Here is a 144,179-nt window from a genome sequence, read left to right on the forward strand (position 1 = left end):
AGTTTTCCTGAGTTGAGGTAAGTGGCCAGGTCTTTATAAATTTGTATTTATTACTAATAGAGGCACATGTATTTTCCCTTTCCCTGGAGAGGGGCATGACCTTGAGCAAGGCAGCTCTCTTCAACTGAGGAAATCCCTACTGGAGACTGACTGTTGAGGGCCATATTTCACTGTGATTGCCAGCAAGTATGGAAATAAATGTATTCTTGTGGGCAGATTGTGCAGCTCATTAAAGACCACAACAGATGTGCCACTGATTGCTGGTTATCCCTCCAATGTGCCTGCATTTATTTTTGTTGAATATTTCAAAAGCCCCTCAAGAACTCTGCAAACAGGAGGAGCTTAATAGAAGTCTAGATGTCAAGGAATCCTATGACCAATTTTGAACTTCTTGGAAAAAAAGGGTTCAACAAATGCAACAAATGAGACAGCTATTTTTTCCCTACTTTTTCTTCTTTATTATGACTTCTCTCTATCTTTTTGTCTTTAATTAATGATATATTTTATTGGACTTCTTCCCCTAAGCTTTCAAGGCAGAGAGAATGTTTCTAAAAAATCAAAGCACTGAATAATAAATAAAAGCCTGAGCAGTAAATAGATCCTCAGATGAAGAAATAGAAATCAAAATTCAAAGCAGAAAATGAGCCAGCTCATTTTGGTTGCCAACTGAGAGGGAGGGCCTCATGCACAGATGAATCTATCTCAATTCTTCATGTCAGAAGCCCTTAGTAATAGTCCTACTTGTCCACATTTTGGCCTTAAATCCAGGGCACCTTAAGAAGCTGCCTACTTGGCTACAGTACAATGATCCAAGCACTTTTATGGTTTGAACAAAGTTCTGTTTTCCACCCACCTAGGTCCATAAAGTGACCTTTTAGCAATTCAGCTTCTGAGAGCCAGAGGAGGTTGGGGGTAGGCAAAGGACTTAGTTGAGTGGCTCAGCAAATTTGATCAAATTCAGCAAACACTTCCTGAGCACCTACTCTGTGTCAGGCCCTATGGTGGGCCCTGGAAAGACATAAATCTGAGACATTAACTGCCTGCTAGCAATTTCTAATCTAGTGGGGAAGACTCAGAAAATTAGATAATTATAACTAGTTGTTGGGAGAGGGGATCTCGATCAAGAGTGGTAATATAGAATCAGGAGTCAGGAGACAGAATTTTGAGGGCTTGAGATCAGTTAGATAGATATTGTCATGGACCAGGTGAGGATCAATAAAGGCTTAAGTAATGATGGAAATACAGTCCATCTCTGTCCAATTAGATATGATTGCCAATATATGTCTCCCTCTATCTGAGGTGGGGCATCTTTAATTTGCATAAAGGTGTTAAATCATGCCTCTAAAAATATCTTTGGCATTGTGTATATTTTCCAGCTGCTCTGGACATTTAATGAGGTGAGAAGGGGAAAGAAGATGGGGAGGAAATGATGGGAATTGAGGCTAGGAAAGTAGTTAAGCAAAGGTTGGATTTTTTTTATTATTATTATACTTTAAGTTTTAGGTTACATGTAAACAACGTGCAGGTTTGTTACATATGTATACATGTGCCATGTTGGTGTGCTGCACCCATTAACTCATCATTTAGCATTAGGCATATCTCCTAATGCTATCCCTCCCCCCACCCACCCCTCAACAGTCCCCGGTAAAAGACTTTGTAATGTTCACAACTATTAATATTCACAATTATTAGACAGCCATAAAAGAGGTCTTTTTTCTTTTTTAGTAGGGCATCATCCCATTATAAGGGCTACACCCTCGTGACCTAACTGCCACTCTAAGGCTCCACTTCTAATTACCAACACATTGAGGGTTAAAATTTCAACATATGAATTTGGCACGGGTAAGTGCATAAACATCCAGTCTATAGCAAAGACTTTTGTCAAATACGTGGTTTACAAATATTTTCTCCAAGTATGTAGCTTGGCTTTTCATACCCTTAACAGGAATCTTGAGCACATCAACATTTTTTGTTTGTTGGTTTAATTTTGATGAAGTCTAACATTTCAATTCTTTGTGAAGTATGATTTGATATCATGTCTAATACTTCAAAAATTTCTAGGTCCCAGAGATTTTTTCCTGTTATCTTCTAAAAGTTTTATAGTTTTATGTTTTACATTTAAGTCTGTGATCCATTTCGAATTGCTTTTGTATAGAGTGTGAGGTTTTAGTCAAAGTTATTCTTTTATGCCTATTGATGTCCAATTTTTTCCCACACTATGTGTTGAAAATACTATCCTTTCCTTATTGAATTGCCTTTGCACCTCTGTCAAAAATCTGGGTTCTCTGTTCTATTCCATTGATCTATGTGTCTATCCCTCTGCCAATACCACATAGTCTTGATTATTGTAGCTTTATACATTCTGAAGATAGGCAAACTGATTTCCTCTCATTGTATTCTCTTTTTTCAAAATCATTTAAGCAATTCTAGTTCCTTTGGCTTTCCATACAAATTTCAAAATTATTTTGTATACATCTACAAAAAACTTGCTGAAATTTTGATAACGACCCTGATAAACCTACAGATGAATTTGGTGACAATTCATATCTTCACAATGGTGGATCTTCCAATACATGAACATGGCATGTCTCTGCATTTATTTAAATCATCTTTGATTTCTGTCCTCCAAATTTTGTAGTTTTTAATACAAAGTCTTACATATACACACACACATATATACATATATATACACACATATGTAGACATATATAGATATATATACACATATATAGACATATATATAGACTTGTATATATATATACTTATATATATATATATACACTACTTATATCTAAGTATTTCCATTTTTGAGTGACTGTATTATGCTTTTAATTTGAAAGTCCACATGCTCATCTGCTAGTATATAGAAATGTAATGGCTATTTTTATGTTGATCTTGTATCTTGAGACCATGATGAACTTACTTATTAGCTTTAAGAGTTTTTGCTGGGCATGATAGTTCACCCCTGTAATCCCAGCACTTTGGGAGGCTGAGGCAGGTGAATCACGAGGTCAGGAGTTTGAGACCAGCCTGGCCAACATGATGAAACCCCACCTCTACTAAAAATGCAAAAAAACAGCTGGGCGTAGTGGCAGGCACCTGTAATCCCAGCTACTCAGGAGGCTGAGGCAGGAGAACCACCCGAACCCAGGAGGCAGAGGTTGCAGTGAGCCGAGATCACACCACTGCACTCCAGCCCCACTGCACTCCAGCCTGGGCGACAGAGGCTCCATCTCAAAAAAAAAAAAAAAAAAAAAAAAGAGTTATTATGTTCTACAAATTTTGATCTTGTGTATTTTAATTTTCATTCAGTGAAATGTTTTATTTAATTTATCTTGAGGGTTCCTTTCTAACTTATGTATTATTCACTAGTGTGTGGCTTTGTATGCAAATATTTGGAGATTTTCCTCTTATCTTACTGTTATTGATTTGTACTTTGATTTCATTTGGTTAAGGAACATATTCTATATAGTTCAAATTATTTTAATATTAGTTTAGGTTTGCTTTGGGCCCAGAATATGGTCTATCTTGGTATACATTCCCTGGGCACTTATAAAATATGTGTATTCTATTGTTGGGTAGAGTTTCATGTAAATGTTTATTTATTAGATCTACCTGTTGGCTGACGTTGTTGTTGAATTCTCTATCTTTGTTGATTTTCTGTCTACTTGTACTGTCAATTGATGAGAGACGGGTAAAGTCCCCAACTATAATTCTGATTTGTCTATTTCTCCTTTCAGTTCTGTTAATTTTTGCATCACATATTTTTACAGCTCGGTTGATGTGATATACCTATTTAAGATTATCATCTTTGTGGATTGACTTTTTATCATCATATAATTTTATGTGTCTTTAAATTTTCTTTGCTCTTGTCTATTTTATCTGATATTAATATGGTTACTCTTGCTTCCTTTTTATAAATATGCTCTTAATATATCTTTTATGTTATTTTGTTTTCATGATGCTTTTAATGTTATATTTCATATGAGTTTCTTACAGGTAGAATAGTTCGGTCATGCTTGTTTATTCCACCCTCTCATCCTCTGTCTTTTAAATTTATGTGGTATATTTTGACCATTTACATTTAAAGAAATTATTAATAGATTAGGGTTTAAATTTGCTGCTTCACTTTTGGTTTTCCCTTTGTTCTTTCTGTTTTTGTTTCTCTGTTTCTTCTTTCCTGCCTTTTTGGATTACATGAACATATTTTAGAATGCTATATTGAATTATACATAGGGTGTTTGAGTGTATCTCTTTGTATAGCTTTTTTTTGGTGGTATTCTAGGTTATTCTATCTTATATATATAAAATATATATAAATATATATAAATAATGTATAAACTATTATATATGTATGTGTGTGTATATATATATATATAAAATCGTTTACTGGTTTTATCATGTTACTAGGGTTGTTGCCCCATTTATAATTTATTTGTCTTAGGTATTTTTTGTACACACATTGAGAACCACATCAGAACTCCCAGGAGTTCCCACATCAGAACCATATCAAACAGTGTAATAATTTTTGTTTAAATCATCAAACATAATTTTAAAATCTGAAGAGAATTGTCTATTTTATTTACTTATATTTTTAGTGCTGTTTTTTCTTCTTTCTGATAGTCAAGCCTCCTTCTTTAGTAATTTATTTTCTTTTTAGATAACTTCTTTTAACCACTCTTTTAAAGTTGAACTGGTGAAAAATTCTCTTTGTTACCCTTTATCTTAGAATGTCTTGATTTTTCCTCTATTACTGAAGTATACTTTCACTGAGTACAGAATTCTGGGTTACATGAATTTTTTCTTTCGTACTTGAAAAACGTTGTGCCACTTTTTTTCTGACATTCATAATTTCTAATAAGAAACCTGTGATTTAAATTGTTTTTTACCTATAGTTAAATTATAATTTCTCTTTCACTGTTTCAAGATTTTTTTCTTTGTCTTTAATAGCTGTGGCCATGAGTCTTAGTGTTTATTTCTTTGAGTTTATTCTATTTGGGGTTTTATCAATTTTTAAAATCTATAGATGTATTTTTTTTTCCAAATTCAGAAAGTTTTAGCCATTATTTTTTCAATATCTTTTGCTCTACCTTATTTTGTCTCTCCTTTGGAACTCTGATGACATGAATGTTAGACCCCTTCTTACAATCCCACAGACCTCAGAAGCTCTGTTTCCTTTTTTCAGTAAATTTCTCATTGTTGTTCAGTCGTAGTAATTTCTATCATTCTAGCTTCCAGTTAATTTAGTCTTTCCTCTTTTCCTTCCATTCTGCTATTGAATCCACTCATTGCATTTCTTATTTTGGTTGTTGCATTATTTATTGCTAGAATTTCTATATTTCTATCTGGTTCTTCTTTATAGCTTTTGTTCTGTGTTGAAATTTTCTATCTGTTACTGCTTTGAGTTCTGACCACCGACTAGGTGGAAATTCTGACCCCCCACTAGATGTCCTCTAATAGCTCCTGGGTTGCAAGAGGTAGGAATGTCTTGTTACTGCTCCTCAGATGGCCTCCACTGGTACTGCAGGGGAGCTGGCCTCAATACTGCTGGACAGTGGTGAGTGTCCTGACTCTATAGGAAGCCTTCTCTGATAACATATTTGGGAGAGGGAGGGGCACTCTGTTATTGCCAGATGAGTATGGAAGTTGAGGATCCCTGCATGGTTTTCATTCACACCTAAAGAGGAGTGCTAAATACTGCCAACTGGTGATGAAAGTTTTGGTTTCTCTGATACCTCCTTGGCAGAGAGTGTTGAGTGCCTTGTTATAACTTGTAAAGGGTAAAATTCTAGGTTTCTCACTCAGCCTCTGCTAGTATAGTGACTGTAGATTTTTTCTGTGATATCTAGCTGTAGGAGAATGGTCATTGTCTAAAAGTTTTGAATCTTTCTAGGCTGCCCCTTTCTTGGTCCTTTACCTAGAAAGGGCAGGCTTTTGTTTGGAATTCATTTTGGCTGCAGCTATTGGTATTTCTGGGTTACAGCTTTCTTTAGTATCAAGTGTGGGATATATGAAGCAAAAAGGAAACCAAGGAAACATGCCAGATGCTGTTCCTCAAGGCTTGCAGTTCCTACCCACTCTTCCTACTTCTTTCCAGTTTTGCAAGTCTTCTTATGTTTGTTGTACATATAATGTCATGGGTTTATAATTTTGCATAGTAAAAGAAAAGACAAGTATATCTACTCCATATTTCTCAAGTTAGAAGTTCAAGCCTGTCTTAAAAGATAACGAGGCAGCATGATGAATGGGATAGGATTAGGAAGACTCTGGATGGGGTCCTGGACCACTCAGGGGAGGGCAGTCATTTTTATTTCAGTAGATTTGACCTGGTGTTTTTATTGTCCATTTCCTTGTACAAATGCCTCTTGGAGAGAAGTGAAGGATGTGAAAAGTTAGAAGGAAGTTGCTGCTCAGACCTCACAGAACTGCTGTTAAGTATTCAAATATACTCACACTAACATACTGTACTGGGTCAGGTAAAGAAGAGGGGGGAAATTGGGTATCTAACTTGAAACTTCTCAGGTTTCTCTTTTTTGACATTTATACCAGTGTAGTTGGGATATAATTTGGAGTTTCTCTAATCAACTGTTCAAGAACTCAATACTTGGAACAACCAAATATACAAAAATCTCATCTTTAACTTGAACTAATGCCTATGCAGGGAGGTGGGTGGCACAAATTTAGTTAGTTAAGGAAGCTTGGTTTCATGGTTTCTGGGCAGTGCAAGGCAGTATGTGCTTATAAACTGAACAGCTATAATGTTAATTGTCTGATGTTAAAAAAAGAACAGTACGCACAATAAAACAATAAGCAGTGCACAAGACATATTTCTGATGATAAAGAGTAAAGCCTGTAGATAAAAATGGAAATTTGCAGGGGAAAGTGAAGCATAATGGATTTCATATTATGTCTGAATTTACCTTTATACTCCATTATAATCTATTCTGTTATGTTTGTGATTGATATATATATATACACACACATACACACATATATATATGTTTGTGTATGCGTGTGTGTGCATAAGTATTTATATATACTATATATTGTGTGGTTTTGAGGTTGGATGATTTTGAAAGGAGTACTGAGAGGATCCATAGTCAGGACGGCTCAAGGAGATATTGTAAGTCTGTTACTTCCCAGATAGCTCAGAGAAAAAATAGGCTAGGAACTGAATAACCAGAGACATCAACACAAGATGTTTGATTCTGGACTTATTCCCTGGGCCAAATTTTTGTTTTGGAACAAAGTAAAAAATTCATTCAGCAATCACAGTAGATGTTTGTACTCAGAATTCTCAAGCCTGTAAAAGCACTGGTCTAGGGTCTAGGAGACCAAAGCCCTAGTCTAGTCTATTGCATTGCCTGTTCAGATAATCATGGGACAGTTACTCCCCTATCTGGATCTCAGTTTCCCGATCTGAATAAGAAGGGATTAGACTAAACTAATCCCAGATGTGTGACATTCTCTGACTTTATTTTTTAGGCAACCAAGAGGCTTTGAAATGTCTAAGGATGGTACTGTCCTGTCAAAATGATAACAATCCCTATCTCTTAAGGCAGTGGTTCTCAACATGATCTGAGTAATGGTTGGTACCCAAGACTCTATTTTTAAAAAGTGATCTGATGATTCTGATGCAGTTTATCCACTGATCACATTTTAGAAAGTATGACTTCAAGGTCTAGATAATGAAGGTTTTGAGTGCACATGCTGGAAGAGAATCATGTGGGCTTAAACAGTAGTCATTTCAACACACACACGTGTATGTGCATACAAACACACACAAATTCCTTGTGTCTTTCATGTATAGTGATCCTTGCTTTTGTTTGCCATTCAGGCTTAAAATGTTTGAAAGGAAAATCATTATCACTTATCTCCAATTCACATGCATCAAGCCTGCTCCACTATATTCCCATTCTTGGTTAATAACATCACCATATATGAAGACAGCCTAGCTAGAAATACTTAAGTTATCCTTGGCTATTTTATTTCTCTGAAGCATAGTAAATTCTGTCCTCTCATTATAGTGTTATTTACTCACATTGTCTGCCTGCCAACTCCCAGTCTTTCTTTAATCCTTCAAAATTTAGTCTATATCTCACCTCCTCTGAAAAGCTTTTTCTTACATAATGCTTCTTTCTCCCACCATAGATGTATTTACTCTTTCTCCAAAGTTATTTATGAATCTTAAACGTGCCCCTATCTTTATGGTTGTCAGTTTATGTTATATTTTATTAAAATAATGTTTGTTTTTTCTATTAGACTGGGAGCTCCTTAGAGCAGTGGATCGGTCATCTCTGCCTCCCCAGGGACATGGACAGTAAGCATTCGTTAAAATGAATGTTCATGTACTTTTATAGAAGAAGAGAGTGCTTCCAAGACCTGAAGACCAGTATGCTCTGCCCCAAGGCCTGGGAGGGAGAAACCTACTCAAGCTCTCTAAATACTTTGTTGAGTTAAAAATATTATGGCTGCTTTAAAATATCTGAAGAGCTTCTATGTAGAGGATGAATAAAATTCAGTTCTTCTCTGTGGTTACAAAAGTGAAAACAATCTGTAGAATCTACAGGGAGATAGATTTAAGCGAAAGAGCAATCTTCTTATCCAGCCATCCTTAGGTTCTCCAAAATCTGGTCATGACCTATCCACCCAGCTGAATCTCTCCCTACCTCTGCATGGTAACACTGCTCTTGTCAAACGTCAATACTGACTTCTCCCAGGACAAGCCTTATGCTTCAGTTTTGGCCCCCTCTCCTGTCTCTGATTGTCTAAATCTTACTCTATCCTTCAAAGACCAGATAAAATGGCACCCTCCATGAGGTTTATCATACTTCCTTCCCCTCTCCATCACTTTCTTTAGGATTTTTCCACCTCTAAAGTGCTCCTCTAAATAGTATTTAGGATTAGTGATTGCAAGGTGTGTCATTTTATAATCTCTTTATTTCAACACATATGTGTTTATATTTCAAGGTTTCTTGTAGAAGCTTTCCTTTTTAAACCCAATCTGACAATCTTTGTCTAGCCATTGTAATTGATTTGTACTTTTCTTACAATTCTTATGACTTTATTGTTGTATATTAACAATAAAAATAGCTAACATTTATTGAGTGCTCACTATCTGTCAGCTACTATTCTAAGTGTTTTACATACATTATTTTATTTATATCCTTACAACTAGTTTATCAGGTAGATGCTATTATTATCCTCATCCTACAGATAAAGAACTTAAGGATTGAATATATCAAGTATTTTCTCAATTATATGCAGAACAGTTAAATAATTTTCCTAATAAATGATACATGTGGAAGAAAAGGAGCTGCTAGACCTAAGGCTTTTCACTTTTGCTTATACCCTGACCTCTGTCTGGACCACACTGCCTTGGTTTGGACCAATCTGTACTTTATTTCAACTCTACCTCAGCAATTTTTATGCCTTTAAGGGAGGAGACCACCTCTCATTTGTCTTCTGCCTAATTTCTGCCTCAAAGGAAAGAGAAAGTAGGAGTTAAAGAAAAGGCAGAAGTGAAATTCAATAGTCAGACAGCCTGGTGCCACACCCCAGGCCTGGTAGTTAAAGATCGACCCCTGACCTAATTGCTTATGTTATCTGTAGATTGCAGACATTGTATGAGGAAGCATTGTGTAACTCCCTGTTCGGTTCCGTTCTGTTCTGATCACCAGTGCATGCAGCCCCAGTCACATAGCCCCCACTTGCACAATGTATCAAGACTCTTTCACTTGGACCCCTTAGAGTTGTAGGCCCTTAAAAGGGACAGGAATCTTGACTTCGGGGAGCTTGGATCTTGAGACTCGAGTCTACCGATGCTCCCAGCTGATTAAAGCCTAAACCTTCCTAAAACCTGTGTCCGGGAGGTCTTGTCTAAGACCAGTCCTGCTACACCTTCAGTCAACTCTAGGAGACCAGCGCTGGTGGGGTGGGGAGATTTGAGTCTGCCTTCCTTGTGGGTGATGGATGGAAAGAAAATGGCAGTACACGAACAGGTCATGATTTGGGGAAGGAAGCAGTATAGGGGTTTGAGAGGCAGACAGAACAGGGCTCAAGTCCTGGCTCCTTTACTTCCTGCTGTGTGACCATGGACATCTGCTAAGCCTTCGTAATAAGCTGCAATATTAAAGTGGAAATCTGAACAAGTCCAAAGATCTTTGAAGAAAAACCTGTCATGTGTCTATAACTGTATCAGAATTTACATCACTTTTGTCCCCATGTTTGACCTGCTGTGTAGCTTTGAGCAACCCCTTCCTCTTTCTGGACATCATTGTCCATATCAGTAACATGAAAAACTTCAACTGGATTTTCTCTAAAGGTCCCTTCCACTCTGATACTCTGTGAAAAAGCATTAAATAAATCAGGCAGATTAGTCTCCATAAAGGAGCCAGTTTGGGTGACTTACAACACGGCTGTTTCCTACTTTGGCCTAGAAAAGAGTAAATAGTGGTATTAGTCATCATTTTTATCATCATAGTCCCAAAGAAACATTTATTGTGGGCTTCAGTGTGTGTCTGTTATAATCGGGAAGATTTATACGTGGGTAATGGTATACTTATAATTGGTTGCATTTATACAACTCAGGAAAAATTATAAAATACTTATGTCCATTAATGACATTTCATTCTCATAACAATTTATTGAGGATGGTACTTGTCACCCCCATTTTACAGATAAGCAAACTAAGTTTGAAGTGATTACATAGTATGCCCAAAGTCACACACTTAATAAGTGAAGTAGCAAACACAAACACCCAGATCCATCTGCATCATAGTCTCTTTACTATATGATAGCTGCCTTTTAAAATAACTGACATAAAATAATTTTCATATTTGGCAGTTTGTAAAGAGCTTTTCCATCTATTAGCTGAATTAATTGAGTAGGATACTATCTCTACACTGAAAAAAAAACATATAGTCTGGTTGGGGAAGTCAGACATAAACGTACAGATGAAATTAGTGATATGAGCAATGAGAGTAGAGGAGAAAGAAAGAGCCCTGGAGGGACACAGGACTCTCATTGGAACTTGAAGAAAATTTGGATGGGATGAGAGAAGGTGGGTAGATCTTCCAAACTAGAATAACAATGTGAGGTATAGAGGAAGAGAATGCCCCAGGCATGTTTAAAGAATGAGTAAACAGGTTTTGTTGGGGCCAGATAATTCGACAGATAAACATTCACTTGTTTGGGAGAGTCTAATTGGTAGCAGGCTGGAAATACCAGGCTGTTTATCTCCCATGGTAGTGTAGCATTCAAATGCCCTGTAAGGAAGGCCTATGTGGACCACAGAAAGTCATGTGAATTTCTAAATGTCAAATGGACCCATGGAAGAGGCAAGGTTTGATGTTGGCATCCTATCTTCTCAGTCGGTGCTATTCCCAACACAATTCAAATTCCATAGTCTTGCCTAGTTCAGGGACAGTAATATGTAATGATTCATACTAAATATCAGGATGGGTGGGGAGACTTTTTTTCACTACCAAGGCTCTTCAAAGTACCTCATCAGTAATCTTAACATTTCCTTCTTTGAAGGAATTGGAAGGGTGTGGGTCAGCACCACTTCCCCAGTTCTTTCTCAGAAAAATATACAATCAAGACACTAGTTTTCTTATTGCCTATCTTCAACACTCCCCAGATTTAGCAAAGAGTAGGGAATTCCTCAAGAAATGAGACATAGACTTGGAGAAATGGGCAGAATTCATGTCAACTCTAATAAGACAACAAATTGGAACATTTTCTCCTTTTTATTCGAAGGCTACATTTTACCTTGATGGCTTTTAAAATAAATGTCAATTTGAAACATGAAGAAAGCTTCCTTGTCTGTGGCTGAATCACTCTTGAAGTTCTGGGAATCACCTTTGCTCATTGTCTCCCTTGCTTTCTGTTTCAGGTACCTGGGTCTGCTCTCTCTCTTCTCATTCCTTTTCCTGTTATTCTCTCAATCCCCAGAAACTCATTTATGGATGCTGCCATTGTTATGAATCACAATCACTAATAAATCATTAAAATTTGGGGTGCAACATTATCAGAAAGTTTATCTTAACTATAGAAGGGGTGTGTGTGTGTGTATGTGTGTGTGTGTGTCTACCCATTGACTGAAGAATATTTCTTCTAAACCACTGATTAAAGTTTTAGAATGAGAAAATTAAAATGGCCTCAACGAACCTGTCCTTAACTTGGAGAGAAATCAAAGAACCAAGCTGTTCTTCTGACACGGATGAAAGGGCCCATCTCAAAAATATCTGAACCCACTCAAAATTTCCAAATAACATGAGTTCAAGGCCCAAGCCCTGGGGGATGTCTTCTGTAGAGGCAGCTGGAGAGCTACAGGGAAAATACAAAATTCTTGCCCATTTTTATCTAATCCCACGCAGATCTAATCTCATCCTTCATGAAACACATCTTTTAATCAAATTCTGTGTAGAGAGGGAGAAAAAGTACCTCAGGCATAATTTATGTTTTATTTTTAGCTCAATTAACCACCAGAGCCATTAACTGGCCTGTAGCTTCAGGGCTTATCTGGAGGAAACCTCAAAGGCTTTTGGGCCTCCTCAGTCTGACAGGCCTATCTTTAGTCAGTGCTAAAGTAGTTTAGAACTTGAACTTTAAGAGTCACACCCCAGGGTCCTCATTTCCATTTTATTAAAACACAGGCATTAGCAAAGCTTAATTTCACTGTGATAAGACCTGATTTATTTGAAGCTCAGAGCCACAGAAGACCTACTTAATTAAACTAGCTATTGTAAGTCAAGTCCAACTTTTTAACGCTGCATGGTAGTTTTTAAAAATAAATACTTTTTAGAAGTTACAATGATGTCTTTACTTCTCCTTTGGAATATTCCTTTGGTTATATTTTAGTAAACTTGAGGAAGTTATATTCCTTTTTTAGGTCTTATTCTTCCTTTATATAAAGAAGGAGAAAGGTATATTAAATCAACAGTTCTCAAATTTTGTGGTACATTAAAATCGCGGAAGGTGTTAGTTAAAAATACACGTCTAGTCATCAGCCATGTTGATGCTGATATAGCCCAGCTGGGTTATAGCTCTGAAAGCTGATTTTTAAATAAACTTCCCAGACAATTCTGTTGGACAACCACCAAACTCAATGCTCTCTAAACAGCAGTCCACACTTAAAAAATATTAAAAAAGAAAGATGTCTCTTGAAGAAATGTTGACATGTTATTGGGCCATTCAGTTTCCTAAGAGCCTCTGAGTCATTATTTAATGCATTGAAACTCACCAGAGTGCTAAAAATCCTGGTTGATAATAAGAATAGTGTCTAAAATAGAAAGAAGATCCACAAAAAAACAGTAACAAAATGCAGAGCTGGATTTCCTGAGAAAAATCGGGATAGGTACTTTCCTCGGAAAAAGGGCTTTTCTCCCATAGGACCTTCTATTTTGAATAATATTCACAATCTCACTGACTTAGAAATAGGAGAATGTTTATTTTTAATCTATGTAAAAAAAAAAAAAACTTGGCTGGAGGTTACCTGGTAGGACAGGTTTAGGTTCAAGTATTTCAACAAATACCACATATTCTCACTTCTAAATGGGACCTAAATATTGGATACTCATGGATGTAAAGATGGCAACAATAGACACTGAGGACTACAAGAGGGTCTAGGGAGGAAGGAGAAAGTGTTGAAAACTTACCTATTGGGTACTATACTCACTACCTGGGTGACAAGGTCATTTGTACCCTAAACCTCAGCATCACACAATATACCCATGTAACAAACCTGCATTTGTACCCCCTGACTCTGAAATAAAAGTTGAAACTATAAAAATAAAGTATTTTGGGTGGTTCAGTTAGAGATTCTAAGTAATAAAAGATCTTCATGAGACTCCTTAGTCCCTCTCAGTACCACACAATCAGGGGTTTTCTGATAGTACTCCACTACTCAAAAACCCCTTGAGAATTTTTTATTTTTTATTTTTTATTTTTTTATTTTTTTATTATTATTATACTTTAAGTTTTAGGGTAAATCAAGTCTGGCACATAGATTTTGTCTGTGCAAGAATAATAGACCCCAACTTTCTCCTGTAATGGTGTTCTTGTCCAGAGTGTTCTAGCCAGCACAGTTCCTCTTAATGGTAACCCTTGCTTTGTATCAGCCTAAGGATTAGGATGACTTAATTGCACACACCTGATAAGGGGAGGCGGGATTTACTCTATGGATAAAGTTCTTATGCCAAAAAGCTTCTCCCTGAGGTGGAAAAACATCAAACCACACATCCAACATCTCAACTTTTACATTGCTGCCTAAGGGACTGACTTCTCTCTTGCCTTTATTGGAGTGCTGATGGGAACAAACATATACTAGATACCTGGGGGATACAGAGAACAAAAACAGTGGTTTGAACTAGTACATGAGTAGTTGTCACGGATTATCCCACTGGTTCATCACAGAATGAGTGAGTGAAAAACCCAGCTTGCAGCTTCTCCCTGGGGAGAGAAAGAATTGGACCATGTGTCAAAAGTTTCAACTTTTCCAGAAGTTGCATTAGGAGTTGGCTTCTTACTCAACTGTCTCTGTGTGCTGACAGGGTATGGCATACTTTAGAAGCCTGAGGAAACTACTAATATAGCAATTTGAACTATCATAAAGGTTTAAGAGGCCCACAAAATCTCTGGCCAGATTGATTGGTGAAAGTCTTCTCCTATACAAGGCCAATCCATGAAGACTGAAAAATGTGGTTGTTTTACTAACATATAGACATTAATACATTCAAGGAAAATGAAGAAATAGGGAAACACAACCCTCAAAAAAGAACAAGATAAAACTCCAAAAACTGGCTCTAATAAAACAGAGATAGACGAATTACCTGACAGATAATTCAAAGTAACAATCATAAAATATGTTCAAAGATCTCAAGAGAATGATGCATGAACAAAGTCAGAACTTCAACAAAGAAATGCGAAAAATTTTAATGAACTGAATAGACACCTTGGAGCTAAAAATTATAATAAATGAATTAGAAGATTCAGCAGAAGTGTTCATCAAAAAACTAGATTAAGCACAATGAAAAAATCACCAGGCTGGGTGCGGTGGCTCATGCCTGTAATCCCAGCACTTTGGGAGGCCAAGACAGGCAGATAACAAGGTCAGGAGCTCAAGAGCAGCCTGACCAACTTAGTGAAACCCTGTCTCTACTAAAAATACAAACATTAGCTGGGTGCGGTGGTGGGAGCCTGTAGTCCCACCTACTCAGGAGGCTGAGGCAGGAGAATCACTTGAACCCGGGAGGTGGAGGTTGCAGTGAGCCGAGATTATGCCACTGCACTCCAGCCTGAGTGACAGAGTGAGACTCCCTATCAAAAATAAACAAATAAATAAGTAAATAAATAAATAATCGGCACACCTGAAGAAAGGTCATTTAAAAGTATCCAGTCAGAGTAGCTCAGAGGAACAAAAATAAAAGAAAAAAAAGGAAAACTATGAAGAAAACATAAAAAACTTATAGGACACTATCAAGTGAAAGAATGTAGGTATTATGGATTTCCCAGAAGTATGAGAGAGAGAGAATCAGAAAGCTTATTTAAAAATAATGGCTGAAAATTTCCCAAATTTGGAGGGAAAAAAATGGACATTGAGATCCAGGAAGCTCAAGGTCTAAAATAAGATGAACCCAAAGAAATTCTTATGAAGACATATAATTAAATTGTCAAAAGTAAAAAACAGTTTTTGAAAGCAGAAAGATAAAATAACTTGTCACATGCAAGGGAGCTGTACAAGACCATCAGTGGACTTTTCAGCAAAACATCACAGGCCAGAATTGAGTAGAATCATATATTCATACTGCTAAAAGAAATTTGTAAAAGCCCTGTCAACCAAGATACTATACCAAATAATGCTGTTTTTCAGAAATGAAGACAGCATGAAGAATTTCTCAAACAAATGGAAAATGAAGAGGTTTATTATCATGAGCCCTAACTTACAATAAGTGTGAAAGGGAGTTCTTCAACTTGAAATAAAAATACTCTACCAGCAACATGATAGCATAAGAAAGCATAAAGCCCACTGGTAATGATAAACATAGACAAATACAGAAACTACATTTCAATAATGATGGTGGGTAAACCAGTTTTAATTCTGATAAAAATGTTTCAAGTAACAAATATTGAAAGTAATAATAACTAAAATATGTTAATGGATAAACAAAACAGATACAAATTGTGACATCAATAATATATAGTGAAAGATGTAAAAGTGTAGAGTTTTTATATATGATTGAAGTTAACTTGTTATCAGTTCAAAATATAATTTTATGGTGACAACAAAGAAATACTTAAAGACGTTATACAAAGGTAAAAATGAGGGGAATCAAAGCATATCAATACAAAAATCAACAAATAGCACAACGACTGCAAGAGAGGAAAAGAGGAACAAAAGAGATAAGAGACAAGCAGAAAATAATGATCAAAATGGCAAAAGTAAATTATTTCCTCTAAAAATTACTTCAAATGTAAATGTATTAAATTTTCTGTGCAAAAGACAGAGTGGATGAAAAGATTTAAAAAGCACCATCCAACTGTATGCTGTCTACAATAGTTCATTATATTTAAGGACACACAAAGGCTGGAAGTGAAAATATTGAAAAAGATATTCTATGCAAATGATAGCAAAAAGAGAAAAGGGGTGGCTATATTTACATAAGAAAATATAGACTTACAGTCAAAAGCTATCACAAATGACAAAAAAGAACATTATATAATGATAAAGGGTCAATTCATAAGGATGATATAATAATTACAAACATATGTTCAACCAATATAAAAACATGTAAATATATGAAGCAAACATTGACAGAACTGAAGGGAAAAATAGATAACAATAATATAATAGTAAGAGACTTTGATATATTCCCCTCCTATAAAGGATTTAACAACTAGAATACAATGAACAAAGAAAAAGTTGACTTCAACAGCATTATAGGGTAATTGCTCTGACAGGCATATATAGAACATTCCACCCAAAAGCAGCAGAATACATATTCTTCTCAAGCACATGTGAAAAATTCTCCGTGACAGATTACATGATATGTTACAAAACCAGCCTTAGAAAATTGAAGAAATTTGAAATCATACCAGATATCCTTTCTGACACGAATATTATAAAACTAGAAAACAAGTTGGATTACTAGGTATTTTATTCTCTTTGAAGCAATCGCAAATGGGAGTTCACTCATGATTTGGCTCTCTGTTTCCCTGTTAATGCTTGTGATTTTTGCACATCGATTTTGTATCCTGAGACTTTGATGAAGTTGCTTATCAGCTTAATGAGATTTTGGGCTGAGACAACGGGGTTTTCTAGATATACAATCATGTCATATGCAAACAGGGACAATTTGACTTCCTCTATTCCTAATTGAATACCACTTATTTCTTTCTCCTGCCTGATTGCCCTGGCCAGAACTTCCAACACTATGTTGAACAGGAGTGGTGAGAGAGGGCATTCCTGTCTTGTGCCAGTTTTTAAAGGGAACGCTTCCAGTTTTTGCCCATTCACAATGATATTGGCTGTGGGTTTGTCATAAATAGTTCTTACTGTTTTGAGATATCTCCCATCAATACCTAATTTATTGAGAGTTTTTACCATGAAGGGCTGTTGAATTTTGTCACAGGCCTTTTCTGCATCTATTGAGATAATCATGTGGTTTTTGTCGTTGGTTCTGTTTATATGCTGGATTATGTTTATTGATTTGTGTATGTTGAACCAGCCTTGCATCCCAGGGATGAAGCCCACTTGATCATGGTGGATAAGCTTTTTGATGTGCTGCTGGATTCAGTTTGCCAGTATTTTATTGAGGATTTTTCCATCAATGTTCATCAGGGATATTGGTGTAAAATTCTCTTTTTTTGTTGTGTCTCTGCCAGGCTTTGGTATCAGGATGATGCTGGCCTCATAAAATGAGTTAGGGAGCATTCCCTCTTTTTCTATTGATTGGAATAGTTCCAGAAGGAATAGTACCAGCTCCTCCTTGTACCTCTGGTAGAATTCGGCTGTGAATCCATCTGGTCCTGGACTTTTTTTGGTTGGTAAGCTATTAATTATTGCCTCAATTTCAGAGCCTGTTATGGGTCTATTCAGAGATTCAACTTCTTCCTGATTTAGTCTTTGGAGGGTGTATGTGTTGAGGAATGTATCCATTTCTTCTAGATTTTCTAGTTTATTTGCGTAGAGGTGTTTATAGTATTCTCTGATGGTCGTTTGTATTTCTGTGGGATCAGTGGTGATATCCCCTTTAACATTTTTTATTGTGTCTATTTGATTCTTCTCTCTTTTCTTCTTTATTAGTCTTGCTAGCAGTCTATCAATTTTGTTGATCTTTTAAAAAAACTAGCTCCTCGATTAATTGATTTTTTGAGGGGTTTTTTTGTGTGTCTCTATCTCCATCAGTTCTGCTCTGATTTTAGTTATTTCTTGCCTTCTGCTAGCTTTTGAATGTGTTTCCTCATGCTTCTCTAGTTCTTTTAATTGTGATGTTACGGTGTCAATTTTAAATCTTTCCTGCTTTCTCTTGTGGGCATTTAGTGCTATAAATTTCCCTCTGCATACTGTTTAAATGTGTCCCAGAGATTCTGGTATGTTGTGTCTTTGTTCTCAATGGTTTCAAAGAACATCTCTATTTCTGAATTCATTTCATTATGTACCCAGTAGTCATTCAGGAGCAGGTTGTTCAGTTTCCATGTAGTTGAGCGGTTTTGAGTGAGTTTCTTAATCCTGAGTTCTAATTTGATTGCACTATGGTCTGAGAGACAGTTTGTTACAATTTCTGTTGTTTTACATTTGCTGAGGAGTGCTTTACTTCCAACTATGTGGTCAATTTTGGAATAAGTGTGGTGTGGTGCTGAGAAGGGTGTATATTCTGTTGATTTGGGGTGGAGAGTTCTGTAGATGTCTATTAGGTCCACTTGGAGCAGAGCTGAGATCAATTCCTGGATATCCTTGTTAACTTTCTTTCTCGTTGATCTGTCTAATGTTGACAGTGGGGTGTTAAAGTCTCCCAATATTATTGTGTGGGAGTCTAAGTCCCTTTGTAGGTCTCTAAGGACTTGCATTATGAATCTGGGTGCTCCTGTATTGGGTGCTTATATATTTAGGATAGTTAGCTCTTCTTGTTGAATTGATCCCTTTAACATTATGTAATGGCCTTCTTTGTCCCTTTTGATCTTTGTTGGTTTAAAGTCCGTTTCATCAGAGACTAGGATTGCAACCCCTCCCTTTTTTTGTTTTCCATTTGCTTGGTAGATCTTCCTCCAGGAATCCAACTTACAATGGATGAGAAGAAACTCTTCAAGGAGAGCTACAAACCACTGCTCAACAAAATAAAAGAGGATACAAACAAATGGCAGAACATTCCATGATCATGGATTGGAAGAATCAATATTATAAAAATGGCCATACTGCCCAAGGTAATTTATAGATTCAATGACATCCCCATCAAGCTACCAATGACTTTCTTCACAGAATTGGAAAGAAACTACTTTTAAAGTTCATATGGAACCAAAAAAAAGCCCGCATTGCCAAGTCAATCCTAAGCCAAAAGAACAAAGCTGCAGGCATCACGCTACCTGACTTTAAACTATACTACAAGGCTACAGTAACCAAAACAGCACAATACTGGTACCAAAACAGAGATATATGCCAATGGAACAGAACAGTACCCTCAGAAATAATACCACACATCTACAACTATCTGGTCTTTGAGAAACCTGACAAAAACAAGCAATGGGGAAAGGATTCCCTATTCGACAAATGGTGCTGGGAAAACTGGCTAGCCATATGTAGAAAGCTGAAACTGGACCCCTTCCTTACACCTTATACAAAAATTAATTCAAGATGGATTAAAGACTTAAATGTTAGACCTAAAACCATAAAAACCCTAGAAGAAAACCTAGGCAATACCATTCAGGACATAGGCATGGGCAAGGACTTCATGTCTAAAACACCAAAAGCAATGGCAGGAAAAGCCAAAATTGACAAATGGGATCTAATTCAACTCAAGAGCTTCTGCACAGCAAAAGAAACTACCATTAGAGTGAACAGGCAACCTACAGGATGGGAGAAAATGTTTGCAATCTGCTCATCTGACAAAGGGCTAATATCCAGAATCTACAATGAACTGCAACAAATTTACAAGAAAAAAGCAAACAACATCATTAACAAGTGGGCAAAGGACATGAACAGACACTTCTCAAAAGAAGATATTTATGCAGCCAAAAGACACATAAAAAAATGCTCATCATCACTGGCCATCAGAGAAATGCAAATCAAACCACAGTGAGATACCATCTCACACCAGTTAGAATGGCAGTCATTAAAAAGCCAGGAAACAACAGGTGCTGGAGAGGATGTGAAGAAATAGGAACACTTTGACACTGTTGGTGCGACAGTAAACTAGTTCAACCATTGTGGAAGTCAGTGTGGTGATTCCTCAGGGATCTAGAACTAGAAATACCATTTGACCCAGCCATCCCATTACTGGGTATATACCCAAATGATTGTAAATCATGTTCTTATAAAGACACATGCACATGTACGTTTATTGTGGCACTATTCACAATAGCAAAGACTTGGAACCAACCCAAATGTCCAACAATGATAGACTGGATTAAGAAAATGTGGCACATATACACCATGGAATACTATGCAGCCAGAAAAAATGATGAGTTCATGTCCTTTGTAGGGACATGGATGAAGCTGGAAATCATCATTCTCAGCAAACTATCACAAGGACAAAAAACCAAACACCACATGTTCTCACTCATAGGTAGGAACTGAACAATGAGAACACTTGGACACAGGAAGTGGAACATCACAGACTGGAGCATGTTGTGGAGTGGGGGGAGGGGGGAGGGATATCATTAGGAGATATACCTAATGTAAATGACGAGTTAATGGGTGCAGCACACCAACATGGCACATGTGTACATATGTAACAAACCTGCAGGTCGTGCACATGTACCCCAAAACTTAAAGTAAAAAAAAAAAAAAAGAAAACAAAAGCGGATAAAGTTGTATTCCTAGGTATTTTATTCTCTTTGCAGCAATTGTGAATGGGAGTTTACTCATGATTTTGCTCTCTGTTTTTCTATTATCTGTGTATAAAAATGCTTGTGATTTTTGCACATTTATTTTGTATCCTGAGACTTTGCTGAAGTTGCTTATCAATGTGAGGAGATTTTGGGCTGACAAAATAGGGTTTTCTAAATAAATAATCGTGTCGTCTGCAAATAGAGAAAATTTGACTTTCTCTCTTGCTATTTGAATACCGTTTATTGCTTTCTCTTGCCTAAATGCCCTGGCCATACCTTCCAATACTGCGTTAAATAGGAGAGGTGAGAGAAGGCATCCTTGTCTTGTGTAAGTTTTCATAGGGGATGCTTCCAGGTTTTTCTCATTCAGTATGATATTGGCTGTGGGTTTGTCATAAATAACTCTTATTATTTTTGAGGCATGTTCCATCAATACCTAGTTTATTGAGAGTTTTTAGCATGAAGGAGTGTTAAATATAATGTAAAGACTTTTCTGCATCTACAGAGATAATCAAGTGGTTTTTGTCATTGGTTCTGTTTATGTGATGGAATAACTCTGTTGATTTGCATATGTTGAACCAGCCTCGCATCCCAGAGAAGAAACTGACTTGCTCATGGTGGATAAGCTTTTTGATATGCTGCTGGATTCGGTTTGACAGCATTTTATTGAGGATTTTCACATTGACGTTCATCAGGCATATTGGTTGGCCTGAAATTTTTTCCTTTTTTTTTTTTTTTTTGTTGCATCTCTGCCGGGTTTTGGTATCGGAATGATGCTGGCCTCATAAAATGAGTTAGAGAGAAATCCCTCTTTTTCTATTTTTTGGAATAGTTTCAGAAGGAATGGTACCAGCGCCTCTTTGTACCTCTGGTAGAATTTGGCTGTGAATCTGTCTGATCCTGGGCTTTTTTTTTTAGATGGTAGGCTATTAATTACTACCTCAATTTTAGAACTTGTTATTGGTCTATTCAGGGATTCGACTTCTATCTGGTTTAGTTTTGGGAGGGTGTATGTGTCCAGGAATTTATCCATTTCTTCTAGATTTTATAGTTTATTTGCATAAAGGTGTTTATAGTATTCTCTGATGGTAGTTTCTATTTCTGTGGGATCAGTGGTGATATTCCCTTCATCATTTTTATTATTTCTATTTGATTCTTCTCTCTTTTCTTCTTTATTAGTGTGCCTAGCGTTCTATCTATTTTATTAACATTTTCCAAATACCTTCTTTTGGATTCATTGATTTTTAAAGGGTTTTTGTGTGTCTATCTCCTTCAATTCTGCTCTGATCTTAGTTATTTCTTGTCTTCTGCTAGCTTTTGAATTTTTTTACTCTTGCTTCTTTATTTCTTTTAATTGTGATGTTAGGGTGTCAATTTTAGATCTTTCCTGCCTTCTCCAGTGAGCATCAACTTACAAGGAATGGGAAGGACCTCTTCTAGGAGAACTACAAACCACTGCTAAAATAAATAAAAGAGGACACAAACAAATGGAAACACATTTCATGTTCATGGATAGGAAGACTCAATATCATGGAAAAGGCCATAATGCCCAAAGTAACTTATATATTTAATGCTATCCCCATCAAGCTACCATTGACTTTCTTCACGGAGTTAGGAAAAACTACTTTAAATTTTATAAGGGACCAAAAATGTGTTTGTACAGCCAATACAAGCCTGAGTAAAAAGGACAAAGCTGGAGACATCACACTACCTGACTTCAAACTATACTACAAGGCTACAATAACCGAAAGAGCGTGGTACTGGTACCAAAACAGATGTATAGACTAATGGAACAGAACAGAGGCCTGAGAAATAATGCCACACATCTACAATCATCTGATCTTTGACAAACCTGACAAAAACAAGCAATGGGGAAAGGCTTCCCTATTTAATAATTGTGTTGGGAAAACTGGTTAGGCATATGCAGAAAACTGAAACTGGACCCCTTCCTCACACCTTACACAAAAATTAACTCAAGATGGATTAAAGACTTAAATGTAAGACCTAAAACTTTAGAAACCCTAGAAGAAAACCTAGGCAATAGCATTCAGAACATTGGCATGGGCAAAGACTTCATGACTAAAACACCAAAATCAATGGCAACAAAAGCCAAAATTGAAAAAGGTTATAAAATTAAACTGAAGATCTTCTACACAGCAAAATAAGCTATCGTTGGAGTAAACAGGCTACCTACAGAATGGGAGAAAATTTTCGCAATCTATCCATCTGACTAAGGGCTAATATCCAGAATTTACAAGGAACTTAAACAAATTTACAAGAAAAAAGCAAACAACCCCATCAACAAGTGGAAGAATATGAACAGACACTTCTCAAAAGAAGATATTGATATGATCAACAAATATACAAAAAAAAAAGCGCATCATTTCTGGTCATTAGAGAAACACAAATCAAAACCAGGATGAGATACCATCTCATGCACGTTTGAATGGTGATCATTACAAAGTCAGGAAACAATAGATGCTGGAGAGTATGTGGAGAAATAGGAATGCTTTTACACTATTGGTGAGACTGTCAATTAGTTCAACCATTGTCGAAGACCATGTAGTGATTTCTCAAGGATCTAGAACTAGAAATACCATTTGACCCAGCAATCCCATTACTGGGTATATACCCAAAGGATTATAAATCATTCTACTATAAGCTTCTGCACAGCAAAAGAAACTACCATCAGAGTGAACAGGCAACCTACAACATGGGAGAAAATTTTCACAACCTACTCATCTGACAAAGGGCTAATATCCAGAATCTACAATGAACTCAAACAAATTTACAAGAAAAAAACAAACAACCCCATCAAAAAGTGGGTGAAGGATATGAACAGACACTTCTCAAAAGAAGACATTTATGCAGCCAAAAAACACATGAAAAAATGCTCATCATCACTGGCCATCAGACAAATGCAAATCAAAACCACAATGAGATACCATCTCACACCAGTTAGAATGGCGATCATTAAAAAGTCAGGAAACAACAGGTGCTGGAGAGGATGTGGAGAAATAGGAACACTTTTACACTGTTGGTGGGACTGTAAACTAGTTCAACCATTGTGGAAGTCAGTGTGGTGATTCCGCAGGGATCTAGAACTAGAAATACCATTTGACCCAGCCATCCCATTACTGGGTATATACCCAAAGGACTATAAATCATGCTGCTATAAAGACACATGCACATGTATGTTTATTGTGGCATTATTCACAATAGCAAAGACTTGGAACCAACCCAAATGTCCAACAACGGTAGACTGGATTAAGAAAATGTGGCACATATACACCATGGAATACTATGCAGCCATAAAAAATGATGAGTTCATGTCCTTTGTGGGGACATGGATGAAACTGGAAATCATCATTCTCAGTAAACTATCGCAAGGACAAAAAACCAAACACCGCATGTTCTCACTCATAGGTGGGAATTGAACAATGAGAACACATGGACACAGGAAGGGGAACATCACACTCTGGGGACTGTTTTGGGGTGGGGGGAGTGGGGAGGGATAGCATTAGGAGATATACCTAATGCTAAATGACGAGTTAATGGCTGCAGTACACCAACATGACACATGTATACATATGTAACAAACCTGCACATTGTGCACATGTATCCTAAAACTTAAAGTATAATAATAATAAAATAAAATAAAATAAAAAGACACATGTGCACGTATGTTTATTGCAGCACTGTTCACAATAGCAAAGACTTGGAACCAATGCAAATGCCCATCAATTATATACTGGATAAAGAAAATGTGACATATATACACCATGAAATACTATGCAGCCATAAAGATAGGATGAGTTCATGTCCGTTGCAGGGACGTGGATGAAGCTGAAAACCATCATACTCAGCAAACTAACACAGGAACAGAAAACCAAATGCGACATGATCTGATTCATAAGTGGGAGTTAAACAATAAGAACACATGGACACAGGGAGGGGAACATCACACACCAGGGCCTGTCGGGGGGTGGGGGCTAGGGGAAGGATAGCATTAGGAGAAATACCTAATATAGATGACTGGTTGATGGGTGCAGCCAACCACCATGGCACGTGTATAGCTCTGTAACAATCCTGCAGGTTCTGCACATACATCCCAGGACTTAAAGTAATAAAAATAAATTTTAAAAAGAGAATTCAAAAGCAGAAAGAAACAGAAAAAAATGGACAAAAATGTGGAAATTAAACAGCACACTACTGATTAACCACTGTATCTAAGAATAAATGAAAGGAAACATTTAAAGTATCTTCAGAAAAACAAAATACAACAAAAGAAAACTTAGAAGATAAAGTAAAAGCAGCACTAAGAGGGAAGTTTAGAGTGATAAAAGCCTAATCAAACTTTTTAATCAAAAAAATTAAAAAGATGTCAAATAAACATCTTAACTTTTGCCTCAAGGAACTCTAAAAATAAACTTATTCTAAATATATAAATAGAAAATTAAAAATAAAAATTAAAACAGTGATAAAAGAGACTAGAAAAAATAGAAAAAAATCAACAAAATCAGGCCTGTGTTTTTGAAAAGACACACAGAATTAACAAACCCTTAGACTATGAGAAAAAGAGAAAATGCTCATATAATATCAGAAACTAAAAATATGACATTATGAGGAAAGCCTAAGAAATAAAAAGGACTATAAGACACTATTATAAACAATTATTTATTAACAAATTGAACAATCTATGATAAATTTATATTTCACTAGAAACATGTAATGTACCAAAATAGAATTGAAAAGAAGATGAAAGGCTGACCAATAAGAAATAATGAGATTTAATCATTAATCAGAAACCTTCCAACAAAGAAAAGCACTGGACCAATATATTTATGGGCAAATTCTACCAAACATTCAAAGAAAATTAATACTAATTATTCTGAAAATTTTTCAGAAAAATAGAAGAGAGAGCATTTACAAGCTTTTTTAAAAATTAGGGCAGTGTCACCCATAGAAGGCCAGAAAGACACCACACAAAAAGAAAACTTCATGTCAATATTCCTGATAAACACAAAGGCAAAAATCATTAATAAATTACCTAAAAAGTGAATTCAACCACACATTAAAAACATCACATGACATGAACAAGTGGCATATATCCCTGTGTTGCAAGAATGTTTAACACACGCAAATCAATCAATGTGATACACCACATTCATAGAATAAAAGATTAAAACCACATAGTTGTGTCAATAGATGCAGAAAAACCACTTCAAAAAAAATCAAAATTCATTTATGATAAAATCACTCTCAAAAAAATATGTATAGAAGAAACTTACCTCAACAAAGTAAAACCCATGTATGAAAAGTCTACAAGTAACATCATAATCAATAGGAAAAAACTGAAAACTTTTCCTCTAAGATCAAGTACAAGGCAAGGATGCTGACTCTCGCCACTTGTATTCAACATGGTACTGGAATTTCTTGCCAGGGAAATTAACAACAAAAACAAAAATGAAATAAATAAAAGTCATCCAAATATGACAGGAAAAAGTAAAATTATCTGTTTGGAGATGATATGTTCATGTATTTACAAACCTTAAAATCTCAACAAAACAACTGTTAGAACTAACGAGTGTATTAGGTAAAGTTGCAGAACATAAAATCAACTTAGAAAATTAGTGGAGTTTTTATACATTAACAGCAAAATATACCAAAATGAAATTAAGAAAGATATCCCATTTATAAACAAGAGTAAAATACTTAGAAAAAAATTTCTCCAAATAAGTAAAAACAAAAAACAAAAACTATAGACTGTACATTTTAGAAGTTCTATGAGAGAAATTAAAGAAGACAGAGAAAAATGGAAAGTCATACTTTGTTCGTGGATTGGAAGAAATAATATAATTAAAATGTACATTAAACCTAAAGTGATCTACAGATTTAATAAAATCTCTATGGAAAACTCCAATGCCGTTTTTCACATAAGTAGAAAAACAATTTCAAAATTCTTATAGAACCACAAAGACCTCGAACAGCCAAAACAATCTTGAGAATGTAGCACAAATCTAGAGGCATCACACTTCCTGATATCAAACTATATTAAAGAGCTGCAACAATCAAAACAGTACGATTGTGGCATAAAAACAATTATACCAATGGAACAGAATTGAAATCCCAGAAATAAACCCACACAAATACAGTCAATTAATTGTTGACAAGGGTGCCGAGAATAAACAATAAGGAAAAGATATTCCCTTCAATAAATTGTGTAGAGAAAACTGGATATTCACATGGAAAGAATGAAATTGGAGTTTCATCTTACACTGTATACCAAAATTAACTCAACATAGATTAAGGACTTAAATATAAGACTTGAAATCATAAAACTCCTAAAAGACAACAGGGAAAAAACTTTCTGACATTTGTCTTGGCAATTATTTTCTGGATGTGACATCAAAAGCACAGGCAACAAAAGCAAAAACAAATAAGTCGTACTACATCAAACTAAAATGCTTCTACACAACAAAAGAAATAACACAGTATAGAGACAATCTAAAAATGGGAGAAAATATTTGCAAACTATATATCTGATATGGGGTTAATATTCAAATTATTTAAAGAACACATACAAATCCATAACAAATATTCCTTAATAAACCAATTAAAAATTGGCACAGGTTTTGATAGAAATTTCTCCAGAGAAGATATTTAAGTAAATAGTCAACAGTTATATGGAAAGGTGTTCAACATCACTAATAATCAGAGACATGCAAATCAAAATCACAGTGAGATATCACCTCACACCTATTACAATGGTTTTTAAAAAGAAATGAAATAACAAGAGTTGGTGTGAGTGTGGAGGAAAAAAACACTCGTACAATGTTGGTGGGAATGTAAATATGTACAACCTACTGTAGAAAACCATATAGTAGTTTTTCAAAAAATTAAAAATAAAAATACCATATGATCCAGCAATTCTAATTTTGGGTATATATCCAAAGGAACTGAAATCAGGATCTTGAAAAGGTATCTGCACTCTCATGTTCATTGCTGCATTATTCACAGTAGCCAAGATATGAAATCAACCTACTTGTCCATCAGTGGCTAAGTGCATAAAGAAAATGTGGTATAAAAACACAATGGAATACTCTTCAGCCATCAAAAATAAGAAAATCCTGTCATCTGCAACAATATGGATGAACCTGGTGGATATTAAGTTATGTGAAATAAGCCAACTACAGGTAGACGAATGCCACATGATCTCACTTATATGTGAAATCTAAAAAAAGTTGAATTTATAAAAACAAAGAGAAGAATGGTGGTTACCAAGAGCTGGGGTGGGGGGTTTGGGGATATGTTGGTCAAAAGATCCAAACATGACTTACACAAGAGAGGTAAGTTCAAGAGATCTATTGCACAGCGTTGTGTGTACAGTTAATAATAATGTATTGTATACTTGGAGATTGCTTACAGAGTAGATTTTGAGTGTTCTCAACACAAAAAATAATTATATGAGAGAATATATACAATAATTAGCTCACTTTAGCCCTTTCATAAATATGGCAAAAGAGCATGCTGTATCATAAATATATATGATTTTACTTGTCAATTAAAAATAAAAAAATAGAAATAACATATTATCCAGCAATCTTGCTTCAGGATATTTATCCAGAAGAACTAAATCAGGATCTTAAAGAGATATTAACACTCCTATGTTTGTTGAATCACGATTGCCAATAACCAAGATATGGAAACAATCTAAAGAACTATCAAGAGACGAATGGATAAAGAAAATATGGTGTATATATACAATGGAATATTATTAAGCCTTAAAAAGGAATAAAATCTGACACATGTTATCACAAGGATGAACCTTGAGAGATGATTCAAGGTAAAATAAGCCAGTCACATAAAGACAAACACTGCATGATTCCGCTTACATGAGATATCTAAAATATCTAAAATATTCAAACTTACAGAAGCAGAGAGTTTAATGGGAGTTGTCAAGAACTGGGGAGGGGAAAATGGAGAGTTGTTATTTAATGGATATAAAGTTAAAGTTATGTAAGGTGGGTAAGTTCTAGATATCTGCTGTGAAACATTGTGCCTCTGGTTAACAATACTGTACTCTACACTAAATATCTGTTCAGAGAGTAGATCTCATCTTAAGTTTGGTTACCACAATAAAAAAATATTTTAAAATTTTGTTCCACAACCATAGAATTTGGTAGATGTAATAAATTCCTCTTTCATTTTTCTAAAATATTTTTTATTACACTTTAAGTTCTAGGGTACATGTGCACAACGTGCAGGTTTTTTACATATGTATACATGTGCCATGTTGGTGTGCTGCATCCATTAACTCATCATTTACATTAGGTATACCTCCTAATGCTATCCCTCCCCCCTCCCACCACCCCATGACAGGCTGCTGTGTGTGATGTTCCCCTTCCCGTGTCCAAGTGTTCTCATTGTTCAATTCCCACCTATGAGTGAGAACGTGTGGTGTTTGGTTTTTTGTCCTTGTGATAGTTTGCTGAGAATGATGGTTTCCAGATTCATCCATGTCCCTACAAAGGACATGAACTCATTCTTTTTTATGGCTGCCTAGTATTCCATGGTGTATATGTGCCACATTTTCTTAATCCAGTCTATCATTGATGGACATTTGGGTTGGTTCCAAGTTTTTGCTATTGTGAGTAGCAAAAATGATACCACAGTCACGACTATGCCAGATGACTTCAGGTGGCTGTAAAACCAATTTCTGTTAATTCATCATTTATTTGGCAGCAATGTAAAAATTAGGTACACCAAATCTGGAGTCATTTTGTCTAGATTCAAACTCCAGATCTACCATTGAGACAAGTTACTTAATCTGTAAGTGGCACAGTTTTCTCATCTGTAAATGGGATAATAATAAACCATAGGATTTGTGTGTTGATAACATGAATGCCTGGCACATAGCAAGCAGGCCATAAATGTTAGCTACTATTATTAGTGATTATGCTCCTGAATGTATTTGAAAGGCAATGCTCTTATCCATTCCGGTAAAATCCACAATCTTTCTCTGGCACCCACTTGGAATAATGCCTTTCCTGCTTACTTACAGCCAGTTATAACTCCACTCTAGACCCCATCAAAAGACCTGTTTCCTTAAACGTTCCTCTGGATAGTGTCAATTGGAGCAAATATAAATATAACACAGGCTTCAAATCTGGGTGGCACGTGTGTAGGAATAGCCTCTGGCATATCAAGTAAAATCTACTAACAGGTAAATTTAAATGAATTTATGCCTGTTAGAGTGTGTATTCTGAGCTCCCAATTACAACCAAAAAAAGGGATTTTAAAATCACTACAGAACACTCCTTGAGAGATTGGCTCAATGAGGGACTCTGAACACAAAATTTTTTAAAAAATTATTTTTTCCACATACAAGGCTATATGCCTTTGTGTCAAAATTAAACATGAAACTAGCTTCTGTGTTTCAAAAACAAACAAACAAACAAGCAGTTGAAGACAATGCCCATAAAGGCAATTAAAATGATCACAGTGATGGAAAGAATTTTGAAAATGATATAAAAAAATAGCTGGAAGAGGCTATTAGAAAAATTTCTTACGTTCTAAGAGCAGTGAATAAGGTAAACATCCGAATAAATTTTAACATTTACTGAGCCCTTTTATATCAGGTATTTTGTCTGCATTACCTCCTTTTTATTTTCCTCATGGCAATCTTATGAGGTATGAGTCATTTTTATCCTCATTGTACCAATGAGGAAACTGAGGCTTAAAGTGGCAAAAGAACCTTGAAAAAAAAAAAAACAGGAATCACATGGTTTCAAACTTAACAGTTTGGCTTCAGAGCCTACAATTATAACCATTGTGTTACACTTCCTCCCATATTATTTGGGAAAAGGACAGAGTCGTTTATTAACTTTAGAGTCTGCTACGTTAAACAAGAGTATTTACAATTTAGATATGATCACTTAAAAAGACAGCAATAAAGTACACAACTTACAAACCAGTAGAGGCGAGATAATAATTGGAATAAAATATGCTACAAATCCAAAAGAAAGCAGGAAATGAGAAAAAAAGTAATATTTAAAAAAGGAGAATAGAGGAACCACAAAACTAGATGGTAGAAATAAATCCAAAAAGTGTCAGTAAACATGAAAAGCAAATGGATTAAACTCATAAGTTTGAAAGATTATCTAAGTGGGATTTTAAATGATATTCATAAGACTCATACCTTACCTATAAGACACAGAAAGCTGGGCCATAAAAAAAGTTGAAAATAGATATGCCAGACAAATCTCAAGCAAATATAATGAGAGATAAACCTAATGGGAGAGGGTAACACATCTTCCTTAAAAACTGGCAGTTTAAGTGTTAGAATATTAGTAAGATTACAGGAGTGATGAAAATCACAAAGAATAAATTTGATATGAGACATATTTAGAACATATGGTGGCTTTCTTATCAATTACACATGGAACATTTACAGAATTGACTACATGTTAGGTGCTAAAGCAAGGATCAAAAAATTTCAAAGAATATGCATCACATATGATACAGTCTCTGAGTGCAATGCAATTTACAAATAAATAGTAAGCAAACAAAAATATTAAAGGTGTGTTTAGAAATTCAAGTGCACATTTCATATTTCACTGTTCAAAGCAGAAATTATAATGGGAATAGGAAGATAATTCAAATTCAATTTTAGTAAACATAGATACCAAAACTTGTGAAATACACAGAAAAAAAATGTTCAGGGAAGTGTACAGCCTTAAATTTTTGTATTGCAAAAGAAGAAAGCTTAAATACTGAGTCAATTATCTAACTTAAAGAAAAATTAGAAGAACAGAAAAATAATCCTAAGCAAAGTGGAACGGAAGAAATTATACATACAAAAGTAAAAATGTTGAGTAGAAAAAATCAAATAGATCAACAGAAATAAACAGTAATCCTTTGAATTGACAAATATTTGGTAGGTTTATCACGAAAAGAAAAAACAAAAATAAAAAATACTAAGAAAGAAAAAGAGTGCTTAACTAAATATGATGTAAAGATTTTTAAAATAAGGGAATACCATAAAAACTTCACACCAACAAATTCAAAAACTTAGTCAAAATTGCCAATTTACTAGAAAATTATAACTTCCAAAAATAACTCAGGAAGAAATGAAGCCTGATTGAACCTATAATCATTAAAATCATTGAACCAATTGTTAAAAAAAATTCTACAATTAAATAAACAACAAAGAATGGTAATTAAAAAAAACAGGAGCTAATTGTTTAAGCATCTTTCTATCAAATATTCAAGGGATGGATAATTCCAATTTTATGCAAGTTTCTCCAGAAAATAGGAAGAAAGAAACACTATCCAGCTCATTTTATGAAACTAACATAACCTTAATACTTAATACATAAGAGAAAGAGGTACTCACAATACAAGCAAGCAAGAAAAAAATCAGCTAAAACTGTAACAAATTATTAAAGGCCAAATGTGGGTTAGCATATCAGTCTGGACATATCGGTCTGGAATAGCTGTAGGCCCAAGATACAAGAGAAATTTTGAGAATGTTTTACATGTACCTCCACCAGGTGATCAGGAAAAAGATTGAGGGAAGGCCAGGAGATCAAAGAAAGCCCCCTTCAATGATATCGGCATGCAAAAGGTGTGTTCCTCAGAGAACAAGGACAAAACTTCACTTTCTTACTTAGATTCTTCAGTCCTGCAAGCCAAAAGCCTTAAACCACTAGGGGAGACTTAGTTAATGCTGGTGTTCTTAGGAGAGAGGGAAAGATTTATTGTCACTTCAGGGGGACTAGAAGCAATGCCCTTTATGCCTGTTGGGGTGAGTGGGAAACACTTTTTTCTCAAAAGACAAAGGAAATGATTCATTTCTGTTGGGAGGAGTTAGAAGAAGTTTTATACTCCTAGAAGAGAAGAAGAAAACTGCTTTGAGCCCAGAATCCTACACTAATACAAAGCAAATGGATACTACTATTGAGAGAGAAGCAAGAAACTCCCACCTAAGAACAACTAGAGATACAAAGCATAGTTTGACTATCACAAAGTCAAAGGCAGAAATTAAAACAACCCAGTCCATCCTCCCATGTATACTGGGCCTGACCTAGACTAAGACTACACCAGGATGAAAGAGTGTTTTTCTGTCTTCACCGCAAGCCTAGTAGCTAGTAATAAGCAATGGCATTCTACCACTAGGCAAGGGGTAAGAGCATAGAGAGAGACCCCTCTGTGGCTCAGACATACAGAAATGACTAAAAGATGTGGGGTGAGCCAGAACTGAGAAAAACCTTTTGGCACTCAGTTCCCTCTTTAAGAACAAGAAAATAAGATTCCAATTCTGCAAGAATTTGAAGCCTATATTGCCCATAAATTCTTGGCATCAACAACAAAACTCAAACTTGGCTTAAGTCATGAGTTAACTGATCCAAAACTTAATATTAACAAGGTAACAAAGGAAGAGACATGCCCATTTTCAGACATTTAATATATTAAAAGATCTAGTGGAGAAGACAGACTACATGTGCAAACAGATAAGGAATTTCAGCAGAGAGCTGGGCACCATAATGGTCAAATGAGACTGTGGTCCAGGAAATGTGGTCTGTCTCACTGAATACCAGTATAAATCCAGAAGATAATGCATAGAGCAGCTATCTGAGGACATGAAAATATAAATAGTAGCAAACATATTTGAGAAAAACACTGTAGCACTGAATTAATTGTAAACTTACTTTTTTTTTAAATCTGGCACTTGCCAGACCTAGATTCAATGACAGTAAAAAAAATCTAGAATTGTGCATCAGGTACAGACAGAAACACCTCCAAGAAAAATTATCCCTTACTATTCTGAGAAGGATGAAGAAAGAAACTGCTAAGGACTAGAGACAGTAAGGGAATGCCCAGGTCGTTTTTCCTTTTTTTAAAAATCACTTTTTCTTCACCCTAGTCCCCCTTGAATGAAGCCACACAACAAGCAGTGGGGTCAATGTCTGGGAAGGTGCCTAGAACACTAAGGAAGGAAAATTATTCTTTCTGAACAGGAAAGCTATGGTCCTAAGACCACTGGGAAAGACCTCATAGTGTTCTCTCTCTCTCTCTGTTCCTTTATCTCTCTCTCCCTCCATCCTCCTCCTTCTCCTCTTCCTCCTCCTCCTCCTCCCACTTCTGCCCAGCTATGAATGCAAAAGCAGTCCCAGGAAGAATGTGAGGGGGAGTTAGGGCAAAGAGCTGGAAAGATCATAACAACTTATAGACACCTAAGCTACAGGGTAGATCATCACCTAGATCCAATGTCAGATGGTTTAAAACAAAATTTCAGAAAATTTGAAAACTGAACTGACTTTGGAACCACAACACACAGAATGCAGCAAGAATTTGTGGCCTGGACTTAACATAGTGAACTGCCTGGTAGAAAAATCACATAAAAACACACTAACATTCTCCTTAGAATTTAAAAAAGGTCATAGTCTTATGACATAGGATTCACAATGTCCAGGATATAATCTAAAATTACTTGACATACATACACACACACAAACAGGAAAATCTAAACTCATAAGGAAAAAGATAAACAACAAATTCCATCTCAGATGACACAGATGTTGAAATTATAAGACAAATACCTTTAAATCAACTAATACAACAATGCTCCAAGAAGTAAGTGTAAACTCACCCAATAGAAACATATAAAGGTATAACGTTTCAGTAAATAAACAAAAAATATAAAGAAGAACACAATGGAAAATTTATAGCTAAACAATATAATGATCAAATTGAAAAAAATACTGGATGGGATCAATTGCAGAATGGAGATGAGAGAGGAAAATCTGTAAACTTGAAGACAGAGAAACCAATATAACCAAAAGCTAGTTATTGGAAAAGATTAATAAAATTGACAATGTGTTACTCATGAAATAATAGACACATATAAAATAGAAAAGAATACAGTTCAGAAATAAACCATGATAAATAAGGCCAATTGAGTTTTAAAGTTATTTTTATTGTGGTAAAATATACGTCTGCCTGCCTGTTCCTCCAATATTTGATTCAGTAGATGTAAAGTGGGGTCTGGACATTTTTATTGTGAAAAGTCTTCTGATGAGACCCCACCAATGCCCCACATTGAGAACCACTGACAGAAGATATCAAAGATGACTAAGGACGGACAACATTTAATAATAGTATGTTTGAGAAACACAGACTGGAAAGAATGTGACACTTGGAAAAAATAGAGATGTATTTATAGTGTTACAGTATGAGGTACACAATGGGACGGCATTTGGGTGAGAATGAGGCTGATGGAAAATTAACTAGAAATGTGATTTGGTATAATATTTTGAACAATCTTGCATGCCATGGCATGGGATTTTGTGTTTATTCTGTAAGCACCCAGGAACCAGTGGTTATTTTGCAGCACAAATATAACAAATTGCATTTATTTTTAATTAATTCAATAAATATTTACTCGGTCCCTATTCTGGGTATTGCAGTGAGTGCTAGGCACAGGGCTACAATACAATACTAAGCAAGATAAACAGCATAAAAATAGATAGGAGAGGGGTGGTTCCAAGATGGATGAAAATGAACAGCTCCAGTCTACAGCTCCCAGGGCCAGCAACGCAGAAGATGGGTGATTTCAGCATTTCCAACAGAGGTACTGGGTTTATCTCACTGGGGCATATCAGGCAGTGGGTTCAGGACAGTGGGTGAAGTCCACTGAGTGTGAGCTGAAGCAGGGTGAGGCATCACCTCACCCAGGAAACACAAGGAGTCAGGGAATTCCCTTTCCTAGCCAGGGGAAGCTGTGACAGATGGCACCTGGAAAATCGGGTCACTCCCACCCTAATATTGCACTTCTCTAACAGTCTTAGCAAATGGCACACCAGGAGATTATATCTCATGCCTGGCTCAGAGGGTCCCACACCCATGGAGCCTCGCTCATTGCTAGCACAGCAGTCTGAGATCAAACTGCAAGGTGGCAGCAAGGCTGGGGGAGGGGTGCCTGCCATTGCTGAGGCTTGAGTAGGTAAGTAAAGGGACCGGGAAGCTCAAACTGGGTGGAGACCACCACAGTTCAAGGAGGCCTGTCTGCATCAGTAGACTCCACCTCTGGGGGCAGGGCATAGCTGAACAAAAGGCAGCAGAAATCTCTGCAGACTTAAATGTCCCTGTCTGACAGATTTGAAGAGAGTAGTGGTTCTCCCAGCACAGAGTATGAGATCTGAGAATGGACAGACCACCTCCTCAAGTGGGTCCCTGACCCCCAAGAAGCCTAACTGGGAGGCATCCCCCAGTATGGGGCAGACTGACACCTCACATGGCCGGGTACCCCGCTGAGACGAAGTTTCCAGAGGAAGTATCAGGCAGTAACATTTGCTGTCCAGCAATATTCACTGTTCTGCAGCCTCCACTGCTGACACCCAGGAAAACAGGGTCTGGAGAGGACCTTCAGCAAACTCCAACAGGCCTGCAGCTGAGGGTCCTGACTGTTAGAAGGAAAACTAACAAAAAGAAAGGACATCCACACCAAAACCCCAACTGTACGTCACCATCATCAAAGACCAAAGGTAGATAAAACCACAAAGATGGGGAAAAAACAGAGCAGAAATGCTGAAAATTCTAAAAATCAGAGTACCTCTCCACCTTCAAAGGAATGCAGCTCCTCACCAGCAATGGAACAAAACTGGACAGAGAATGACTTAGATGAGTTGAGAGGAGAAGGCTTTAGACAATTAAACTTTGCTGAGCTGAAGGAGGAAGTTTGAATGCATCACAAAGAAGCTAAAAACTTTGAAAAAAGATTAGACAAAAGGCCAACTAAAATAACCAGTGCAGAGAATTCCTTAAATGACATCATGGAGCTGAAAACCATGGCACAAGAACTACGTAATGAATGCACAAGCTTCAGTAGCCGATTTGATCAACTGGAAGAAAGGGTATCAGTTATTGAAGATCAGACAAATGAAAAGAAGCAAGAAGAGAAGTTTAGAGAAAAAAGAGTGAAAAGAAATAAACAAAGCCTCCAAGAAATATGGGACTATGTGAAAAGACTAAATCTACCTCTGATTGGTGTACCTGAAAGTGATGGGGAGAATGGAACCAAGTTGGAAAACACTCTTCAGGGTATTATCCAGAAGAATTTCCCAAAACTAGTAAGGCAGGTCAACATTCAAATTCAGGAAATACAGAGAAGGCCACAAAGATATTCCTCGAGAAGAGCAACTCCAAGACAAATAATTGTCAGATTCACCAAAGTTGAAATGAAGGAAAAAATGTTCAGGGCAGCCAGAGAGAAAGGTCGGGTTACCCTCAAAAGGAAGCCCATCAGACTAAGAGCTGAACTCTCAGCAGAAACTCTACAAGCCAGAAGAGAGTGGGGGCCAATATTCAACATTCTTAAAGAATTTTCAACCCAGAATTTCATATCCAGCCAAACTAAGCTTCATAAGTGAAGGAGAAATAAAATCCTTTACATACAAGCAAATGCTGAGACATTTTGTTACCACCAGGCCTGCCCTACGAGAGCTCCTGAAGGAAGCACTAAACATGCAAAGGAAAAACCGGTACCAGCCACTGCAAAAACATGCCAAATTTTAAAGACCATCAGTGCTAGGAGGAAACTGCATCAACTAATGAGCAAAATAACCAGCTGATATAATGACAGGATAGAATTCATACATAATAATATTAACCTTAAATGTAAATGGGCTAAATGCTTCAATTAAAAGACACAGACTGGCAAATTGGATAAAAAGTCACGACCCATCAGTGTGCTGTATTCGGGAGACCCATCTCATGTGCAGAGACACACATAGGCTCAAAATAAAGGGATGGAGGAAGATCTACCAAGCAAATGGAAAACGAAAAAGGGCAGGCAGGGGTTGCAATCCTAGTCTCTGATAAAACAGACTTTAAACCAACAAAGATCAAAAGAGACAAAGAAGGCCATTACATAATGGTAAAGGGATCAATTCAACAAGAAGAGCTAACTACCTTAAATATATATGCACCCAATACAGGAACACCCAGATTCGTAAAGCAAGTGCTTAGAGACCTACAAAGAGACTTAGACTCCCACACAATAATAATAGGAGACTTTAGTACCACACTGTCAACATCAGACAGATCAATGAGACAGAAAGTTAAAAAGGATATCCAGGAATTGAATTCAGCTCTGCAACAAGTGGACCTAATAGACATCTACAGAACTCCCCACCCCAAATCAATGGAATATACATTCTTCTCAGCACCACACCACACCTATTCCAAAACTGACCACCTAGTTGGAAGTAAAGCACTCCTCAGGAAATGTAAAAGAACAGAAATTATAACAAACTGTCTCTCAGACCACAGTGCAATCAAACTAGAACTCAGGATTAAGAAACTCACTCAAAACCACTCATCTACATGGAAACTGAACAACTTGCTCCTGAATGACTACTGGGTGCATAAAGAAATGAAGGCAGAAAGAAAGATGTTCTTTGAAACCATTGAGAACAAAGACACAACATACGAGAATCTCTGGGACACATTTAAAGCAGTGTGTAGAGGGAAATTTATGGCACTAAATGCCCACAAGAGGAAGCAGGAATTTTCTAAAATTTAAACCCTAACATCACAATTAAAAGAACTAGAGAAGCAAGAGCAAACACATTCATAAGCTGGCAGGAGGGAAGAAATAACTATGATGAGAATGAATTTAAAGACATAGAGTCACAAAAATCCCTTCAAAAAAATCAGTGAATCCAGGAGCTGGTTTTTTGAAAAGATCAACAAAATTGATAGACCACCAGCAAGACTAATAAAGAAGAAAAGAGAGAAGAATCAAACAGATGCAATAAAAAATGATGATAAAAGGGATATCACCACTGATCCCACAGAAATACAAACTACCATCAGAGGATACTATGAACACCTCTAAACAAATGAACTAGAAAATCTAGAAGAAATGGATAAATTTCTTGACACATACACCCTCCCAAGACTAAACCAGGAAGAAGTTGAATCACTGAATAGACCAATAACAGGCTCTGAAATTGAGGCAATAATTAATAGCTTACCAACCAAAAAAAGGCCAGGATCAGACAGATTCACAGCCGAATTCTACCAGAGGTACAAGGAGGAGCTGACACCATTCCTTCTGAAACTATTCCAATCAATAGAAAAAGAGAGAATCCTCCCTAACTCATTTTATGAGGCCAGGATCATCCTGATACAAAAGCCTGGCAGAGACACAACAAAAAAGAGAACTTTAGACCAATACCCCTGATGAACATTGATGGAAAAATCCTCAATAAAACACTGGCAAACCAAATCCAGCAGCACATCAAAAAGCTTATCCACAATGATCAAGTGGGCTTCATCCCTGGGATGCAAGGCTGGTTCAACATATGCAAACCAATAAACGTAATCCAGCATATAAACAGAACCAACGACAAAAACCGCATGATTATCTCAACAGATGCAGAAAAGGCCTTTGACAAAATTCAACAGCCTTTCATGCTAAAAGCTCTCAATAAATTAGGTATTGATGGGACGTATTTCAAAATAATAAGAGCTATTTATGAGAAACCCACAGTAAATATAATACTGAATTGGCAAAAACTGGAAGCATTCCCTTTGAAAACTGGCACAAGACAGGGATGCCCTCTCTCACCACTCCTATTCACCATAGTGTTGGAAGTTCTGGCCAGGGCAATTAGGCAGGAGAAGGAAATAAAGGGTATTCAATTAGGAAAAGAGGAAGTCAAATTGTCCCTGTTTGCAGATGACATGATTGTATATCTGGAAAACACCATTTTCTCAGCTCAAAATCTTCTTAAGCAGATAGGCAACTTCAGCAAAGTCTCAGGATACAAAATCAATGTGCAAAAATCACAAGCATTCTTATACACCAATAACAGACAAACAGAGAGCCAAATCATGAGTGAACTCCCATTCACAATTGCTTCAAAGAGAATAAAATACCTAGGAATCCAACTTACAAGGGATGTGAAGGACCTCTTCAAGGAGAATTACAAACCACTGCTCAATGAAATAAAAGAGGATACAAACAAATGGAAGAACATTCCATGCTTACGGATAGCAAGAATCAATATTGTGAAAATGGTCATACTGCCCAAAGTAATTTATAGTTTAATGCCATCCCCATCAATCTCCCAATGACTTTCTAAACAGAATTGGAAAAAACTACTTTAAAGTTCATATGGAACCAAAAAGAGCCCGCATTGACAAGACAACCCTAAGCCAAAAGAACAAAGCTGGAGGCATAACACTACCTGACTTCAAACTATACTACAAGGCTACAGTAACCAAAACAGCATGGTACTGGTACCAAAACAGAGATATAGACCAATGTAACAGAATAGAGCCCTCAGAAATAACACCACACATCTGCAACCATCTGATCTTTGACAAACCTGACAAAAGCAAGAAATGGGGAAAGGATTCCCTATTTAATAAATGGTGCTGGCCAGGCACAGTGGCTCATGCCTGCAATCCCAGCACTTTGGAAGGCTGAGACGGGCGGATCACGAGGTCAGGAGTTTGAGACCATCTTGCCTAACACCGTGAAACTCTGTCTCTACTAAAAATACAAAAAAGTAGCTGGGCATGTTGGTGGGTGGCTGCAGTCCCAGCTACTCGGGAGGCTGAGGCAGGAGAATGGCGTGAACCTGGGAGGTGGAGCTTGCAGTGAGCCAAGATCACGCCACTGCACTCCAGCCTTGGGGACAGAGCGAGACTCCATCTCAAAAAATAAAAATAAAAAATATAAAAATTGTTGCTGGGAAAACTGACTAGCCATATGTAGAAAGCTGAAACTGAATCCCTTCCTTACACCTTATACAAAAATTAATTCAAGATGGATTAAAGACTTAAATGTTAGACCTAAAACCATGGAAACCCTAGAAGAAAACCTAGGCAATACCATTCAGGACATAGGCATGGGCAAGGACTTCATGTCTAAAACACCAAAAGCAATGGCAACAGAAGTAGAAATAGACAAATGGGATCTGATTAAACTAAAGTGCTTCTGCACAGCAAAAGAAACTACCATCAGAGTGAACAGGCAACCTACAGAATGGGAGAAAATTTTTGCAATCTGCTCATCTGAAAAAGGGCTAATATCCAGAATCTACAAAGAGCTCAAATAAATTTAGAAGAAAAAAAAACCCATAGAAAAGTGGGTGAAGTATATGAACAGACGCTTCTCAAAAGAAGACATTTATGCAGCCAACAGACACATGAAAAAATGTTCATCATCACTGGCCATCAGAGAAATACAAATCAAAATCACAGTGAGATACCATCTCACAGCAGTTAGAATGGCGATCATTAAAAAGTCAGGAAACAACAGGTGCTGGAGAGGATGTGGAGAAATAGGAACACTTTTACACTGTTGGTGGGACTGTAAACTGGTTAATCCATTGTGGAGGACAGTGTGGCGATTCCTCAGGGATCTAGAACTAGAAATACCATTTGATCCAGCCATCCCATTACTGGGTATACACCCAAAGGATTGTAAATCATGCTGCTATAAAGACACATGCACACGTATGTTTATTGCGGCACTATACACAGTAGCAAAGACTTGGAACCAATCCAAATGTCCATCAATGATAGACTGGATTAAGAATATGTGGCACATATACACCATGGAATATTATGCAGCCATAAAAAATGATGAGTTCATGTCCTTTGTAGGGACATGGATGAAGCTGGAAACCATCATTCTCAGCAAACTATCACAGGGACAAAAAACCAAGCACTGCAAGGAGGTGGAGCAAGATGGAAGAATAGAAGGCTGCACTGATTGTCTCCCTCACAAGGACACCAATTTCACAAGTATATACAAGAAAAAAAACTTCACGAAAAACAAAAATTGGATGAGCTCTTATAGTACCCAGTATTAAATTCATATCCTTGAAAGAGGTGTTGAAGAGGAAGAAAAACAGTCTTGAATCACTGATGCCATCCCTCCCCCACCCTCAGCACCCTTGGCAGCAGCAGCAGCAGCATAATACTGTGCAGATTATCTTTGGGTGTTGAGGGAGGGAGAGAAGCAACTGTGAGGCATTGACCTAAGAAATGTCCTGTTGGAGCAGAAAGGAAAACCATACCAAACTCAGTTGACACTTGCCCATGGAGAGACCATTTAAGCCAGCCCTAGCAAAAGGGGAATTGCTAATCCCAGCAGTCAGAACTTGAATTCCCACAAACCTCACTACCATGGGCTACAATTCTCTAGATCACTAAGTAAGCTTGAAAGGAATTCTAAGCCCTAAGGACTGCAACTCTTCAGTCAGTCCTAGAGCTGACCAGGTCAAGAGGCAGTGATTTGGGGTGAGGAATGTAACCTACTGAGATGCCAGCTAGAACAGCTAGGAAAGTGCTGTCATTACACCTCCCCTAACCCAAGGCTGCACATCTCGTGGCTCAAAAAGAGATGCCTTCCTGCCACTTGAGGACAGGAGAAGGACGAGTAGGGAGGACTTTTTCTTGCTTCTAAAATACCAGATCAACTACAGCAGGGAACAGCACTGGACAGAGCCATGAGGCCCCCATTCAATTCCCTGCTCCCAAATGACATTTCTAAGCAGACCATGGGTTAGAGGGGAACTCACTGCCTTGAAGGGAGGGACCCAGACCTGGCAGCATTTATTATCTGTTAACTTAAGAGCGCTTGGGACCTGAATAACCAGCAGCAACATCCTGGTAATACGTATAGGACCTTGGGTGAGCCACTAAGACTTTCTGGTTTCAGGTGAGAATCAGCACATTACCAGCTGTTGTTGCTAGAGGGTGAAACTCCTGCTTGAGAGAAGCAGAAAGAATAATAAAGGGGACTTTCTCTTGCTCCATAGGTAGCAGCTTTGCACAGGAGGATAGAATACCAAGCAGACATTTGGGTTCCCCAATTTCAAAACATACAATTGGACAGCATTTCTGGAACTGCCCTGGGCCAGAGGGGAACCCAAGACACTGAGGGGTGAGCCCCAGGCCAGGCAGCATTCACCACAAGATGACTGAAGAACCCCGATTTAATTTAATTTAGGAGGGAGCTGGTGGGAGACAATTAGATAATGGGGGCAGCTTCTCCCATACAGTTCTCATGGTAGTGAATAATTCTCACAAAGTCTAATAATTTTATAAGGGTTTTCCCTTTTTACTTGGCTCTCTTATTCTCTCTCATCTGGCACCATGTAAGACGTGCCTTTTGCCTGCCATCATGATTGTGAGGCCACCCCAACCATGTGGAACTGTGAATCCATGAAACTTCTTTTTATTTATAAGGTACTCAGTCTCAGATATGTGTTTATCAACATCGTGAAAACAGACTGATGCAGTAAATTGTTACCAGAAGTGGGGTGCTGCTGTAGAGATACCTGAAATTGTGGAAACTGTGGAACTGGTTAACAGGCAAAGGTTAAAACAGTTTGGAGGGCTCAAAAGACAGAAAAGTGTAGGAAACTTTGGGGACTTGTTGAATGGCTTTCAGCAAAATGCTGATAATGATATGGACAATAAAATCTGGACTGAGGTGGTCTTAGATAGTGATAAGGAATTTTTTGGGAACTAGAGTAAACGTGACTCTTGCTATGTTTTAGCATAGAGACAGGTGACATTTTGCCCCTGCCCTTGATATCTGTGGAACTTTGAACTTGAGGGAGATGATTTAGGGTATCTGGCAGAAGAAATTTCTAAGTAGCAAAGCATTCAAGAGGTGACTTGGGTGCTGTTAAAACATTCAGTTTTAAAAGGGAAACAGCATAAAAGTTTTGAAAATTTGCAACTGATGATGTGCTAGAAAAGAAAAACCCATTTTCTGAGGATAAATTTAAGCAGACTGCAGATATTTGCATAAGTAATGAGGAGCCAAATGTCAATTGCCAAGACAATCGGGAAAATATCTCCTGGGCATGTCAGAGACCTTTGTGGAAGCCCCTCCCATCACAGGCCCAAAGGTCTAGGAGGAAAAAATGGTTTCTTGGGCTGGACCCAGGGTCCCCCTTCTGTCTGCAGCCTAGGAACTTGATGCACTGCATCCCAGCCACTCCAGCCATGGCTAAAAGGGGCCAAGGTACAGCTCAGGCCATAGCTTTAGAGGGTGGAAGCCCCAAGCTTTGGCAGCTTCCATGTAGTATTGAGCCTGTGGGTGCACAGAAGTAAGAATTGAAGTTTGGGAACCTCTGCCTAGATTTCAGAAGATGTATGGAAATGCCTGGATGTCCAGGCAGAAGTTTGCTGCAGGGGCAAGGCCTTCATGGAGAACCTCTGCTAGGGTGGTGAAGAAGGGAAATGTGGGGTTGGAGCCCCACACAGAGTCCCCACTGGGGCACTGCTTAGCAGAGCTGTAAAAAAAGGGTCACCATCCTCCAGACTCCAGAATGGTAAATCCACCAACAGTTTGCACCATGCACCTGGGAAAGCAACCAACCCTCAACACAAGCCTGTGAAAGCAGCTGAGAGGGAGGCTGTACCCTGCAAAGCCACAGGGATGGAGCTGCCCAAGGCCATGGGAGCCCACTACTTGCATCAGCATGACCTGGATGTGAGACAGAGTCAAAGGAGATCATTTTGGAACTTTAACTCTCACAGGAAGAAGGACTTCCTTGTCTCAGATGAAACTTTGGACTATGGACTTTTGAATTAAGCTTAAATGAGTTAAGACTTCGGGGATTTTTTGGAAAGGTATGATTGGTTTGAAATGTGAGGACATGAGATTTGGGAGGGGCCGGGGTGGAATGATATGATTTGACTGTGTCCCCACCCAAATTGCATTTTCAGTTGTAGCTCCCATAATTCCCTCATGTTGTGGGAGGAACCTCATGGGAGACAATTGAATCATGGGAGCAGTTTCCCCCATACTGTTTTCATGGTAGTGAATAGGTCTCACAAGATCTAATAATTTTATAAGTGGTTTCCCTTTTAACTTGACTTTCTTATTCTCTCCTGTCTGCTGTCATGTAAGATGTGCCTTTTGCCTTCCATCATGATTGTGAGGTCTCCCCAGCCACATGGAACTGTGAGTCTATTAAAACTCTTTTTATTTATAAATTGCCCAGTCTCTGGTATCTCTTTATCAGCAGTGTGAAAATGAGCTAATACAGCATTTAACAGCAGAATTGATCAAGCAGAAGTATTAGTATGGAAAAAGGCTATTTGAAAATACACAGTAATAGGTGACAATGAAAAATAGAATAAAAAAGAATGGAGCATGTGTACAGGATCTAGAAAGTAGCCTCAAAAGGGCAAATCTAAGAGCTATTGCCCTTAAAGAAAAGGTAGAGATGGGGTAGATAGTTTATGCAAAGAAATAATAATAGAGAATGTCTCAAACCTAGAGAAAGACACTAATATCCAAATACAATAAGACTATAGAACATCAAGTATATTTAATACAAGGAAGACTACTTCAGGCATTTAATAATCAAACTCCCAAAGGTGAAAGATAAAGACAGGATTATAAAAGCAGCAAGATAAAAGAAACAACATGCAGTTGAAATTCAATACATCTGACAGCAGACTTTTAAGTGAAAACCTTACAGGCAAGGAGAGAGTGGCATGACATATTTAAAGTGTTGAAGAAAAAATAATATTTACCCTACAGTAGTGTATCTGGCAAAAATATCTTTCAAACATGAAGAAAAAACAATTTTCCAGACAAATGAAAGCTAGGGGCTTTCATAAACACCAACTTGTCTGACAAGAAATGTTAAAAGGAGTACTTCAATAAGAAAGCACAAAACATGAATGAGCAATAAGTAATCACCTGAAGATAAAAGAGTAAGTACTGGTAATAGTACTTACCAGTAATCTCTGGTAATAGTAAGTACACATAAATACATAGAATGCTATATTACTGTAACTGTGGTGAATAAATTATTCCTATCCTAAATAAAAAGAATATACAAGAAACCACTCAAAAATAACAACTACAAGTTTTTCAAGACATAGTACAAAAAGATATAAATAGTAACAAAAGAAAATTAAAAAGCAAGAGGACGAAGTTAATGCATAGAGTTTTTATTAGTTTTATTTAGCTTATTTGTTTGTTTACATAAAAGTGTCAAGTCCTTACCACATAAAAAATAATTCATTATAAAATAGTATTTGCAAGCCTCATGGTAACCTAAAACAAAAAAATACAATAGATACACAAAAATAAAAAGCAAGAAACTAAGTCATATCACATGAGAAAGTCACCTTCACTGAAAGATGACAGGAAGGAAACAAAGAAGGAAGAGAAGACCACAAAACAACCAGAAAAAAAAAATGACAGGAGTAAGTCTTTACTTAACAATAATAACATGGAATGTAAGTAGACTAAACTCTCCAGTCAAAAGACATAGACTGGCTGACTGAATGAAAAAAACAAGACCCACTGATCTGTGCGTGTAAGAAACACACTTTACTTATAAAGACACACATATACTAAAAATAAAGGGATCGAAAATATTCCATTTTAACAGAAGCCAAGGAAGTGCAGAATTAACTACATTTATGTCAGACAAAATAGATTTCAAGACAAAAACTGTAAGACTAACAAAAGAAGGTCATTATATAATGATAAATAGGTCAATTCAGCAAGAAGATATAACAGTTTCGAATATATAAGAACCCAATATTGGAGCACCCAGATACATAACGCAATTATTATTAGAACTAAAAAGAGTGATAGGCCACAATACAGAAATAGCTTGAGTCTTCAAATTCCCACATTAAAAATTGGACAGATTCTATAGCAGAAAATCAACAAAGAAATATTAAAATTAATCTGCACTTGACTAGGTGCAGGGCCTCGCACCTGTAATCTTAGCACTTTGGGACATTGAGGAAGGTGGATTGCCTGAGCTTAGGAGTTTGAGACCAGCTTGGGCAACATGATGAGACATCATCTCTACTAAAATAGAAAAAATTAGACCAGGTGGCATACACCTGTAGTACCAGCTACTCAGGAGGCTGAAGCACAAAAATTGCTTAAACCTGGGAGAGAGAGGTTGCAGTCAGCCAAGATCACACCACTGCACTCCAGTCTGGGTGACAGAGTGAGAGTCTGTCTCAAAAAATAATAATAATAATAATTAATCTACACTATAGATCAAATGAATCTAATAAATATTTACAAGAACATTTTATGCAACAGCTGCAGAATACACAGTATTTTTTTCCCAGCACATAAATTATTCTCAAGGATGAGCCACATGTTAGGTCTCAAACAAGTCTTAAAACATTCAAAAAATTGAAATAATATAGAGCATCTTATTTGGCCAAAATGGAGTTAATGTAGAAATTAGAAACAAGAAAAAATTTGGAAATTATACAAACACATGAAAATTAAATGATGTGGTCCTGAATGACTAGTAGTCAATGAGGAAATCAAGAAAGAAATTGAAAAAGTTTTTGAAACAATTGGTAACAGAAAGACAACACACCAAAACCTATGGGATACAACAAAGGCGGTACTAAGAGGGAAGTTTATAGCTATAAGTTCCTACATCAAAAAGGAGAAAAAGCTATAAATAAACAACTTAATGATGCATCTTAAAGAAATAGCAAAGCAAGAGCAAACAATACGCAAAATTAGTAGAAGAAAAGAAATAATAAAGGCTGGGGCAGAAATCAATGAAATTGAAATGAAGAAAACGATAAAAAAGATCAATGAAACAAAAACTTGATTTTCTGAAAGTTAAACAAACTTGACAAATTTTTAGCCAGAGTAAGAAAAGAAGAGGGACACAAATAAATAATATCAAAAATAAAAAAGGAGACATTACAACTGATACTGCAGATGTTCAAAGGCCCATTACTGGATACTGTGAGCAACTATATGCCAATAAATTAAAAAATCTAGGAGAAATGGACACATTCCTAGACACTTAAAACCTACCAAGATTAAACCAGGAAGAAATTCAAAACCTCAAAACACCAATAACCAGTAATGAGATTGAAGCCTTAATAGAAATTCTCCCAGTAAAGAAAAGCCCAGGACCTGATGGCTTCACTGCTGAATTCTACCAAATATTAAAAGAATTAATATCAATCTTACTCAAACTATTTCAAAAAATATTTTTTTGAAATATTTTTTAGAGAAGGAAATACTTCCAAATTTATTCTACAAGGCCAGTATTACCCTGATACTAAAACCAGGCAAAGACACATCAATAAAATAAAAACACAGGCCAATATCTCTGATTAATACTTATGCAAAAATTCTCAACAAAATACTAACAATTTAAATTCAACAGTACATTAGAAAAATTATTCATTATGACCAAGGGAAGATGGAGGACACGAGACAGGGCTGAACTGCAGCTCCCATTTGGATTGACAGAACACTGTGTAGAGACTTACACATGGATTTTTGCTCTAGGAACCATGGCAGGAATGTACCAGAAAAAGCAAAAGACATCACAGATTCTTTGAAAGAAGCACCAGGCCACAGCAAATTCCATAAGACAGGCAAAAATTGTAAGTGCTCAAAGTGCGAGGGAGAAAAACCTGCCTCTGAACACATGTCCCCACTGGGGAACCTGAAAATCCAGATTACGGGAGAAGGATTTAACATTAAGTAGTGCTGAAACAGATTTAGCATGAAATATAAAAAAACAGAAGGAGCAGTGGGAAGAGCCTTGTAGGCACTCCCATTCTCCAGCTCAATCTCAGGGAAGCCACCCTTGACTATACCTCACAGAGGCCCTCAGGGAAAGCAACTGGCAAAATCTGGGGTGGGGGGCGTCACAGGGTGAAAGATGCTTCCAACTTAACTTTGTAACAATTTTGTCTGGGCACAAACTCTGTTGAGTAGAAGCTGGAGGCAAATGGGAACTGCTGCGGAAAGGAGAGCAGGAGTCACAGCTAATGGTGTGGGCAGATGGAAAAGGGCATGGCCTGAAATCAGTGCTTGCTTTCTGAGCAGGAAAACTTATGGCCTAAAATTATGTCTGAGTCCCACTCACAGGGTGCCTGGAGATAAACTTGGTGCTGTTAGCAGGACACAGCAAGAGAGAGACTGGCCAGGTAAACTGGATGGGAGCTGAGTGAGGCCTGTGGCTACCAGGTTTTACTCACTTCCTTGGACACATAGGCAGCCACAATTCTCTCTGGAACATAACTTTATTGGTTCAAGAATCACCCACCATCCCCCACAGTGGCTGTGGTAAGCTCCACCCAAGGAGAATCTGAGCTTAGACCCACCTAACACTGCCCCCACCTGATGGTATTTCTCTACCCACTTCAGAAGCCCATCACAAAATACATAAACACTTGGGTGCTTTATGACCCCACTCATTGCCTGAGAAACCCAAATACTTATCCTGACCAATGTAGGGCAAGCTTATATCCATCTTCTACTATCACAGCTGCTGCTCTCTTGAAAGTGTTACCTCTGGCTGGAGGCCAAACAGCTCAAGACATTACAGCAACTCATGACAAAATAACCTTGCTCCCAAGAAGAAGAAAACAACAGCTAATTTTACTGCTTTCAACATCCTGGCTAACCAGTGGTCCTGAGTCTGTCCACATGACAATTCACTGTTAGCATAACCAGCATTTGAGAAAGCCAGCACACTAAACTTATCTGCAACCAGACTCTCACAGAGTCTAATTCACTCCTCTGCCTCCTCCACCAGAGCAAGTGCTGGTATCCACACCGGGGAGGCCTGAAGATGGATCAAATCACAGGACTCTTTGCAGACATTCCCCAGCACCAATCCAGAGGCTGTTAGTCCTGCTGGGTGGCTAGACCCAGAAGAACAATAACAATCACTGCAGTCTAGCTCTCAGAAAGCCTCATCCATAGGGGAAGGAGGAGTGTACCACATCAAAGGGTCACCCTGTGAAACAAAAATATCTAAACAACAGCACTTGAGTTCCAGATTTCTCCACCAAAATAGTCTACCCAAATGAGCAGGAATCAGAAAAGTAATTCTGGCAATATGACAGAACAAGGTTCTATAACTCCCCCAAAAAACCACAATAGCTCTGCAGCAATAGACTCAAACCAAGAAGAAATCTGAACTGCCAGATAAAGAATTCAGAAGGTTGATTATTAAGCTACTAAAGGAGATACCAGAGAGAGGTGAAGATCAACTTAAAGAAATTTGGGAAAAAAATAAGAATATGGATTTAAAAAATGCTCCAGAGAAATAAACATCATAAAGAAAAAATAATCACAACTTCTGGAAATGAAAGACACACTTAGAGAAATGCAAAATGCACTGAAACATTTCAACACTAGAGTCAAGCAAGTAGAAGAAAAAATGTCAGAGCTCAAAAACAAGTCTTTCAAATTAACCTGACCAGTCAAAGTCAAGAAAGAATCAAAAAAAATTGAACAAAGCCTTGAAGAAATTTGGAATTATGTTAGTCGGAGAAAATTAAGAATAACTGTTGTTCCTGAGGAATAAGAGTAATCTAAAAGTTTGGAAACGTATTTGAGGCAAAAACTGAGAAAAATGTGTCAGGCGTCACTAAAGATCTAGACATCCAAATACAAGAAGCTCAAAGAACACCTGGGAAATTCTTCAAAAAAAGGTCATCTCTGAAGGACACAGTTATTGGGTTATCTAAAGTCAAGACAAAGGAATAAATCTTAAGAGATGTTAGGCAAAAAAAATCAGGTACCCTATAAAGGAAAACCTATCATATTAACAGCAGATTTCTCAGCAGAAACCTTAAAACCCAAAAGGGATTAGGGTTCTATCTTTAGCCTCCTCAAACAAAATAATTGCCAACCAAGAATTTAGTATCCAGCAAAACTAAGCTCCATAAATGAAGGAGAGATAAAGTCTTTTTCAAACAAATGCTGAGAGAATTCACCACTACCATGACAGCACTTAAAGAAAAAGCTAAAATGAGTTCTAAATCTTGAAACAAAACCTCAAGCCATACCGAAATAGAACCTCCTTAAAGTATAAATATTATGGGGCCTTTATAACAATAACAAAATAAAAAAAAACACAAATACTCAAGCAAGTGGCATGATGAATAAAACAGAACCTCACATCTGAATAATAACATTGAATGTAAATGGCCTAAATGCTCCTCTTAAGAGATACAAAATTGTAGAATGAATAAAAATCCACCAAACAAGTATCTTGTTGTCTTCAAGAGACTCACCTAATGAATAAGGGCTTGCATAAACTTAAGGTAAAAGGGTGGAAAAAGACATTCCATGCAAATGGAAACCAAAAGTAAGCAGGAGTAGCTATTCTTAGACAAAACAGACTTTAAACAACAACAGTTTAAAAAGACAAAGAGAGCCATTATATAATAATAAAAGGATCAGTCCAGCATGAAAATGCCACAATTCTAAATATATATACACTGAACATGGGAGATCCCAAATTTATAAAACAATTATTATGATTGGTGGCTGGCAAGATGGCCGAATACGAACAGCTCCAGGCTACGGCTCCCAGGGAGATCAGCGAATAAGACGAGTGATTTCTGCATTTCCAACTGAGGTACAAGGCTCATTGGGGCTGGATAGACTGTGGCTTTAGCCCACAGAAGGTGAACAGAAGCAGGGTGGGATGTCATCTAACCTGGGAAGCACATGGCGTCAAGGAACTCCCTCCCATAGCCAAGGGAAGCCCTGAGGGACTGTGCTGTGAGGAACAGAGCACTCAGGCACACATTCTATGCTTTTCCCAAGGTCTTCGCAACCCACACACCAGGAAATTCCCTTGGGTGCCTACGCCACCAGGGCCCTGGGTTTCAAGCACAAAACTGGATGGCGATTTTGGCAGACACCAAGCTAGCTACAGGAGAGTTTTTCATACCCTAGTGGTGCTTGGAATGCCAGCAAGACAGAACCATTCACTCCCTTAGAAGGGGCTGAACCCGGGGAGCCAAGTGGTCTAGCTCAGCGGATCCCATCCACAAGGAGCCCAGGAAGTTAAGATCCACTGGCTTGAAATTCTCACCAAAGTCGACCTGGGACACTTCAGCTTGGTGGAGGGAGGGGCATTGCCATTACTGAGGCTTGAGTAGGTGATTTTCCCCTCACAATGTAAACAGAGCTACCGGGAAGTTTGAACTGGAAGAAACCCACCTCAGCTCTCAAAGCCACTGTAGCCAAACTACCTCTCTAGATTCCTCCTTTCTGGGTAGGGCATCTCTGAAAGAAAGGAAGAAGCCCCTGTCCGGGGCTTATAGATAAAATTCCCATCTCCCTGGGATAGAGCACCAGAGGGAAGGGGTGGCTGGAGGCGCAGCTTTAGCAGACTTAAACGTTCCTGCCTGCTGACACTGAAGACAGCAGTGGATCCCCCAGCACAGAGCTGGAGCTCTGCTAAGGGACAGACTGCCTCCTCAAGTGGGTCCCTGACTCCCATGCCTCCTGACTGGGAGTCATCTCCCAGAAGAGGTTGACAGACTCCTCATACAGGAGAGCTCCAGTTGGCATCTGGTGGGTGCCCCCTGGGACAAAACTTCCAGAGAAACGAACAAGCAGCAATCTTTGCTGTTCTGCAGCCTCCACTGGTGATACCCAGGAAAACAGTGTCTGGAGTGGACCTCTAGCAAACTCCAGCAGACCTGCAGCAGAGGGCCCTGACTGTTAAAAGAAAACTAACAAACAGAAAAAAATATAATCACCATAAACAAAATAGACATCCACACAGAAACCCCATTAGAAGGTCACCAACATCAAAGACCAAAGGTAGATAAATCCAGGAAGATGAGGAAAACCCACTGCTAAAAGCCTGAAATTTGCAAAAACCAGAATGCCTCTTCACCTCCTAAAGATCACAACTCCTCATTAGCAAGGGAACAAAACTCAACAGAGAATGAGCTCGATGAATTGACAGAAGTAGGCTTCAGAATGGGGGTAATACCAAACTCTCCCAAGCTAAAGGAGCATGCTCTAACTCAATGCAAGGAAGCTAAGAAACTTGAAAAAAGGTAAGAGGAATGCCTAACTAGAAGAACCAGTTTACAGAAGAACATAAATGACCTGATGGAGCTGAAAAACACAGCACGAGAACCTTGTGAAGCATACGAGGAAGAATAGCTGAATCAATCAAGAGGAAGAAAGGATATCAGAGATTGAAGATCAGCTTAATGAAATAAAGCATGAAGACAAGATTAGAGAAAAAAGAATAAAAAAGAAAGAACAAAACCTACAAGTAATATGGAACTATGTGAAAGGACCAAACCTACGTTTGATTGCTGTACCTGAAAGTGACAGGGAGATTGACACCACATTGGAAATCACTCTTCAGGATACTATCCAGGAGAACTTCCTTAACCAAGTAAGACAGGCCAACATTCAAATTCAGGAAATACAGAGAACACTACAAAGATAATTCTCGAGAAGAGCAACCCCAAGAAACATAATCGTCAGATTCACCAAGGATGAAACGAAGGAGAAAATGTTAAGGGTAGCCAGAGAAAAAGGTCGAGTTACCCACAGAAAGAAGCCCATCAGACTAGCAGTGGATCTCTCTGGAGAAACCCTACAAGCCAGAAGAGAGTGGGACCCAATGTTCAACATTTTTAAAGAAAAGAATTGTCAACCCAGAATTTCATATCCAGCCAAACTAAACTTCATAAGCGAAGAAGAGATAAAATCCTTTATACACAAGCAAATGCTGAGAGATTGTGTCACCACCACACCTGCCTTACAAGAGATCATGAAGGAAGCACTAAACATGGAAAGGAAAAACTGGTAGCAGCCACTGCAAAAACATACCAAATTCTAAAGACCATCAACACTATGGAGAAACTACATCAACTAATGGGCAAAATAACCAGCTAGCATCACAATGACAGGATCAAATTCACACATAGCAATATTAACCTTAAATGTAAATGGGCTAATTGCCCCAATTAAAAGACTCAGATGGGCAAATTGGATATACAGTCAATACCCATCAATGTGCTGTATTCAGGAGACCAATCTCACGTGCATAGACACACATAGGCTCAAAATAAAGGGATGGAGGAAGATCTACTAAGCAAATGGAAAGCAAAACAAAGCTGGTGTTGCAATCCTAGTCTCTGATAAAACAGATTTTAAATCAACAAAGATCAAAAAAGACAAAGAAGGGCATTACATAATGGTAAAGGGATAAATGTAACAAGAAGAGCTAACTATTCTAAATATAAATGCACCCAATACAGGAGCACCCAGATTCATAAAGCAAGTTCTTAGAGACCTACAAAGAAACTTAGACTCCCACGTAATAATAATGGGAGATTTTAACACCCCACTGTCAGTATTAGACAGATAAATTAGACAGAAAATTAACAAGGATATTCAGGACTTGAACTCAGCTCTGGACCAAGCAGACCTAATAGACATCTACAGAACTTTCCACCCCAAATCAACAAAATATACATTCTTCTCAGCACCACTTTGCACTTATTCTAGAAAGTGACCACATAATTGGAAGTGAAACACTCCTCAGCCAATGCAAAAGAACAGAAATCATAACAGTCTCTCAGACAACAGTGCAATGAAATTAAAACTCAGGATTAAGAAACTCACTCAAAACTGCAAAACTACATGGAAACTGATCAACTTGCTCCTGAAAGACTACTGGGTAAATAACGATATTAAGGCAGAAATAACAAAGTTCTTTGAAACCAATCAGAACAAAGACATAATGTACCAGAATCTCTGGGACATATGTAAAGCAGTGTTTAGAAAAAAAATTATTTGCAGTAAATGCCCACAGGAAAAAGCAGGAAAGATCTAAAATTGATACCCTAACATCACAATTAAAAGAACTAGAGAAGCAAGAGCAAACAAATTCAAAAGCTAGCAGAAGACAAGAAATAACTAAGATCAGAGCAGAACTGAAGGAGATGGAGACACAAAAAAACCCTTCAAAAAATCAATGAATTCAGGAGCTTGGTTTTTTTTAAGATTAACAAATTAGATAGACCTCTAGGCAGACTAATAAAGGACAAAAGAGAGGAGAATCAAATAGACACAATAAAAAATGATAAAGGGGATATAACAACTGATCCCATAGAAGTACAAACTACCCTCAGAGAATACTATAAAAACTTCTACGTAAATAAACAAGAGAATCTAGAAGAAATGGATAAATTCCTGGACACATAAACACTACAAAACTAAACCAGGAAGAAGTAAAATCCCTGGGTACACCAATAACAAATTCCAAAATTGAGGCAGTAATTAATAGCCCACCAACCAAAAAAACACAGGAGCGGACATATTCACAGTCGAATTCTAACAAAGGTACAAAGAGGAGCTGGTACCATTCCTTCTGAAACTATTCCAAAGAATAGACAAAAAGGGACTCCTCCCTAACTCATTTTTTGAGGCAAGCAGCATCCTGATACCAAAACTTGGCAGAGACACAACAACAACAACAAAATTTCAGCCCAATATCCCTGATGAATATTGATGCAGAAATCATCAATAAAGTACTGGCAAACTGAATCCAACAGCACATCAAAAACTTATCCACCATGATTAAGTCGGCTTCATCCCTGGGATGCAAGGCTGGTTCAACATACGCAAGTTAAAAAATGGAATCATAACATAAACAGAACAAATGACAAAAACCACATGATTATCTAAATAGATATAGAAAAGGCCTTCGATAAAATTCAACACCATTTCACGCTTAAAACATTCAGTAAACTAGATATTGATGGAACGTATCTGAAAATAATAAGAGCTATTTATGACAAAACCACATCATACTAAAAGGGCAAAAGCTGGAAGCATTCTCTTTGAAAACCAGCACAAGACAAGGGTGCCCTCTCTCACCCCTCCTATTCAACATAGTACTGGAAGTTCTGGCCAGGAAAATTAAGAAAGAAACAGAAATTAAAGGTATCCAAATGGAAAGAAAGAAAGTCAAATTGTCTGTTTGCAGATGACATCATTGTATATTTAGAAAACCCCATTGTCTCAGCCTAAAATCTCCTTAAGCTGATAAGCAACTTCAGCAAAGTCTCAGGATACAAAATCAATGTGCAAAAATTACAAGCATTCCTATACACCAATAATAGACAAACACAGAGCCAAATCATGAGTGAACTCCCGTTCACAGTTGCTACAAAGAGAATAAATTACCGAGAAATCCAACTAGAAATGGATGTGAAGGAACTCTTCAAAGAGAACTATAAACCTCTGCTCAAGGAAATAAGAGAGGACACAAACAAATGGAAAAATATTTCATGTTCATGGATAAGAAGAATCAATATCATGAAAATTGCCATACTGCCCAAAGTAATTTATAGATTCAATACTATTCCCATCAAGCTACCATTGACTTTCTTCACAGAACTAGAAAAAACTATTGTAAATTTCATATGGAACAAAAAAAACCTCATATAGACAAGACAATCCTAAGCAAAAAACAAAGCTGGAGGCATCACGCTACCTGACTTCAAACTATACTACAAGGCTACAATAACCAAAACAGCATGGTACTGGTACCAAAACAGAGATATAGACCAATGGAACAGAACAGAGCCCTCACAAATAATGCAGCATATCTACAACCGTCTGATCTTTGACAAACCTGACAAAAACAAGCAATGGGGAAAGGATTCCCTATTTAATAAATGGTGCTGGAAAACTGGCTAGCCATATGTATAAAGCTGAAACTGGATCCCTTTCTTACACCTTATACAAAAATGAAAACAGATATATAAACTATAAACCAATAGAACAAAACAGAGTCCTCAGAAATAATGCCACACATCCACAAACATCTGACCTTTGACAAACCTGACACAAACAAGCAAAGAGAAATGAATTTCCTATTTAATAAATGGTGTTGGAAATCTGGCTAGCCATATGCAGAAAACTGAAACTGAACCCCTTTCTTACAGCTCTTACAAAAATTAACTCAAGATGCATAAAGACTTATACATAATTCCTAACACTGTAAAAACCCTAGAAGAAAACCTAGGCAATACCATTCAGGACACATACATGGGCAAAGACTTCATGACTAAAACACCAAAAGCAATAACAACAAAAGCCAAAATTGACAAATGGGATCTAATTAAAATAACTTCTGCACAGTAAAATAAATTATCATCAGAGTGAACAGGCAACCTACAGAATGGGGGAAAATTTTTGCAATCTATCCATCTGACAAAGGGCTAATATCCAGAACGTACAAAGAACTTAAATAAATTTATAAGAAAAAAGCAAACAGCCCCATCAAAAAGTGGGCAAAGGATATGAAAAGACACTTCTCAAAAGAAGACATTTATGTAGCCAACAAATATATGAAAAAGACCTCATCATCACTGTTTATTAGATAAATGCAAATCAAAACCACAATGAGATAACATCTCAGGTCAGTTAGAATGACGATCATAAAAAGTAAGGAAACAACAGATGCTGGAGAGGATGTGGAGAAATAGGAACACTTTTGCACTGTTGGTGTGAGTGTAAATTAGTTCAAACACTATGGAAGACAGTGTGGTGATTTCTCAAGGTTCTAGAACCAGAAATACCATTTGACCCAGCAATCCCATTACTGGGTATAGACTCAAAGGATTATAAATCATTCTAATATAAAGACACATGCACATGTATGTTTATTGCAGTGCTGTTCACAATGGCAAAGATTTGGAAACAACCCAAATCCCCATCAATGATAGACTGGATAAAGAAAATGTGGCACATATATACCTTGGAATACTATGCATCCATAAAATAGGATGAGTTCATGTCCTTTGCAGAGACATGGATGAAGCTGGGAACCATCATTCTCAGCAAACTAACACAGGAACAGAAAACCAAACACCACATGTCCTCATTCATAAGTGAAAGATGAACAATGAGAACATATGGACACAAGGAGGGGACCCCCAAAATTAAAAAAAAATCCTTGTTCATAAATTTGAAGAATCAATAATGTTAAAATGTCCATATGACTCAAAGCAATCTACAAATTCAGTGCATTTTCTATCAAAATGCCAATGACATTTTTCACAAAACAGAAAAAAATTACTAAAATTTACATAGAATAAAAAAAAAACATAGAGTAGCAAAAGCTACACTGAGCAGAAATAACAAAACTGGAGAAATCACGTTACCTGACTTCAAATTATACTACAGAGACATAGTATATAAAACAGCATAGTCCTGGCATAAAAATAGAGACATGAAGGAATGGAATAGAATACAGAACCCAGGGCTAGGCATGGTGGCTCACGCCTGTAATCCCAGCACTTTGGGAGGCCGAGGCAGGCAGGTCACTTGAGGCCAGGAGTTCAAGACCAGCCTGGCCAACAAGGTGAAATTCCGTCTCTACTAAAGATACAAAAATTAGCCGAGTATGGTGGTGCATGCCTGTAATCCCAGCTACTCAGGAGGCTGAGGTGGAAGTTGCAGTGAGCTGAGATGGTGCCACTGCACTCCAGCCTGGGCAACAGAGTGAGACACCATCTCAATATAATAATAATAATAAGACAGAACCCAGAAAAAAAATCCACACACCTATAGTAACTCCTTTTTGACAAAGATGCCAGAAGCATATGCTGGAAAAAAAGAGTCTCCTCAAAAAAAATATGATGCTGGGAAAACTGGATATCAATATGTAGAAGAATGAAACTAGACCCCTCTGTCTCACCATATAAAAAATAAAATAAAAATGCAATAAATACTTGAATCTAAGACCTCAAACTATGAAACTACTACATGAAAATATTGGAGAAAATATTCAGGGCATTTTTCTGGACAAAAATTTCTTGAGCAATAAACCATAAGCACTGGCAACCAAAGCAATAAAATGGACAAGTGGAATTACATAAAGTTAAAAAGCTCTTGCACAATAAAAGTAACAATTGACAAAGAGACAGCCCATGTAATGGGAGAAAATATTTCCAAACTACCCATCTGACAAGCGATTAATAACTAGAATATATTAGGAGCTCGAACAACTGTATATGAAAAACCTCTCATAATCTGGTCAAAAGATGGGCACAAGATTTGAATAGATGTTTCTCAAGAGAAGACATACTACTGGCAAACAGGCATATGAAAGATGCTCAACATCATTGATTATCAGAGAAATGTAAATCAAAACTACGATGAGATATCATCTCACACCAGTTAAGATGGTGTATATCCAAATACAACCAGTAACAAATGCTTGCGAGGATGTCAAATAAAGGGACCTTTCATACATTGTTAGTGGGCATGTAAATTTGTATAAATTAGTGCAACCACTATGGAGAACAGTTTAAAGGTTTTTCAAAAAAGTTAAAAATTGTACTACCATATGATCCAGCAATCCCACTGCTAGGGGTATACCACAAAGAAAGGAAATCAATGTCTCAAAGAGATATCTGAACTCCTATATTAGTTGCAGTATGGTTCACAATAGCTAAAATTTAGCAGCAATCTAAGTGTCCATCAACAGCAATACCTCCAACAAATGAATGGATAAAGAAAATGTGGTACTTCTACACAATGGAGTATTGTTCAACCATAAAAAAAAGAGATTCTGTCATTTTCAACAACATGGATAGAACTAGTGATCATTATGTTAAATGAAATAAGCCAGGCATAGAAAAACAAACATTGCATGTTTTCATTTATTTGTGGAATCTAAAAGCTCATGGAGATAGACAGTGGAATGATGGTTAATAGAGTCTGGAAAGTGTAGTAGGATTTGGGGGGATGTGCAATGGCTATTGGGTACAAAATACAAAAATAACAAAAACTACTATTTTATAGCACTACAGAGTGACTATAGTCAATAATTTCATTGTACATTTAAAAATAACTAAAAGTGTAATTGAGTTGTTTTAAATTTAAAATATACATGCTTAAGAAATGGATTCCCCATTCTCCATGATGTGATGATTATGCATTGAATGCTTGTATAAAAACATTTCATGCACCCCATAAATATATTCACCTACTATGTACCCAGAAAAATGAAAAAATTTAAAATTAAAAAAACCGCAGATATTTCTAAATATTCCCTAGAGAGCAAAACCACCCTCAGTTGAGAACCTCTGTTGTATGGCCATACTGATTTATAAAACATTGAAACATTTTTTCATGTGTTTTTTGGCTGCATAAATGTCTTCTTTTAATAAGTGTCTGTTCATGTCCTTCACCCACTTTTTGATGGGGTTGTTTGTTTTTTCCTTGTAAATTTGTTTGAGTTCATTGTAGATTCTGGATATTAGCCCTTTGTCAGATGAGTAGATTGCAAAAATTTTCTCCCATTTTGTGGGTTGCCTGTTCACTCTCATGGTAGTTTCTTTTGCTGTGCAGAAGCTCTTAAGTTGAATTAGATCCCATTTGTCAATTTTGGCTTTTGTTGCCATTGCTTTTGGTGTTTTAGATATGAAGTCCTTGCCCATGCCTACGTCCTGAATGGTAATGCCTAGGTTTTCTTCTAGGGTGTTTATGGTTTTAGGTCTAACGTTTAAATCTTTAAATCAATCTTGAATTGATTTTTGTATAAGGTGTAAGGAAGGGATCCAGTTTCAGCTGTCTACATATGGCTAGCCAGTTTTCCCAGCACCATTTATTAAATAGGGAATCCTTTCCCCATTGCTTGTTTTTCACATGAACAAATGCTCACCATCGCTGGCCATCAGAGAAATGCAAATCAAAACCACAATGAGATATCATCTCACACCAGTTAGAATGACAATCATTAAAAAGTCAGGAAACAACAGGTGCTGGAGAGGATGTGGAGATAGGAACAGTTTTACACTGTTGGTGGGACTGTAAACTAGTTCAACCATTGTGGAAGTCAGTGTGGCGATTCCTCAGGGATCTAGAACTAGAAATAGCATTTGACCCAGCCATCCCATTACTGGGTATATACCCAAAGGACTATAAATCATGCTGCTATAAAGACACATGCACACGTATGTTTATTGCGGCACTATTCACAATAGCAAAGACTTGGAACCAACCCAAATGTCCAACAGTGATAGACTGGATTAAGAAAATGTGGCACATATACACCATGGAATACTATGCAGCCATAAAAAATGATGAGTTCATGTCCTTTGTAGGGAAATGGATGAAGCTGGAAATCATCATTCTCAGTAAACTATCACAAGAACAAAAAACCAAACACCGCATATTCTCACTCATAGGTGGGAATTGAACAATGAGAACACATGGACACAGGAAGGGGAACATCACACTCTGGGGACTGTTGTGGGGTGGAGTTAGGGGGGAAGGATAGCATTGGGAGATATACCTAATGCTAGATGACGAGTTAGTGGGTGCAGTGCACCAGCATGTCACATATATACATATGTAACTAACCTGCACGTTGTGCACATATACCCTAAAACTTAAAGTATAATAATAATAATAATAATAATAATAATAATAAATTATTACAAGCAAAAAAAACATTGAAACAATTTTTTACTAGTTGGCAATTAGTCACCTCATGCCTCTCAAGTTTATTCTTCATTGCCGTGGTTTTCCCAGTACCACTCCCAGGTTTCCCCAGTAACAAGTATTGCCTGGCACAGAAGCAAACCTTAAAAACCTTGATCCAGAAACATGGGGCAGTGTCCTTTGTCATTTATCATTGTCCTTGCTATATATGTTGTCAATATTTTAATAACATTTTTAAGCAGCCCGAAAGGAAACCAGTTCTTTTAAATATCTTCCTTTACATCCATCTATGAATCCTAGCTATCCAAGCTTACTCCACTCCAGAAAAAGTTTTCCTTCTAACAGTGTTAATATCTTTCAGATATTTATAGAGGAATATGTGGTCTATCCTCTGTGCCTCCTCATTAAGTGAGTAACACAGCTTCTTTAATCTTTCCCTGCCAATCATGTCTTCCCACTTTATCAATCATGTCTACAGCCGCTTTCTTACTTGCCTCTCTGTGTCCTCATCATCTTGAGCCTCTGATGGTCCCACACTGACTCAGACATCCTAGGTGCCATCTCATCAATGTCACATTGTTCCATGACAGTGTCTCTCAGAACACTCCTGGAAATAACATTGACTTCTTTCATTTACCTTATCATATTGCAAAACCATATCTAATATAAGAAAAGCTCATCCTCACACACACCTTGTTACCCAGTCCCATAGAGAACCACATGTTCACATGTCTCAGGTCAAAAATAATATGTGATGGTGGACAGAGGTAATATTTCCAGGAAATATTCCCAAATTGACCAGAGAAGAGCTGGCCACTTCTCTTCATCTTGCCCTGCCTGGAAGTAAACTGCAATTAGTTTTTCTTCTCAGTCATTGTACAGTGCCACCACAACACACATATACTACCACCCTTAAGATCTTCTAACTTTTTATGATTTAAAGGCTTTCCTATTCATGAATTTTCTTCATGCTTGAATTCACCTAAGTATGTCCTACTTCAGGGTTTCAATTAGTTTTATTTAAACTATAAATACAGAAATTCAGTGTGTATAACAGTATTTGTAGAACAACAGTGAGAGCTCACTTTGCTCATGTATATGAGTCTTTATGGGTAAGGAGAAAGAAAAAATGGGTTTCACTGAATATTCTACCTCATGAATATTGTCAGAAAAATGTTTGGAAGTGAGCGGTTGTGGCAGTCAAAAAGTTCAGGTGGCCTGGTATTTATTGGTGCTTGTTTATAATATTGGAGAAAAGGATGCAATAAAACACAGGACATGAGGACTTCATGGCAATTCCCCCAAATAAGGACATTAATAGTATGATGCAGCCATAAAAATAATGGTTGTAAAAGAGTATATAATAACAGAAAAATATCTGTAAGATAAGGTAAAGTGAGAAAACAGGATAGTAAGATATGTGGAAAAGCTTATTTGCATTTTAAGTAATGTACACATAGAAATGTGTTTCAAAACCCTGGATAACAATACAACAAAATCTCATCAACATTAATGTTACAATAGTGAAATCTGAGTGAATATACATCTTTTTCTCCATTTATCCAATTTCAAATAGTTCTTGTACTATTCTAGTGATAAATACATGCAGAATTTGTGAATAAAAAGAAAGACAAGGAGATAAGAACCCCTTCAAAAACGTATTCAACAAATATTTATTGACCATCTACCATATGTCAAGCACTCTATTAGGCACCAGAACACAAGAAACAGGAAACACAAGAATAACCTATCAAGAGGAATAAAAAAGTGTCATCACTGAAAATGTTAAAGAATAAGTCAGACAAACATCTACTTGGATGATCTGGGTTTATCCTGCTGAACTACATAATTTCTGATTTTACTCCCATATCTTTGGAACCTAAAACCATTGGCGAGATCTAACCTTAATAAGCTACCACAGATAAACAGAAAATGCTTTTGGTTATTAGACATGATTGGAAACTAGAGATCATTTGACAAGAGGTCAAATTCCTTGCCCTCTCTTTTTATCTATTAAAATGAAAGTTGGAATAGGTGTTCTTTAAAGGCCACCCAGCTCTGATGTACATGTTTTCATGAGTTTCAAAGACCAAAGAATCCTGCGAGAAAAAAGTTCATGAGAAGAAACTATGAAAGGAACTGAAACACACAGAACATTTTCATATACTTTGCGAGGGAAGGTAACTCCACTGAGAAATTGGTCAGATGACCTTCAAGATATGAGATTTATTTAAATTTTGTTATTTTTATTTTCTGTGGGTACATAGTGTATGTCATTATGGGGTACTTGAGCTGTTTTGGCACAGTCATACAATGCATTATAAACATATTGGAGTAAATGGGGGTATGCATCACCTCAAGCATTTATCCTTTCCAAGCATTATGAAGAATCCAATTATACTCTTACAGATACCTTAAAATTTTCAATAAATATCATTGACTGTACTCACCCTGTTGCGGTATAAAAGACTAAACCTTATTTATTATAACTATATTTTTGTACACATTATTTATCTGCACTCCTTGCCACAGATACCCTTTCCAGACTCTGATAACCAACATTCTACTGTCTATCTCCATGAACTCAACTGAATAAGTGAAGACATGCCAACTTCTCTGCCTGGCTTATTTCACTTAACATAATTACCTTAATTCCATCTGTGTTGTTAAAAATGACTGAATTTCATTCTTTTTTATGGCTTAATAGTATTACATCATGTATATGGAGCACGTTTTCTTTATCCATTCATGTGTTGAAGGACACTTAGGTTGCTTCCAAATCATGGCTATTGTGAACAGTGCTGCAACAAACATGGGAATGCAGATAACCTCTTTGATATACTGATTTCCTTTCTTTTGGATAAATACTGAGCAATAAAACTGCTGGAACAAATGGTATATCTATTTCTAGATTTTGAGGATTCCCCCCAACTGTTCTTTATAGTGGTTGTACTAATTCACATTCCCACCAAACAGTGTATAAGGATACCCTTTTCTCCACATCCTAGCCAGCATTCATTATTGCCTGTCTTTTGAATAAAAGCCATTTCAACTGTAGTAAGATAATATCTCATTATAGTTTTAATTTTCATTTATCTGATGATCAATGATGTTGAGCATCTTTTTATATATCTGTTTGTTATTTGTGTGTATTCCTTTGAAAAATGTATATTCAAATATTTTGCCCATTTTTAACCAAATTATTAGATTTTTTTCTATGGAGTTGTGTGAGCTTCTTATATATTCTTGTTATTAATCTCTTGTCATATGAATAGTTTGCAAATATTTTGTCCCATTTTTTGGTTTTTCCTTCTCTTTGTTGATTATGTCCTTTTCCATGCAGAATTTTTTTAACTGTTTGTGATCATTTGTCCATGAACATTTGTCCATTTTTTCTTTGGTTTCCTGTGCTTGTGGGATATTACTCAAGAAATCCTTGCTCAGTTTAATGTTCTGAAGAGTTTATCTGTATTCTTTTAGTAGTTTAATAGTGGGAGGTCTTAGATTTAAGTCTTTAACCCATTTTTATTTGATTTTTGTATATGATGTGAGATAGGGAACTAGTTTTATTATTTTGCATATTCAAATCTGGTTTTCTCAGCACCACTTATTGAAAAGACAGTTTATTCCCGAATGTATGTTTTTAGAACCTTTGTCAAAAATGAGTTCACTGTATATGCAAGGATTCGTTTTGGGGTTCTTTAATATATTTCAGTAGTGTATGTGTCTGTTTTTATGCCAGTATCATGTTATTTTGGTTATTGTAGCTCTGTAGTATAATTTGAAGTCAGGTAATGTGATTCCACCAGTTTTGTTCTTTTTGCTTGGGATAGCTTTCACTATTCTGGGTCTTTTGTGGTATTGTATATATTTTGGAATTGTTTTTTCTATTTTGGTAAAAAATGTCATTGGTGTTTTGATAGAGAATGCATTGAATCAGTAGATTGCTTTGAGTAGTATAGACATTTTAAATATATTGATTCTTCCAATCCATGAACACGAAATATCTTTCCATTTCTTGTGTCCCCTTCAATTTCTTGCATCAATATTTTATTTTTTTTATTGTACAAATATTTCATATTTTAGCTTAAGTTAAACCCTAGGTATTTAATTTTATTTGTAGTGATTGTAAACAGGATGACTTTCATGATTTCTTTTTCAGATCATTCCCCATTGGTATACAGAAATGCTACTGATATTTGCATGTTGATTGTGTCCTGCAACTATACCAAATTTGTTTGCCAGTTCTAACAGTATTTTGCTATAGTCCTTAGGTATTTCCAAGTATAAGATCATATCACCTGCAAATAAGGACAGTTTGACTACTTTCTTTCAAATTTGGATGCCTTTTATTTTGTTCTCTGTTCTGATTTCTCTAGCTAGGAATTCCAGTACGATGTTGAATAACAATGACGAGAATGAGCATCCTTGTTATGTTACTGACCTTAGAAAACAATGCTTTGAGTTTTTTCCCATTCAGTATGATACTAGCCATGGCTCTGTTGTTTATGGCTTTTCCTGGGTTGAGGTATGTTCTTTCTTTTCCCAGTTTTTTTGAGGATTCTTATCATGAAGGGATATTACATTTTATCAAATGCTTTTCAGCATCAAATGAAAGGATCATATGGTTTTTGTCCTTCATTCTGTTCATATGATGTGCCACATTGTTTGATTTGCATATGTTCAACTGACCTTGCATACCAGGGATAAATCCAACTTGGTCATGATAAATGATCTTTGTAATGTGTCATTGAATTCAATTTGCTAGTATTTTGTTGAGGATTTTTGCACCAATATTTATCAGGGATATTGATGTGTAGGGTTTTTTCTTTCTAACGTGTCTTTGGTTTTGTTATGAAAGTAATATTGGCCTTGAAGATAAATTTGGAAATATTCTCTTCTCCTCTATTTCTTGGAATAGTTTCATTAGGATTGGTATTAGTTCTTCTTTAACAGTTTTATTAAATTCAGCAGTGAAGCCATTGGGTCGCAGGCTTTTCTTTGCTAGAAAACCTTTTATTAGAGCTTTGATCTCATTATTTATTATTGGTCTGTTAAGGTTTTGGATTTCTTTATAGTTCAATCTTGCTAGGCTGTATAAGTCTAGTAATTTATCCATTCATTTTATCTTTTTCAATATATTGGCATATAGTTGCTCACAGTGGCCTCTAGTGATCCTTTGACTTTCTGTGGTATCAGTTCTGATGTCTCCTTTTGTATGTCTGATTTTATTTATTTGGATCTCTCTTTTTTTCTTAGTCTGGCTAAAGGTTTGTCAATTTTGCTCATCTTTTCAGAAAATCTACTTTTTATTTTATTGATTTTTGTATTGTTTTTATTTAAATTTTATTCATTTTGCCAATTTTTATTACTTTTTTCAACTAATTTTGGGTTTGGTTTGCTCTTGCTTTTCTAGTTCTTTAACATGCATCATTAGATTTTTTATTTAAAGTTTTTCTACTTTATTGATGCAAGTTCTTATTACTATAAAAATTTCTGTTAGTACTACTTTCACTGTATCCCACTGGCTTTAGTATGTTGCATTTTTATTTTTATTTATTCCAAAACATTGTTTAATTCCCTACTTAATTTCTTCATTGACCCACTGGTTATTCAAAAGTGTATTGTTTAATTTCCATGTGCTTGTATACGTTCCCAAATTCTTCATTATTGATTTCTAGTTTTATCCCATTGTGGTCATAGAAGATATGTGTTATAATTTCAATTATTTATGTTTTTGGAAACTTGCTTTGCAGCCTAACATATTACTTGTCTTTGAGAATGATCTGTGTGCTGAGGAGAAAAATGTATGCTCTGCAGACATTGGATGAAATATTCTGTAAATATACATTAGGTCCACTTGGTCTATAGTGCAGATTAAATGCAATGTGTCCTTGCTGATTTTTTTGTCTGGATGATCTGTCCAATACTGACAATGCTGTGTTGAAGTATTTAGCTTTTGTTGTATTGGGATCTATCTCTCTCTTTGACTCTGATAATATCTTATTTATACATCTGAGTGCTCTAGTGTTGGGTGCATATATATTTCCAATTGCCATACTTATTTGCTGAATTGATTTCTCTATCATTATTTAATAACTTTTTAAATCTGTTTTTATAATTTTTGTTTTGAAATTTAGTATGTCTATAGCTACTTCCCCTCTCTTTTGGTTTTCACTTGCATCAAATATATTTTTCTATCCTTTTATTTCCAGTCTATCTGTGTCTTTAGGTAAAGTGTGTTTCTTGTAGGCAGCAGATCATTAGATCTTTTTTTTTAAAATTAATTCAACCATTCTATATCTGACTGGGGAGTTATATCCTCTTACATTCAATGTTATTATTCATAAGAAAGAATTTTCTCCTGCCACTTTTTGGTTGTTGTTGTTTGTTTTCTTGCTGTTTTGTGGTCTTTTTTCCTTTCTTTCCATTCTTCTTGTCTTTCTTTTGATGAAGGTAATTTTCTCAGATGGTACGTTTTGATTCCTTGCTTTTTACTATTTGTGTATTTGTTGTGTCTTTTGTATTTTTTAATATTTTTGTTGGTACATAGTAGGTGTATATTCTTATAAAGTACATGAGGTTTTGAAACAGGCATGCAATATGAAATAAGCACATTATGAAGAATGGGTTATTCATCCCATCAAGCATTTATCCTTTGAGTTACAAAATAACCAGTAACACTTTCAAGTAATTTTAAAATGTACAATTCAGGTATTATTGACTATAGTCACCTTGTTGTGCTATCAAATACTAGGTCTTCCTAATTCTTTTCATTTTTTATACCCATTAACCATCCTCACAGCCTCTCCACGAGCCCCACACTATCCTTCACAACCTCTCATAACCATTCTTCAACTCTCTAGGTCCATGAGTTCAATTGTTTGATTTTTAGGTCCCCCAAATAAGATAGAATATACGATGTTTGTCTTTCTGTGCCTGGCTTATTTCACATAATATAATAATGTCTAGTTCTATTCAGGTTGTTTCAAATGACTGGATTTCATTTATTTTTATGACTTAATAGTATTCCAATGTGTATGTGCAACACATATTCCTTACCCATTCATCTGTTGGTGCACACTTAGGCTGCTTCCAAATCTTAGCTATTGTAAACAGTGCTGCAACAAACATAAAACCACAGATATATCTTTGATAAACTGATTATCTTTCTTTTGGGTATATAACCTGCAGTGCGATTGATGGATAATATGGTAGCTCTATTTTTAGTTTCTTGAGGAACCTCAAAACTGTTGTCTAGAGTGGCTAGAGTGGTACAAATTTACATTTGCACCAACAGTGTATAAGGGTTCCCTTTCCTCTGCACCCTTGCCAGCATTTATTTTTACCTGTCTTTTGGATGTAAGCCATTTAACTGTGGTGAGATGATATCGCCTTGTAGCTTCAATTTGCATTTCTCAGATAATCAATGATGTTGAGCACCTTTTCATATGCACATTTGCCTTCTGTGTGTCTTTTGAGAAATGTCTATTCAAATCTTGTGCCTATCTTTTGATTGAACTATAATTTTTTTTCTATAGAGTTTTTTAAACTCCTTATACATTCTGGCTGTTAAATCCTTGTCAGATGGGTAGTCTAGAAATATTTTCTCCCATTCTGTGGTTTGTCTCTTCACTTTTGATTTTATCCTTTTCTGTGCTGACATTTTTTAACTGAATGTGATTGCATTTGTCCATTTTTGCTTTGGTTGCCTGTGTTTGTAGGGTATTACTCGAGAAACTCTGGCCTAGTCCAATGTCTTGGAGAATTTCCCAAACATTTGCTTGTAGTAGTTTTATAGTTTGAAGTCTTATACTTAAGTGTTTAATCCACTTTGATTTTAGTTTTGTACATGGTGAGAGATAGTAATCTAGTTTCATTCTTCTGCATATGGATATATAGATTTTTGACATCATTTATTGAAAAGACTTTATTTTCCCCAGTTTATGTTCTTGGCAACTTTGTCAAAAATGAGTGCACGTTAGGTGTGTGGATTTATTTCTGGGTTTTCTATTCTGTTCCATTGGTCTATGTATCAGTTTATATGCCAGTGCCGTGCTTTTCTTTTGTTATGAAAATGCTGTAGTATAATTTTAAATAAGGGAATGTGATTCTTCCTGTTGTGTTTTGTTTTATTTTCATTTTTTTCCTTAGGATAGCTTTAGCTATTCTGGGTTTTTTGGATTCATATATATTTTAAGAATATTTATTACTGTGATTAATGTCATTGGTACTTTGACTGGGATAGCATTGAATGCATAGATTGCTTTGGGTGGTTACGGACATTAAAACAAAATTGATTTTTTGAATCCATCAACATAGAATGTTTTTGCATTATTTTGATATTGTTTTTAATTTATTTCGTCTGTCTTTTATACTTTTTATTGCAGAGATATTTTCCTTCTTTGGGTAAGTTAATTCCTTGGTATTTAATTTTTTGCGTGGCTATTCTGGGATTACATTTTTAATTTCATTTTCACATTGTTCACTGTTAGCATACAGAAATGCTACTGATTTTTGTATGCTGATTTTATACCCCACCATCATGCTGAGTTTGTTCATCAGTTCTAATAATTTTCTTGTGAGACATACAAGTATTCCCAATATAAGATCATGGAGGCTAGGAAGAAACTGCATCAACTAACGAGCAAAATAACCAGCTAACATCATAATGACGGGATCAAATTCACACGTAACCATATTAACCTTAAATGTAAATGGGCTAAATCCTCCAATTAAAAGACACACACTGGCAAATTGGATGAAGAGTCAAGACCAATCAGTGTGCTGTATTCAGGAAACCCATCTCAAGTGCAGAGACACACATAGGTTCAAAATAAAGGGATGGAGGAAGATCTACCAAGCAAATGGAAAACAAAAAAAGGCAGGGGTTGCAATCCTAGTCTCTGATAAAACAGACTTTAAATCAACAAAGATCAAAAGAGACAAAGAAGGCCATTACATAATGGTAAAGGGATCAATTCAACAAGAAGATCTAACTATCTTAAATATATATGCACCCAATACAGGAGCACCCAGATTCATAAAGCAAGTCCTTAGAGACCTACAAAGAGACTTAGACTCCCACACAATAATAATGGGAGACGTTAACACCCCACTATCAACGTTAGACAGATCAATGAGACAGAAAGTTAACAGGGATATCCAGGAATTGAACTCAGCTCTGCACCAAGTGGACCTAATAGACATCTACAGAAATCTCCACCCCAAACCAACCGAATATACATTCTTCTCAGCACCACACTGCACTTATTCCAAAATTGACCACATAGCTGGAAGTAAAGCTCTCCTCAACAAATATAAAAGAACAGAAATTATAGCAAACTGTCTCTCAGAACACAGTGCAATCAAACTAGAACTCAGGATTAAGAAACTCACTCAAAACCACTCAACTAAATGGAAACTGAACAACCTGCTCCTGAATGACTACTGGGTATATAACGAAATGAAGGCAGAAATAAAGATGTTCTTTGAAACCAACGAAAACAAACACACAACATAGCAGAATCTCTGGAACACGTTCAAAGCCGTGTGTAGAGGGAAATTTATAGCACTACATGCCCATAAGAGGAAGCAGGAAAGATCTAAAATTGACACCCTAACATCAAAATTAAAAGAACTAGAGAAGCAAGAGCAAACACATTCAAAAGCTAGCAGAAGGCAGGAAATAACCAAGATCAGAGCAGAACTGAAGGAAATAGAGACATAAAAAACCCTTCAAAAAATCAATGAACACAGGAGCTGGTTTTTTGAAAGGACCAACAGAATTGACAGACCCCTAGCAAGACTAATAAAGAAGAAAAGAGAGAAGAATAAAATAGATGCAATAAAAATGATAAAGGGGATATCACCACTGATCCCACAGAAATACAAACTACCATCAGAAAATACTATAAACACATATATGCAAATAAACTAGAAAATCTGGAAGAAATGGATAAATTCCTCGACACATACACCCTCCCAAGACTAAACCAGGAAGAAGGTGGATCTCTGAATAGACCAATAACAGGATCTGAATTTGAGGCAATAATTAATAGCTCACCAACCAAAAAAAGTACAGGACCAGATGGATTCACAGCCGAATTGTACCAGAGGTACAAACAGGAGCTGGTACCATTCCTTCTGAAACTATTCCAATCAATAGAAAAAGAGGGAATCCTCCCTAACTCTTTTTATGAGGCCAGCATTATCCTGATACCAAAGCCTGGCAGAGACACAACCAAAAAAGAGAATTTTAGAACAATATCCCTGATGAACATCGATACAAAAATCCTCAATAAAATACTGGCAAACAGAATCCAGCAGCACATTAAAAAACTTATCCACCATGATCAAGTGGGCTTCATCCCTGGGATACAAGGCTGGTTCAATGTACGCAAATCAATAAATTTAATCCAGCATATAAAGAGAACCAACAACAAAAACCATACGATTACCTCAATAGATGCAGAAAAGGCCTTTGACAAAATTCAACAACGCTTCATGCTAAAAACTCTCAATAAATTAGGTATTGATGGGACATATCTCAAAATAATAAGAGCTATCTGTGACAAACCCACAGCCAATATCATACTGAATGGGCAAAAACTGGAAGCATTCCCTTTGAAAACTGGCACAAGACAGGGATGCCCTCTCTCACCACTCCTATTCAACATAATGTTGGCAGTTCTGGCCAGGCAATTAGGCAGGAGAAGGAAATAAAGGGTATTCAATTAGGAAAAGAGGAAGTCAAATTGTCCCTGTTTGCAGATGACATGATTGTATATCTAGAAAACCCCATTGTCTCAGCCCAAAATCTCCTTAAGTTGATAAGCAACTTCAGCAAAGTCTCAGGATACAAAATCAATGTGCAAAAATCACAAGCATTCTTATACACCAATAACAGACAAACAGAGAGCCAAATCATGAGTGAACTCCCATTCACTATTGCTTCAAAGAGAATAAAATACGTAGGAATCCAACTTACAAGGGACGTGAAGGACCTCTTCAAGGAGAACTACAAACCACTGCTCAAGGAAATAAAAGAGGATACAAACAAATGGAAGAACATTCCATGCTCATGGGTAGGAAGAATCAATATCATAAAAATGGCCATACTGCCCAAGGTAATTCATAGATTCAATGCCATCCCCATCAAGCCACCAATGGCTTTCTTCAAAGTATTGGAAAAGACTACTTTACACTTCATATGGAATCAAAAAAGAGCCCACACTGACAAGACAACCTTAATCCAAAAGAACAAAGCTGGAGGCATCATGCTACCTGACTTCAAACTATACTACAAGGCTACAGTAACCAAAACAGCATGGTACTGGTACCAAAACAGAGATATAGACCAATGGAACGGAACAGAGCCCTCCGAAATAATGCCACGTATCTTCAACCATCTGATCTTTGACAAACCTGACAAAAACAAGCAATGGGGAAAGGATTCCCTATTTAATAAATGGTGCTGGAAAACTGGCAAGCCATATGTAGAAAGCTGAAACTGGATCCCTTCCTTACACCTTATACAAAAATTAATTCAAGATGGATTAAAGACTTAAATGTTAGACCTAAAACCATAAAAACCCTAGAAGAAAACTTAGGCAATACCATTCAGGACATAGGCATGGGCAAGGACTTCATATCTAAAACACCAAAAGCAATGGCAACAAAAGCCAGAATTGACAAATGGGGTCTAATTAAACTAAAGAGCTTCAGCACAGCAAAAGAAACTACCATCAGAGTAAACAGGCAACCTACAGAATTGGAGAAAAATTTTGCAATCTACTCATCTGACAAAGGGCTAATATCCAGAATCTACAATGAACTCTAACAAATTTACAAGAAAAAAACAACCCCATTCAAAAAGTGGGTGAAGGATATGAACAGACATTTCTCAAAAGAAGACATTTATGCAGCCAAAAGACACGTGAAAACATGCTCACCATCACTGGTCATCAGAGAAATGCAAATCAAAATCACAACGAGATACCATCTCACACCAGTTAGAATGGTGATCATTAAAAAGTCAGGAAACAACAGGTGCTGGAGAGGATGTGGAGAAATAGGAACACTTCTACACTGTTGGTGGGACTGTAAACTAGTTCAACTATGATGGAAGTCAGTGTGGCAATCCCTCAGGGATCTAGAACTAGAAATACCATTTGACCCAGCCATCCCATTACTGGGTATATACCCAAAGGATTATAAATCATGTTGCTATAAAGACACATGCACACGTATGTTTATTGTGGCACTCTTCACAATAGCAAAGACTTGGAACCAACCCAAATGTCCAACAATGATAGACTGGATTAAGAAAATGTGGCACATATACACCATGGAATACTATGCAACCATAAAAAATGATGAGTTCATGTCCTTTGTAGGGACATGGATGAAGCTGGAAACCATCATTCTCAGCAAACTATCGCAAGGACAAAAAACCAAACACCGCAATTTCTCACTCATAGGTGGGAATTGAACAATGAGAACACATGGACACAGGAAAAGGAACATCACACACTGGGGCCTGTTGTGGGGTGGGGGGGAGGGGGAAGGGATAGCATTTGGAGATATACCTAATGTTAAATGACGAGTTACTGGGTGCAGCACACCAACATGGCACATGTATACATACATAACTAACCTGCACGTTGTGCACATGTACCTTAAATCTTTAAGTATAATAAAAAAATTATATCATCTGCAAACAAGGATAACTTGATTTCTTCTTTTCCAATTTGTGCGTCCTTTATATCTTTCTCTTGTCTGATGGCTCTAGATAAGAGTTCAAGTACCTATGTTCAATAGCAATTTTGAAAGTGCACACTTATGTTGTGTGCCAGATCTTAGAGAAAAGGCTTTCAAGTTTGTTGTTGTTGTTGTTGTTTTGTATTCAGTATGTTACTAGTAGTGGGTCTGTCATATAGGGCTTTTATTATGCTTTGGTATGTTTCTTCTATCCCCAGTTATTTTAGGGTTTTTCTCATTAAGGGATGTTGAATTTTATATTAATAAATGCTTTTTTATTATCAATTAGAATGACCATAAGATTTTTATTCTTCATTCCATTGAAAAGATGTATCACATTGATTGGTTTGTGTATGTTGAACCTGCCTTGCATCACAGGGATAAATCCCACTTCATCTTGATTAATGTTCTTTCTAATGTATTGTTAAATTTCATTTGCTAGTATTTTGTTGAGAATTTTTGGATCAATATTCATCAGAGATATTGGCCTGTAGTTTCCTTTTATTGATATGTCTTTGTTTGGTTTGAGTATCAGGGTAATACTGGCCTTATAGAATGAGTATGGAAATATTCCATCTTCCTCGATTTTTCAAAATAATTTGAGTACAATTAGTATTAGTTCTTCTTTAAATGTTTGATAGAATTCAGCAATGAAGCCATCAGTTCCTGGGCTACTCTTTAGTAGAAAAATAAAAGGCTCCTGGGCTTTTCTATTTATGACAGCTTTGATCTCATTATTTGCTACTGCTCTGTTCAAGTTTAAATTTCTTCTTCGCTCAATCTTAATAAACTGTATATGTCTAGAAATTAGTTTATTGTCAATTGCCCAATTTATTGGCATATAGTTGTGCATAGATTCCACTAATAATTTTTTAAATTTCTGCAGTGTCAGTTGTAATGGCTTCTTATATATTTCTGATCTCATTTATTTGTATCTTCTTCCTTTTTTCCATTTATTTGTATTGTCTTCCTTTTTTGTGAGCCTGGCTAAAGGTTTTTTTTTTTTTTTTTTTTTTAATGGAGTCTCATTCTGTCACCCAGGCTGGAGTGCAATGGCATGATCTCAGCTCACTGCAATCTCTGCCTCCTGGGTTCAAGCAATTCTCCTGCCTCAGCCTCCTGAGTAGCTGGGATTACAGATGCCTGGCACTGCACCTGGCTAATTTTTGTATTTTTAGTAGAGACAGGTTTTCACCATCTTTGTCAGGCTGGCCTTGAACTCCTGACTTCATGATCTGCCTGCCTCAGCCTCCCAAATTGCTGGGATTACAGGCATGAGCCACCGTGCCCAGCCCAAGGTTTGTCAATTTTATTTAACTTTTCAGAAGACCAACTTTTTGTTTCACTATTTTTTTGAATTTTTTTTAATTTTGAAATTTTTTTTTGGTTTTGTTCTGGTATTTATTACTTCTTTTCACTCAATTTTGTATTTGGTTTGCTTTTGCTGTTCTAGTTCTTAATTATGCAACATTAGGTTCTTCATTTGAGGTTTTTTCTCTTTTTTGATGTAGGAACTCATAGCTACAAACTTACGTGATAGAACTGCTTTTGCTGTATCTCATAGGTTTTGGTATGGTGTGTTCCCATTATTACTTGTTTCAAGAAACGTTTTAAATTTCTTTTTAATTTTTTATTGACTCCCTGATCATTCAGGACCTACTGTTTAATTTTTGTGTATTTGTACGTGTTCCAGAATTCTATCTGTTATTAATATCTAGTTTCATTTCCTTGTGGTCAGAAATGATGCTTGATATTACTTAAATTTTCTGAATGTTTTAACACTTGTTTTGTGACCTAACATATCATGGGTCTATCCTTGAGTATGACCCATGTCCTGAGGAAAATATTGTGTATTCTGCAGCCATTTGGTAAAATGTTCTGCAAATGTCTATTAAGTCCATTTCATCTAAAGTGCAGGTTATGTCTAACGTTTTTGTTGTTGTTGCTGTTGTTGAATTTCTGTCTGGATGATCTGTCCAATGCTGAAAGTGGGGTTTTAAAGTCTCACATTATTATTGTACTGTAGCCTGTCTCTCTCTTTAGTTCTAATAATATTTGCTTTATATAGCTGAGTGTTCCAGTGTTCGGTGCATATATATTTTAAATTGTTGTATATATCATTTTACTGAATTGACCAATTTATCATTATATACTGATCTTCTTTGTCTCATCTTATACACTTTGTTTTGAAATGTATTTTGTATGATATAAGCATAAAGACACCTGCTGTACTTTTTTAATATAAGTTTAGTGACTCCTGCTAGTCTTTTTTATTTCCGTTGTCATGGAATAATTTTTCATCTGTTTATTTCAGTCTATGTGTGTCTTTATAAGTGAAGTGTGTTTCTTGTAGGCAATAGATCAATAGGTCTTGTTTGTTTATCCACTCAGCCACTCTATGTCTTTTGGTTGGAGAGTTTAGTCTATATATATTCAATATTATTATCATGATATTATATAATAATTTCTCCTGCCATTTTGTTATTTGTTTTCTAACTGCATTGCAGTCTTCACTTTCTTTTTTCTTTCCTTTCCGTCTTCTTTTTTTGCCAGATAAAATATAATTTGCTTTATTTTTCCCCTTTGCACCTTTAGGAGATTTATTATCTTCTATTTATTTTCAGCACTTCTCTTCATTTCCGGGAAGTCAGAACTGCCTAAATCATTATTGCATCTGAATGGAGTTTTGCAGGCAAATTTCCAGTAATGGGCTCAAATAATAGGTTCTAACTGGCATTTCATAATGGCCCTCCTTTCTGTCTTCTTTAGTGAAGGAGATTTTCTCAGGTGATTTAATTTAACTTCTTCCTTTTTTGTTTTCTGTCTCTGTTGTGTATCTTTTGGTTTGAAGTTACCATGAGGCTTGCAAATATTATTGTATAATCCATTATTTTAACTTGATAACAACTTAACACTTCTTGCATGAAAATCAAACAAGCAGAAAGAAAACTAATATAAACTCTACGCCTTAACTCTATCAACCTGCTAAATTTTTGTTTTTTCTATTTATATCTCCTTGTACTGGCTCTCTCTTCAAATGTTGTTCTAGCTATTATTTTTGACTTGTTCATCATTTAGTCTTTCTACTTAGGATAAGAGTAGTTTACACACCACAGTTGCAGTGTTATATTATTCTGTGTTTTTCTGTTTACTTACTATTATCAATGAGTTTTGTGCCTTCAGGTGATTACTTATTGCTCATTAATGTCCTTTACTTTCTTATTAAAGTACTCCCTTTAGCATTGTCTTTAAGATTGGTCTGCTGGTGATGAAATCCCTCAGCTTTTGTTTGTCTGGAAAAGGCTTGTTATCAGATACTCTACTCTAGGATAAAAGGGTTTTTTTTTTCAGCTCTTTAACTATGTAAAGAGCCAGTGTCTCCTAGTTGGTAAGGTTTCCACTAAGAAGTGGGCTGCCACATGTATTGGAACTTCATTGTACATTGTTTGTTTCTTTTCTCTTGCTGCTTTTAGGATCTTTTCTTTATCCTTGACCTTTGGGAGTTTGACTGTCGAATGTCTTGAAGTAGTCTTGTTTCAGTTAAGTGTGCTTGGTGTTCTGTAACCTTCTTGTACTTGAATATAAATATCTTTATCTAGGTCAGAAGTTATCTGTTGTCATCCCTTTGAATAAACTTTCTATCATAATTTATCCTTCTACTTTCTCTCTATGGCCATTACTTCTTAGATTTGTCTTTTTGAGGTTAGATCTCACAGTGTAAAACACCTAACAAAAGATGAATTACAGGAGTAGCTAAGAAGGCCAACTAGAAGCAGCTATTGTGTGTTGTTCTAATAGAGAGGAATGGAAGGAGCAGGTAAATACAGCACCTTCAACTGAAACATCCAGGTACTCACATTGGTACTAATCCAAGAAACTACTTGACCCATGAAAAATGAAGTAAAAGCAAGGCAGGATAACTGCCCACCTAGGAGTCACATAGAGCCAAGGGAACTTCCTCTGCCCGGGGAAGCCATGGTGAATGTGCATTCCTGGGAACTCATGCTTCTCCAATAGATTTTTGTAACCCTTGGGTCAGGAGATCCCTTTGTGAACCCACTCCACCAGGGCCTTCAGTCTGACACACAGAATGATGTGGAGTCTCAGAAGAGCAGCTCCTCAAGTATGTGGAGAGACCCAGGAAGCTTGGATACTCTGGCATTATGAGCTTCCTGGCAAAAGTAGTTGCAACTCTGGCAAAGTGGGGTGTTACACCCCTATGCATTCCCCTAGGAAAGAGGCTGAATTCAGGGGGCTGAGCAGCGACAGTCTGTGGGCCCCATTTCCATGGCACCACACATGATAAAACCCACTGGTTTGAAATTCCAGCCAGCCACATGTAGCAGTGTTGTGCTTTCCTGAGATGGAGATCCCAGGAGGATGAGCACGCTGACATCTTTGCTGTTAGGGCAGTGTAGCTGTTCCAGCCTTTGGGCTTTGGAAAGTCCAAACTGACTGGAAGTGAACGGGATCCCCCAACACATCACAGGTGCTCTATGAAAATGTGACCAGACTGCTTTTTAAAGTGGGTACCCAATCCTGTTTCTCCTCACTGAGCAGGACCTTCCAACCAGGGTCTCCAGCCACATCTGCCAGTGATTTCTAGCTGACATAGTTTTGAAACCTCCCTGGGATGAAGTTCTCAGAGAGGGGGGCGAGCCACCATTTTTGCTATTTGGGTGACTTAGCTGTTCCAGTCTTTGGGCATTGGAAAGTCCAAGCCAACCAGGGGTGGAAACAGTACCCCGTACAGCCTAGCTGCTCTATCAAAATGTGTCCAGACTGCTTCTTTAAGCAAGTGCCTGTTCCCGTTCCTCCTCTCTGGTCAGTACCTCCCAACCAAGGCCTCCAGCCATCCCTCCTGGTGTTCTCCAGGTGACAAAGATTTGAAAAGTCCCTGAGAGACAGCCCCTAGAGGGAGGAATGGGCCACCATATTCGCTGTTTCGGAAACTTAGCCAGTCAACCCTTTGGGCTTTGAAGAGTCCAAGCCAACTGGGAGCAGAGGCAGTCCCTCAGCACAGCACAGTTGCCTTATGAAAATGTGGCCAGACTGATGTCTTAAGTAGGTTCTCGATCCCATTCATCACCAGGTGGAGCCTCCCAACTGGGGTTTCTGCCTACCGTAGCCAATGATCTTTGGCTGACAGAGGTTTCAGGGCTCCCTAGGATGGAGCTCCAATGGTGAGTGGCAGGCCCGACTGGTGGAGACCTCCAGAGAGGCAGCCCCTATGGCTGTGTGATAGCTGGCACATTCTCTCCCCATACTGCAAAATCCTCTGAGCCCACAGCAACTCCCCACATCACTTTGCTGGTGTGCGTCTGCATGGGTGGGTTTTTTTTACTTGTCCCACCAACATGCAAGAGTACAGTATGTGCCTCCACCCCTGCTGACCACCATTACAGAAGAAGCCTTGGTGGACACAGAGCCAGCAAGCCTTACCCCCACAAGCACCCCACCCTTGCACTAAAGCTGCACAGAGAACAGAAGATCCTTGCACACCCTGAGTGATCACTCCTGCTCATGAGACACAGAGAAGGCACCCAGACCTGTGCTGACTAGCACCCCTCCCCAAGCCAACACCATCTCCAGTGCAATCATGCACACAGTCCCCAGCAGAGGCCCCTGCTTCCCCCTCCAGTTGTTTTGCCTCTGCCACTGTGGTGAATGCCCACATGGAGGCAGGCACCCTTGAATCCACTGGCAGTCTGCTGCATCTGCCACAGCTCAGTCACCCCAGAGCAGCAGACTAAAAATCTCAAGCAGCCAGAGAACAAAGTCAGGACACAATAAAAGTCTCCCAGAGTTAGAGCACACAGTCTCACAGTTGAGAGCTGAGTGTTGGCACCCTAAAATCTCCCAGAAATGAAGCCAGCTGGCCCACTTTATACCACAATCAAACCCTCAAGGACATCAAATAGGGCAATAGAAAAAAAATCTAACGGTCAGCAACCTCAAAGATTGATTGCAGATAAGCCCACAAGATGAGAAAGAATCAGCACAAGAACACTGAAAACTCAAAAAAGCCAGAGTGCCTTCTTTCCTCCAAACGACCACATCACTTCCCCAGCAAGGATTTGGAACTGAGCTGAGGCTGAGATGGCTGAAATGAAAGAAGTAGAATTCAAAATATGGATAGGAACAAAGTTAATGGAGCTACAGAAGTACGTTAAAACCCAGTGCAGGCTGGGTGCGGTGGCTCATGCCTGTAATCCCAACACTTTGGGAGGCTGAGGTGGGTGGATCACAAGGTCAGGAGATTGAGACCAGCCTGGCTAACACAGTGAAACCCCGTCTCTACTAAAAATAGAAAAAATTAGCCGGGCATGGTGGCTGGCACCTGTAGTCCCAGCTACTCCGGAGGTGGAGGCAGGAGAATGGCATGAACCCAGGAGGCGGAGCTTGCAGTGAGCTGAGATCGCAACACTGTACTCCAGCTTGGGCAACAGAGCAAGACTCTGTCTCAAAACAAATAAAATAAATTTAAAAATCCCAATGCAAGGAAAGTAAAGATCATGATACGACATTGCAGGAGATGACAGGAAAAAAAAAAAACATAGCCAGTATACACATGATAGAGCAGAAAAACACACTTTAAAGATTTCATAATGCATAATTAATAGCAGAATAGACCAAGCAGAGGTAAGAATCTCAGAGCTTGAAGATTGGATTTCTGAAATAGACAGGAAGACAATAATAGAGAGAAAAAAATAGAAACAAATGAACAAAACCTCAGAGAAATATGGGGTTATGTAAAGAGACAAAATATACAACCCATTGGTGGTCTTGAAAAAGATAGGAAGCATGAAACCAACTTGAAAAACATATTTCAGGATGTCATCCATGAGAATTTCCCCAACCTAGCTAGAGAGGCCAACATTCACATTCAGAAGAGGCAGAGAAACTCAGTAAGATATTTCACAAGATCATGCCCAAGACATATAAATATTAGATTATCCAACGTGGAAATAAAAGAAAACCATTTTAAAGGCAGCTAGAGAGAAAGGTCAGGTAAGCTACAAAGAGAAGCCCATCAGACTAACAATAGACCTCTCAGTTGAAACCCCAGAAGCCAGAAGAGATTGGGGGCCAATATTCAACACTCTTAGAGAAGAAATTGTAACCTAGAATTTCATTTCTGACCAAGCTAAACATAAACAAAGGAGAAGTAAGATGCTTTTCAGACAAGCAAATGTTGAGGGAATTCATTACCTCCAGACCTTCTTTACAAGAGCTAGTAAAGGAAGTACTAAAAATGAAAAGGAAAGACCATTACCAGCCACTACAAAAACACACTGAAGTACACAGACCAGTGACACTATAAAGAAACCACAAAAACAAGTCTGCAAAATAACCAGCTAACATCATGATGATGGGATCAAATTCACATATATCAATACTATTTTTGAATGTAAATGAGCTAAATGACCCTATTAAAATAAACAGAGTGGCAAGCTGGCTGAAGAACCAAGACCCATTGGCATGCTGTCATCAAGAGACCCATCTCACATGCAATGACACACATAGGCTCAAAATAAAGGTATGAAGAAAAATTTACCAAGCAAATGGAAAAAAGCAAAAAGCAGAAGTTGCAATCTTAGTTGCTGACAAAACAGACTGTTCAAAAAAGAGAAAGAAGGGCATTACATAATGGTAAAAGTTCAATTCAATAAGAAGAGCTAACTATCCTGAATAAATACGCACCTAACTCAGGAGCACCCAGATTCATAAAGCAAGTTTTTAGAGACCTTCAAAGAGAATTAGACTCCCACACGACATTGGTGGGTGACTATAATACCCCACTGACGTTAGACAGATCATGGAGACAGAAAATTAACAAAAATATTCAGGACCTGAATGCAGCAGTAGACCAAGTGGACTTTATAGTTATCTACAGAACTCCACCCCAAAACAACAGAATATACATTCTTCTCATTGCCACATGGCACATACTCTAAAATTGATTACATATTCATAAGTAAAATACTGCTCAACAAATGCAAAAGAGCTAAAATTATAGCAAACAGTCTCCTGGACCACAACACAATTAAACTGGAAATCAAGACTGAGAAATTCACTCAAAACCGTACAATTACATGGAAATAGAATATGAGCACATGAACCTGCTTCTGAGTTAATTTCAGATAAATAATTAAAATAAAGCAGAAATGAAGAAGTTCTTTGAAAGTAATGAGAGGATAAGTACAACATACCAGAATCTCTGGGACACAGCTAAGGCACTGTTAAGAAATTTATAGCACCAAATGCCCACACCAAAAGGTTAGAAACATCTCAAGTTAGCAACCTAACATCACAACTAAAGGAACTAGAGAACCCACAGAAAACAAACCCCAAAGCTAGCAGAGGACAATAAATAACCAAAATCAGAGCTGAACTGAAGGAGATAGAAACACATACAAAAAAAAAGTACAATAAAAAGATCAATGAATTCAGGAACTTGTTTTTTTTAAAAAATAATAAAATAGATCTCTAGTCAGACTAATAAATAAGAAAAGAGAAAATTCAAATAAATACAATCAGAAACAAGGAGGATGTTGCCACTGACCCCACAGAAATGCAAACAACTATCAGAGAATATTATGAACACCTCTATGCACATAAACTAGAAAATCTAGAAAAAAATGAATAAATTCCTGGACAGATACAACCTTCCAAGACTGAATCACGAAGAAGTTGAATCCCCAAGCAGACAAATAATGAGCTCTAAATTTGAGGCAGTAATAAACACCATACCAATCAAAAAAAGCCAGGACCAGTGGGATTCACAGCTGAATTCTACTAGGTGTACAAAGAAGACCTTGTACCATTCCTACTGAAACTATTTCAAAAAATTAAGGAGTATTGACTCCACTCTAACTCATTCTATGAGGCCAGAATCATTCTGACATCAAAACCTGGCAGAGATACAGTAAAAAGGAAAACTTCAGACCAATATCCTTGATGAAATTGATGCAAAATAACTTCACTACACAATACTGGCAAACAAAATTCAGCAGCACATCAAAAAGATTATCTACCCATGATCAAGTAGGCTTTATCCCTGGGATGCAAGAGTGGTTCAATATATAAAAATCAGCAAATGTGATTCATCATATAAACAGAACTAAAGACAAAAAACACATAATTATCTCAATAGATGCAGAAAAAGCTTTTGATAAAATTCAACACTTCTTTATGTTTAAAACTCTCAATAAGCTAGATATTGAAGAAACAAACCTCAAAATAATAAGAGCCATCTATAACAAACCCACATCCAACATCATACTGAATGGGCAAAACTTAAAACCTTTAAAACTGGCACAAGACAGGGATGCCCTCTGTCATCACTCCTATTCAACATAGTATTGGAAGTCCTGGCCAGGGCAGTCAGATAAGAGAAAGTAAAAAAGGGCATCCAAATAGGAAGATAGGAAGTCAGACTATCCCTGGTTGCAAACCACATTTTCCTGTATTTAGAAAACCTCAAGTCTCAGCCCAAAAGCTCCTTGATCCAACAAACAACTTCAGCAAAGTCTCAGGACACAAAATTAATGTTCAAAAATCACTAGCATTCTATACTCCAAGAACACTCAAGCCGAGAGCCAAATTAGAAAGAAACTCTCATTCATAATTGCCACAAAAAGAATAAAATACCTAGGAATACAACTAACTAGGGAGGTGAAAGATCTCTACAAGCAGAATTACGAACTACTGCTCAAATAAATCAGATATGACACAAACAAATGAAAAAACAGTTCATGCTCATGGATAGGAAGAATTAGTAACTTTAAAATGGTCATAGTTCCCAAAGCAGTTCATAGATCTAATGCTATTCCTATTAAACTACCATTGAGATTCTTCAGAGCAGTAGAAAAATATATTTTAAAATTCACAGGGAACCAAAAAAAAGCCTGAATAGCCAAGGTAATCCTAAGCAATAAGAACAAAGTTAGAGGCATCACCCTAACTGACTTCAAACTAATCTGCAGGACTATAGAAACCAAAACAGCATAGTAGTAGTATGAATACAGACACATAGACCAATGGAACAGAATAGAGAACCCAGAAATAAGACCGCAAACCTACAACTATTTGATCTTCAACACACCTGATAAAAACAATCATTGGGGAAAGTATTCCCTATTCAATAACTGGTGCTGGGATAACTGGATATCCATAGGCAGAAGATTAAATTGGACTCCTTCATTACACCATATACAAAAATTAACTCGAGATAGACTAAAGACTCAAATGTAAAACTCAAAACTATAAAAACCCTGAAAGACAACCTATGCAATGCCATTCAAACCATAGGCACTGGCAACAATTTCATGATGAAGATGTCAAAAGCAGTTGCAAAAAAAAATGAAAATTAACAAATGTGATGTAATTAAACTAAAGAGCTTTTGCACAGAAAAAGAAAATATCAACAGAGTAAACAGACAACATACAGAATGGGAGAAGTTTTTGCAAACAATGCATCTGACAAATATCCAGGATCTATAAGGAACTGTAACAAATTTACAAGAAGAAAAACAAAGAACCCATGAAAAAGGGGGCAAAGGACATAAACTTTTCAAAAGAAGACATACCTGCAGCCAACATTCACATGAAAAAAAATCTCAATATCACTGATCATTAGAGAAATGTAAATCAGAACCACAATGAGATATCATCTCATACCAGTCAGAATGGCTATTATTAAAAAGTCAGAAAACAACAGATGCTGGCAAGGTTGTGGAATAAAAGGAATGCTTTTACACTGTTGCTGGGAGAGTAAATTAGTTCAACCATTGTGGAAGACAATGTGGTGATTCCTCAAAGATCTAAAGACAGAAGTACTATTTAACCCAGTAATCCTATTAGTGAGTATATACCCAAAATAATATAAATTGTTCTGTTGTCAAGATGAATGCAAGCTTATGTTAATTGCAGCACTATCCACAATGAGAAAGACATGGAATCAACCTAAATGCCCATTAGTTATAGACGGGATAAAGAAAATGTGGTACATATACACAACAGAATAATATGCAGCCATAAAAAAGAACAAGATCATGTCATTTGCACGGACTTGGATGGAGGTGGAGGCCATCATCTTATCCAACCAATGCAGAAACAGAAAACCAAATACCACATGTTCTCACTTATAAGTGAGAGCTAATTGATGAGAACACATAGACAGATAGAGGGGAACAACACACACTGGGACCTATGAGTGTGGAGGATTGGAGGATGGAGAAGATGGGGAAAAATAACTAATGGGTACTAGGCTTCATACTGGAGTGACAAAATAATCTGTACAACAAACTCCCATGACACAAGTTTACCTATGTTATAAACCTGCTCATGTAACCCTGAACTTAAAATAAAATTTATAAAAGAGGAATTAAGGACATAAATGTAAGACTCAAAACTGTAAGCCTACTAGAAGAAAACAGGTGAAAATCTTCAGGGGATTGGTCCAGGCAAAGATTTTATGGTTAATATCCCAAAAGCAGAGGCAATAATAACAGACAAATGAAACTATATTAAACTAAAAAACTCCTGCATCGCAAAAGAAAGAATCAGTAGAATGAATAGACAACCTGTTGGATATGAGGAAATATTTGCAAACTAGTCATTCAAGAAGGGAATAGTATCCTGAAAACACAAGAACCTCAAACAACTCAACAAAATATAATTTCATCAAAAATGAGCAAAGGACATGAGTAGACTTCTCTGAAAAGAAGAAATACAGATGGCCAATAAGCATATGAAAATACTCATCATCGCCATTCATCAGTAAAGTGCAACATAAAATCACAATGAGATATTATCTTACACAAATCAGAATGGCTATTGTTTATAAAACAAAAAATAACAGATGTTACTAAGGTTGAGGAACAAGGGGAATGCTTATACACTGTTAGTAGAAATGTAAATCAGTACAACCTCTATGAAAAACAGTATGGAGATTTCTATAAGACCTAAAGTGGAACTACCATTTGATCTAGCACTCCCACTATTGGGTATCTACCTAAAGACAATAAAATCATTATATTTAAAAGATACCTGCACTTGTCTGTTTATCACAGCATTGTTTGCAATAGCAAAGATATGGAATCAAGCTAAGCACCTATCAATGGATGGTTAGATAAAGGAATTGTGAGATATAGTGTGTGTGTGTGTGTGTATATATATGTATGTGTGTGTATATATATATATATATATATACATATATATATATATATGTATATATATATATATATATATATATACTATTTGTCCATATAAAATAATTAAACTACATTTTCTGCAGCAACACGATGGAACTCAAAGTCATTATGCTAAATGTGAAATAAGTCAGGCACAGACAGACAAACATTGCATGTTTTCATTCATATGTGTGAGCTTAAAAAGTTGATTTCCTAGAGGTAGAAAATAGAATAATAGATGTCAGAGTCTGAGAAGGGTTTGTAGGTGGTGTGGGGGACAAAGAGAAGTTGGTCAGTGAGCACAAATATACAGTTAACTAGAGGGAATATGTTTTAATGTTTAAGAGCAGAGTAGGGTGACTATAGTTAACAGCACATATATTTATTTTAAAACAGCTAGAAGAGTTATTGATAGTTAAGTGTCTTGAGGAAGTCTCATTTGCTTTAAATCTGCTTGGTGTTCTATAACCTTCTCATACTTCAATACTGGTATCTTTCTCTAGGCTTCAGAAGTTCTCTGTTTTTATCCCTGTGAATGAAATCTCTGTCTTTCTCTCTCTCTCTCTTCTCTTTAAGGCCAATAACTCTTAGATTTGCCATTTTGAGACTTTTCTTTTTTTTCTTTTCTTTTTTTTTTTTTTTTTTTTTTTGAGACAGAGTCTTGCTCTTTCACCAGACTGGCTGGAGTTCAGTGGCGCGATCTCGGCTCACTGCAACCTCCACCTCCCAGGTTCAAGTGGTTCTCCTGCTTCAGCCTCCTGAGTAGCTGGGACTATAGACATGCGTCGCCACGCCCAGCTAATTTCTGTGTTTTTAGTATAGACGGGGTTTCACCTTGTTAGCCAGGATAGTCTCGATCTCTTGACCTCGTGATCTGCCCGCTTTTGAGGCTATTTTCTGGATCTTGTATGGATGTTTACTTTTTTCTTATCCCTTTTCCTTTTGTCTCCTCTGACTATATATATATATATAATATATACTTTAAGTTCTCGGGTACATGTCCTCTGACTATATTTTTAAATAGCCTGTCTTCAAGCTCACTAATTCTTTCTTCTGATTGCTCAATTCTCTTGGTAGGATACTAATGCATTCTTCCATATGTCAATTTCATTTTCTCCTCCAGAATTTCTGCTTAATTCCTTAAAACATTATTTCAACTTCTTCGTTAAATTTATCTGATAAAATTACAAAATTTTTTCTGTGTTATCTTGGATGTTGAGCTTCCACAAAGAAGCTATTTTAAATTCTCTGTCTGAAAGGTTACATTTCTCTGTCTTTCCAGGATGGGTCACTGGTGCCTTATTTAGTTCACTTGGTGAGGTCATGTTTTCCTGGATGGTCTTAATTCTTATGGATGTTTTTAAGTGTTTGGGCATTAAAGAGCTACTTACTCATTCTAATCTTCACAGTCTGAGCTTTTTTGTACCTGTCCTTCTTAGAAAGGCTTTTCAGGTATTCAAAGGAACTTCAGTGTTGTGATCTAAGTTTTTGGTCACTGAAGACATATCTGCATTGGGAGGCACCCCAAGTCCAGTAATACTCTGGTTCTTGCAGACTCATAGAGATTTTGTTGTCAATCATTGAATTGATTTAAACTGGAGCTATTGATAATATACTGGAATGGGGAATACCCTCTGTTCTCTACTAAACTTTCTGGCTGAACTTGCTGAATTCCTCAAGTCTTAAGTTCTCTTGGGTGAAATCTGGCTACCAGATGTCAGAGAAGCAAAAAAAAAAATACAATCATAAAATGTTAAACAAGAGCTATTAATTTTTTTAGAATACACCAAGGTACTGTACATCAGAATAAATAACACCTCTAGAACTTACAGCTAAACTCTCACCTTATCTCCCTTGTTCTGTTTTACTGTTACCCCTTAAGATTTGTCTCAGACCCCACCTCCTCCAAGGATCCTTTTCTAATCTCACCTATGTGAGTTAGGGCCCCTCTAGCCTTTGTATATATCTCAGTTATAACATTAACCCCATGTCTTGTCATTATTAGTTTAATTTTGTCTCACCCACTATATTTTGTGTTTCTTGTGAATAGCAAATATGTCTTATTTATTCAAAGAGCCTGGCACAGATGTGCTCAGTAAATACCTGTTACATGAAATAAAATATGTACATACATACATACATAAATGGAGCTTAATTTTTATCTTCATACACATTCCTTGAGAAAAGTAACAGAAATTATATTTTCCTAGGACAAGGAGTCTCAAACCTCACAGTGCATTAGAGCACCTGAGGTTACTTATTAAACCTGGGCCCATTTGACCCGGGCCAGGGGAACTTGAATCTGAGGTATGTTACTTCTGGTATCAGATGAATCTGTAGCTCTCATTGATAGTTCTCATTCCATTCAAAAAATATATAAGGCAATAAGGACAAGTCAAAATATTGTTCCTGGTTCCATTTGGACAAGTTAAGGTGGAGGGTGGGGTGGAGGTGGAGCATCTTGTAGACAGGCTCATTATGAAAAGTGATACTTCAATTAACCACTACCTGGCAGGAAGCTTCCTCATACTCCCAATATGTCCTTTTCTGGAGAAAATAGACTGAAAGAATTGGCTTACTATCTTTCAAGAATTGCAGGATTTCAGAGAATGAAGAGGACAACACAATTATATTTTCCATTACACAGAGGGAGAAACTGAGGCACCAGGTGAGGGAATAATTTGTCTAAATTTACACAGTTGCTCAGTGGTAAGGTTGTAATTAAAACACAGGATTCCTAACTCCTAGTCCATTGTAATTTCCACTAGAAAACAACCAGTCTCTAATTGTGAATTTTCAGGAACTATAAAATCATGGTATGTTGATTATTTTAAGTTTATGGAGAAGGAATGCTTTCTCACATCTCTAAGCCCACATCACAAAGGGGAAAGGTTATTCCTCACAGAACATTCTTACTGTAGTGAAAGTAACCTGAGCATTGGGTCAGGGAGACACAGATTTAAATGTTGTGTTACATATTTAGTAACTGTAAATATGGACAAGTTATATAAACTCTCTGAGCATTGGTTTCTTCACCTAAAAAAATGATGCTCATATTAAGTCCCTCTCAGTGTCATTGTAAGGATTAAGTAAAATGATGTTTATAAAGCACCTAACATAGTTCCTGGAGTATTTTAAACAGTCAATAAATGGTAGCTGTTATTGTATCCTGGGCTGTGGTCTATTCTGTCTACCCAAATCTAACAGCAGTTTTAGTATGCTGGAGACACGAGAGTTCCCGGTGCCTGAGGAAAGATTACAACTCCTACTTCCCTCGTCAGCATTGTATACTTCTTAAGAAAAGAGAAATGTCCCAACTCATTTCTACACCAACCCAATGTGCATCTGTTTGCTACTGAAGAACAAAGCTCCTCCTCAGAGAACTGGAAGGACTGAAGAGTTGGAAATAAGTCACTGGAATAAAAAATATTTATAATCCCTTGATTTAGCCTAAGAAAGAAAAGGTCAAGCAGTGACATCATAGCATATCAGTGTAAATATTTAGGATGCAGTGAAATGCTCTTCCCCAAGTCCTAAGAGAGGAAAATAGTCAGTGAGAACAGTGAAAACAACATGGTAATTGGCCCAGAAAACTTACATTTGAGGCCTGGAGCTGTCTCTTATGAGCTGTGTAATTTTTGGCAAATCACTGTATCCCAAGGGGTCTTAGTTACCTCATTTTTCAAATGTAGAGACTGGACTAGATAGCAATAATAATCAATTACATCTGTGCAGCTCTTTATGGATTGAAAAGATTCTCATATAATACTAACAGCCCCTTCTAGTTCTAACTTTCTAAGACCTGAAAAAGAAATGATGCTAATTGAGAGCAAGAGAAAATGAGATGCATGCAAGGAAGGCATTCAAAGTGTGGAGGTTATTGGATTAATCAAAGGAAGCTATAGAATCACTTTTTGACAGGATCTTTTTGAGCAGAATGAAGACATGTAGGTATGAATACTCAAAGGGAATCATCCTCTTAGATAAGTGGTAGCGGGTTCTCTTGGCCAAAAGACTACATAATTCTACAACTTTTCTTAAAGTTTAAGGTAAAAAGGTCCAAGGACTGAGAGGGAGATTGCCCAGATAGTGAGAGTAAAGGCAAGCAAGCAAGCTGAACTGAGACATGTCATTTCCCCAATTCTGTCATCCCCTGAGGTCTGCCCACTACTAGAGAAAATGTCAGCAGGAGACTGACCATCAGGCCTTCTTCACAAATAAACAAGAGAAGCTTTCTCAACAGAACCAAACTCCATGCCCTTGAGAGGCATGATCTGGTAGTGAGCGAACCTCTTTTTACACACACTCTTGTCTTTCTCAACCCCTCCTCTTAACAATGCTGGCCAGGCCTGAGGAATGAGAAGCAGCAGCTGGAATAAGAGTGTTGTGCATCAGAACTAGGCCAGGCCTCAGAGGACTGCTGCAGAAGACCCTTTTCATCCATTTGTGACCTGGGCTGGGAGGGCATTAGTCGCCCCAGGAGACCCAGATTATAGCTAAAGGGCTAAGCCTCATTTCCTTTCTCCCTCACTAACCTGACTGCTTTCTACTTGCTTGTTTATGGTTCTGCTGAAAAACCTAAGGCAGCAGCAGAGGATAAATGAAAAGATGTGTTCATCTTGGCCGCAGCATTCCTAGGAATGTTTTCATCAGAGTCTGCCAGAGGGATGTTCCAGTGCTGCAGCCGAAGCCTGACATGGAGCTCTAGAGAGGAAAAAGGGAGCCAGCTCAAACTGGGGTCTGCCTTACTTGTCAGCTTTCTTATTTGAAAATGAAGATTCAAATCCCAAACTTTCAGGGTTGGCAGAAGGATTCAATAGAACAAAAAAAAATGTAAATAAAATTCCTATACTTGTCATGATGGAGGCTCAATAAATGCTTGTTCTTTTCCCTAATCAAGGAACCTAGGTGATCATTCTGAATGGCTACCAAGACAGAGAGAGAGAGAGTGGTATATTTGCCAGTGCACTGATTTTGAAATCAGACATTCCTAAAATTGTGCCTAGAACAATGCCTGGTACCTAATAAGTGTTTAATAAGTATATGGGGCTTACTGACTTACATTCTGCTGTTAATTTATTGTGTGAAACTTGGGCAAGTCACTTACTCTATTTGGGCTTCAATAGTCCTGTCTGTAAAATGATATAACAATATTTCCTGCTAAGCTTACCCTACAAAATTGTTGAGGGACACAAGACCTATGAGAGAATATATAGGGAAGTTCTGTGCACCTGTTAGAGGTAATTATTGTTGCATTTAGAAAGTCTAGGTGAAAGAAATTCCCCAAAGGATATAACTACTTGCCTAGCTCATGTTATATGGAGGGAAGGGGAGGATGAAGAAACAGTCAGGGAAAAGCCAGTCAATGAAGACTGATAGAAGAGAACTGGACCTTATCAGGGATTAAAACATACCTTGAAACAGAAGTACAGTATCCTTGTGCCCCCTGAGGGGTTTTACCCAAGCATAAGAGGCAGTATAGCACAGTGGCAATAGCATATATTCTAGAACCAGATATTCTAGGTTCAAATCTATACTCAGTAACTTACATTATATATAACCCAGGGAAAATCACTAGATCTTTCAGTTTCTTTATCTGAATATGCAAGTGATCTACCTCACGGATTGTTATGAGGTTTAAAAGTTAATATGGGGAAATATGTTTAGACTAGTGCCTAGCACAGGGAAAGCACTATAGAAATTTAGGATTGGCTATTATTAGTATTATGTTGCAATGTCATCCTTTCTCAGAGTGTGCATGGGAATGCTGACCCTTTTTTTAGCTTCTGATCTTCTGACCCATTGAAACCCCTTTTAATAAGCATTAATCCACAATGTTCAACACCACCAATTCTGCAATGGTTTCTAAGCCACTGTCTGTTTGCAGCTATAAAGCAAACAATTTCACAATCAAATCACTCACTCTTTCCTGACCTCTCTCCTCCTCTTCCTAGAATTAATATCATAGTTAGTATTCAATGCAACTACCCAAGCAAATTTCCCAGGAGGCTTTGAAACACCAACTGATGCACCTTTTACAAGAAATTACTCAGATTGTAAGCAAAATGACAGAAAAGGAAATATTCCATCTTTTGCTGATTCCATTGTTCTTTCTCCTGCCTTGTAAAACTCCTTCTTTCTGCCTGCTTTCAAAATAACATGTGTCATTCTCAGGCAGAATGGAGAGCAAGGTCAAAGAACAAGGAGACAGGAAAAGTTGAGGGCAATGCATCAAATCAGAGCTTTTTGGCAACATTACATGGTGACAAGATGATGGCCTATTAAAAAAAAAAAAAACAAAAACCTGCAATGAGCCTGTCATTGAACCCTGTTTCACAGCCCACAACACAAGACCGAGATCTGAATCACAGCAATAAACTGAAACACGCTTTGAAAATCATCCTGCTGATGCCTCCTTACATCAATAGACAGAGAAACTGAGGAACATAGAAGAGGCTCAATTATTAAAGAGCAAATCTGGGATGATAGAGTTTTCTGCATTTCACTCTCACGTACTGAGCCCCCATACTGTGCTAGGCACTGTGTTAGCTTTTTGATCTATTTTATTTCATTTTAATTTCAAGACATTCCTGTGAGGTAGGTACTACATAAAAAAACAAAACAAAACAATAGATCCCCTTTGTCGCATGCATAACTGAGACTCAAAGACCATGAGAGACATGCTTCAGGTTGCCCAGTCATCACCCAGATGGCCTTACTTCCAGAGCAATATGCCCTCCACCAAACCACGATGTCTCAAGTAGGGAAGAATATTGAGGGTGGTGAACAGAGGAGCCTTTTTCATGAGTGTCTGCAGCAGTCAATCTTCTAGATAGCCTCTGAAATTCACAGCGGCAAACTGCAACACTGGACAGAGTTGTCACTGCATCCTCGCTTATTTATTCAGGTCCTCCAACCTGCCAGAACCATTTCCATAGATAGGACAACTCACAATTTTACCCTGGTCCAGGGGTTCTCAAAATATGTTCCAAGAACGGCCTGCATTAGAAAAACAAATTCCTGTCCACAGCCCACGCCTACTGAATCTGAATCTGAATCTCCTTTATGGTGAGGGAAGAGACACTGGAAATCTTCATGCTTAAAAAGCATGCCAAGTGCTCTAATGTACAATAACGTGTGAGGCCCATTGTCTTAGAAAAATAATCCCTGCTACTTTTCCCAAGGAGTGAAGATGAAGATCAAATGAAGATTTAATCATTTATTTACATATGAAATATTTTCTGATGACATAAGCTGGTCTCTGTGAGTAAATAAAACATGATGCCCACTCTTAGTAGCCTCATAGTCGAAGTAGATAAAATAAATAATGACAATATAGTGGGACAAGTGCTAGGACAGAAGTTTGTACAGAGGTCAAAGTGATAATCCTACGTAGATAGGATTAGGGAAATTTTCCTAGAGAAAACTCCCTGAAACTCTCTTTAAAAATGAGTAGAAGGGAAACAAGACAAATAGAGATGTGTTCTAGGCAGAAGGATCAGCTGTAAAGTTCTAAAGTTGTTACTTAGTTTTATTGAATAATGTATTATACCTTGTATGCCAATAGCAACTGTTATCAATTATTGTTATTGTTCTTACTATTACCATATAGTCACTGGCAGAAAGATCCCTGACCTGGCTAGAAATCAGGAGACATGAGTTAGAGATCTTTGCTCTGCCACTTTGAGGCTATTTGATTTTAGGCAATACATTTCTCCTCTCTTGTTCTTAATTTGTAAATCTGTAAGACAGAAATTACTTCCTTAATTCAACAAATATATACTGAGGCCAGGCGCAGTGATTCATGCCTGTAATCCCAGCACTTTGGGAGGCCGAGGTGGGTGGATCATTTGAGGTCAGGAGTTCGAGACCAGCCTGGCCAACATGGTGAAACCCCGTCTCTATTAAAAATACAAAATAAATTAGCTAGGCATGGTGGTGCATGCCTGTAATCCCAGCTACTCTAGATGCTGAGGCAGGAGAATAGCTTGAACCCGGGAGGTGGAGGTTGCAGTGAGCCGAGATCATGGATCATGCCACTGCACTCTAGCCTGGGTGACAGAGTGAGACTCCGTCTCAAAAAAAAAAAAAAAAACTGTACATATATATGTGTGTGTGTGTGTGTGTGTGTGTGTATACATACATATATATGTGTGTGTGTGTGTATATATATATATATATATATATATATATATATATATACTGAATGCCTATTAAGTACTGGGCACTGTGCTAGGTGCTGGGGAAATAGTGATAAACAGTAAAGGCCAGTAGTGATGAACAAAGACAAATTACAGTAATAAACTGTGATGATTATTTTGAAAAAATGTTATAGGAATAAATGCCAGTGTATAGCAAGGTGCACTGTACTGCCTGCTTTGATGATCAAATGAGAAAATTCAATATGAAAATCCTCTAAAAGCCATGACTATACAAATAAAAATTATTCTGTTAGATATAGCTATTAGAAGTGTAGGGGGGCAGTTGAATTACCGTGTATTTCAACATTTTAACTCATGGACTTTATATGCATTATCATTCTAGCTTCTGGGTAGCTTCCACTTTCAGATGATTTTGTCCAAATTTCCTTTTAATAAGCCTTTCAAATATCTTTCTTCAAACTACACACCTCCTTTCCATTCCCAACATCAGATTCATCCCACTGCATACATACTTTAAAGAAGTCCTGAAAACATGAGGACTATTTTTGTAGAGAATACAAATTAGCTCCTACCACTGGATCCGGGGTGGGACATTATAAATGTAATCCTGGTTTTTCTAAAGCAAATTCCCTCCCCTCCTAGGGCCTCAGTTTACCTATCAATAAATGGGGATTGGGGTTTCCTGCATGATGTCTTATTCCTTTTTTATTTTGACAGAGTCTCGCTCGTCGCCCAGGCTGGAGTGCAGTGGCGCAATCTCGGCTCACTGCAAGCTCCGCCTCCTGGGTTCATGCCATTCTCCTGCCTCAGCCTCCTGAGTAGCTGGGACTACAGGCGCCCGCACCACGCCCGGCTAATTTTTTTTTTTTTTGTATTTTTAGTAGAGACGGGGTTTCACATGTTAGCCAGGATGGTCTCGATCTCCTGACCTCGTGATCCGCCTGCCTTGGCCTCCCAAAGTGCTGGGATTACAGGCGTGAGCCACCGCGCCCGGCCATGATGTCCTATTTCTTACAACACTGCCATTTGGTGAAAGCCCTTCTGCTTCTTCTGTAATGGTAAATACCCAAAGCTGACAGTTGCATGTATGAAAGGGTGAGGATATGCCCTTAGTATCTACTCTTAGTCAGTGCATATGCCTCTGTACTGAGTAAGAGTGGCATCGTTCAAGGGCTAGGCCCTTCTTGAGAATCTCTAGGCAAGCCCACACTATTTAACACTGATGAGTCAGTGATCCCCACGCCAGAGAGGGCTCCCACAATGAGCCCAGAAAAGAGAAGGATAGGAAGCCTGTATCTTGGCAGGTCCTTCAGCTTCTAGACCATCAGAACTCAGGTGTTTGGGCATAATAGAAAACCTCAAGGAACTATGGCATCCTGGACAAGTCAGTTCAACAAGGCTGAGTTTGCATACCAAACCTAAGAACATAGCGTAATAAAAACTACGATTATTTGGTTTCACTCTATACTAAGTGCTTCACAGAAAGCCAGGCATGATTATCTTGTTTCATAGACTAGATTTAGGAGCAATTCATTCGTTCATTGATTTAATACCGATTTATTCAGCATTTGCTTTGGTGCAAGCACTGTTTAGAGTTTTGAAAATATAACAGTGAATTACTCAGAAAAGTCCCTGCTATCATAAACATACAATAGAAACAGAAAATAAATAACTAAACACATAAACAGATAATAAAATGTCAAATAGCAATAAACACTATGGAGAAAACAATGAAGTAATGAACATGAAGTAACGAACATGAAGTAACGGGATAGAGGCCAGGAGTGAACTAGATAATTTGGTTGAGGAAAGCCTCTCTAAATAGGAGATGTTGAAGTTGAGACCTGAACATAGAAGACAAAGCCAGTCACGTTAAGAGTGCCAGAAAGGAGAAATTTTAAATGCAAAGATTTTTGAGGTTGGATGAGCTTGTCGTATTTGAAGAACATCAGTGTGTCTCGAGAACTCTCAGCAGAGGGGAGGATGGTATGAATTCTGAAAGGCCTAAGCCATGCAGCACCTTGTGGGCTAATGCAGACTCTGGATTTTATTGCAAAAACAATGGAAAGAAGATGCTGTATGGCTTTAAACCTAGAAGTGTTAGATTCTGAATTCCATTCGTACAAAGTCACATAGCAAGTAAGTGGGAGAGCTAGAATTCAAATTCATGTCTGTCTGAACTTAAATATTCCCAAGCCCTGTCTCACACAGGAATTATGCACCCTAAAAAACCATACTTCAGTGGAGGTCCCCAAGCATAATGATTGATAGGCAGAGGATTAGGGGTAACAAACATACATTTTAGTCACCTAAATTAATAAGGCTTCTTGGACTGTGTATTTGTGTGTTTTTTAGTGTGGAGAAGAGGAATTCTAGGAGGCTCTTAATTGAAACAAAAGGGGCTGGGGAGACTAAGATTAGCATAAGGAGCAGTTTGAGAGGCAAGAATTAGCCTTCAAATTCCAGCTCTGTCAATCACTAGCTATTTGACCTCAGGCAAGTCACTTGTCAGTAATTAAATGAAAGTAATAATGACTATCTACAAGTCAGAGAACTCTGAGGATTACATGAGAAAATGTACTATAAATAATTTCAATACAGAGCTTTATGTACAGTAGGTATTTAGTGTCTCTTAGCTACATTGAATTAAAACTATTTAGAACAAGAGGGAAGATAAGACTGAAAGATAAGCTACAGATCAGTGAGTATGCTTTCATTTCCAGACCAATCAAACCTTGCCTCCTGCTGATAGGCAAGCTTTTTAACACTCATCTTTCTAATAGGTCTAAGGCACTAGTTCAGGAGATATGGTTCTCTTGCTTTGAATAGAGTCCCTCCCCAGCCATTTCTCTTCATGTTAAAATAGGCCTGTATAACAGAAGCTTTTCCTGGTTTTAAAAGACAAAGATGCAGAGGCTGGGTGGGATCCAAACGCCTGGGTAATAATCCAGGTCGTGGTGACCTTGAGTAACAAAAATTACTATTTTTTTAACATCTACTCTGGATCAGGTGCTTCACATTCATTATTATTATTACATTTAATCCTTACAATTGCTCTATGAGGAGGCAAGGTAGGGATTCTCATTCAACAGATAAGGAAGCTGAGACTCAGGAAAAGAATGTGACTTGCCCAAGGTCACTCATGTAGCAAGTGGCAGAGCTAAAGTTTGACTGCGCTCTGCTTGGTCCCAAAGTTCATGTTTTTTTGTACTGGAATCACACTGTATCCTTTCACTCTTTTGGCTTCTAAGTGTGTGAACTTAGGCAAGTGACTTTGCCTCTCTGAATATCAATTCTCTCATATCTAAACTGAAGTTAGTAGTTTATAATTCACAGGGTTATTATGAGGACTGGAAAGAATATACATAAAGAGTTTCGCACACTAGCTACTCAGAAAATTTTAGCTATATCATTAGTTATTATTAAATATTAACTATTTGTTTTCAACAGACATGATCAAAGTCTCATTGCACACTTACAATGACAGACAGGAGACCTACCAGAATCTTTCAGTTCCCAGACTTTTTTTCTGGATAGGAGATGTCAGGGTTATCTCAGGATAAGCTGGAACATCCAGCAGCAATTTCTGGATAATTTAGAGTAGGAGCAGAGCAAGAGCCAGCACCCCACGTAACAAAGTAGGTCATGATGAAGGCTGAGAAGCATGGTCCCAGGCATTGACTGCACCCTGGCTATGAGCTACCCTGTCACGTGACCATTATACTAAAAATACCAGCCTCCTTGCAGCACAGTAAACAGAAAGAAAAATGAGCTTCATTCTACATCCATCAAAGGATTCCTGGAAGGACAAATTAGTAGTAGAAGATGGGGACCCATCTAGTGGTTGCCAATTACCAGACAATTCATAAGCAGCCTAGACTACGTGGTATGATGCTGGGATGAACAGACCTAGGAAAAAAACTGTGGCCTGCTCTAATCTTACTTCACTGCACTGCTAAAAATTCAAGTGCTCAGTGAAGGAAAGAAAAGCAGATAATAGGAGGATCTAAATAGATTATTCAAAATCACTTAGGCCAAGGGTTTCCAAACCTGACTGTACACGAATCACTGGGTCCAATATAGACCATGGCACATGAGAATTGGAACTTTTGAAAAAGCATCCCAGTTGATTTGGATGATCAGTAAGATTGAGAAGTCACTGAGGTAGTGCTGAGGTGTTCACTACCCCCTAAAAACTTTGAAGGAAGAAACTTTCTTATAACAAACTTTCTTCATATTTAGAAACCTAATACATTAAAGAGATATAAACACACAAACAGAACAGAGTAGAATTCAGAAGCTAGTTCATGCATATATAAGAATTTACTAGTGATGAAGGCAATATTCCAAATGAGTGTAAAGAAGGATGGATAGGCTATACAATGAATGATGTTTGAGCATTTACTTATTCTTTCGTTAAAAAAAAGTGAGACACTTACATTACAGCATACACTAAAATGAAAACTGTTGGTTTTAAAAATAAGAATTTAGGGAACAAAAAAGCAAAATGTAGTAGAAGAAAAATAAAGGAGAAGGGTATCAGCATCACAGAGTGGAAAAGTCTTCATGAGGCTTAACCCCAGGAGGCATACTTTTTTTAATGACATATTTGACTGCATGAAGATTAAAAACAAAATTTAAAAATGAGCAACAGACTGAGAGACTCAACTTCCAATGTTATTAACATAGAAAAGATTAATATATATAAAAGGCAAAAAAGCCTAGAAATTGAAAAAGAAAAAGGATAAACAGAAAAAAAAGCAATTCACATAAGAACAATTACAAGTGGCCAATTAACATAGGAAAAGAAACTTTAATACACTAGTGAGCAAAGAAATACAAATTGGATCAACAATGAGTTATTTTTAATGGATCAGATTAATGAAGATTTTAAAGAATAATATTCAGTGTTGGCAAAGGTATAGAAAAGCCTTTTGATAGGAGAGTAAATTGGTACAGCTGTTTTGTAATGTCACTTTGGAAGAATGACAAAATGCAAAAGGTTCATACTGTACGTCTCAATATTTTAACCCTGGAAATCTATCCTACGGAAAATTTGCACATGTGCAAAAAGATGTCTCCTACAATACTGTAATTACAAAATATCTTAAGCAACTTTAATATCCGTCGACTGAGGATTTGTTAGATGTGTTATGGTATAGCCAAATAATGGAAAGTGATTCTGGCCTGTAAGAGAGTGAAGCAGCTCAATATGGACTGAGAGAACAATTTCCAAGATGAGTAAAAAAAAAAAGTACTCTAGAACAATATGAATAGTATGAGTCTATTTATATAAAATGTATATATTGACAAATGCAAAATACATATAGTTTTAATGTACAGAAAAAAGCCTGGAAAAATACAAGCCAATTGTAAAATAGTGGTTACCTCTGAGGAGAAGAATGTAATTGGTAAGGGGAAAGGTTGGTAAAGAAGCTTAAGAGCTTGTGCAGTTTTTATCCTATAGATGTCTATTTTAAATGCTTATATCTTACACACAAATGGGCACTACATACGTGTGTACTATTATTTTTGTTTATTTATATTATTTGAAAGTTTCAATAATATAGATGACATCAGTAAGATGGCAGAATAAGCGAGCGCCTTCTCATATTCCCCAACATCAACAATAATTTGACAGCCATTCACAGACAAAAGTGCCTTCTTGGGAACTTTGGATATAGGTAGGAGGTTGTGAAGCTCTGGTTGAGTTCAAGACTGAGGAAAATCATTTTGTTTTTTTGTTTGTTGGTTTGTTTGTTTTATTTTTTAATTATACTTTAAGTTCTAGGGTACATGTGCACAACGTGCAGGTTTGTTACATATGTATACATGTGCCATGTTGGTGTGCTGCACCCATTAACTCGTCATTTACTTTAGGTATATCTCCTAATGCTATCCCTCCCCCATCCCCAACCCCACAACAGTCCCCAGTGTGTGATGTTCCCCTTCCTGTGTCCAAGTGTTCTCATTGTTCAATTCCCATCTATGAGTGAGAACATGCAGTGTTTGGTTTTTTGTCCTTGCGATAGTTTGCTGAGAATGATGGCTGCCACCTTCATCCATGTTCATCCATGTCCCTACAAAGGACATGAACTCATCATTTTTTATGGCTGCATAGTATTCCATGGTGTATATGTGCCACATTTTCTTAATCCAGTCTATCATTTTTGGACATTTGGGTTGGTTCCAAGTCTTTGCTATTGTGAATACTGCCGCAATAAACATACATGTGCATGTGTCTTTATAGCAGCATGATTTATAATCCTTTGGGTATATACCCAGTAATGGGATGGCTGGGTCAAATGGTATTTCTAGTTCTAGATCCTTGAGGAATCTCCACACTGTCTTCCACAATGGTTGAACCAGAGTAAAGCCATTTTGAATAGGCGTGTCCACACTCAAGTGGCAGGCTCATTGACCATAGTCTTGGCTACAGACCTAGAATTGGCCTCACCTTATTAACTTGGTTACAGACCCATTTGGCCTTGGTCCTCCCACCTGCGTGATCCATCAAGAGACCTGGGAGGAGCCATGCCCACCTATGTCTTGGGCAACAGGCCCATTGACCTCAGTTTCAGCTATGAACCCTAAAGCAGTCCATGACGTGGTTTCAACTCCTCTTAACTATGGTCTGAGAGAAGTTCTGCCTGCACGGGGACCCATTCGCTGTCCATGTCCCAAGAGGCAGGCCAACAAACCTGTCCCACAGCAGATTTTGCAATGACCACATTACTCAGTTCTAGCTCCTCTCATTTGTGATCCCGTAGTGGTTTTTCCCACCTGGGTACCTATCAGGGTACATGTCTATCTATGCCCAAGTTGGCAGGTCTCTTGACCTGGTCTCCAAAACATATCCTGAAACAGCCTTGTTACCCAGTTCCAACCCCTCTGAGTTGTATTATGGGGCATTTCTGCCTGTCCAGGGACCTACTGGAAGATATGCTTTCCCATGCCCCCAGTGGGAACCTTGCTGACATCTGTCCAATTGTAGATCCTGGTGCATCCTTGTAACTCAGCTCTAGAATCTCTTAGCCATGGTCCAGGGGCAGCTCTGCCCACCCAGAAACCTACCCAGTGATTTATAAGGTGCCTTCTCAGGGACCTGATGGGAACCATATCTATTTCTACAACTGATAATTGGCCTACTGTCTGTAGATCCCATGGTAGCCCCTCAGGCAGACCTATGTCCTAGGTCCAGCCCAACTGTTCCTGGTCCTAGAGGCAATCCAGTCTTCTCAGGGAACAGACAGGATCCAAACTTGCCCAAGCCCCTGGTAACAGTACTGCCAACCATGATCCATATTGAAGACCCAGAAGCAGCTGTGTGACCTGGCTCCAATCCTATTTGCTTACGAGGCAATCCTATCAGCCCAGGGACCCAATAGACGTTTTTATCTTGGCCAACAACTCTATGTAAAGGCTAGAAAAGGTGTTTTTCTCTTCAAATGCACAGACATCAGTGCAAGGCTACATGAATCATGAAGAATAAAGTAAATACAACCCCACCAAAAGAAACATAATACTACAGTAACCAATCCAAAAAAAAGACCTAATTTTATCAAAAAGAATTCAAAATGATCATAATGAAAAAGCTCAGTGAGATGTAAGAAAACAGATATAGACAACTAAATAAAATTAAGGAAAAAATATGTGAACAAAATTAGAAGATTAATAAAGAAGTAGAAGCCATAAAAAAGACCCAAACACAAATTCTGATCTAAAGAATACATTCAGAGAACTAAAAAAATCAATAGAGAAAACTAATAGCTTGAAAATGCAGAAGAATCAGTAAATTAAAAAACAGTTCATTTGAAATTAGACAGAAGAACAAAATAAAATAATGTTTAAATAAAGAAAGCATATGGCACTTATGGGCCACAATCAATCATAATGAGTGTATACATGGTGGGTATCCTAGAAGAATAGAAAATGATCAAAGAGTAAAAAGCTTAAAGAAATAATGACAGAAATGTCCCAAATATGAGAGAAAATGAACATCTAGATCCATGAATCCAAAAGAACCCCAAGTAAATTAAATATGAAGAGGTCCTCACTGAGGCACATTATAATCAAGCTCTCAAAATCAAAAACAAAGAAATAATTTTGAAAGCAGCAAGAGACGACCAACTCATTGCATGCAAGGGAAATTCCATAAGACTATCAGGAGATTTGTCAGTAAAAATCTTACAGATCAGCAGAAGTTGAGATAATATATTCAAAGTGCTGAAGGAAAACATCTGCCAAAGAAGAATACTATATGCATCCAGTCTGCCCTTCAAAAATAAAGAATAGATAAGAATTTTCCCAGACAAAGAAAAAAAGCTGTGTGAATTTATCACCACTAGACATTCCATGCAAAAAATTTGACAGGTAGTTCTCCAAGTTGAAAGTAAAGAATGACTCTTAATAACATAAAAGCATACATAAGTATAAAATTCACTACTAAAAGTAAGTACATGGTCAACTTCAGAATACTCTAATGTTGTAATGGTGGTATGTAAATCACTTATATCTTTTGCATAAAGGTTAAAAGACAAAAATATGAAAAATTATTATAGTTACAATAATTTGTTAATGGTTATGCAGCATGAAAAGTTGTAGAATGTGACATTAATAGCATAAAGTATGGAATGGAGAAACATAAAAGTGTAGAGATTTTTTATTTGATTAAAGTTAATTGTTATCAGCTCAAAATAGATGGCTATAACTATAAAATTTTTTGTTCAGTCTCATGACAAATACAATTAAAAAGCTTCTAGTAGGTGCACAAAAAATAAAGGAAAAAATTGAAACATAAAACTGAAAAAAAAAACAAAAAAGAAAGGCAGGAATGAAGACAGAAAGACACAATCAAACTGACAGAAAACAATTAACAAAATTGCAAGTATAAATCCTCATCTATCAGTAATTACTTTCAACATCACTGAATTAAAGCCTCCAATCAAAAGACACAGAGTGACTGAATAAACGTTTAAAAATAGGAGACCTAACTATATGACAGAATTCACATAGACTGAAGGTGAAGGGTTAGAAAAATATATTTTTTGTAACCGGTAATAAAAAGAGAAGTAGCCATACTTACATCAGACAGAATAGACTTTCAGTCAAAATCTTTCACAAGAGTCAAAGAAGGTCACTATATAGTGATAAAGGAAGACATTCTTCCAAAGGATATAACAATTATAAATAATTAAAAATAACAACTCCAAAAATGTCTTAAGCGATTATATAATATAAAAATATCTAAACAATGACATCAAAAACATGAAATGTTGGGGAGGGAGTAAATGTGCAGAGTTTTTATATGCAATCAAAGTTAAGTTGTTATCAACTTAAAATAGCCTGTTATAATATGTTTTATGTGAGCTTCATGGTAACAAAAAACCAAAATCCTATAGTAGAGACACAAAATATCTAAAGCAAGAAATCAAAGTATATTACTAAGGAAAATCATCTAATCATAAAGAAATGCAGCAAGAGAGGAAGTACAGAACAAAGGTTATATAAAATATTCAGAAAAAAATTAACAAAATGTCAATAGAAAGTCCTTACCTATCAATAATTACCTTGATAAAAATAGATTAATTTCTCCAATCAAGAGTTATAGAGTGAATAAATAGATTTTGTAAAAGTCCAAAGTATATTTTGTCCATAAGACTCACTTTACCTTTGACACTCAGCCTTAAAGTGAAAAAAATAAAAAAAAATATTCCATGCAAGTGCAAACCAAAAGATAGCAGCGGAATCTATACTTAGATAAAACTGATTTAATTCATAAATTATAAAAAAATATGAGCCCAGCATGCTTCCACAGCGTGGCTCTTACCATTCAGGACATAGGCATGGGCAAAGACTTCATGACTAAAACACCAAAGCCATGGAAACAAAAGCCAAAATTGACAAATGGGCTCTAATTAAACTAAAGAGCTTCTGCACTGCAAAAGAAACTACGATCAGAGTGAACCAACAACTTACAAAATGGGAGAAAATTTTTGCAATCTATCCACATGACAAAGGGCTAATATCCAGAATCTACAAGGAACTTAAACAAATTTTCAAGAAAAAAACCAACAGCCCCTTCAAAAAAATGGGTAAAGTATATGAACAGACACTTCTCAAAAGAAGACATTTATATGGCCAAAAACATGAAAAAAAAGTTCATCATTGCTGGTCGTTAGAGAAATGCAAATCAAAGCCATAATGAGATACCATCTCATGCCAGTTAGAATGGCGATCATTAAAAGGTCAGGAAACAACAGATGCTGGGGAGCATGTGGAGAAATAGGAACACTTTTACACTGTTGGTGGGAGTGTAAATTAGTTCAACCATTGTGGAAGACAGTGTGGCAATTCCTCAAGGATCTAGAACTAGAAATACTGTTTGACCCAGTAATCCCAATACTGGGTATATACCCAAAATATTATAAATCATTATACTATAAAGACACATGCATGCTTATGTTTATTGCTGCACTGTTGACAACGGCAAAGACTTGGAACCAACCCAAATGTCCATCAATGATAGACTGGATAAAGAAAATGTGGCACATATACACCATGGAATACTATGCAGCCATAAAAGGGATGAGTTCATGTCCTTTGCAGGTATATGGCTGAAGCTGGAAACCATCATTCTCAGCAAACTAACACAGGAACAGAAAACCAAACAACACATGTTCTCACTCATAAGTGAGAGTTGAACCATGAGAACACATGGACACAGGGAGGGGAACATCACACACTGGGGCCTGTCTGGGGATGGGGGGCCAGGGAAGGGATAGCATTAGGAGAAATACCTAACCTAGATGATGGGTTGATGGGTGCAGCAAACCACCATGGCACGTGTATGCCTATGTAACAAACTTGCATGTTTTGCACATGTATCCCAGAACTTAAAGTATAATTTTAAAAAAAGACACATGAGGCCATTATATACTGATAAAGCAGTCAAATATTCAGTAGTATGTAAACTTGTAAATAAATATGTACTCAACATTTGACCACCTAAATATACAAACCAAATATTAATAAATTCAGGGAAGAGAAAGACTGCAATGGTATAATAATAGGGCACTTCAGTACCCGACTTTCAGCAATGGGAAAGTTATCCAGACAGAAAGCCAATAAGTAAACATTGGATTTAAACTATATGTTAGACCATATGGACATAAAGGACATATGCAGAGTATTCCATCCAATAGCAGCAGAGTATATATTCTTCCCCAATGTACATGGAACATTCTTCAATGTAGATAATGTGTTAGGCAACAAAATAAGTCTTAATTTTCAAAAGATAGAAGTCATATCAATTATCTTTTCTAATCACAATATTATGTAACTCAAAATCAGTAAAAGAAGGAATTGAAGAAAATACACAAATACATGGAAATTAAGCACCATGCTCCCAGATAATCAGTTTTAAAGAAGAAATTAAACAAGAAATTAAAAACCATCTTGAGAAAAATGAAAATGGAATGACGACATACCAAAACACGTGAAATGCAGCAAAAGCAGTTCTAAGAGGAAAGTTTATAGCAATAGACACCTACATCAAAAGAGAGTATCTCAAATAAACAACATTACACCTCAAAGGACTAGAAAAAGAAGAATAAACTGAAGCTTAAACTTCATAGAAGAAAGAGGAAGAAAATAATAAAAATCTGAGCAACAATAAATGAAATGGGAACTAGAAATACAAGAGAAAAGCTCAAAAAACTAACAGTTGAGTTTTTAAAAGATAAATAAAATGAACAAACCTTTAGCTACACTAGCCAAGCAAAAGGAGAGAAAAACTCAAATCAATAAAAGCATAAATGCAAAAGAAGACATGATAATTGATATTGTATGAATACAAAGGATCATAAAAGATAAAACTACTCCAAATAATTTACTAACAAATTGTATAGCTTAGAAGAAATAGCTAAGTTCCAAAACAGGTAAGTTCCAAGAAGCATACAGCCTACCAATCATGAAGAAACAGAAAGTTTGAACAGAACAATAATGAGTAAGATTTAACTGATAATTTAAAGTCACCCATCAAAATAAGTTTATGACCTGAACTCAGTTTCACTGCTGAATTAGAAACACAGGACGAATATAGAAAGAAGAACTAATACCGATCCTTCCTAAACTCCTCCAAAAAATTAAAGAAGAGAAAATGCTCGCAAACTAATATTGTCATGCCAGCATTATCCTGATACCAATGCCAGACAAGAACACTAAAAAAAAGTGCAAATTACAGGCCCATATCCCTAATGAAAATAGATGTAAAATCATTAACAAAGTACTAGCAAACAAAATTCAAAAGAATATTAAAAGGATAATTTCTCATGATCAAGTGGTCAATTAATTCCACGGATGCAAGGAGGGTTCAACATATACAAATCAATAAATGGGACACAGCATATTAGCATAATAAAGAATGAAAGCCATGTGATCATTTGAAAAGTTGCAGAAAAAAATTGACAAAATTCAACACCCTTTCATGGAAAAAACTCTTAATGAATTAGGTGTAGAAGAACTGTACCTCAACACAATAAATGACACACATGACAAGCCCACAGTTAACATCATACTTAATGGTGAAAAGTTAAAAGCTTTTCCTCTAAGATTAGGAACAAGACATGAATGTCCACTCTCATCATTTCTGTTCAACATAGTACTGGAAGTTCTAGCCAGAGCAATTAGGCAAGAGAAAGAAATAAAAAGCACCCAAATAGAAAAGGAAGAAATAAAAGTGTCCATGTTTGCATATGGTATTATCTTATACTGTATATGGAAAACCCTAAAGGCTTCACTATTGAGCATTTATATGATTCCATTTTGTCTTTACCCTTAGCATATTAGTTATATATATTTTTAAACTGTTTTTAGTGATTTCCCTAGAATTTGTAATACAGTAGTTCCCCCTTATCTGTGGGTGATATGTTCAAAGATTTCCAGTGGATGCCTGAAACCACAGATGTGGCCTTATATGGTCATGCATCACTTATGGTGCATATCACCTTATATTATCATGCATCACTTAACAACATGGATACATCCTATAAATGCATCCATAGGCAATTTCAGCATGGTGTAAACATCATAGACAGTAATTACACAAACATAGATGTTATACCCTGCTTCACGCCTAGGCTATATGGTATAGGCATTACTCCTAGGCTACAAACTTGTACAGCATGTTACTGTACTGAATAGGGTAGGCAATTATAACTCAATGCTAAGTATTTGAGTGTCTAAATATACTTAAACATACAAAATATATAGTAAAAATACCATATACCAGATTTTTAAAAATGGTACACCTGTGTGGGGCACTTACCATGAATGGAGCTTGCATAACTGGAAGCTGCTCTTGGTGAATCAGTGAGTGGTGAGTGAATGTGAAGGCCTAGGATGTTACTGTTCACTAATGTAAATTTTAGAAACATTATATGCTTGGGTTATACTAAATTTATTTTAAAATTTTCTTTCTTCAATAATAAATTAACCTTAGGTTACTGTAACGTTTTTACTTTATAAACTTTTAATTTTTTTAAATTTTTTGATACTTTTCTAATAACACTCAGCTTAGAACACAAACACACTGTACCACTACAAAAATATTTTCATTTATATCCTCATTCTATAAGCTTTTTCCTATTTTCATTTTTTTACTTTTTAATTTTTTTTTAATAATACACAAACACACACATTATCTTAGGCCTACACAAGATCAGGATCATCAATATCACTGTTATCCACCTCCACATCTTGTTCCACTGGAAAGCCTTCAAAGACAATGATACATGGAGCTGTCATCTCCAATGATAACAATGCCTCTCTCTGGAATACCTCTTGAAGGGCCTATGTGAAGGTGTTTTGCAGTTCACTTTGTTGTTGTTGTTCTTGTTGTTGTTGTTGAGACAGAGTCTTGCTCTGTTGCCCAAGCTGGAGTGCAGTGGTGCAATCTGAGATCCATCCAAGTTTTTTCAGGTATCAAAATAGATTATTCCTTTTGAATGTCTGACTAGTATTCCATATTATGGATGCAGGACAGTTGTTGAACCATTCATCAATTACAGGATATTTTAGTTCTTTACAGTTTTGGAATATTACAAATAAAGCTGCTATAAAAAATAGTATACACATTTTTATATGGACATAAATTTTCATTTCTCTGAGATAAATGCCTATAAGTGTAATTGTTTTTTAAACTTTTTATTATAGAGTATTTTAAAAATATACAGAAGTGCAGAGAGCAACAGAATAAATCCTCATATCCATCACCAGTTTCAAGTTATGACACCTCAGCAGACAGTCTGGTTTCCTCTGTCCCCTACCCACACCCATTGCCTCTCCTGCAGACTCTGTTGATGCACTTATTTCATATCATTTGTATATTTCTTGGTGTTTCCAAAAAGTATAGACTCTTTTTAAAGTTATAGTAACAATACAATTATCACACCCCAAAATAACAATAATTCCTTAATATCACTTAATACCTAGTGAGTGTTCAAATCTACCTAGTTATCTCTTAATTGTTTTTAAAGATTTCCATATCCAAATCCAGTAAGGTCCATACCTACTGTTAGCAGATATGTCTCCTAAGTCTTTTTTGACACACAGCTATTCATTTTTTTCCTTCCTTAAAATGTATTTGTTGAAGAAATGGGTGATTTTTTTTTGGCTTTTGTTTTTGTGTTTGTCTGTCCGTCCTGTAGCGTTTCCCCCAAGCCTGAGCTCTGAGGATTGCATCGCTGTTGTATTTTTATTATTATTATTATTATTATTATTATTATTATTATTATTATTATAGTTTAAGTTCTGGAATACGTTTGCAGAACGTGCAGGTTTGTTAGATAGGTGTACATGTGCCACGGTGGTTTGCAGCACCCATCAACCTGTCATCTACATTAGATAGTTCTCCTAATGCTATCCATCCCCTAGCCCCTCACCCCCTTCAGCAAATAGTTGGATATTTGTCTTTAATCTCCCTCACCAATCTCTGTACTTAATTGGTGTATGTAGGTCCTTTACATTATATGTAATTTATAGTGTTTTATGGCTTAAGTCTGTCACTTTAGTTTTAGTTTTCTGTTTGTGTTCTCTGTTTTTTGCTTGTTTTTGTTTTCTTTTACTGCCTTCCTGTGAATTTTTTGAACATTCTTAAAATTCCATTTGATTTATCTGGAGTTTTTGAGTATATTTCTTTGCATAGCTTTTTCATATAACCTTGTTGCTCTAGATATTATATTACATATAAATTACCTATCATAGTCTATTAATATCAACATTTTACCAGTTCAAGTAAAATATAAAAACCTTACCTCCCTTTACATGCCTTTACCCTCTCTGATTTTCAATAAATTTTCAAAAATATTTACTCTACGTATATTGAGAACTACGTTGGAGAGTATAATAATATTTGCTTCACCTGTCAAACATAATTTAGACAACTCAAGAGGAGAAGAAAAATCCATTGTATTTACACATATTTTTACACTTTCTGTTGTTTATTTCTTTTGCCCGATGTTGCAAGTCTCCTTCTTTTATTCTTTCTTATCTGTTTAGAGAACATTCTGTAGCCAGTATTTTATTTTTTTCATAAGTTATTGGGTACAGGAGGTATTTGTTTACATGAGTAAGTTCTTTAGCGGAGGCTTGCAAGAACCTGGTGCACTCATCACCTGAGCAGTATACACTGCACCATATTTGTTGTCTTTTATCCCTCGGCCACTTCCCACTCATCCCCCCAATTCCTCAAAGTCCACTGTATCATTCTTATCATCATTCTTATGCCTTTCCATACTCACAGCTTAGCTCTCACATATCAGTGAGAACATATGATGTTTGGTTTTCCATTCCTGAGTTACTTCACTTAGAATAATATTCTCTAATCTCATCCAGGTGATTGCAAATGCTGTTCATCCATTCCTTTTTATGGCTGAGAAGCATTCCATCATATATATATATATATATATATATATATATATATATATATACACACATATATATGATGCTATATATATATACACATATATATGATGCCATTTATATATATACACATATATATGATGCTATATGTGTGTGTGTGTATATATACATATATATATGCCAGTTTCTTTATCCACTCATTGATTGATGGTTATTTGGGTTGATTCCACGATTTTGCTATTGTTGATTGTACTGCTATAAACATGTGTGTGTAAGTATCTTTTTTCTGTCTCTGAGTAGATACCCAGTAATGGGATTCCTTGATCAAACAGTAGTTCTACTTTTAGTTCTTTAATGAATCTCCACACTGTTTTCCATAGTGGCTGTACTAGTTTAGATTACCACCAGCAGTGTAGAAATAATCCCTGATCACTGCATCCATGTCAACATCTACTGTTTTTTGATTCTCTGATAATGGCGATTCTTACAGGAGTACAGTGGTATCGCTTTGTGGTTTTGATTTGCATTTCCCTGACCATTAGTGATGTTGAGCAGTTTTTCATGTTTGTTGGCCATTTGCGTATCTTATTTTGAGAGTTGTCTGTTCATGTCCTTAGCCCACTTTTTGATGGGATTGATTGTTTTTTTCTTACTGACTTGTTTGAGTTAGTTGTATATTCTGGATATTAGTCGTTTGTCGGGTGTATAGATTGTGAAGACTTTCTCCCACTATGTGGGTTGTCTTTTTACTCTGTGATCTGTTCCTTTTGCCATGCAAAAGCTCTTTAGTCCAATTAGGTCTCAGATATTTATCTTTGTTTTTATTGCAATTGCTTTTGGGTTTTTAGTCATGAAATCCTTGTATAAGCCAATGTTTAGAAGGGTTTTTCCAAAGTTATCTTCTAGAATTTTTATAGTTTCAAGTCTTAGCTTTAAGTCTTTAATTTATCTTAAGTTGATTTTTGTATCAGGTGAGAGATGAGGATCCAGTTTCATTCTCCTACATGTGGCTAGTCAATTATCCCAGCACTATTTGTTGAAACAGGTGTCCTTTCCTCAATTTATTTTTTTGTTTGCCTTGTCAAAGATCTGTTGGCCATAAGCATTTTGGTTTATTTCTGGGTTCTCTATTCTGTTCCATTGGTCTATGTGCCTATTTTTATACCAGTACCATGATGTTTTGGTGACTATGGCCTTATAGTATAGTTTGAAATCAGGTAGTGTGATGCCTCCAGGTTTGTTCTTTTTACTTAGTCTTGCTTTGGCTATGCAGGCTCATTTTTTGGTTCCATATGAATTTGGGAATTGTTTTTTCTAACTCTGTAAAAAGTGATCGTGGTATTTTGATGGGAATTGTGTTAAATTTGTAGATTGCTTTTTGGCAGTATGGTCATTTTCACAATATTGATTCTACCCATCCATGAGCATCGGATGTGTTTCCATTTGTTTGTGTTGTCTATGATTTCTTTTAGCAGTGTTTTGTAGTTTTCCTTGCATAGGTCTTTCAAATCCTTCATTAGGTAGATTTGTAAGGTTGTTTTGTTTGTTTGTTTTTCTTGCAACTATTGTGAAAGAACGGGGTTGAGTTCTGGATCTGATTCTCTGCTTGGTTACTGTTGGTGTATAGAAGAGCTACTGATTTGTGTACATTTATCTTGTATTCAGAAACTTTGCTGAATTTTTTTTCAATCAGTTCTAGGAGCTTCCTGGAGGAGTCCTTAGGGTTTTCAAGGTAAATGATCATATCATCAGCAAACAGGGATAGTTTGACTTCCTCTTAGCTGATTTGGATGCCCTTCATCTCTTTCTTATTTCAAATTGCTCTGGCTAAGACTTCCAGTTGAAGAGGAGTGGTGAAAGTGAGCATCTTTGTCTTGTTCTTATTCTCAGAAGTAATGCTTTCAAATTTTCCCGATTCAGTATTATGTTGGCTATTGGTTTGTCATAGATGCCTTTTATTACATTAAGGTGTGTCCCTTGTATGCCGATTTTACTGAAGGTTTGGATTATAAAAGGATGCTGGATTTTGTCAAATGCTTTTTCTGCATCTATTGAGATGATCATGTGATTTTCTTTTTAATTCTGTTTATGTAGTGAATCACATGTATTGACTTGTGTATGTTAAACCATCCCTGCTATGAAAACCATTGATCATGGTGGACTATCTTTTAGATATGGTTTTTGATTCATTAGCTAGTATTTTGTTAAGGATTTTAGCATCTATGTTCATCAAGGATATCAGTCTGTATTTTTCTTTCTTTCTTTTTTTTTTTTTTTTTTTGGTTGTCCTTTCCTGGTTTGGGTATTAGGGTAATGCTGGCTTCATAGAATGAATTAGGGAGGGTTCCATCTTTGTCTATCTTGTGGAATAGTGTCAAAAGGATTGGTACCAATTCTTCTTTGAATGTCTGATAGAATCCTGCTCTGAATCTATCTGGTCCTGGACTTGTTTTGTGTTGGTAATTTTTTAATTAGCAACTCTCTGCTTGTTATTGGTCTGTTCAGGGTATGTAATTCTTCCTGATTTAAGCTAGGAGGGTTTTATTTTTCCAGGAATTTACCCATCTCTTTCTAGGTTTTCTAGTTTATGTTTGTAAAGGTGTTCATAGTAGCCTTGAATGATCTTTTGTATTCAGTGGTGTCAGTTATAACATCTCTTTCTTTGTTTCTCAGTGAGGTTATTTGGATTTTCTCTCTTCTTTTCTTGGTTAATCTTGCTAGTGGTCTATCAATCTTGTTTATCTCTCCAAAGAATCAGCTTTTTGTTTTCATTTATCTTTTGTACTGTTTTTTTCATTCAATTTCATTTAGTTCTGCTCTGATCTTAGTTATTTCCTTTCTTCTGCTGGGTTTGGGTTTGGTTTATTCTTGTTCCTTGAGGCATAACCTTAGATTGTCTGTTTTGTGCTCTTTCAGACTTTTTGATGTAGGTGTTTAGGGCTATGAACTTTCCTCTTAGCACCGCCTTAGCTGTATCCCAGAGGCTTTGATTGGCTGTGTCATTATTGTCATTCAGTTTGAAGAACTTTTTAATTTCCATCTTGATTTCATTATTGACCCAATGCTCATTCAAGAGCAGGTTATTTAATTTCCATGTATTTTCATGGTTTTGAGTGTTCCTTTTGGAGTTGATTTCCAATTTTATTCTACTATGGTCTGAGAGAGTGCTTGATATAATTTCAATTTTCTTAAATTTATTGATGCTCATTTTATGGCCCATCATATGGTCTATCTTGGAGAAAGTTCCATGCACTGTTTAATAGAATATGTATTCTGTGGTTGTTGGGTGAAGTGTTCTGTATATATCTGTTAAGTCCATTTGTTTCAAAGTATAGTTTAAATCCATTGTTTCTTTGTTGACTTTCTCTCTTGATGACCTTTGTAGTGCTGTCAGTGGAGTATTTAAGTCCCCCACTATTTTTGTGTTGCTGTCTATCTCATTTCTTATGCCATTAGTAATCATTTTATAAATTTGGGAGCTCCAGTGTTAGGTATATATATATATGTTTAAGATTGTGATATTTTCCTGTTGGACAAGGTCTTTTACCATTATATAATGCCCCTCTTTGTCTCTTTTAACCACTGTTGCTTTAAAGTTGTTTTGTCTGATATAAGAATTGCTACCCTTGCTCACTTTTAGTGTCAACTTGCATGGCATGCCTTTTTCCACCCCTTTACTTTAAGTTTATGTGAGCCCTTATGTGTTAAGTGAGTCTCCTGAAGGCAGCAGATAGTTGATTGGTGAATTCTTATCCATTCTGCAATTCTGTATCTTTTAAGTGGAGCATTTAGGCCATTTACATTCAATGTTAGTGTTGAAATGTGAAGTACCATTGCATTCATCATGCTTGTTGTTGCCTGCATACTTTGTTTTTTTTTTTTGCTTTTTAACTTGTATTCCTGTTTTATAGTTCCTGTGTGCTTTGTGCTTTAGAATGATTCTGTCTTGATATGTTTCTAGGATTTGTTTCAAGATTTAGAGCAACTTTTAGAAGTTCTCATAGTGGTGGCTTGGTAAAGGCAAATTCTTTCAACATTTGTCTGAAAATGACTGTATCTTTTCTTCATATATGATGTTTAATTTTGCTGGATACAAAATTATTGGGTGAAGGTTGTTTTGTCTGAGGTTGAAGATAGGCCCCCAATCCCTTCTAGCTTGTGGGGTTTCTGCTGAGAAGTCTGCTGTTAATCTGATAGGTTTTCTTTATAGGTTACCTGGTTCTTCTGTCTCATAGCTCTTAAGGTTCTTTCTTTGTCTTAACTTTGGATAACCTGATGACAATGTGCCTAGGTGAAGATCTTTTTGCAATGAATTTCCCAGATATTCTTTGTGCTTCTTGTATTTGCATGTCTAGGTCTCTAGCAAGGCCAGGAAAGTTCTCCTCAATTATTCCCCCAAATATGTTTTCTGACTTTTAGGATTCTCTTCTTCCTCAGGAACTCCACTTGTTCTTAGGTTTGTTGCTTTAATATAATCCCAGACTTCCTGTAGACTTTGTTCATATTTTCTTATTCTTTTTTCGTTGTCTTTGTTGGATTGGGTTAATTCAAAGACCTTGTCTTTGAACTCTGAATTTCTTTCTTCTACCTGTTCAATTCTATTGCTGAGACTTTCAGAGTATTTCACATTTCTAAAACTGTGTCCAATGTTTCCCGAAGTTTTTACTGTTTTCTCTTTTAAGCCATCTATTTTGTTGAATGTTTCTCCCTTCACTTCTTGTATCATTTTTTGGATTTCCTTGCATTGGGCTTTGCCTTTCTCTGGACCCTCCATGCCTCGCTTAACAGCTAACCACCTGAATTCTTTTTCAGGTAAGTAAGAGATTTCTTCTTGGTTTGGATCCATTGCTGGTGAACTAGTGTGATTTTGAGGGGGTGTTGATGAGACTTGTTTTGTCATATTACCAAGGTTGTTTTTCTGGTTCCTTCCCATTTGGATAGGCTCTGTCAGAGGGAAGTTCTAGGGCTGAAGGCTGTTGTTCAGATATTTTTGTCCCACAGGGTGCTCTCTTGATATAGTACTCATCCCCTTTTCTTGTGGTTGTAGCTTCCTGTGAGCTGAACTGCAGTGATTGTTGTCTTTCTTCTGGGTCCAGCCATTCAGTGAGTTTACCCAGTTCCTGGCTGGTGTTGAGGGGGTCCTGCACAGAGTCCTGTTATGTGAACCATCTATGGGTCTCTCACCCATGGATACCAGCGTCTGTTCCAGCGGAGGTGGTGGAGGGTGCAATGGACTCTGTGAGAGTTGTTAGCTTTGGAAGGATCATCAGGTGGGGATGGAGCTATTTGTGTCTGAGCTCAGACTCTCCTTGAGTGGGTCTTGCTTCAGCAGCTGTGAGGGATGGGGTGAGATTCCCAGGTCACTGGAGTTGTGTGCCTAGGAGGATTATGGCTGCCTCTGTTGAGTCATGCAGGTTGTCAGGGAAGTGGGGAAAAGACGGCAGTCAGAGGCATCACCCACCTCCCATGGAAACTGAAGGGCTGGTTTCACTCCCACCATGCCACCGGCAACAGCTCTGAGTTTGTTCCCAGATGGAGGGCAGACTTGAAAACTTGCCCGACATTGTACCAAAACAAAGATATAGATCAATGGAACAGAATAGAGCCCTCAGAAATAACACCAAACACCTAAAAAAACCATCTGATATTGGACAAACCTGACAAAAACAAGCAATGGGGAAAGAATTCCCTATTTAATAAATGGTGCTGGGAAAACTGGCTAGCCATATGTAGAAAGCTGAAATTGGATCCCTTCCTTACACCTTATACAAAAATTAATTCAAGATGGATTAAAGACTTAAATGTAAGACTGAAAACCATAAAAAGCCCTGGAAGAAAACCTAGGCAATACCATTCAGGCCATAGGCATGGGCAAGGACTTCATGACTAAAACACCAAAAGAAATGGCAACAAAAGCCAAAATAGACAAATGTATCTAATTAAACTAAGGAGCTTCTGCACAGCAAAAGAAACTACCATCAGAGTGAACAGGCAACCTACAGAATGGGAAAACATTTTTGCAATCTACCGATCTGACAAAGGGCTAATTTCCAGAATCTACAAAGAACTCAAACAAATTTACAAGAAAAAAATCAAACAACCCCATCAAAAAGTGGGCAAAGGATATGAACAGACACTTCTTAAAAGAAGACATTTATGCAGCCAAGAGACACATGAAAAAAATGCTCATCATCACTGGCCATCAGAGAAATGCAAATCAAAACCACAATGAGATATCATCTCACACCAGTTAGAATGGCGATCATTAAAAAGTCAGGAAACAACAGGTGCTGGAGAGGATGTGGAGAAATAGGAACACTTTTAAACTGTTGATGCAACTGTAAACTAGTTCAACCATTGTGGAAAAGAGTGTGGTGATTCTTCAAGGATCTAGAACTAGAAATACCATTTGACCCAGCCATCCCATTACTGGGTCTATACCCAAAGGATTATAAATCGTGCTGCTATAAAGACACATGCACACATATGTTTATTGCAGCACTATACACAATAGCAAAGACTTGGAACCAACCCAAATGTCCAACGATAGACTGGATTAAGAAAATGTGGCACATATACACCATAGAATACTATGCAGCCATAAAAAAGGATGAGTTCATGTCCTTTGTAGGGACATGGATGAAGCTGGAAACCATCATTCTGAGCAAGCTATCACAAGGACAGAAAACCAAACACCGCATGTTCTCACTCATAGATGGGAATTGAACAATGAGAACATTTGGACACAGGATGGGGAACTTCATACACTGGGGCCTGATGTGGGGTGGGGGGAGAGGGGAGGGATAGCATTAGGAGAAATACCTAATGTAAATGATGAGTTAATGGGTGCATCACAGCAACATGGAACATGTATACATATGTAACAAACCTGCACATTGTGCACATGAACCCTAGAACTTAAAGTATAATAAAAAAATTTAAAAAATAAAAAGAAAACTTGCCCGATGCTTTCCACCTCCCAGCTGCAAAAGAAAAGGGCTTTAGTTCTTCCCCAACCTGTGAACTCTGCAAGCGGGATTCGTACCCTCCCCCAAGTTCTGGCCAGGGGGCTTCTTGCCCAGCTCAAAGTGTTACAAAGTTCAGCTAGGGAAGTCCTTCTCCCAGGTGGGGTTTTACACCCTGCTTCTCTGGCCTCCCTCTTAATGGATCCCTGTGGTGCCAAGCAGGAATGGGCTACTTGGGGATTGCAAACAGACCTTCAGCTTCCCCAGTGGGGGTGTGCATTCAGGAAAGGAGGATCTCCCTCTCCCACTTCTGCAGTTGGGGCACTCAGAGTATTTGTGGTGTCTCCCAGATTCTGCGGGAGCAGTCCACTTCCTCCAGAGGGTGTATGGGTCCTTTCAGGACTGCTGGTTTGTTCTTGCTGTGGATCTGAAGCTAAAATTCACAATGAAAGCCTCCTCAATGCTGCTCTATCTGGAGCTGCAGTCTAGTCCTGCCTCCTGTCCGCCATGATCTACCCAACCAATATTTTAAATAAAGTCTGCAGGCAACAAATTCTTTTCGTTTCTTTTCTTCTTAGAATATCTTGTTCTACCTTTTATTCCTGAAGGATATTTTAGTATATGCAAAATTCCAGGTTGATAGTTACCTTTTATTCCAGAACTTGAAAAATGTTGTGCCTCTTCCTTCTGGCCTCCACGGTTTTGGATGATAAATCTTCTCATTCATATTGGTAAAGTGTCATTTCTGCCCCAAAATACTCAATTTTTTTGTCTTTAGTTTTCAAAAGTTTGACTCTGATGTGTCTTCTCATAAATTCCTTTGTGTTCATCCCGTTTCAGTTCACTCAGCTTCTTGAAAAGATATATGTCTATATTCTTTGCTAATTTTGAGGATTTTACAGCCATTATTTCTTCAAATACTTTTTGAGACCCATCCTTCTTCTACTCTGTCTTTGCGACTCTGATAACAAAAATCTTTTGTTATAGTTCCACAGGAGTCTAAGGTTCTATTCATCTTTTTAAGTTTATTTTCTCTCTGTTGTTTAGATTAGGTAATATAATCTAGTCTATCTTCAAGTTCTCTCATTCATTCCTCTGATCTGTCCATTCTCCTGTTGAGCCCATCAAGATTTTTTTAATTTTGAATATTGTATTTTCATATAAATATATAATTTCAACTCATAAAGCTTAGAGCCGGATGCAGCTCTTGGCTTTCCTATCACTGTAAGTATATACTTACTCTCCTATCACTGTAAGTTTACACTTTGTAGCTAAGCTACAAAGTGTAAACTTACAGTGATAGGGGAGCCTATAATAGGGAGATTTTATCTAATGAGGAGTTTAGAAAACGTTTCTTGGGAAAAATTTTGACTGAGCTGAAGTTCTAAAGAGTTAACTGTGTAAACAAGGGAAAAAGTGCATTCCAGACAAAGAGAACACACATTCTAAATTCCTGTGATGAGGAGCAGGGTGCATTAGAGAAAACAATAAGGCCCAGCGTGGTAAGGGTATAGTGCATGCAAAAAGTAAAGAGGCGATAAGTGTGAGATGAGGATAGAAGCCATGGGGCTATTGGCAAGAAGAAAAATTTGATGTGCGTTCTAATTGTGATTGGTACCAGAGGAAGGTTTTAAGCAGGGAAGTGACAGGATATGACTTGATTTTAATGCTCTCTTTGGCTTTGCAGTGAGGAGAGGAAGAGGAAGAATTGGAAGAAGAGAGATCAATGCAGGTGATGGTGGCTTGGATTAAGGTACCAGGGTTGAAGTAAAGGTAGAAGCAAATAGATAAATGCAGAATCTATTTTGGAGTTAGAACCAACAGATTTTCATAAAAGGTTGGCAATAAGGAGTGAAGGAGAGGGAAAGGGGTGTCAGAGCCTGACAACAAACTACTTCATTCATAAATATCTTTGTAGTATCCCCACAAGGTTTACCTTTACTCATAATTCGTAAAATACTTTCACATTTATTTACTCACCTGAGCCTCACAACCTGAGTGGTAGTGGTCATTACTCACCACCAACACTACTGTTTGGTAGGTTTAAAAATTTACTCATGAAAGTAAGTGATTTGCACAAAGTTGAACAGCAAAAAAAAATGGGACATGGAATTTCCTCACTCCAAGATAAATGAGTTTTAGTTAAGTATTTTTATGCGGCTCCATGTTGAACTAATTATTCTCAACATCAAGCCAAATGCTCTGTGGTTGAAGGGCCTTTATATAGTGCATGGCGGTCTACTTGTTCTCCCAACACACTCATCAGGCAAGAAGACTTTCTTAAAAACTTCCCTTGTACTAAGTAAGTATTCTGACCTATTGTTCTTCAGAGTGATAATTGCTAGGAGTGTCTATTCTAAAGCTCCCTAGTTTGGATAACTACCACAAAGACATTTGCAAGGTAGACACCATGCAAGGATTCAGTTTTTCACATGGGTCTACTTATCTGTGGGCCTTACTACCAAGACCCAGTGTCACTTCCACTACTGGAAGAAGGAAAAATGTGTTCCCCGCCCCAGTCAGAGTTCAGCAATATGTACCAAATGCCTTCAAAACGGCTATCTTCTTCTACCCTATAATTCCACCTTGAGAAATTACAAAAATGTATATATGGTCATATTCAACGCCATGTTTTTTATAACATTCAGCAAACTAGAAATAGAAGAAAACTTATTCTGCTAGATACACAGCGTCAATGAAAACTCCACAGCTAGTATCACACTTAATGATGAAAGACTAAAGACTAACCCCTATTATCAGGAAGAAGACAAAGATGTCCACTCTAGAATACTTTCATTTAATATTACAGTGGAGGCTGTAGCATGTAAGCAAGAAAAAACTTTTTAAAGACACCAAGATTGGAAAGGAATATATGAAACTATCTCTTCACAGATGACATAATCTTGTATGTTGAAATTGGTGAATAATCAACAAAAAACTGTTAGAAATATTAAACAAATTCAGCAAGATTTGGGGATACAACCTCTGTATAAAATAATCAAATCTATTTCTATATATATCAACAAAAAATCCAAAATTCAATTAAGAAAGCAATTACATTTACAATAATAAAAAAAAAAAATCTGCTTGCCTCAAACCATGGGAGAAACCCCTCTCTCTCTGCATTTTTCCCCCGAATTTTAATAACAACTTTCTAGACTTCTTCTGTGTCTTCACCAATGGCTATTTACGTGTCTTTTGAAGAAGACTCCAGAAAAGTAATTCTGGTAGTATGACAAAACAGGGTTCTATAACCCCCAAAAGATCACAGTTGCTCCCAAGCAATGGACTTAAACAAAGAAGAAATCTCTAAAATTCCAGACAAAGAATTCAGAGGGTTGATTATTAAGCTCCTTAAGGAGATACCAGAGAAAAGCAAAAACCAACTTAAAGAAATTTAAAAAATAATATAGGATATGGATGACAAATGCTCCAGAGAAATAGGTATAATAAAGAAAAAAATATCACAACTTCTGGAAATGAAAGACACACTTGGGGAAATACAAAATGTAGTAGAAAGTTTCAAAAATATAGTAGAATAAGGAGAAGGAAGAACTTCAGAAGTCAAACACAAGGCTTTCAAATTAACCAAATTAGACAAAAAGAAAAAAGATTTTAAAAATTAACAAAGCCTCCAAGAAATATGGAATTATGTTAAACAGCACAAACCTAAGCATAACTGGTGTTCCTGAGAAAGGAGGAATCTAAAAGTCTGGAAAACTTATTTGAGGGAATAATTGAGGAAATCTTCCCTGGCCTTGCTAAAGATCTAGGCATCCAAATACAAGAAACTCAGAGAACTCCATAGAAATTCAACCCAAAAAGATAATCGCCAAATCACATACTCATCAGTTTATTTTTTTATTTTTATTTTTTTTAAATTTTATTATTATTATACTTTAAGTTTTAGGGTACACGTGCACAATGTGCAGGTTAGTTACATATGTATACAAGTGCCATGCTGGTGTGATGCACCCATTAACTCGTCATTTAGCATTAGGTATATCTCCTAAAGCTATCTCTCCACCCTACCCCCACCCCACAACAGTACCCAGAGTGTGATGTTCCCCTTCCTGTGTCCATATGTTCTCATTGTTCAATTCCCACCTATGAGTGAGAATATGCAGTGTTTGGTTTTTTGTTCTTGTGATAGTTTACTGAGAATGATGATTTCCAATTTCATCCATGTCCCTACAAAGGACATGAACTCATCATTTTTCATGGCTGCGTAGTATTCCATGGCATATATGTGCCACATTTTCTTAATCCAGTCTATCATTGTTGGACATTTGGGTTGGTTCCAAGTCTTTGCTATTGTGAATAGTGCCTCAATAAACACACATGTGCATGTGTCTTTATAGCAGCATGATTTATAGTCCTTTGGGTATATACCCAGTAATGGGATGGCTGGGTCAAATGGTATTTCTAGTTCCAGATCCCTGAGGAATCACCACACTGACTTCCACAATGGTTGAACTAGTTTACAGTCCCTCCAACAGTGTAAAAGCATTCCTATTTCTCCACATCCTCTCCAGCACCTGTTGTTTCCTGACTTTTTAATGACTGCCATTCTAACTGGTGTGAGATGGTATCTCATTGTGGTTTTGATTTGCATTTCTCTGATGGCCAGTGATGGTGAGCATTTTTTCATGTGTTTTTTGGCTGCATAAATGTCTTCTTTTGAGAAGTGTCTGTTCATGTCCTTCGCCCACATTTTGATGGGGTTGTTTGTTTTTTTTCTTGTAAATTTGTTTGAGCTCATTGCAGATTCTGGAAATTAGCCCTTTGTCAGATGAGTACGTTGTGAAAATTTTCTCCCATTTTGTAGGTTGCCTGTTCACTCCGATGGTAGTTTCTTTTGCTGTGCAGAAGCTCTTTAGTTTAATTAGATCCCATTTGTCAATTTTGGCTTTTGTTGCCATTGCTTTTGGTGTTTTAGACATGAAGTCCTTGCCCATGACTATGTCCTGAATGGTAATGCCTAGGTTTTCTTCTAGGGTTTTTATGGTTTTAGGTCTAACGTTTAAGTCTTTAATCCATCTTGAATTAATTTTTGTTTAAGGTATAAGGAAGGGATCCAGTTTCAGCTTTCTACATATGGCTAGCCAGTTTTCCCAGCATCATTTATTAAATGGGGAATCCTTTCCCCATTGCTTGTTTTTCTCAGGTTTGTCAAAGATCAGAGAGTTGTAGATATGTGGCATTATTTCTGAGGGCTCTGTTCTGTTCCATTGGTCTATATCTCTGTTTTGGTACCAGTACCATGCTGTTTTTGTTACTGTAGCCTTGTAGTATAGTTTGAAGTCAGGTAGCATGATGCCTCCAGCTTTGTTCTTTTGGCTTAGGATTGACTTGGTGATGTGGGCTATTTTTTTGGTTCCATATGAACTTTAAAGTAGTTTTTTCCAGTTCTGTGAAGAAAGTCATTGGTGGCTTGATGGGGATGGCATTGAATCTATCAATTACCTTGGGCAGTATGGCCATTTTTATGATATTGATTCTTGCTACCCATGAACGTGGAATGTTCTCCCATTTCTTTGTATCCTCTTTGATTTCATTGAGCAGTGGTTTGTATTTCTCCTTGAAGAGGTCCTTCACATCCCTTGTAAGTTGGATTCCTAGGTATTTTATTCTCTTTGAAGCAATTGTGAATGGGAGTTCACTCATGATTTGGCTCTCTGTTTGTCTGTTACTGGTGTATAAGAATGCTGTGATTTTTGTACATTGATTTTGTATCCTGAGACTTTGCTGAAGTTGCTTATCAGCTTAAGGAGATTTTGCACTGAGACAATGGGGTTTTCTAGATATACAATCATGTCATCTGCAAACACGAACAATTTGACTTCCTCTTTTCCTAATTAAATACCGTTTATTTCCTTCTCCTGCCTAATTGCCCTGGCCAGAACTTCCAACACCGTGTTGAATAGGAGTGGTGAGAGAGGGCATCCCTGTCTTGTGCCAGTTTTCAAAGGGAATGCTTCCAGTTTTTGCCCATTCAGTATGATATTGGCTGTGGGTTTGTCATAGATAGCTCTTATTATTTTGAGATACGTCCCATCAATACCTAATTTATTGAGAGTTTTTGGCATGAAGCGTTGTTGAATTTTCTCGAAGGCCTTTTCTGCATCTATTGAGATAATCATGTGGTTTTTGTCTTTGGTTCTGTTTATATGCTGGATTACAGTTATTGATTTGCGTATATTGAACCAGCCTTGCATCCCAGGGATGAAGCCCACTTGATCATGGTGGATAAGCTTTCTGATGTGCTGCTGGATTTGCTTTGCCAGAATTTTATTGAGGATTTTTGCATCAATGTTCATCAAGGATATTGGTCTAAAATTCTCTTATTTGGTTGTATCTCTTCCCAGCTTTGGTATCAGGATGATGCGGGCCTCATAAAATGAGTTAGGGAGGATTCCCTCTTTTTCTATTGATTGGATTTGTTTCAGAAGGACTGGTACTAACTCCTCCTTGTACCTCTGGTAGAATTCGGCTGTGAATCCATCTGGTCCTGGACTCTTTTTGGTTGGTAAGCTATTGATTATTGCCACAATTTCAAAGCCTGTTATTGGTCTATTCAGAGAGTCAACTTCTTCCTGGTTTAGTCTTGGGAGGGTGTATGTGTCGAGGAATTTATCCATTTCTTCTAGATTTTCTAGCTTATTTGCATAGAGGTGTTTGTAGTATTCTCTGATGATAGTTTGTATTTCTGTGGGATTGGTGGTGATATCCCCTTTATCATTTTTTATTGCGTCTATTTGATTCTTCTCTCTTTTCTTCTTTATTAGTCTTGCTAGCAGTCTGTCAATTTTGTTGATCCTTTCAAAAAACCATCTCCTGGATTCATTAATTTTTTGAAGGGTTTTTTGTGTCTCTATTTCCTTCAGTTCTGCTCTGATTTTAGTTTTTTCTTGCCTTCTGCTAGCTTTTGAATGTGTTTGCTCTTGCTTTTCAAGTTCTTTTAATTGTGTTGTTAGGGTTTCAATTTTGGATCTTTCCTGCTTTCTCTTGTGGGCATTTAGTGCTATAAATTTCCCTCTACAAGCTGCTTTGAAAGTGTCCCAGAGATTCTGGTATGTTGTGTCTTTGTTCTCATTGGTTTCAAAGAACATCTTTATTTCTGCCTTCATTTCGTTATATACCCAGTAGTCATTCAGGAGCAGGTTGTTCAGTTTCCATGTAGTTGAGCAGTTTTCAGTGATTTTCTTAATCCTGAGTTCTAGTTTGATTGCACTGTGTTCTGAGAGACAGTTTGTTATAATTTCTGATCTTTTCCATTTGCTGAGGAGAGCTTTACTTCCAACTATTTGGTCAATTTTGGAATAGGTGTGGTGTGGTGCTGAAAAAAATATTTATTCTGTTGTTTTGGGGTGGAATGTTCTGTAGATGTCTATTAGTTCCACTTGGCGCAGAGCTGAGTTCAATTCCTGGGTATCCTTGTTAATTTTTTGTCTCATTGATCTGTCTAATGTTGACAGTAGGGTGTTAAATTCTCCCATGATTATTGTGTGGGAGTCTAATTCTCTTTGTAGGTCACTCAGGACTTGCTTTATGAATCTGGGTACTCCTGTATTGGGTGCATATATATTTAGGGTAGTTAGCTCTTCTTGTTGAATTGATCCCTTTACCATTATGTAATGGCCTTCTTTGTCTCTTTTGATCTTTGTTGGTTTAAAGTCTGTTTTATCAGAGACTAGGATTGCCACCCCTGCCTTTTTTTGTTTTCCATTTGCTTGGTAGATCTTCCTCCATCCTTTTATTTTGAGCCTATGTGTATCTCTGCCCATGAGATGGGTTTCCTAAATACAGCACACTGATGGATATTGACTCTTTATCCAATTTGCCACTCTGTGTCTTTTAATTGGAGCATTTAGTCCATTTACATTTAAAGTTAATATTGTTATGTGTGAATTTGATCCTGTGATTATGATGTTAGCTGGTTATTTTGCTCATTAGTTGATACAGTTTCTTCCTAGCCTCGATGGTCTTTACAATTTGGCATGATTTTGCAGTGGCTGGTACCAGTTGTTCCTTTCCATGTTTAGTGCTTCCTTCAGGAGCTCTTTTAGGGCAGGCCTGGTGGTGACAATAACCCTCAGCATTTTCTTGTCTGTAAAGGATTTTATTTCTCCTTCACTTATGAAGCTTAGTTTGGCTGGATATGAAATTCTGGGTTGAAAATTCTTTTCTTTAAGAATGTTGAATATTGGCCCCCACTCTCTTCTGGCTTGTAGAGTTTCTGCCAAGGGATCCGCTGTTAGTCTGATGGTCTTCCCTTTGAGGGTAACCTGACCTTTCTCTCTGGCTGCCCTTAACATTTTTCCCTTCATTTCAACTTTGGTGAATCTGACAATTATGTGTCTTGGAATTGCCCTTCTCAAGGAGTATCTTTGTGGAATTCTCTGTATTTCCTGAATGTGAATGTTGGCCTGCCTTGCTAGATTGGGGAAGTTCTCCTGGATAATATCCTGCAGAGTGTTTTCCAACTTGGTTCCATTCTCCCTGTCACTTTCAGGTACACCAATCAGACGCAGATTTGGTCTTTTCACATAGTCCCATATTTCTTGGAGGCTTTGTTCATTTCTTTTTATTCTTTTTTCTCTAAACTTCTCTTCTCGCTTCATTTCATTCATTTCATCTTCCATCGCTGATACCCATTCTTCCAGTTGATTGCATCAGCTCCTGAGGCTTCTGCATTCTTCATGTAGCTCTCAAGCCTTGGCTTTCAGCTCCATCAGCTCCTTTAAGCACTTCTCTGTATTGGTTATTCTAGTTATACATTCGTCTAAATTTTTTTCAAAGTTTTCTACTTCTTTTCCTTTGGTTTGAATTTCCTCCTGTAGCGCGAAGTAGTTTGATCGTCTGAAGCCTTCTTCTCTCAATTCGTCAAAGTCATTCTCCGTCCAGCTTTGTTCCATTGCTGGTGAGGAGCTGCATTCTTTTGGAGGAGGAGAGGCGCTCTGCTTTTTAGAGTTTCCAGGTTTTCTGCTCTGTTTTTTCCCCATCTTTGTGGTTTTATCTGCTTTTGGTCTTCGATGATGGTGATGTACAGATGGGTTTTTGGTGTGGATGTCCTTTCTGTTTGTCAGCTTTCCTTCTAACAGACAGGACCCTCAGCTGCAGGTCTGTTGGAGTTTGCTGGAGGTCCACTCCAGACCCCGTTTTCCTGGGTACCAGCAGCGGTGGCTGCAGAACAGTGGATTTTTGTGAACCGCGAATGCTGCTGTCTGATCGTTCCTCTGGAAGTTTTGTCTCAGAGGAGTGCCCGGCCGTTTGAGGTGTCAGTCTGCTCCTACTGGGGGGTGCCTCCCAGTTAGGCTGTTCGGGAGTCAGGGGTCAAGGTGTAGGACCTTCTGAGCTAGGTGTGGAATATAATCTCCTGGTGCACCGTTTTTTGAGCCCGTCGGAAAAGCGCAGTATTGGGGTGGGAGTGACCCGATTTTCCAGGTGCCATCTGTCACCCCTTTCTTTGACTAGGAAAGGGAACTTCTTGACCCCTTGCACTTCCCGAGTGAGGCAATGCCTCACCCTGCTTTGGCTCACACACGGTGTGCTGCACCCACTGTCCTGTGCCCGCTATCTGGCACTCTCTAGTGAGATGAACCCGGTACCTCAGATGGAAATGAAGAAATCACCCATCTTCTGCATTGCTCATGGTGGGAGCTGTAGACCGGAGCTGTTTCTATTCGACCTTCTTGGCTCCAGCCACGTCATCAGTTTATTTAAAGTCAAGATGAAGAAAAGAACTTAACAGCTGTGAGACAAAAGCATCAGGTAACCTCTTAAAAATCCCTATCAGATTAACAGTAGATTTCACAGGAGAAACCTTAAAGCCAAAAGGGATTGGGGTCCTATTTGTAATCTCCTTAAACAAAATAATTGTCAGCCAAGAATTTTCTATCCAGCAAAACTAAGCTTTATAAATGAAGGAGAGATAAAGTCTTTTTCACGCAAACTAATGCTGACAGAATGCACAACTACCAAGCCAGCACTACAGAAAATGCTAAAAGGAGTACTAAATCTTAAAACAAAACCTCAAACTACACCAAAGTGGAACCAACTTTTAAAGCTCATAGGGCTTATAAAACATAACACAAAGAAAAAACCAAGGTATTTAGGCAACAACTAACATGATGAATAGAATAGTACCTCAAATTTCAATACTAGCATTGAATTTCAGTAGCCTACTTGCTTCACTTAAAAAATACAGAATGATAGAATATATGAAAATTCATGAGCCAAGTATCTGCTGTCTTCAAGAGACCCATCTAACACATAAGGACTCTTAAACTTAGGGTAAATTGGGGTGGAAAATGATATTCCACACATATGGAAGCTAAAAGCAAGCAGGAGCAGCTATTCTTATATCAGACAAAACAGACTTTAAAGCAGCAACAATGAAAAAAGTCAAAGAGGGACATTATATAATCATAAAAGAATTAGTCTGAAACAAAAATATTACCATTCTAATTATATATGCACCTAACACTGGAATTCCCAAATTCATAAAACAATTACTACTACACCTAAGAAATGAGATAGACAGCAAAACAATAATAGTGGGGGACTTCAGTACTCCACTGACAGCACTAGACAGGCCATCAAGACAGAAAGTCAACAAATAAACAATGGACTTAAACTATACGATAGAATAAATGGACTTCACAGACATTTACAGAACATTCTACCCAACAATGGCAGAATGTACATTGTTTTCATCAGCATATGGAACATTCTCCAAAATAGACCATATGATATCAAGGCCACAAAACAAGTCTCAATAAATTTAAGAAAATAAATATCATATCACATAGCCTCTCAGAACACAGTAGAATAAAATGAAATTAACTTCTAAAGGAACCCTCAAAATTATACCAATACGTGGAAATTAAATAGTGTACTTTTGAATGATCTTTGGGTCAACAATGAACTCAAGATGGAAATTAAAAAATTATTAGAACTGAATAATAGTGACACAATTTATCGAAACCTCTGGGATATAGCAAAAGTGAGGAAAGTTTATAGCATTAAATGCCTACATCAAAAAGTCTGATAGAGCACAAATAGAAAATCTAATGTCACACCTCAAAGAACTATAGGAATAAAAAAAAACCAAACCCCAAACCCAGTAGAAAAAAAAAGATCAGAGCAGAACTAAATGAAATTGAAACCAAAAGAAATTACAAAAAAATAAATGAAACAAAAAGCTATTTGCCGATGATAAATATGATCATATCATTGGTAAACAGTGACAGTTTGACTTCCTCTTTTCCAATTTGGATGCCCTTTATTCTTCCTCTTTTTTGGTTGCTGTGGCCAGGACTTCCAGTACTATGTTCAATAGAGGTAGTAAAAGTGTGCATCCTTGTCTTTTTCTAGTTTTCATGGGGAATGCTTTCGATTTTTCCTCATTCAGTATGATGTTGGTGGTTGGATTGCCATAGGTGACTTTGAGGTAAGTTTCTTCTGTGCTTTTGGTTGAGGGTTTTAATCATAAAAGGATGCTGTATTTTATCAAATGCTTTTTCTGGATCTGTTGAGATGATCACATGGTTTTTGTGTTTAATTCTGTTTATATAATGTATCATATTTGTTGATTTGTGTATGTTAACCTTCCCTGCATCTCTAGTATGAATCCACTTGATCATGATGAATTATATTTTTGGTATGTTGTTGGATTCACCTAACTAGTAGTTTCTTGAGAATTTTTGCATCTATGTTCATCAGGGACACTGGTTTGTAATTTCATTTTATTGTTTTTATTTTTATTTTTTTTCCACAGTTTCTATCATGTTATTTTGAAAAATTTATTATAAAAAGGACAATTTGCTGAAAGTAAACTTTGCTTACTTTTTAAACATAAATTATAATCATGATTATATTTCCACAACTTAGAGTAAACTGAAGGAGCTATTTAAATAAATGGAAATGCAAATGTCTTATTTCATATCTTGTGAATATTGGAATCTGCTAGAAGCTGAGACTTAAAAGGCCATACTGGTTCTGCTTTTGCTATTTTGGAACACTGCCCAGAGACTACATATAAAGAAACCCAGTTTAGCCTCTCTAAGGATGAAAAATCACTTGGAAAGTGAGGCTCATCCATACCAGCACCTCACATGTCCAGCTCCCAACTTACTTACCAGGCAACCCAAAGAATCACGCTAACCCACAGAATTTTGAGAAATAAAATGGTGGTAAAGTCACTGAAGTTTGGAGGTTACTAGTTATGTGGCAGTAGATAACTAATATTGTTGGTGATAAAATAATAATTAATTTTAAATCATATTTACTTGACAATATTTATTATATTCTTGTAATTTTATTTTTTATGTCATTTCCTGGTTGTGGTAGCATATAGACCAATGAAACAGAATAGAGAACCCAGAAATAAAGCCAAATACTTACATCCAATTGATCTTTGACAAAGCATACAAAAACATATAGTGAAGAAAGGACACCCTATTCAATAAATGATGCTGGGAAAATTGGCAAGCCACCTGAGGAAGAACGAAATTGGATCCCCATCTCTCACCTTATACAAAAATCAACTCAAGATCAAAGACTTAAGTCTAAGACCTGAAACCATAAAAATTATAGCAGATAACATTGGAAAACTCTTCTAGACATTGGCTTAGGTGAAGACTTCATGACTTAGCACCCAAAAGCAAATGCAACACAAACAAAAATAAATAAGTGGGACCTAACTAAAATAAAAAGCTTCTGCACAGCAAAAGAAATAATCAGACAACCCACAGAATGGGAGAAATATTTGCAACCTATGCATTTGACAAATGACTAATATCCAGAATCTACAAGAAACTCAAACAAATCAGCAAGAAAAAAAAATCCCATCTAAACATGGTCAAATGACATTAACAGACAATTATCAAAAGAAGATATACAAACAGCCTGCAAATATATGAAAAAAAATGCTCAAAATCTCTAATCATCAGGGAAATGCAAATTAATATGACAATGAGATACCAACTTACTTCTGCAACAATTACTGTAATTAAAAAGTTAAAAAACAATAAATGTTGGCATGGACGTGGTGAAGAAGGAACACTTTAACATTGATGGTGGGAATGTCAATTAGTACAACCACTATGGAAAATGGTATGCAGATTCCTTAAAGAACTAAAAACCTACCATTCAGTCCAGCGATCCCCCTACTGGGTATGTACCCAAAGGAAAATAAGTCATTATATGAAAAGATCACATACACATGTATGTTTATAGCAGCACAATTCTCAATTGCAAATATACGGAACCAACCTAAGCGTCCATCAACGAACAGGTGAATAAAGAAGATGTGGTATATATGCACCATGGAAAACTGCTTAGCCATATAAAGGAATAAAATAATGTATTTTGCAGCAACTTGGATGGAGCTGAAGGCCGTTATTCTAAGTAAATCAGGAATGGAAAACTAAATATCATATGCTCTCACTTATAAGCAGAAGCTAAGCCATGAGGACGCAAAACATAAGAAAGATATAATGGATTTCGGAGACTTAGGAGGGAAGATTGGAAGGGAGGTGAAGAATAAAAAGACTACATATTGGGTACAGTGTACAGTGCTCGGGCGACAGGTGCAATAAAATCTTTGAAATCACCTCTAAAAGAACTTATCCATGTAACCAAAACTACCTGTACCCCCAAAACTATTGAAATAAAATTTAAAAATAAATAAAAAAGGAAATTTTACCATTTGTGACAACATGGATCAACTTGGAGGGCATTATGCTAAGTGAAATAAGCCAGACACAGAACAAATACTACATAATCCCTTTTGTATCAGGAATCTGAGATGATCAAACTAATAGAAACAGAGAGTGGAATGGTGGTTGCCAGGATTTGGGAGTTGGAGGAAATGAGATGTTGGTCAAAGAGTACATAGTTTCAGTTTTGCAAGATGAAAACCTCCTAGAGATCAACTGTACAGCACAATGAATGTGATTAACAATAATATATTGTATACTGAAACATTTGTAAACAGGCTAGATTGTGTGTCAAATGTCCTCGTCACAAAAAAAGAGGGAGGATGTAAATTTTACAGATCGTAGATATGTTAATGGCATTTTTATGATGGTTTTATGGGAGTATATGTATTTTCAAACTCATTGACATGTATTCATTAAATATGTACAGTTTTTGGTATGTCAGTTATACTTCAATTTAAAAAAATTACAAAATGAATGAAGGTGGAGATATATTCCTAAAATATAAAAAAAAAGATGATAAACTTGATGAGCAAATTACACTCCCAAATTTATAGAGCACTTGTCAGTTTTCAAAGAAATATATTATTTGTAATTATGGCAAAATACACATAACACAAAAGTTACTATCTCCACTATTTTAAGTGTATAATTCAGTGGTGTTAAGTACATTCACATTGTTGAGCAACCATCACCACCATCCATCTCCAGTGCCTCTTCATCTTGCAAAACTGAAACTCTATCCATTAAACAATAACAGTCCATCCCCCCCTGCCCCCATCCCCTGTGAATTTGACTACTCTAGGCACCTCATATAAGGGGAATCATATTGCATATGACCTTTTGAGACTGGCTTATTTTATTTAGCATAACGGCCTCAAGATTATTTCATGCTGCAGCATGTGTCAGACTTTTCTCCTTTTTTAAGGCTTAATAATATTCCTTAGTACGTCTAAACCACATTTTCTTCATCCACTTATCTGTCAATGGACATGGGTTGATTTCACTTTTGACTATTTTGAATGCCACTATGAACATGGGTGTGGAAATATCTCTTTGAGAGCCTGCTTTTGATTATTTTTGATATATATCCAGAGGTAGAATTTTTGGATTATATATAGTAATTCTATTGTTAACTTTTAAGGGAACTGTCATACTGTTTTCATGGCAGTGGTACCATTTTGCAATACTACCAACAATGCACAAGTATTCCAATTTCTCTACATCCTTGCCAACGCTTGTTATTTTCTGTTTTGTTTTCATAGTAGCTATCTTAATGGATATGAGGTGGTATCTTCTTGTGGTTTTGATTTGCATCAGTGGTGTCAAACATTTTTCCATGTGCTTATCCGTCATTTGTATATCTTCTTTGGAGAAATGTCTATTCAAGTTCCTGGACAAATTTTTAGTAAATTTGTTTGTCTATTGTTGAGTTGTAGGAGTTCTTTATATATCCTGAATATCAACTTCTTATCATATGATACTAGATATTTTGAATAGTACATATTAGGTTCTTAGCATAAGTATTTGAAGAGATTTAAGGCATGGTTTATAATTATTCCCAAGTCCGTAACTGAGAATAATGCTCAGAGATGAGAAGGGATTTTCCATCACATAATGAGCCCATACATATAGCTATGGCTAGGAGCAAGTCTTCTGCCTTTCTGAATCTAGAATTTAGATCTTGCAGGACCCTTCAAGACCATTGAATCTGAATATTGTACCTCATCTTACAGACAAAATATTGAGGCCTGAAAAGCAGGAGAGATTTATACAAGGCCACACAGTGAGTCAGTTGCAGAACATTTTCTCGGACCCAAATTTCCCGACTCTGTTGCCTTTCCACTCTACTCTCTAACAGAGAAAAATCTGACACAGTTGTAAAAGACTGTATCTTCTGTCTACCTCTTAAAGAATTTCCCTTTTTTTCAAACACCCAGTCCTCTAAAAATGAAAAATGGATGATAAGAATTACACGACCATCTGCATTTCTCAGGCTTTTGGAAAGACTGCAGCTTGGCTGTTGGAGGCATCATATTAAAAAGATCCAGGGCTAAGAACATAGGAAACCTGAATTTAGCCTGTGTTAATAGGGATGAATAAACACCTACAGCATCTAGGATGGCTCCTCCACAGCCACTTGCAGACATTCCTGTCTGCCACGTTCTGCAACAAAAGTACAGGCACCCAAGTAGTCTTAAAATGCCAAGAATTAGAGGTGGTCTAGAAAAAGAAATCTGTTACTCTTTTTAAAAATGTATTTCAACTGATACAAAACTTTCTTCTTCAAAGGTTTTATATGCATTGGTTTCTTTGATCTTCACAACATCCCTGTGTAGCAACGTCATTACCCCCATTTTAAAAATGAAGAACCTGAGGCTCAGAGAAGTCGTGTAACTTTTTGGGGTCACAAGGCTAGGAAATTGTACCCCATCTGTCTGACATCAAGGCCTAGGTACTCATCATTGTGTTTGCTAGAGTCTATGGAGAAGAAGGTCATGGGTAGCATCAGATGTCTTTAACAGAGATGGTCTGGGATCTCACATATAAATATTTTTTAACTACTTCATCCTAGTGGCTGGTGCATGAAAGCTGGATGTCATAAGCCAGTCATTTCAACCAATGCATTGCTTACAACAGCGGTTTTCGAAGTGTAGCTCCTGGATCAACAGCATAAGCATTACTTGGGATTTTGTTAAAAATGTAAATTCCCCGTCTCCATCCCAGAGCTACGGAATCTGAATCTCTGAAAGTAGGGCCCAGTCATCTGTATTTAACCAGCTCTCCAGGGAAATCCAGTGTATCTTAGGATTAATGTAATGAAAGTGGGAACTTCATCTGAATTTTCCCAAAAAAGCTGTCAATTGTCTACCTTAATTTGCCAGTACACACCCAGCCATGGTGTTCCCTTATGCTCCAGTTTCTCTGCCTGTAAAATGGGAACCAGCATAAGTCATTGTAGCTTCTCAGATTTATAATGAGGAAGACCAAACTTGGATACAATGGAGGGAGTATGGAATCGAGAGACAGTCAGACCAGGTTTGACTTCTAACTCTTAGCTATGAGATGCTTCTCTTTTTAAACTCAGTTTCTTCACCAGAAAGGGGAAGGATTCGTCCTTCTACCCAGACCCTCCTTAAACATTGATGGGTCATCACTATGTGCAGTCCAGAAGTTAGATTCCATTATTTAGATATTCTCCTTGTCTTTACTGCTGCCGGTTTAGACACAAAGCCCAGAGAATGGGTGGCTATATCATGTCCAGGAAATAGATAGATTTGTTACTTCCCAGAGAAAGGTTACCTACACTACTGCCCAAAACAGAGATGTCATGGTATTACCTAATCAGTATACATGTACTGCCAAATCCCTGCTCATGTCTCCTCAACTGTTCAACCCCAGAGGACAATGTTATGCCAGTCCTATCTTATGGTCCCTACCTAAACCATATCTCTTCCCAAGATAAACTGTTCTTAAAACCTAGGCTGCCAGGCTTTTCACCAAATGACCTCACTCCAACTGAATCTGACCCACGGGCAACCAATATTTAAGCAGACCTGGAACCTATAAATTGTATTGTCACAAAAAGATAAGCTGCACCAATCAGATTCTCTCTGACTCTCATATTTGAACTAGGACATATTTTTTAAAATACCAAGTAGTAGTAGGTGCTTCAACTGAAAGTCATCAGATTGAATTGGAACAGAAAAGTTTCTTGTACTGTGTTCACGCTGAAGTTATTGGAGATCCAGTTGATAAGGGAATTGAAAGAAATAGAGGACAGCTGGATCACACTAATGAAAGCCATTTATGACCCCTAGTTGCTGAAGTCTCTGTAGCTTCTTAGGTTAACTTCTTCTACGTCAGGCCTCCTATATGTTTATAATAAACTCCCCTTTATTTGAAGTCCTCTGCCCCTGACTAAAACAATCACAAAGCGGCTATTAAGCTGCTACTTCTGCATAAATCTCCCTACTCTCACCCTACGTCTTTGAGCATCATGCAGAATGAGTTGAACAGATGGGGTCCATGTCATCTAGGTTTACAACAAACCAGGCCAAAGTAAGGAAAGGACAGGCCAATAAAGGAGAGAACATTTTTGAATGCCTGCTACATTACCTGCATCATCACCTTTAATCCCCACAGTAACCTCTAGGTACATAATTCTATTTTATTGATGCGAAATTGAAGGCTCTGTGAAGGGATGTGATTTGCTCCAGGTGAAGACTTGAACTTTGTCTGCCTGGAGCCAGAGGCTGGCATCTTTCTCCTATATCTCACCACTTTAATCAGTCTACTGGATCAGTGATTTCCAAATTGATTAAGTATTATTATCTTCTAGGGACTACTAGTTGGAAATACAGATGTCCTGCCTAACTCATACTTCCTCCCTCTTCAATTCTGAGCCTCAGATCCAAGGTAGAGCCTAAGCATCTGGATTTTTTTTTATTTTACTTTAAGTTTTAGGGTACATGTGCACATTGTGCAGGTTAGTTACATATGTATACATGTGCCATGCTGGTGCGCTGCACCCACTAACTCGTCATCTAGCATTAGGTATATCTCCCAATGGTATCCCTCCCCCCTCCCCCCACCCCGCCACAGTCCCCAGAGTGTGATATTCCCCTTCCTGTGTCCATGTGATCTCATTGTTCAATTCCCACCTATGAGTGAGAATATGCAGTGTTTGGTTTTTTGTTCTTGCGATAGTTTACTGAGAATGATGATTTCCAATTTCATCCATGTCCCTACAAAGGACATAAACCCATCATTTTTTATGGCTGCATAGTATTCCATGGTGTATATGTGCCACAATTTCTTAATCTAGTCTATCATTGTTGGACATTTGGGTTGGTTCCAAGTTTTTGCTATTGTGAATAATGCCACAATAAACATACGTGTACAATGAGATACCATTTCACACCAGTTAGAATGGCAATCATTAAAAAGTCTGGAAACAACAGGTGCTGGAGAGGATGTGGAGAAATAGGAACACTTTTACACTGTTGGTGGGACTGTAAACTAGTTCAACCATTGTGGAAGTCAGTGTGGCGATTCCTCAGGGATCTAGAACTAGAAATACCATTTGACCCAGCCATCCCATTACTGGGTATATACCCAAAGGACTATAAATCATGCTGCTATAAAGCATCTGGATTTTTAAAACATTTTCCTGGTGATTCTTCTTAGCCCATCTGAAGACCAGTGTGTTTAGAAACAAGTATTTTGAGTCATATTTAATTTCAAAGCAAGCCCACAATCACTCATTAACCATTCTATGATTTTCTTTCAAACATTTATCTGAATAAAGGCAGTGATACCTTCTACTGGAGTTACTTGACTCAAAGGATTAAAAATGTTCAGATCCAGTCACAAGGAACTGTTGCATAACACCATCACTTCCAAATTACTTTCATAGTTCCATCCAAATAGTTGAACCAGATCTGATTTTCCCCCACTTTACAGATGAGAAAACCAAGATCAGAGAAGTTAAGTATCTTAACTAGGGCCAGCCAAAATTAATAATGTGAGTCTTGTAAGCCCAGTGCTTTTCTTAATTGCTTTGAGGCTTGTTTTCGTATGTGTCATTACAGATCTTCCGTCACAGTCTGGTTTCTTTTCAGCCTGGCCTCATTTCTTCCCAGTTCAGGAACTGAGAACCCTACATACTATGCATAGCTGCATTAATATATACTTGGCCTGAGGCCTGTGTTCCAAAAAAACAATGCATGGGAGAGGGTGTTGTGCCAGCATGCCCTGGCACACCTGGCTTAGGTTACTGGGGGGAGGAGACAGAGCCTATGGATTCTGGCCCTTCTATAGGAGCACATCAATAGCACATTCTGGGCCAAAGTGAACCTACAATTTGCAGTCAACATGGTTGTTGAATGCAACATAGGCCCTCTTATTCCTGTCCATGTAGTGTTTCCAACCTAGAAACCTATATTCTATAACCCTATAAGGAGGGGTGGGGGGTGGTAGTCCTTTTGTAAAATTGACCAACACTTGGAAATCATGTGGTATGATGAGAAAAACCCTAGCCTGGTGGTCAGCAGACCAAGCTGCCAATGTCTTCCACTCTCTGGGTTCCAGTGTACCCTACTTTAAAAAGAAGGAGTTGGGCTCTGATATTTCTAAATTACCTTTCAGCTTTGACACTTGATCATTCTATGCAATCAATTCTTTATGAAATACTTTGTATGCCTGTGAGACTTGGCTAGAGAGTGAAACAGACTCCAAGGATGAGTTGTTAAGCTTTTGGGAAATCTGGGTAATGTAAGATATTTAGGCAGAACCTCAAGACTTTGGTTTTGAGGGTATTTTCCTTCTGTTAAATACTTAAGAAAGAGCAAAGTAAGACTTTTTCTCACTAGTGGGAAATTTCTACTCTACAAATGTTCTAATTAACTCTTTGAATTATTCTGAGTTGGAGCTCATTATGGCCCATCCACATCTTCTTCCACTTTTATCCATAAGTCCATTCTTCATTGATATAACTGGGAAGAATTTAACACATGAAAAGTTGAGGTGGGAAATGGGAAGGTACTCTGAGAAAAGATTAGTCTTTTTTTCTTGGCAGAAGCAGTACTTAGAAACATTTATTTAAGCGTTTATTTACTCAATAAACATTTCATGAGCACGTATTATATGCAAGGTACTGTTCCAGACACTGGAAATATAGGAATGAATGACGCACACAATGATTCAGAGCAATCATATGAGCTTCCTATTCTCCTGTGCTGGATTAGAGAATTCATGCCTGGCCAAAATGTTGGTGTTGGCTAGGACTCTGATCTTTAAGAGGGGGACAGAGAAGTGGTGAGGAGAGATTCTTTAGTTACTTATTGAATGCCACCAATTGGCTGAAGGAGCCTAGAGCCCAAAGTAACTAGCTGAAACACATCAGCTGTATACTACAAAAAATATATTCCATGAAGTTTCATGTTCCTACAGCAATATACCACTGTGAATTGCACTAGTTCCATGTGAAGGATCTAAAGTACAACCCAGCACTGTGACAATTTCTGTCTTCTTGATCTTAAATACTTTAGTCTAAAAATCCCAAAGGATATGTCTCCAGCTCTTAAGTTATCCATTCTTCTCTCTTGACAGGGTTTCCCTACTACCTACCCCCACTCCATTTCCCTGATTAAAAAGGAACTATCTTTCTACAGTATAAAAGCCCAAGCATCTCCTAGGTTTCAACTGAGAAGAGCTCAAGCTGAGTAACGAAAATGAAAGAGCCAATTCCTCAAGAAAATAGTGTTTGGGATACTGGAACCACTGTCTTTTCTCACATAAGGACCACCCCGCCCCCACCCCCCAAGAAAAGAATTATTTTGTGATCACTACTGAGGGCAAGTCATGATGAATTTTTATGAGGATGGGACTGAAGGCTTTCAGAGACCTTGATATTTAAGTTTTTTCCTACTTACTCTTTCAACATGAACCATGTGCTTTCTGTTCTGGTACAAATAATAGGGTCAGGGATTCAAGACTTCTCCAGGTATTATCAATCTAGGGCAGGCTGATACTGGGGATTGAAGTAAGAATCATGATTCATCAGAACTTATCTCACATAATTTAACAAAAATTAGTAGTACAGATAACCTTCTGAGGAATTTTGGCCAAGTTGACCTGTCCAAAAGGGGCATGCCCATCTGTCAAGAAAATTTGGAGGATTTAAAACAAATAAAACATTCCTAATTGGCTTCAGTGGAGTGATCACTCCTGCCCTTTACTTACCGCTGGAAAGATGATATCAGAAAGATTGGCTTTCCTTGATTCCCCCAAACCTAGAGTGGGCTTATAAACAAGATCCCAGTCTGAGCAGAAGGATGACCAAGGTATGAGAAAAACTTTAATGCTATGGTTAAAAGACCAACTGAGCTCTGTTCTTGTATATTTATTATACAACAGTAATTCATGTGAAGCCACCAAATGTGTCCTGCAAGGTTGACTTTGTCCCACATGGCTATGCCAACACACTGGGAGTTGTCTGAATTCTGTGCCAGGCTTCAGGCAAAAGCTAGCACTCAGCTCTTTCCTTCCTGCTCTTGGAACTTCAGAGGTATGTTCATGGTCAGAAGCAAAGTGGACTGCCAAGTCAGGACTCTCTGGTCCACCCTGAGGCCTTCTCCTGGCGATGCATGGCAGGCGAGCCCTAAAGTGGAGCTTATCCCATGAGAGTTCTTGGCTTTGCCAAGGAAAGAATTCAAGGGCAAGCTAGAAATAGAAGAAAACAGCTTTATTGAAGAGGCAGTGTTACAGCTCCAGCAGTGTTAAAGCTCCTTAACTCTACCAGAGAAAGGCTACCCCTTAGGCAAAGGGTGGGGCTCAAGGCAGTTTTGCAGTCATATTTATACCTACTTTAATTACATGCAGATCAAGGGATGGTTTGTGCAGAAATTTCCACAGAAGGGGTAGTAACTTTTGGGTCATTGGGTCATTGTTATAGAAAGGGGCAGTAGCTCCTGGGTTTTGCCATGGCTATGGTAAATTGACATGGCATGCTGGTGGGCATGTTTCATTGAAAACTGCTTCCTCCCCTGCCCAAATCGTCAATCTGGTGCAGTGTCCAAGCCCTGCCTCTAAAGTTGAGCCCTGCCTCCTATCTCACTAGGAAGCAGAAGCCTAGTATGTAGTAAGACTCAGATTGTACCAGAAGAAGCATCTCCCAGTGTACTGATTCTTTTTTGGCCTGACACACTAGAGACAGGCCTTAATTGACAAGCAAAGGGCAGGGGAATGGAGACATGACTTGTTCAGGCTTAAGTGTCTCTGTCTAATAGATGTGCTGGGACTTCCCTTGTCTTTAACCTGCCTAAGTATCAAAAGTGTGTAGAGGCACTGGCCCAACCTCAATACCTTTTCAAGCCTGGACTCTTGAACTTGGAGTACCAATGCAATAAACTTGTTGAGAGTAATAAAGCCAGATAGAATACGTGGGTGCTGATGGTACAGCTGGGGAAGCAGAAGAGAGAGGGGAGATAGAGCTTTCATTGTGCCACACCAAAGATCCCAAACACCCATCCATAGCCTCCTTCAAGGGTGGGGTAATCTATTGTAGTTGCTCTAATTTTTGGCCTATTGCATATCTCACAGTGCTCTTTTTAACCCAGTCCTCTCTCTTCTTCACAAAATATACTAAAAGGAAGTAATTTTTTTTTTGCTTGGGTCCAATCTAGATAGGTGGGTTCAAACCTTCTTCATTCCCAAGTCCAGACTAGGTTCCTGATTTTTCTCTCTACCAAACTCTGCTCTTCTACACACACATTGCCTGGCCAACTTGACAGGCTAAAGGTTAAATTTGAGTCTTCATTTAATCCTGGAGGATTTAATCAAGGCCCGGTGAGGGAAAGAGCACTGAAATAGAATCAAAAGATGTGAGTTTGAGAGTCACCTCATGCTGTGTGGCCTTGGGTGAATTGCTTTATGTCTCTGAGCTTCAGTTTTTGACTTGTAAAATAAGGGCACCTGTCCCTGACCATCCTATGGCCCAGTTTTTCAAATCCACATGAGATGACAGAGATAAAGGGATTTTGCAAACAGTGAAAAACTTTTTGGAAATAGCAGTTATTATAAATTGAGTGGATTAGAGATTTCATGGGTACTGTCAGAGCTAGACAATCACAATAATCATCTAATTGAATATTGAGATATGTCTTCCCCACCATCAATCAGCCAGGGAATGAGTCACCAGGGAGAAATTGTGGATGTGTGCCCTAGGGTATTCTCAGAATAAATACCTTAGTATTGTACCAAACTTTAAAAAGCATGTATTTGAGAGTCATCTCCATGCCCAGGCCACTATATAACCTTGAGCATAATATCAATTTAAAAAAAAACTAATAGGAGCCACAATTTACCAAGTACTTCTTATAGGACAACCATGAGCTAAGTGCTTTGTTATGTGCATTCTGTAATTTAAGCCTCAGAAGAGCCTATAAGAGAGAAGCTATTTTTATTCTCTTTTTTTATACATGAGAAAACCAAGGCACAGAGAGGTCACACAGAATACAGAAGAGCTGGAATATAAACTTTGAACATTTCAGTAGAAAGCTCATTGTCTTAAGTGTATGTGATACCACCTTGTCCCGCTCTGAACCAAGGAAAGCCTGAAAGTGTTTCCAAGGGCCCATGTCTCTCTTTGGTTCTTACCTTTTGGCAAAGGGTCTCTGCCTTTCTAAGGTGCTTAGCCTGATTTTCAAGTTTATGTTTATTTGGTCTGGAAAATACAGTTCTTCTCCTCATGGCCTCTCTTAGACTTTTACCTTTTGGCCAAGAGTGTTCTCTGATCAAAGAGTGGGCATAGACTTTTACCTTTTGGCCAAGGGTGTTCTCTGATCAAAGAGTGGGCATCTACAACCTAGTCAGCCTTCTAAAAATGGCTATTTTCCCTACTTTCCACACACCTACACCACCTTGGCTTGGTCACTAGAGTGCCCACTCTCACCTTGGCACCTTTGCTCCCACCATTCTTTGCAGTTATTTACCCCAAATCTCTAAACACTAATTCTTCTTTCAAGATATAACTCAAACACAACCTCCTGCAGGAAGCCCTGAAGCTCTCCTTGACCACCCTTTCCCTAGTCTTATCATAATTTGGCTCTTAATTATATATTTCATGATGTGAGTTTCCTAAAGTATTGTATCTTGTTCATCTCTACTTCCCCACCACAGTGACTAGTACTATGCCACAATGACTAGAACAAAGCTAAAGAAGTCACAGATGACCAGCTCAGTCAATAAGTATTGATAAAAAGACTCAGGAGAGCCTTCCTAAGGCCATTGTGTCCTCAGCTCATGTCTTGACAGTGACAGGCAGCATATTCCCTACCTTGCAGCTAAGGAGCTCCTCAAGACTCCATTCTTGTTTTACTTTGTCCTCTGAGATAAGAAACAGATACCCCATGACTTCCCCTATTTAGAGTATTTGCATGGCTTGGGCTCAAGTAGAAAAACTCATTTCTATATAAATTGGCCTCCCTTCTTGCAGGTGAAATAGATGTGGTCTGAGTTGGGAGCAAAGTTTATGCCTAGAGCAGCTCCAAGGCACTTGGGGCTAATTTGGAAGCTTCATTCTAACTGACTGGGCTTCCTGTGCCTCTAGCCTCTGAATTCAGAGTGGTGAAGCCAGCTACACAGTTTTTCTGCAGCAAATGTAGTACAAGTTACAAAACACTTGGGACCTAGACATGTAATTGATTTTGCTAGGGCAAGGAAAGTGGGATGATTACAGAGGTTATGTGAATGGAGAAAACATTGAGAAAGACTGATTATCTACAAAATTAATGGAAGAGAGCTGTCTGGGCAAACACTGAACTTAAAATCTTATTCTTCTCCCTTCCAGATGAACCCAAATAATTGTCATCTTTTTTTTTTTTTTCTTTTTTTTTTTGAGACTGAGTCTCGCTCTGTCACCAGGCTGGAGTGCAGTGGCGTGATCTCAGCTCACTTCAATCTCTGCCTCCCAGGTTCAAGCAATTCTCCTGCCTCAGCCTCCTGAGTAGCTAGGACTACAGGCACGTGCCACCATGCCCAGCTAATTTTTGTATTTTTAGTAGAGACGGGGTTTCACCATGTTGGCCAAGATAGTCTCAATCTCTTGACCTTGTGATCCACCCAACTCGGCCTCCCAAAGTGCTGGGATTACAGACGTGAGCCACCGCACCCGGCCATAATTGGCATCTTTAAACAACTTGTTAATTAATTAATATGTGCCAAACACTTCATTATGCACTTTGAAGAGGGTGAAGCTAAAGAAGTCACAGCTTCAATTCTCAAGTTGTCTTGTGAGAATCCTCTTTTGAGTTTCTCCTCTTAGATGGTGTGGTTGAACCTGCCCCTTCCCTCCATCCATTCTGCCTGCCTACCAAAAGCTGTGTTTGCAACAACCTTCCAAAATAGTAAAGTTCAAAGTCTAATTCAGCTTTTGGTCCAGGTCAGTTATCTGAACCTAACGGAAATGTCCTGTAGCTTTGGCATCTTATTTTCTCTCTCTAACACTGAATGAGTTTGAACTTGTGTAGGCAATCTGGATGTGTTTTTACTTTCTATGATATCTCTTTTCAGTGCTTCAGACAGGGACATTATGGTAGAGTGGAAGAAGCATGAGGCTCTGGAATCAGAAAGATAAAAGTCAGATTCCTGGTTCTGCCACTTATAAACTGTGTGACATTAGGCGGGTCACTTAACCACCTTAAATTTCAGTCTTCTTCTCTGTAGTGAGGATGTGGCATCTACCACACAGAGGTAATTCAAGGAGCTCATGCTTGTAAAGCACCTACTCTAGATGCTAGAACCTAACAAGGGCATTATAAATAATTCCTTAACCCCCTTTTTTCCTTCCCCTAATCTTTTTTTTCTGTCACATTTTGAAGTGGGGGAGTTAAATTAAATTTATGTGTATTGAGGTTCAAATGGAAAGCACTTTGTAAACTGTAAGGTGCTACAGACAAGTGTACTAAATGGCCATGATTTTTTGACATTAAATTTATTTGTTTTTCCTCCTACCTCTTGGACTACTCCTTTTCTAGCTCTTCTAGCTTTATTGCTTTTCACTTCCTTCTGCTAGCCCCTTGATGGTGCCTGTTTCCCAAGTTTCTGATTTTTTTCTCTCTTAGTGAACTGATTTTGTATGCTAGCTTCAACTGTCACCCCAGCACCTATAAATCAGGGGTGAGGCCTACCTCACTAGGGTGCTGAAAGGAGCCAAAGATCCTGAATACCAAGCCCTCAGAAAATGGTAAAGCACTGTAAGCATCTTAATTGTCAGCATTATCACAACTACAAATGGCAAAGCTGGGTAGAGTTGCCCAAAAAACATGATGTGGAAAGGAGCGTCCAGATTTGGAGTCAGAAATCCTGAGCTCAAGCCCCTCATTAACTCCAATGTGAGTTATAACCATAATAACTCATATTTATATAGTGCATTACAGCTGAAAAGTGCTTTCACATATATTCTCTCATTGATCCTCTTAATTGGTTTCTCTGTTCCAGTCTCTCAATGCTGCCAGCTAGAGTAAACTTCCAAAAACACAGGCCTGATCATGTAGCAGCCATATTCTAAACCCTTCAAG

This window comes from Gorilla gorilla, chromosome X, assembly GCF_029281585.2.
Source record: "Gorilla gorilla gorilla isolate KB3781 chromosome X, NHGRI_mGorGor1-v2.1_pri, whole genome shotgun sequence".
Lineage (NCBI taxonomy): Eukaryota > Metazoa > Chordata > Mammalia > Primates > Hominidae > Gorilla > Gorilla gorilla.